The 144,179-nt window shown below is 33.6% G+C and overlaps 2 protein-coding genes across 6 annotated transcripts; one reads left to right on the top strand and one right to left on the bottom strand.

Annotated features, from left to right (window-relative positions):
* Nucleotides 1–10,494: 10,494 nt before the first annotated feature.
* On the top strand, nt 10,495–47,487 carry LOC114342396 (uncharacterized). Of its 2 annotated transcripts, XR_007697029.1 has the most exons (5): nt 10,495–10,962; nt 17,294–17,564; nt 20,562–20,869; nt 23,751–36,413; nt 38,343–47,487. XR_007697029.1 is itself a non-coding variant. In XM_028293200.2 (4 exons), exons 2-4 carry the CDS (start codon nt 17,302–17,304, stop codon nt 23,954–23,956), a joined length of 777 nt encoding a protein of 258 aa, XP_028149001.1. In that variant the 5' UTR covers nt 10,495–10,962; nt 17,294–17,301; the 3' UTR covers nt 23,957–47,487. The 2 variants fall into 2 exon arrangements, 1 of the variants encoding a protein (XP_028149001.1); XM_028293200.2 differs by having other exon boundaries at nt 23,751–47,487.
* A 2,010-nt stretch (nt 47,488–49,497) lies between these two features.
* Nucleotides 49,498–117,150, bottom strand: LOC114342404 (uncharacterized). 4 transcript variants are annotated; one of them, XM_028293235.2, is made up of 8 exons: nt 116,890–117,150; nt 81,541–81,649; nt 67,985–68,315; nt 60,709–60,814; nt 58,019–58,051; nt 55,483–55,667; nt 52,629–52,727; nt 49,498–51,269 (listed from the first exon to the last, which is right to left on the bottom strand). In XM_028293235.2, exons 1-8 carry the CDS (start codon nt 116,972–116,974, stop codon nt 50,994–50,996), a joined length of 1,224 nt encoding a protein of 407 aa, XP_028149036.1. In that variant the 5' UTR covers nt 116,975–117,150; the 3' UTR covers nt 49,498–50,993. The 4 variants fall into 4 exon arrangements, with proteins under 4 accessions (XP_028149036.1, XP_028149028.1, XP_028149020.1 ...); XM_028293227.2 differs by having other exon boundaries at nt 52,617–52,727; XM_028293219.2 differs by having other exon boundaries at nt 58,004–58,051.
* Between the last annotated feature and the right edge of the window lie 27,029 nt (nt 117,151–144,179).

The raw sequence follows: 144,179 nt of genomic DNA on the forward strand, positions 1-144,179 counted from the left end.
CCTGTTACAACCCAACCTAAATGAGTATTGATTAGTAATGGAAGATTTTTACCTAATGATATTTTATCTTGCAATATAAGATCCCAAAAAATGTGAGCGCCTAATAACAAGTCAATTTCTTTAGGACAATTGAATTCTGGATCTGCTAAATTAATATTGTGAGGTAATCGAATATTATTCATATCAATAGGATAAGCAGGTAATCTACTTGATATAACGGGTACTACAAGACATGATATACTAGAATTGAAATCTGAAAATTGTGAAAATATTTTTAATGAACATTTTTTACTAATGTTAGAAGAACGCTGACTAATACCAGTAATTGAACAGTTTGTATCAGTTAATTGTAGTTTTAATTTATTGCAAAAGCGTTCGGTGATTAAATTCATTTGTGCACCGCAATCAAGTAATGCTCGGCACTTATGAAACTTACCATCTTGGTCTTTAATATTACACATAACTGTAGCTAATAAAACTTGATTCTCATTTTTTGCAAAATTTATACTTATTTGCTGTTCTACACCATCATTTCTATGATCAAAAGTACTAGGTGAACTTACTTGATGATTAGTGTCACGAATTGAAACTTCTGCATAATCTTTATGAAGCAACGTGTTATGTTTGTGAGTCTTACAAACAGGACATGGACCAAATTTACAATTTCTCTTATCATGACCACTTAATAAACAATTTTCGCATAATTTAAGTTTTCTAACTTCCCGAAACCTCTCTTCGACTGATAACGCTTTAAAGGTGGGACATTTATAAATTGAATGTTCCTTTCTACAAAAATTACATCGGTTTTTAACCGCAAAGTGCACTAGATTGTTAGATCTGTTATGATACTTATTTGAACTTGAAGACTGTGATTTAGCCGTTTGAGATTCATCCAAACTTTGTAGTATGTCCGTCTTATTTTTTAAAAAATTGATAAAATGTTCTAAAGTAGGCAAATCGTTTGCAACCTTAGTTTCTTTCCATTCGCGTATAGTATTTTTCTGGAACTTGTTGATTAAGATATGTATCATAAATGAATCATATAACTTTTCTTTTGGTACGTCTATACCTTCCAAGGAAGTTAAATGTTTGGATATCTCGTCTAACATATTTCGAAAACTAGCATAATTATAATTATCTTTTTGCATCATGGTTAAATTTAGTAATGATTTAAAGTGGCTGTCTATTAAAAACTGTTTTTTATCGAACCTATCGCATAATAAATCCCAGGCTTTCTGAAATGGTTGATCTACGCTCTCTAAACCTTCAATACAACTGGCTGCGTACCCTTGCAAGGAAGCCTTCAAGAAATGAAACTTCTGCCCATCACTAAGGGATGCATTATTCGCAATGGTCGCATTGAAGCTATTTTTGAAACTAACCCAAAATTGAAACTCCCCAGAGAACGTTTGCAATTTTATTCTCGGTAATAGGACATTTTGCAGGGGATCACTCACTGCTTTAAATTCACTAGATTGACCTAATTGACCGTATTGTACGTTATAACTGTTTACCGCTACCGGTCTTAAAATGGTTTTTAAATATGCTTGTGCCGCATAAAATCGATTTTCAAACTCCTCTCTTTCTGAATAGTGCTCCGGTAATTGACCCTCAGAACATTTCTTTTCTATCTCTGTTTGAACTATATCAAAATCATTTAATAAGTTTATATGATTATCATATCTAAATTGAACATCTTGAATATCAAAGTCACCCTTGTCTTTTGTTTTAGTAATGAATTTCTCTAGCAAAGTTAACTTTTGTTTATTTGTTCCACGAAGTCTAACTAAATCTTTTAAATCGTCTACTACTACTACTTCATTTGAGGTCGCCATCTTAGTAAATAAAATTGATAAAATCGACAAATGGGTACTTATAATTTAACTATGGATTATTATTGAAATTAAATATCAAAACACATATATAATTGTACACAAATATCGCAAACAGAAGGTAATATCATTTAACTAGATTGATATTGATAGAATTGCATAAAATCGTTTATAATTATTGTCAAATAAACCAACGAATTATAAAATGATCGGTTAAGAATGAAATATATAAAAATGGAAGGATCTGACCTTTATTTGCAGTGGTCCTGATGAATAGCTGTCGCTTGTCGCGTACCTTGCTGTACGTACTTCTCTTTCGCTGAATTGGGCCACTGGAAATGACACTAGAACTTGGAACTATTAACTTGGTTAGCGTCTACTAGTTTTTGGCGCTAATATTGCCTCATGCCGGCTAATAGATAATAAATTCGGCTCTTTTGACCAAAATGTTTGGAATTTACTCGTTTCCTGTCGCTGATAATCGAAATAAACACTAGTGGACTGTATGATACTTGTAATTAATTGAAAGAGGTACAAATTACATAAAATACACTTCTTGGTTCGCGTATTCGTCTGTAGTCTGTTTTCTTGTCTACACTCTTAACAACATTAGTTCCCGAATTCTAGTTTTTAGGTGTCACTGAGGCGCGCGCGGTGTTGCCACCGTTGCCATTTTTTATAAAGGTTAAAAGTCCTAACAGAGTCTTCTGTAGAATTGGTTGAAAAATTACTCACATTTTTGAAAATTCAGAGAATATCAAAGAGTCTAACGCGATAAAAGGGAAACTGAAGCTATATTTTTGTGGCATCTTAATATATTTACTATTGCCAATAAATTACTGGTAAATTACTTTATGGTTTTAAATTAATATTATACTAAAAAAATTCACAAGTACATTATATTAATTTACTTTACATGTAGGCCTGGATCCCGCGTACCAAAAAAAGTTGACTAACAGCAAGCTGAAAATTTATTAATAGGTTACCGGTGTCTAATCAGACAAACTTTGTTGTACGGGAACACTGGAACAGAGGAAGTTTTAATTGTGCAACAGGTTAAAAATGTCTAACGTCAGACTACGAAAACGTCCCATGTATTTTGTCGGACAGAACTTCCAATTGATTTGTTGCCCTTTCATTATACTCCCATGCAAAAATCAGACTGCTATTTATCACCAACATAATTTCTCTCATTTAACATGTTCTACATGTCGGACTTATTAAAACGCCCAGTTGGTTATAAATACCGGTCTGATTTTTGCACGAGAGTTTAATGAGTGGGTAACAAATCAATTGGCAGTTCTGTCCGACAAAATACATGAAATGTGACAGTTTTCGTAGTCTGACGTTTCAAATTTTTAACCTGTTCCACAATTAAAACTTCCCCTTTTCCAGTATTCCCATACATCCAAGTTTGTCCGACTAGACACTGTTAAACTATTAACAAATTTTCAACTTGCTAATAATCAACTTTTTTTTGGTACGCGGGCTCCAGGCCTAATTCACAAGAATTTCAAAAAAGTTTGATGCAAAAGCTTAAGAGGTGGGTCTGGCGCCTTTGTTTAGAGGTTGGGTTGGCGCCTTTTTCAGAATTTGGGTTGGCGCCTTTTTTAGGAGCCAGTCCGGCCCTGCGCAATCTAGAGTATTATATATCTATGATGACCACCGGGTTTTACATAACCTTTTAAGTGTTGGCAAACGCGATGGATCCAAAGTCATAATAGTAAGTACATAGTAGAATCTACCCAGATAGCACAAGTACGTTTTATGGACATCCAATGGACGTACATCTGTGTACATTGGAACGTCCAATGGACGTCCCGCTAAGGTACAATGGACATCCGATGGACGTCCAACGAATGTCCAGAGTTCACAAAATTGGACGTCCATAGAACGTCCGCTACAAACGTACATTGTACGTTGTATTGGAGCTTTCAGTGTACACCTTATGTACATTCAATGTACGTCTTATGAACATTTGTAGGGCACTTTTCAGAAAGCAATCTAGTATCCATAATTTTTTGAATACATAGCAAAAAGCCTTTATAGGAAATAGTTCCTTATAATACTAAACTTATACTTAAAAATATTACACAAAGACCTTTTTTATTTCTCTTTACTATAACTTCATTATAGTATATACTTTATTATAGGAACTAGGAACTTCATTAATGCACGACTGCACTTGCACGATAAACAGAAAACACAAATATATTACAGGATGTATTTTCATAAAGACGAGATTCAGATAATGAAGCCCTAGGAAGCATGCACATTAAAAGAGGTTAATCTCTGTTCTGTTTCTGTTCCAAACTATTTTTAGAGTCAGTACGGTTGTTGTATATTACAAGCGTGTTTGCCATTCTGTGAATTATCATAAATAAACCCTCCTTCAGTATTCCACAACAATTAACAGCGATAATCCCCTAAAAGTACCTGCCTAATACTACTTTTCACGACCGATAGCGCGAAGAGCGAGAACGTTGCCAAGAGATTCTCATTTAGTTTGTATTGGGACTTAATATAACGGTCGCGTTTTGTGTAAAATATCCATGGACCACAAATGGATGTCCAATGTACGTTGAAATCAAACGTCCAATGGACGTACCGTAATGTACGTACATAGTACGTTCAGTTTTGGTCCATGGACGTTTGGACTTTAAATGTACGTTATATGGACGTACATCGGACGTTGTGTGCTATATGGGTAGCTAGAATTCTACATCCTAGCTTTTAATACTTTCACTAAAACCGCACAATTTTTTTAATTAAATCCTAAACAAGTTGAAAATGCGAGCATTATCATAACGAAAACTTTGTTTATATACGTATTTAAATTCATAATATAGAAAATTGCTATTACGAAAAGCTGTTTAGAATTAAAAATTATGTTTTAATCTGCAAATATATCATTCTAATTTAAATATTGTGAACTATAAAGATACTTTACTCGAAATTCGTATTTTTTACATACCTCTTATAAAATTAATAAAATTTGATTCATGATGGTTGCATCATAAATCTTAGACCAAGAAGAGATTTTTATGAAGAATAACTTTTCTTCGTCAAATTAAAAATACAAGAGTTATAAATGAAAATGATGTTGGTATCCATAATTTGAGAAAATTCGTCAAATATTTTTTTCCATTAGAAGGATGTAATTTCATATTAGTGTAGGAAACAAAGGTTGAACCTTGCAAAATGGACACAAGTCCGGTTTTATTTTTTTTCTGGTATATCAAGGGGTGCTTATTATAAGACTAACTTTTTCTGAAAAAATTTCGCCCCGGAACCTCCCTTTTCACCCCTTTAAAGGGGGTAATTTGTGGTTTTTGCGGAACGTAGCCCTTCCTGTAACTTTTACAAAAAATTTCTTTTATAGAAATATGAAGAGGACTATATTTTCTACGATTTATTTCCAACACCATCTCTCTATCATCCACCGTTTAGCGGGGGTGGCGCCCTAAATTTGACAAGTTTTTAAAAAAGATGCTTTTAAAAAAATATGTTTTTCCCTAACTGTAACGGAAATTAAGAAGAAATCCTGCGGCAATTATTCACAAATAATTGACTGATTTTTTGGTATAGGTTTCACTTAAGGGTAATTGCCCTTTTTTTAATTACAGGGTGTTACATTTTAAAAAACCTCTTTTTATACCATCTGAACCGTTTATACTAGAGTAAAAAGACTTTTAGCGATTACCCATGTACTGGTGCTATTTACAAATTTGTATAATGCATCCCCATTTTTTCCCCGGAACCACCCAAAAAAAAGAAGAATTAATAAATAAATTGATTTTCTTGGAATCCTTCACACACAATGCCCTTTATTAATATGCTTCATATATCATTTTGTGCACGTTATTATTACCCATGCATGGACACCAAAAGCAATTTCCTAGTGCAACCTTTGTAGCAAAAAAAAATAAATAAAATGGGGGGTTAAAATTTTTTTTTTGTTTTTTGCTTTTTGATCCATATGGGCATATGCTTCATCAATAGTGCTTTTCAAAAATATATATGGTTATTGCAACATCTCTGCGAAAACCACCCCTATCCTTGAAAATATACTGCAGAAACTACCCCTATCCCTTGGCGAGCATGTTTTTACGATTTTCTCATTACCTATGTACTCTTTTTAAATAAAACTTATACAAGGTTAAAGACCACTATTTACTCTAAAAATTATGTCCTATTCATTTTTTCGTATAAGCAACCGTTACGGCACAGTGGCGCCGTAAACCTCATATATGCTTTGACGGGCTCCAGTTTTTGTTTTTTTTTTTTCGTCATCTGTTCGTTTTATTGATAAAGTACTTATGCAAAATAAAACAACACAGTGTAACCTACAAATTATGACTTATGCACATTTTACATTCTTTGCTCCCCAAAGCCACAGTGGTGGCCCAAAATAAGTTTTTGCATATTTTCGCCACCTACATGCATTTTATTGCATTAATGCTACCTTAACAGCACAATATTTACCCTTAGGTGGTCGCTACGCAGTGGCGGATCCAGGAAGGGGTGATGGGGGTGATCACCTCCCCCCCTCTCAAACCAAGTGATATTATATTCAAAGATTATAAAAATATTCATTTATTTTTATAGAGATTTAACCAATTTGGCACTCCCCTCTTAACGATTCTGGATCCGCCACTGTCGCTAAAGCATAAAAAGTCATTCTTATAAAAATAATATTAATATCAGTATTTCTATAAAAATAAATGAATATTTTTATAATCTTCAAATATAATATCACATGGTTTGAGAGTTTGAGAGGGGTGGGGGTGATCGCCCCCATCACCCCTCCCTGGATCCGCCACTGCTTAGCGACCACTTAGGGTTGAATATTGTGCTATTAAGGTAGCATTAACGCAATAAAATGTGTGTAGGTGGCAAAATATGAAAAATTTATTTTGGGCCACCACTGTAGCTTTGGGGAGCAAAGAATGTAAAATGTGCATAGGTCATGATTTGTAGGTTACACTGTGTTGTTTTATTTTACATAAGTACTTTATCAATAAAACAAACAGATGACGAAAAAATAAACAAAAACTGGAGCCCGTTAAAGCATATATGAGGTTTACGGCGCCACTGTGCCGTAACGGTTGCTTAAACGAAAAAAATTAATAGGACCTAATTTTTAGAGTAAATAGTGGTCTTTAACCTTGTGTAAGTTTTGTTTAAAAAAATGAATAGGTAATGAGAAAATCGTAAAAACATGCTGGATAAGGTATAGGGGTAGTTTCTGCAGTATATTTTCAAGGATAGGGGTGGTTTGCGCAGGGATGTTGCAATAACCATATATATTTTTGAAAAGCACTATTGATGAAGCATATGCCCATATGGATAAAAAAGCAAAAAACAAAAAAAAAATTTCAACCCCCCATTTTATTTATTGTTTTTGGCTACAGGGGTTGTACTAGGAAATCGCTTTTAGTGTCCATGCATGGGTAATAATAACTTGCACAAAATGATATATGAAGCATACTAATGAAGGGCATTGTGTGTGAAGGATTCCAAGAAAATCACTTTATTTATTAATTCTTCTTTTTTTTTGGTGGTTCCGGGGAAAAAATGGGGGTGCATTATACAAATTTGTAAATAACACCAGTACATGGGTAATCGCTGAAAGTCTTTTTACTCTAGCATAAACGGTTCAGATGGTATAAAAAGGGGTTTTTTAAAATGTAACACCCTGTAATTAAAAAAAAGGGCAATTACCCTAAAGTGAAGCCTATACCAAAAAATCAATCATCTATTTGTGAATAATTTCCGCAGCATTTCTTTTTAATTTCCGTTACAGTTAGGGAAAAATATATTTTTTTTTAAAAACATATTTTTTAAAAACTTGTCAACTTTGGGGCGCCACCCTTGCTAAACGGTGGATGATAGAGAGATGGTGTTGGAAATAAATCGTAGAAAATATAGTCCTCTTCATATTTCTATAAAAGAAATTTTTTGTAAAAGTTACAGGAAGGGCTACGTTCCGCAAAAACCACAAATTACCCCCTTTAAAGGGGTGAAAAGGGGGGTTCCGGGGCGAATTTTTTTCAGAAAAAGTTAGTCTTATAATAAGCACCCCTTGATATGCCAGAAAAAAAATAAAACCGGACTTGTGTCCATTTTGCAAGGTTCAACCTCTGTTTCCTACACTATATATCAGAACATACTTTTTTATTCCAAACCATATTTTAAATAACAATTTTCCAATATTGTAAAATAAATAATACATACATGATAAAGATACTTTTTACTGATGAACTTGACTTGGATCAACAGACCGAACGAGTCTCGTAAATTCCACGGGTCTGCGCCACGCTTCACGCAACCGTATTTGCGTACTTGTGTTTTGAGTTGTGTGGTCGTACCAAATTTAAATATAATCGTTTCTACAAGGTTTCTACTGATTCATTATTAATATAGTATATGTATTATTGCTTTCAAAATACATATACTCAAATTGTATTTTTATATATTTATTACACATATTATTTTATATAATAATTAAATTCACTATAAAATGTCATTTATATTTTATTAATAGCTAAATAATTTAAAATTTAGTTTGACATTCACGACACGAAGTGTCAAACTCAAATGTAAATAGCCTAATATTATGCTTTGCCATAGCCACCTTTACTTAACAAGGTGGCTATGGCTTAGCTTAACAAATCGAGATTAAACAATAATTCAAAATAACCAAATATTGTTAAAATTATTCAAATTCATTAATTAGAAAACGTCACATAATATAGGTACCTTGTTGTGCATTACGTTCAATGGTTTTTAATTTCAAAAATAATTTATATACGTACAATATATTTATATAACCTGAATTTACAATTAAATTAAAGGAATAAACGGTTTACTTACACAAGATTCGATATTTTTGATGTATTATAAGATATAAGATGTAAGAAGGTAGATTGATTTTTTTATAGTCACACAAAAATACGACAGGGCTTGTTCAATTCTGGAAGAGAAATGTCAAACATTTGTAAAACTACTAGATAATTACATAGAGGTATATATTAACATAGAGGGAGCCTACCTTCCGCGCTTCCTGACGACAAGATCTCATGGACTGATTTGCTGCATCTCTTTCTAACACATTGTATCGAAAATCTATGATGACATTCAGTGTGAAGATAGGCACGGAAGAGGAGGACAACTGTAACAGCTTTACTATGCGTAAGAGTGAAACAGCACTAATCCAAATAAAAAAGATGGTGTCGTCACTTCGCTCTAAATGACACTCCCTCTATGCTAATATTTACCTCTATGGATAATTATTACTAGTCTACTCGGGCCTTATTGAGTTTAATGTTTAGCTTTTTGAAAAGTAGCCTACTTCCTAATCAACCATTTGAACTGACGTTTAGTGCGTCTGTAGGAGATAACCGGATTGTGACGTCACATTTTTGACTTTGAGGTCGATTATCTCGAAAACGGTTAGAGATATCGAAATGCCGTTTTCAGATTTGGATTCAGAAGGCAAAACTACATAAGAATCCATCGATATACCTGCTTTAAGTATTGCAGGAGCGGCGACGCAATAACACACAGACTTTTGCAAATTTATAAACGAAAAGTTTTCGTTGAAAAGCCAACTCCTGTACACCAACAACGGCATCATTCAACACTAGGTTTAGATTATGGGATGCACAATGAACATAGGAAGCTGTTTTTCCAATGTCAGTTATACGCCTGAATATACACCACTCATAACCCTTGCCCCATCATACAACTTTCTTTTACAGTTGTGTACGGAAAGGTGCTCTGATTGTATAAATTTTAAAATTTCATTTACAAGACCTTCTGCACTTTGGTCTAACATGTGAATAAATCCCAAAAAATTTTCAACAACTTCTCCTTTAGAAGATAAATTATTTTCATCGCAAGGTACATACCGGACAATAAAATTAAGCAGATCGTGTTTCGAAATATCTTGAGTGGTATGTATCAAGAATTGTTAAATAAAAACTTTTTTTAATTAAATTAATCAATTTGTTTTCAGTTTCTTGAGTCAGCAAATTTTATAACTTCTTTTTGTATTTGGGGGCTCAAGTAATTTGTTTTTTTTTAGTTTTTAATTTTTTTTATCGATTAATTTAACTAAAACAGGATATTTAGCTAGTAAAAGAACCACCGACAAAAAATTACCTTTTTGGCACTTTCATCTAAACTACCAACATGTCCACGAAAGTACTAAACGCTAAATTGTACCCGAAAAGAGCAAGAGTTACGTCAATTACCCGCTTCATTATTTCCTTCCAAATTCCCCAAATATCCCTATTTTGATGCTTATTAGGAAAATATGTTTTGGTCCCCAATTTAAAGAAAGTAGAAGTATTAAGCTTGAAGGCTTTAAGGGGCCCCTCCTAACGTCGCCCCCACCCGCCTTGCGGGCCTGTCAGCTACGCCACTGTTCCTATTCTAATTCTAAGATTTGAGAATAAAATATTTCCATATACATAATTTTATTTGCACTAACAACTTTTATCGTGTTATAATCAGCATGTTTGTGGCCTCTACTAGTAAATAGATTAACAGAATAATTTGAATTCAAAATCTTCCTACAGAATTCGATTTTCTCTCTGCTGCCATCTATGAGTTAAACCATGCAAACACCGGAGGTGGCGTGGATGATGCTTCCGAGCAGCCATTTTGAACTTAAAGTTTGAAGGCCTTTTAAATGATTAAATGGTAAAAACTAACCAACAAAATTGTACTTTGTTGTTTTATCTGTTTTCTTTGTTTTAAACTAATATGTGCAGTGCATAAATAACTAAAATAGAAATAACAAGTGATTCTGTGTTTTATTCAATCGTTTCAGTGGGAATCAAAGACAAAAACATGTTATTTGTATGGGTTGTTAAAGTAAACAACTGTCAAGAAAAGACTAAAATTGTGAAAATTCGAAAGTTCTAATCAACCAGAGATCGTTTCAGCAAGAAAACCTACAGACTTAACAGTTTCATTTAGTTTGGTATAGCAAATTACCAACAGGATGTGTATTAGGTCTTAAATTGGTGACCTACTTGTTTTTCATAGATTCTGGTTGTTGTCCCAAGAAGAAACTTGAAGAAGCTATATTTACATTTTTAGTAAAGCAGTTATATTTAAGGTAAGTCACTAAATACCATTAAAATTAAAATATATAGTTTGACAAGATTTGGAGAAATTGACTCCAAAACTGTGGAACAGGTGAATCACTTCAAATATCTTGGAGCGGAAGTAACAAGCTATGAAAACCTCTCAAAAGAGGTCAGATAACAAAGAATGAAAGCAGCTAGAATCTCGAGATGCCTGGAAGAACAAATGTCTAAATACTGAAAGCAAAGTCAAAATATATATGACAACAATAAGACCTATTATAACATATGTGGCAGAAACAAGACCAGACACAAATAGAATGTTACAAATGATGAGAACAGTTGAAGTGAGAACACTAAGGAGTATACAAGGCAAAATTCAACGTGACAGAATAAGAAGTGAAGACATCAGACAAAACTGTGGAATACATGACATAGGAAGGTGGGTCAGACAGAGACGAAGATATTGGAACAAACATATAAAGAGAATGGAGGACAGCAACAACGAATATCCCAGTAGGTAAAAGACCACAAGGTAGACCACCAAAACGATGGCGAGAATAATGGACCTCATCGTCTGGGGAAGATTTAATGGCAATGAACAGGCAGTAGTCTACTAGCATTATCGATCATGCTAGAAAGAAAAAGAAAAAGAGAGAAGGAGATTTTAATATTGTCAAAACTCCTAGTCTAACATAAGAAAATTTTAGACCAACACTTTTAAGTATGTTTAAGAAAAATCCAATCAAAAACTAAGGTTGTGAAAACTGGATTTGATGACCTTCACAGATCTCTTTATTTAAATCTGGTACCTTATTTTAAATTTTTAGAAACAAAGTCCATATCAAATTGTATCAATTAAAACTCAGGTAAAAATTGGACCCAAGTAGTTGTATCCTTATTAATTTTAATAGTAAGATATATTCAATGAATATAGACACATGTGCCTACATTCTTTGATATAAGTATGTAAAAATAATTCTTTCGCTACAATTTCATCATAATCCTAAAGGTACATATTATGTCCCCATTTAGGTATAAACATATTTACTGTTTTTTATGTCGGTCAATGTTATTTTTCTAATGTATGATGTAATCGTCATTAGTTTTGTTTTTTTCCAAGTTCATCTTAAGACCCACTTTTTTCGAAGCTTGAAATAGTTGAATCATCATAGTCTGTAATTGTACAATGTCGTCAGCATATCTTAGTTGACTCAGTTTTCTTCCATTAATATTTATTCCTTTATCTGCCCAGTTAGTGTCTTTGAACACATCTTCCAGTCCCAGTGTGAATAGCTTTTGTGAGATAACGTCTCCCTGGAGAACTTCTCTGTTGATTGGTATAGCTTTGATTTTCTCATCTATTTCTATTTTTGTTGTAGCTTTCTTGTAATTATTATTTATGAGCCGTCAGTTAGAAAAATTGTGGGATCGGTACTCACCTTAGGGACCACAAATGTTCAGATACAATTAGTGTCTCTTTGTAAAGACAATGAAGTTGACTTTAATAAGTAACAAGACATTTACACAACACACACTATACATTACAATATAATCTGTTTGCGAAATCAACTGTACCATGCCAATAACCTTAGTTGTTGAGGCATTTAAGCTAAATAAAAACAAATCAGAAAAAGGTTAGCAGAAAAAGATAATGCTTACAGGACATATTTCATTGTTGTTGATATATTTGTAGAATACAAGCAACAAAAACTTTGTTTTTTTTTCTTGTAAGATAAGTTTAATTTTGTATTTTAGTTTATAAGATAAATACAATTGAACCTGCTTATTCGAGTATGGGGTATAGGAATATCCAGCTTTAAGGAGTAGAAATTTGAGGCCCCTCAAGGTTTCTACTGGCTACCAATGATCGGTTATTGTTTGGCACTAAGGCTATTACAATAAGTAGGTTCGACTGTATTCGCTCTGTGCGTGACCATGGTGGGGATACACCAAACTATGCCACCGTCCATAGTGGCAAATATGACAATTTTGGCGAATTTTTGTAATGTCAGTGTCATTGTATAACAAATTTTATCAAAAGTGGGAAATAAATATGTATTACATATTAACGTCAAATATGTCATATATGTGTATCATATGCTTAACGTCAAAATGTTAGGCAACTATGAGGCTCACGTGGCTATACTAACGAGACAAATATGGTGTGTCACACGTCTGTTATCAAAAACAACGTAATAATAATCCGTAAAAGTTCAGACCCTATTAATCTGTAAGTTATCTTTCATTTTTATTAGTGAATGTTCCAGAAATTGCATTTATTTGCAATTAGAAGAACATATTCTCCTAATTGAGTTCAACAAAAACTTAAGTACTCTTCATAAAAAGTTATCAGAATGTACTTCCACAAATAATATATTTTGAAGATAGGCCAGTGCTTGATCTAAATTTTTAAATATGTCATGCACAAAATGTTTGTTGGATGTCAAGGGTGGTGAATATTGGGTTTGTGATGGTTGCAGTCAAAATATTCATCATCAATGTGCCAATCTGACAGCATCAGAAATCAGGGTGTTGGAGTTGAAGGGTAGAAGACTCATTAAACTTTTTTGCGAATCCTGTGAGGATGGAATTAAAATGATTCCTATGATGAAGAAACAAATAAGTTCTCTTGAACAAGAGGTGGAACAACTTGATAAACTTAGCTCACTCGAGCTGCCTGGAGATAATAAAGCCACAGATCTTGATACCATCATCCAGGAAGTTGAAGAACGTAAATTTCGTGAAAATAATATTATTATTTATAACCTCCATGAAACCAACTCTAGCACAGCACCAGCAAGAATTGAAGAAGATATGAATAAAGTTAAACAAACTTTAAGCGTCATTAACCCCAACATTCAAGTTAAAAAAGTCATTAGACTTGGTAATATCAAGAATAATATGTCACGTCCGCTTAAAGTAGTCCTTGAAAATAAGAATGTAGCACTGTCAATTTTAAAAAATAAAAATAAACTTGCTGCATCCAATATTAAGATTATCTCCGATTCCACCTTTCTACAGAGAAAGTACCTAAGTGAGCTTCGTACTAATTTGGCGGATAGGGTTTCAAAAGGTGAAGAAAATCTTACGATTAGGTACATTTGTGGGGTACCAAAAATAGTAATCCAGAAAAAAAACTGAATTCCAGGGGTACCTCCCACATTGTGTCTGATGAACTAACAGTATATTATCAGAATGTTAGAGGAATTAGAACCAAGCTTAGTGCTCTTGAAGAAAGTGCTGCTACAACTGACTATGATGTGCTCATATTTACTGAGTCGTGGTTGTCTGATGGTATCAGTAATGGCGAATTGGTACTTTTAGATTTTATTTTTTATTTAATCAGTTAAGCCCATTCGTACCTTTCGGTGTTGGGCTACTTTTAGATTTTAATATATATATCGAAAGGACCGCTCTCCATTAACTAGTGATAAAGTGATTGGAGGGGGTGTCCTTATTGCAGTTAAAAAATGTTACTCATCGAGGTCTATTGTGTTACCACATGTTCACTTGGAGGAACTGTTTGTTGAAGTTTGCACTCTGAATGAATGTTATATATTTGGTACAGCTTATCTTCCTCCTAATTCAGCCTTAATATCCTATGAGAATCATTGTATTAGTATAGAATCTGTCTGTAACAATTTTCCTGAACACTAGTTCATTCTAACAGGAGACTACAATCTGCCAAATAGCGAATGGTACCATGATAAAAGAGGTGTCTTTAGTAATAATAGTAACACTGCTACTGATACTTTAGTTGATACTTTTGCATTTTATAACCTATTTCAGCTCAGTCATATCACAAATTGTAACGGAGTTTTACTTGACCTAGTTTTTGCTAATGATAATGAAAATGTAACAGTTGAAATTGCTAATGATTATTTATTGCCTTGTGATCGTTATCATCCTGCGATATCTATTTCTTTAGCTATTAAAGATAATATGCCCGAGCTTCAATATGATAGTTTTGCCTTCAATTTTAGGAGAGGAGACTATGTTGCTCTTAATACGTATCATGCTAGTATCTCCTGGGAGAATGTTTTAGATATTTGCAGAGATATTAACGAAGCCACGGAACTGTTCTACTCCATATTGCAGTTTGGTATCCATTGTTCAACACCACGTGTAAGATTAAAAAATCCCAAATTTCCTCGTTGGATGACTAATGACCTAAAATCATTAATATTTAGGAAAAAAGTTGCTCATAAGATATATAAACAAGCAAATTTTTGGGACGATTATCTACTTTTCTCTTCCTTGAGAACCAAATGCAAAGAATTAAGCAGGTCATGTCATGATATTTATATAAGTCAAACTGAATCTAGAATTAGTTCAAACGTAAAGCACTTTTGGAATTTTGTTAACAGCAAACGCAAAAATAATGGTCTACCAAACACTATGTTTCTTGGAAACACAGTGCTTAATAATGGTGCGGATATTGTTAATAATTTTGCGCAATGCTTTCAAAATATTTACAGAGCAAATGATGATGATTTAATACAGCCCACTTAGAATATGAAAAAACAGTGAGTCTAAATTCTTGTAATGTATCTATTGAAATCATATTTGAAAAATTAGCCAATTTAGACATTTTTAAAGGCTCTGGACCAGATGGAATTCCACCCATACTATTAAAAAAATGTAGATGTACTTTAACCTGTCCCTTATATTTTCTGTTTTCTCATTCACTTGATTCAGGTATTTGTCCAAGTTTGTGGAAATCTAGTTTTATTGTTCCTATTCATAAATCAGGTGACAGGAGTAATATAGCTAACTACAGACCAATAAGCATTCTTTCTTCTATTCCTAAAATTCTAGAGAGTATAATATGCGACTCTATTAACACACCTCTATACAATGTACTAATTGAAGAGCAACATGGGTTTCTTTCAGTTAGATCAAATTCTACAAACCTTTTACTTTTCACGCAATACATATCTGATACTTTGGAAAGGAGACTACAGGTGGATGCTATTTATACAGATTTCTCCAAAGCATTTGACACTGTGAATCATAAATTGTTGTGTAACAAGCTTAAATCTATTGGATTTACGGGCAATCTGTATAACTGGTTATGCAGTTACCTAATTAGCAGAATACAACTTGTTAAAATTAAACACTTTCAATCTAGTGAAATTTCCGTAACATCTGGTGTTCCACAAGGAAGCCACTTAGGGCCTTTTCTTTTTAATATATTTGTTAATGACATTAAATCTCAAATTAACTCTAAATTTCTGCTATTTGCTGATGATTTAAGAATGATTTAAGATTTGCTATAGAATTATTGAATCCGTCTCAGATTGTGAAAAACTTCAAAATGATATTAACAAAATTATGGCATGGTGCAATTGGAACCAAATGAGCATTAATGTTGGAAAATGTCACTTTATTAGTTTCTGTAGAAGAATTAACAACCTCTTTTATAATTACAAATTAGCTGAAGAACCAGTGAAGGTTGTATCAACTGTAAGAGATCTAGGTGTTCAATTAGATTCCAAACTAAATTTTTGCGCTCATTTTGATTATGTGAATAACCAGGCATTTAAAATGTTAGGCTTCATTATTAGAACTTCTAGATGTTTGGATAACATTAATTCCATCAGACTGATTTACATTTCCCTAGTTAGATCTGTTCTTGAGTATTGCTCAGTTGTTTGGTCACCCACTTATGAAGTCCATATAGCCAAGCTTGAAAAAGTCCAAAATAAATTCATTAGGTACTTAAGTTTTAAATTACACAAACCTTTAAGTGACCATTCCTACTCAGAAATTAGAAATAAATTAAACCTTCCTAGGCTATCTTCTAGACGGATGTATGCTGATGTTTTGGTTCTTCATAAACTACTGAATTCAAAAATTAATTGCAATGATCTACTGTCTCTAATTGACTTAATGTTCCCTCTAGAGTTACTAGAACATCCCAAAATTTTGCAATTAAATTTCATCGCTGCAACTTTGGTAGGCATTCTCCGCTGAGTAGAATCATTCTAAATGGAAATAGAATAGACCTTGATTTGTTGCTGTGCTCTTCGGAAAATGTTTGTAGACAGTGTTTAAAAAAAATTTTGTAATCTTATGTGATTTATGTTTGTTATTTACTTTGTATTATTTTAATATTTGTTTTTTCTATATACATAGCTGCATCGCCAATTTTTGTCATACATATTTACTATATCTTTATATTTATTGTATCACTAGATAATTATAATATTTTGTGTATATATTAAATTGGGTGGTATCCCGTTAATAAATAAATAAATAAATAAATACACAACATTTGTGTCTCATGGCAGCCAACGTGTTAACTAAATTAACATTTTCTAAATGAATTTTTTTATTAAATTGGTTTTATATTTTCAGAAAGAAAAATGAGCTTTACAGACAGTGATAAGAAGGAGGCCAAGCACTTTGTAGAATTTTACATTGACAATATTGAGAATCACAGTAACTATTTCCAATATTATTTATCTGAAAATGTTGTGCTTGATTGGTTTGGAAAGACAATCAAAAAAGAAAAGAATGTTACTGCTTTCTTGAAGGACCAAATGGGTTCTGTGAATCATTTCCTTTCTGACGCAGTTCCTGTTGGGAAGATTGGTTTCAGGGATTCTCATATTATTAAAGTCCCAAGGTAACACTTTGTAGATTGTTAGAAAACACCATTTTGTATTAGTTTTAACTATTATTATTAGTTGTGTTTTCTTGTTTCATTTCAGAAAGTTTTATTTTTTATTAAAAACCATTTTGTTTGTTAAGTTAAAGAAAATTAAATTAAAGTTACATTAAAGAAAATTTCACTCAACTATGACCAGATGCCATTTGCGGCCATGAGAGCCAGAGTGGGCTAAGGCTAACTGATAATAACATTACTTTACAGAATCAAAGAAAATGATTAGAAGCTATCAATGTCCGATTGTTTAGTACATAATTGTATGTTGACCAATAATGATTCTTGGTCAAGATACAACTACTGAAACAATAGGACATTGTTAGCTTCTGATCATTTTCTTTGATTCTGTAAAGTAATGTTATTATCAGTTAGGCCACTCTGGCTCTCATGGCCTCAATGTAGTCAGTTCATGCATCAGAGATATCTCTGTAACGATGTGTAACTATTTGGTTTCTAAATTTTCATTATTCATTATTTAAATTAAAAATGCATTTTTCCATGTGGTGAGTTTGTTCACGAATTTTATGGAAGTTTAAAAAATAGTAGTGTAGCAGGCAAGAGCAATAATTTTTATCCCTTAGATGTCCAAACATGATAAAAACATGAACAAAATGTGGACATTATCTGGACATCATCTCATGCTGGCATATCTGGTAACAAGAAAACTAATTGTATGACCAAGTTTTTGCCTTTTAAGAGGTTTGTGGCTTTCGGTGAGGCCATATGGTTTTTGGGGGACTAGCATGGGAGCCCGGTGCAGCGTGGGCCCCAGAAACGACGAAGACCAGGTTCTTATGGACTTGGACCTCGATTTTTGACCCTTCGCTTCGTTATCGATCATTCACTATCTGTACACTAAATAGATAAGAAGCGAATACGTACGATAACGAAGCAAAGGGTCAAAAATCGAGGTCCTGGTCCGTAAGACAGGGGTCGTATGGACAATGGACCCGCCGTAGGAGGTCTAAGTATCTGAAGGACTCACAAGTAGGCCCTGCCCCGATGTACACTTCGCGTCAAAAAAAACTGGTACAACTCTTATTGGGACCGTGCAAGTTCGGAAAAGCGACACCTGGTTTCTACGCTCCGCACTTTTATTCGCACTTTTAATTATATTGGCCAATCATATGGTCCTGGTTACTGGATAATTGTCAAGGACATAGTCCAAAAAAAATAATAAGAAAAAATAAGATTTAGGTTATGTTATTAAATCGTAAATAATTGTATGTAGTAAATAAAATTAGTTGTTAAAATGCAGTACTACAAGCAAAATACAATTAACTAAATTTACCTTTATATAATAATTGCATATCATATCCATATTGTGGAGCAATATATAATTTTTCTTCTTAAATGACAATAGGTATGAAATGTACGTCAATTTGACAATTTCAATTGACAATATGAATTATTTAAGAAAGTTGCAATTTTTCTCCGCTATTCGCGCACGATCGTTTCGCGTATCCCTTCCAAGTACTTGCACACCACGAATAACCGAAAATCGTGTTTTTCAAGTTGTGTAAGTTGATCTTGTCACAAGTGTCATTCTAATTTCTAGGGCAACGTTGCCAGTTCGACGAAAATATTATATCAAACTAGGTAAAAACGGGGCTGTGCGACAGACCGCATTTTTTAATATACTAAAAATTAAAACAATTGTAATTTTCCGTCATCTCAATTAAGTATCCATACATTGATTCGTGTTTTATTATAATTTATGAAAATATTTCAATTCAAAAATATTGATAGATAATAAATCTTTGACATGACTTTAAATTATTATGTTTAACGTCAAATCGAGAGGTGTGATTGGTTTCTCGTAAATTGTAGGACAAAATTGCATTAAGTTGTGTAGAATAAATAAAACACACTGGAAAAATTAAAAATTTAATTTGAAATTAATACAAAATGAATAACTTTTACAGTGAACAAGTGTGGAATTTAAATATATGTATTACAATTCGAAATATACATTGTAAACGTTATTTTTTTGTATTTAGATTTAGTGCAATTCCGTTATCTGTGATGGCAACAACGACGTGATTCAGGAACAATAATTGTCAGTCTGAACACAGGTTTACATTGGGAAAAAAAAGTGTACCAGTTTTATATGACGCGAAGTGTACCATAACATGACCAAGTTTGCAGACTAGAAACACCAAACTTATCAAATTCCAAAATTTGAATCTATAAACATGGAAAATTACTTATAAAAAGCATTATTAGAAAAGGTGACAGAAACAATAAAATTCAATTTATATGAATTCAACAAAGGGTTTCGAATAGGATAGGGTATACCGTATACCTTTCGATGGCCTAGTATGAAAACCTCGTATCTCAGTTTACAGAATGTTTTACAGGAAAGTTTTTAAAATGAATTTCTGCATACACTAACCTAAAAACAAAAAACTATCTACATATTTTTGATTCTGGGCACGTTACAGTACTCAGAAATTCAGTTTAAGCTCTCTCGTGTAAAATTATCTGTAAAATGAGATATGAGGTTTTCATAATAAGCCATCGCTATGTACTAGAATAGCACATAAACATTTACTGAAGAAAGAACCTTCAAGAATCTGTTTTACCTGCAAACACCACCTTATGTAGTGTCCAACATATTGTTGTAGGCTGTCCACTGTTACAGGTTGAGAGACACGAAAACGATTGAATGTAATGTGCATTCAATGTGAAAGTGGTTCATTATTTTTGTAAATTCTATAGATTTCTATTGTATTGTATATTACTCAACCTAACTACTACAAGACTTTTTAGTACAACAGTCAATAGTCAGAAAAGCCATAGGAGTATCTGATATAGGGACATAGTAACAGATAGGCACTACAAAAAGTGTCCAACTAGAGCCTAGTGCATAACTTTATGTTACAAAATATCAATTATTAAGTTAGCAATCCTAATTACTGCAACTTTTACTAATTTGACCCTGAAATATTTTTGTAGGACCCAAAAAATGATTCCTCTTGCTTTAATGAGCCCTCCAAGGCCGATCCAGCTACGGAGTGAAACTACAACTCCCAAGAAACGACCATTGCCTTCATCAAGTAACAACTACAGAAGAGAACTTCGCAGTAAATATCCCAAAGAACAGGGCCAAGGAGATGGTCCTCACAATCATACGGAAATCCCCAGTTCACCTAGGAAGAAATTAAAAACCCCCTATGAAGTTTCTTTAGAAAGTATTGACACGTTAGAGAATGAGTGCGATTCAACAGAAAGTAGTCATAAACTTAAATATGTACTATGCCAAGGTAAGTTTATAAATAATAAAATCTTGAAGTAAAACTCCCTAGTGTAGTTGGTATATTTAATAAAAATTCCAAAATTTTTTTAAAAATCTAAACGGATTACGTTCAAAACGTTTTCTGACTCATCAGTCCATCATCAGTGAACCTAAAAGTAAGTAATCTCACTTAGTAAAATTGAAAAAGGGTGGAATTTTGAATGTTAAAAAATTGAAAAGTGTGGTTACGATTACTTACTCTCTGTCCTTGCTAAATAGCCACAATGCCAAACACTGGTCAAGATGTATGTTCTAACTACATGGTGAAATTTGTTAAATAATTTGGCTTACATTGGATGCCAACGGATTAGTACTAGGTACATGATGCTCTACTCCATTAATTAAGATATTTTTTTATTATGAATTCAATGTAGACCTATTCATAATAAAAAATCTCTTAATTAATGGAGTAGAGCATCATGTACCTAGTACTAATCCGTTGGCATCCAATGTAAGCCAAATTATTTAACAAATTTCACCATGTAGTTAGAACATACATCTTGACCAGTGTTTGGCATTGTGGCTATTTAGCAAGGACAGAGAGTAAATAATCGTAACCATACTTTTCAATTTTTTAACATTCAAAATTCCACCCTTTTTCAATTTTACTAAGTGACATTACTTACTTTTAGGTTCACTGATGATGGACTGATAAGTCCGAAAACGTTTTAAACGTAATCCGTTTGGATTTTTAAAACAATTTTATGGAATTTTTATTAAATATACCAACTACACTAGGGAGTTTTACTTCATGTTAATTTTATTTAACTAGATGATATACAGCCAAATTTCGGGTATTATCCCGTTTTATTTTTAATAAAATCTTCTTGTTATTGCTTTAAAACATACAGGTGTTTGTTTAGTTATTATCTTGTCATCTCTAATCTTATATCACCAGTTTTCATTGGACGTCCTTATTGTAATCCTTTCTTTTGTGATTACTTTTCCCATAAATTTCAAGAATCTGGTTTCTGACGTCTTTCATGTATTGAATTCCATACTGTAATTTGCTTATGTTTTATTTTGATTGAGGATTTTTTATTTATCCTATTTCCACAGATCTTTGTGCCCATTTTTAAGTCTTATATCGATTATGTTTATGCTTTTAATTTTATCACATAGTTGTTTATCTATCTTTTCGCCCATTTACTTTTGTTACCCTCCATATTTTTTGAAATATGAAAATTTGATTCAAATGTCATTATGTTGTTACCATGTAATTTACTATTCTAATTGGGAAATAAGTCACAATTTAAGTGGAAAAATGATTTTATTGACGTTTCAACTTCGATTCCGGAGGTCGTTATCAAACTACAAAATATTAATAAATTAAACAAATTTTGTTGCTTAGTAAAAAAAATTCTTCTAATAATTTAATTTAATCTGACCCATTCATATCGGCAATTCAGACAAATATTATACATTTTAAAGTAGAAGACTTTAAAATGATATTGCCAATATTTATGAGTTGCGTTTTTGGGACGACTTTATTGAAAGATAGTTCGATTATATGAAATCAACCCCAACTCAAGAAAATTCGTCACAAAAATCATAGCATGTGATTTGTCTTTAAAAAGACAACCATGAGCAATGGTGACAGTAAGATTCTCGTGTTAGTGATTCCATAGTAAATCACGAGGAAAAGGCAGAAAAAAACCTCATAATACTGTCCCGACATAATAAGTATTTGGTCTTATATTCAGTTTACTTTAAAGTTGTTATCATGGTTGTTAAATATTAGTTCAAATCTTATTTGTGTTATGTCTTACTGTCCATTTCTTGACCTTTTCTACTCTTTATTGTAGGTTTGAAGATCATCTGTCATTGTTATGACATTGTACGTATAATATTTTAAATCAATTAGCAAAACATCAAGGAATTGTCATGAAAATCATGTATTAAATTTATACAATACATAGTATTAACTATGAGATATACTACTATAGTTGTTTCATTATATCTTTGCACAAACGTCATGATTCATTTGCGAACAAGTTAAATCAAAACAATAAGTGAAACAAACGTCGATATGTAATATTGATAAGTACTGTCAATGCAATGACAGTAAATTATGTATGAAGGTAACTAAATAATGTGAAAATTTCACCAAGCGATTGCTAGTTGTGGAAATCTTCCTACTTCTGGTCAACGGCTTCCGGCAAAACCGGGAGGGAATTCTTTTATCCTGGGACAGAGAAAATATCCAGAATGGTAAAAAACAAACCGAGTTTTTAGTTTCGAATCTGAATCTCCAAAAGGCCCTCAATCTGGGGCACCCCTACAGTAGGGATAGGTGGTGAATAGTTCCCCATGTACAAAACTTTAAATATATACCAGAATAACATCTGTACACAGAGATGGTTTGAACTTGAATAATACAAGTAAGAAGTAAAGTTCGTGTAACCTTCTGACTAAGGACTAGCGTTGAGGTTTTCAGGTCTCTCAAGCTTCCCTAACCTGACCTAACTACCCTTTAAGTAGGGGAAATCGGTTTTACGTGCCCTCCAAAGTAAGGTGCCAGCTCAGTTAAATTAGAAATTGAAAAATTTGTCAGTGCCGGGAATCGAACCTGGGTCTTCTAGCTTGTTAAGCCAGTAACGTAGACACTGCAATACGGCCACCACCGTGTAGTACAAGCAAAACGGGAGTAAAAGATGATTCGGTAGAAGAGTCGAGAGGAATGACATCTAACAACCTGCTTACATTAGCTGTCAACCGACGTTATACTCTACGTTCACAGAAGATAGTCGCGGGAAGAAGCAGAACATGATAAGATGTGTTTATAAAATAAATAAATCTTACCGTTAGGTTTGTTATGATATAATACGTATATCAACTTTTACTTTTAGGCGATCTCGAGTTCCATAGACCCAGCCAGAAGAAATATCAGAGTGAAACAAAGTGGAGGCGGCCGTGTAAACTCAGTGTAGCATATACTTCTCTGGGCAGTAATCAGTATACGATATATTTGATAATATACGAAGGTAACGTAAAGTGTCGTAGAAATTTGATGAAAGAATTTGATGCAGTTGACGCAGAGGAGTCTGAAATTTAATTGTTTCTATGTTAGGAGTTTCGTTGTGGGAGTATGAAAGAACAGCTTTATAATTATATTTATAGTTTTTCAATGCAGCAATTTAATGAATAATTAGCAAATAATTCTAGATAAAATCGGATATTTGTTTCAGTAGTTATTAATAGCAGTAAAACGTAAACTTTTTAGATTTGTTTATGCCACTCTTCAATTTTTATGACTTTTGAATTATTAACCAACTACACAACAACTATACTATATGCTTACCTCAACATATCGTGTGTTATCTACATTTGACCTATTTGAATATTTAGTCATTATTGTGCTTGTGATTGTAATTATTAACTGTTAACACCACTTTCTCCTGCTAATTGATTAAATGTGACATTTAAAACTCAAGAATTTCAACGTCTACAGCGCCCAGCTCTCAATCCCCACGTTGGGCGCCAATGTGCAAACTCTAATCAAGGAAATGCTAACATGTAAACTGCAGTGTGTAAGTTGTAGATCGATGTGTAATGTACAGTCGACGTTTTTAACAATTCCACCTAGCTCTTATCTTCTTCGTGGTACATTCCACCTTTATCAAAAGATACACAGTGCTAAATTGCAACAATGTAAATAATTGAAAAAGTATGTTGAACAAAGTCCAAGAAATGTTTAACGAAGTCGAGATCGGTGGTGGTTAGTTAGTAATAAAATCTAGCTCTATTAATACTCCTTCAGGTCTATAGGAAATCAAACTGGGTGTTTGGAGATTTGCTCTAATGAAGATTGAAATTCTTGAAGTTATGACAATATTTTTGTGATAGACGATTGTATGTGCCGGGGTAATATTCAGCAATGATGAGCTGTTGAAAGCTTCTGCTTTCCTGGCAGGATCCAGTAATGATAGCAGAAGGTATATCTGATTATTGTTCGGAAAGACAATCAATTGAACAAGTTGCAGAAGAAAATGGTCTTTTCTCAGCTAATAGTTGTAGTCACATTGGTCGAATATAGACGATACACAACAATTTTCTGTATTTAAAAGTTGTAAAAATCGAATTCTTGTTAACTATTTGTGAAATGTTAATGATTAATTTATATTTTTTTTATTTAATATATAAATATATAAAATCTAGTTAAATATTACATTTTGCAACATTAGATATAAATAACAAATAAAATGTGTTGGGTTTTTGATTGCCCAATAAATTTTAAAAATAATTTGTTTATATTTTTACTTTTTTTACAGTTTCTAAATAATACTGTAGTATAAAAACAACGTATTCATATTCTTTAAATTGCTGTATTCTTTATATTTTTGCATTTAGTAAATAGCACTTTTGTTTTATTGTTCAGAGTTTTCAAAGTATACACAAAAATCAAAGAGATATTATTCTTACAATTCAATTTAAAAAAGATTGTCTAAATGCCTCTCATACTTCTATTTTTTTAGATATATTAAAAATAATTGATGCTTTAATTGTATAATTGGTGGAATTTAGGTATTGGTATGTCAAATGATAATATTTCTACATAAATCAATTTTTTGTATAACCAATCGTATGTAAAGAGACGACTACAAAAAATATATATTTTTTTGAATAAATGTTTAAATTGTAAAAATTATAGTAAAAATGGATAAAACACCTTCAAAAAGTCATGATAATTATCATAGAAAACGAAGTCCGCCCGAAAAATCCTATCAGAAATTTTTCGGAATCCTTTCTTGAATTTTATAAGAGTTTCGAAGGTCCCATAAACAAAATTTAACAGTAAATGAATTAGTGAGAAGAGGAGCCCAAATTTGAAGACAGATGAGCGAAAATATTTGATTCCTTTTTGTAAACTTTAAGCTAAATTAATGTAGTTTAATATAATCAAAATTTAACCCTCACGCACAAGTTGAAGTCCTTGTGACAAACAACTTCAGTGAGAAACTGAGTTTATTTATAATGTTATTATTTGCTAAAAATAAACTCTATTATTATTATTATTATTATCCAGATTTAGCCATACGGCTCACACTCCCTCTAAGGGGAAAATTGACTCATCCCAGATACCTACGGTATCAAAAGGATTGAGCTCTGGTGGGACTCTTTCCGTGTTATCGAGCCCTAGGTGACTTGGAATGCAGGTGTATCTCCCAAAAATTTTCGTACACTTCTGGCCGTCGCAAGTAGTACAGCTTTCTGCATGGTCTTATAAAGATGTTCATTGAGACCCAGCTTTTTTATGCTTTCGAGGAGGGTCTTCGGAATGACTCCAGTAGTAGATATAACAATAGGTATCGTCTGGGTACTTTGCATTCTCCACTGTCTCCGTATTTGAATTTCCAGATCTCTATACTTGGCGATCTTTTCAGTAAATTTACTACGTAGATTATTGTTGTTAGGTATCGCCACATCAATTAGTGTTGTTTGTCTTGTTAATTTATTAACTAGTACGAGATCTGGTCTATTATGTGCCACTGTTTGGTCTGTGAGCACACTGCGGTCCCAGTATAGCTTGTAGTTGCCATCCTCAAGCATACTCTCAGGAACGTATTGATAATATGGGAGATGGTCCGTTTGGAGAAGTCCCAACTTGTTAGCTATCTCTTGATGAAGGATTTTTCCCACTGCGTCATGCCGTTCCTTATATTCAGTTGCAGCAAATGCCTGGCAGCCCCCTGTAATATGTTGGATGGTTTCTTGGGCTTGACATCCATATCGGCATCTGTCGTTTTGAACCTGAGGGTCTTTGACGATATATTTCAGGTAATTTCTGGTTGGTATAACCTGATCCTGAATGGCCAGTAATGAACCCTCCGTTTCAGGGAACATCTTTCCTGATGTCAACCAATAGTTCGACGCTGTATTGTCGACATAGTCTTGGCTGACCTCATTGGGATGTCGCCCGTGCAGAGGTTTACCCATCCAGGCGCGCAGTTTTTCGTCCTTAGTAAGGTGGTTTAAGCGCATTTCTGGTTCCCTCAGTTTGATCGGTGTTGTGTCATCTACTGCGCAAATTGCGCGGTGTAGAGTAGATGTCTCAGCCTGCATCTGAAAATAAGTTCTTAAATTAGCAATTTGTTTATCTAATTGCTCACCTATATCCATAAGTCCTCTTCCTCCTAAATACCGGGGTAATGTCGTTCGTTCTACTGCACTTTTAGGGTGGTGTTTTTGTGCCTTTGTGAGGTGTGTTCGTACTTTACGCTGAAGATTTTCTATATCCGTTTTTGTCCACTTAACAATACCAAATGAATAGCTAAGCGCGGAACAAGCGTAGGTGTTTAGTGCCTTAAACAAATTTTTACTGTTAAGCTGTGAACGAAGCAGCTGTTTTACCCTTCTTATAAACTCAGTAGTTATCTCAGTTTTCATTTGCTTATGGTCAATTTTCCGCGCCTGCTTTACTCCAAGATATTTGTACATATCGTTGTCGCCCATAGCCTCGATGTTCTGGCCATTTTGCATATCGAATCCACCGGGCTGTACCTTTCCTCTGACTATATTCAAAACACGGCACTTGTCTAGACCGAACTGCATACTAATATCATTAGAGAATGTTTCTACAGTTTTTAGCATCTCTTCTAGGTGTTCTCGAGTGGAAGCCATTAATTTCAAATCATCCATATACAACAGATGATTGAGCTTCGCTACCACAGTATTATTGCTTTTAATGCTAAAACCTGAGTCAGTGGAGTTTAATAGCTGGGAAAGGGGGTTCAAAGCTAAACAGAACCACAATGGACTCAACGAGTCTCCTTGAAATAGGCCCCGGTTGATTTCGATATTTTCGGTTTCGATATTGTTTTCACCAGGTATTTGGAGGTGAATTTTAGTCTTCCAATCTCTCATTATATGCCTTAAAAAGGTCACTATGTTATCATCGACTTTGTATATTTTCAATATATCTATTAGCCATTCATGCGGTACTGAATCAAAGGCCTTTTTATAGTCAATAAAAGCAGTAAAAAGGCTCCTTTTTTTAGTGAATGCCTGGTTAGAAATGACTGAGTCGATGATAAGCTGTTCTTTGCAACCCATGGAACCCTTAGAGCATCCTTTCTGTTGAGGCTCTATGATATTGTTTAGAGCACAATGTTGGTAGATACGCCGGGTTACACAGGATGTGACCAATTTATACAAAGTTGGAAGACAAGTAATTGGGCGGTACTTGGATGGATCTTGGGTGTTATTTTGATCCTTGGGTATTAAATAAGTAGTTCCCTGAGTTAGAAATGATGGTAATTCCTGCGGATTAGAAATAACATGATTAATTAATGTTGATAAGCACTCATGAATACTCCAAAACTTTTTAAGCCAGAAGTTCTGAACTCCGTCTGGTCCAGGAGATTTCCAGTTATGAAGCTCTTTGATGACATTTGAGACTTCTTCAGTCGTGAATGGTTCGTAGTTAGCAGTGACGTAGTGGTGACAGTTGTGGGTCGTATCTTCTATCCAACCAGCATTGTTGTTAAAAACAGCCGGTGTGGAAAGTTGATTTCCCCAAAACTCATGAATTTCTTCTTGGCTTGGGTAAGACTTGTCGACACTTTCTACGGTGGAATTGAGTTTTCGGTAGAACGCCTTCTCAGAGTTCTCAAAAAGTGCATTGTCACATTTTCGGTTGTTACTAACTTTATACCTTCTTAATCGTCCTGAATAGACGGAGAGTTTTTGTTTTAATGTATCCAGACACTGTTGGGCTGTGTTATTTTCTGGATCGTATCTCGAGTGTCTTGCAGTGCTCCGCATAATTTCTTCAGCTCTCTTAATGACCTTTCTACTTGTTACACCTCTTACATATTCTGTAACTTGACCAATATCCCTACGCAGTAATTCAATTTTTCCGAGAAGTCTTTTTTCCCAGGGTGCAGTTCTGTTACCAGTCCTTCCGTTATTAGTACCCCGTCGTGTTCTGATCTTAACGCCCATTACATTAGCAATTGCTGTTGCTGCACAGTAGATTAGCATATGCAGATATTCCAGTGTGTGGGCTTCTACGACATGATTGGGTAGGACTTCAGTGTTCACAATTTGTAACAGCGCACCTAGTTTCTTACAAGAGTTTATTCGTGGTAGCGGTGGTCTGCTAAGTGGATTTGTTCCATTAAACTCTTGTACGGCACGAGCCATTTCGTTTGCTAGACTATCGCGCAACTCGTTGTTTTCCTGCTGTGTATTGTCAGGTAGAGTTTCTGGTATGGGAATCTCAGGGATCTGCTCATCAAGGATTTCATTAGGGACCTGATCTAAAACTAGCCCTTGATTGTTAATCTCCCGTTCGACTTCGCTTTTGATCGTATTGCGTCTAGCCTCTGGGATAAGGTTGTTTCTTATGATTACCCGGTATTGATCTGATACTCTTTGCTCCGATACTTGAATATCTGGGTACTCCCTGCAAAATTCGGCATACAGCTGTTGTCTGTAGCCGATCGTTTCTTGACCGAAGTTTGTCACCTTATAATAGGAGCGCAAAATGCTTTCGTTAATGGACACAGTCCATTTCATGCGCTGCCTCGGTCGTCCCGCTTGAGTGAGCGCCGGCTGATGTTCCAGCGCAGCACCTTCAGCGGGTGGAGCTCTTGCTGTTGTTTGGCTCGCTTGTGGTTGTTGTTGTTGTTGGGCTGTAGCTGATTGTATGACAGGGGCCCGCCTCCTCAACACCCTGCCACCGACGTCCCGCATGCTGTCACGTCCAGCGCCGGCTCCAGACGTGCCCTGGCGATCCCCAGGCAGCGATCCTAAACATAAATTACTATTCTCCATTCTCATGGGTGTGCATTTTATACCTACTGCCAGGTGTCAGTTTTTGTTCCACGGCAAGTATCCCTGCTACTCTCTGGGTACTGGCGCTACGAATACCCAGAAAGCATCCCCCATTCGCAGGGGGCCGCGCCTGATAGAAGAACTGACAAAAAACTCCCACAGGCTTTGATTATTATTATTATTATATTATTATTAGATCAATCTAAGAATTCATGTGTTAATTTGGTTTTCGCATTTCGCTTTAACGACTTTCTTCCTCTTCCTTCTCCCCCTCTTCCTCAGTCGTAATCCCGATGATAGTGACACCATCAAATTTTTATAATTTTTTTCAAATCACCTTCTATCCTTCTTTCTAGTGGGCTAGCTGTTCGGCTTCGTGTAATCCTCGGTTTAATCAGAATTTTTGTTTGATCTGCCAAACGGCTTGGAGATCTTCCTTTAGATATTTTTCTTTCAATTCTGCCCTCTATTATCAGTTTTTTCATCGTACCTGTTCTTCTGACAATGTGTCCAAAGTACTGCAAATATCTCTGTTGTATTTGTTTCAGCAATCTATCTTTTTACTAGACTCGTTCTAGTATTGATACATTTGTTCTATGTTCAACCCAGGATACTCTTAACATGCGACCGTGTGGATACGTCTTAAAAGTCTATTTTATTTGCATCTGCTTTTTTCATGTTCCACGTTCTGGATGCATACATGGCTATAGAAAACAATAGTGCTCCTAAAAACCTTAATTTTCTCTGTACTATTTTGATCGAGTTTGTCCAAATTGTTACGTTGCATCATATCTGCTCTTGCAATAGTAAGCTTTCTACATATCTCCCCATCGCATTCTCCTTTGTGTGTTATGAGACACCCCAGATATTAGTGATGTTGATTATAGTTACTTTCGAGTATTCGTTATAAATCGTTACTTTTGTATAAAGTAATCATTTAAAGTATTCGTTACTTTGATTACTTTTGTATTTGAGTACCGGTAATCATATCGAGAATCGCATTTCTCAGTACATATTTTGTATTAGTACTAGTAGGATAATTTGATTACCTACTATGGTTACTCTTGTATTTGAGTACCAGTAATCATATCGAGAATCGTATTTCTCAGTATTTTGTATAAGTATAAGATCCGATATAAAAACCTTCACCGATCTATTTAATGGATAGAAATTAAATGATATGTAATTGCTCTGTCATTGCTGCTCCACAATATCAGTCTTCTTCTTCTTAAAGTTCCATCTCCTATCGGAGGTTGGATATCATAATGGCTATGGTCACTTTGTTGGCTGCTGCCCTGAACAGTTGTAATGAACTACAGTTAAACCATTCTCTAAGGTTCCTCAGCCAGGAGATGCGTCTTCTTCCTATGCCTCTTCTTCCTTGCATAATATCAGTAATCTCGAGTAACCTTTTTCCATCAATTAAGTGCCAAAAACAAACCCTCGAAACTCTAGATGACGTACCTTAGCAATAACCCTGGGCACCCAGGTGCTTCGGAGGTCGGTTCTGATTGCAAATTCGTGTTCAGTGACCCTAAATACCCCGAAATAAGAAAATCTGTCCCTTAAAATACTGATTTTAACATGTTTATGCATTTTTCGATGCGTTTTTTCGACCGAAGCTTTTCACCTCGCAATTTTTACAGAATGGATCGATTTGCCTGAAAATTTAAGAATAAGTAATGGATAGTCCAAGGATCAAAATCTATATGATGCCGAAAGGCGCTTTTACCATGGGGGTGGTTGCCACCCCATCTCGGGGGTGGAAATTTTTTATTATATTTTGACCAAAAAAGTTGATAAAAACATCAATTCTAAGCAAAAAATGTTCTATACATTTTTTTGATAAAATTAATTGTCTTCGATTTATTCGCTATCGAAAGTGTTAGTTTTGTATAGAAAAAAATCAACGTTTTTCGATATAGATACTCATTTACGATTCACTCAATTTTTGCCGTAGAAAAATTTTTTCAAACCAGGTTCTTAGGAATTAAATAACCTACAATTTTATATAGAAACATTTTTTCGTATCTCTGATGCAAATCTTTCTATTCTGAAGAAAATTGCATTTTTTACCAAACTACAAAAATTTGTTATTCGCTTTTATTTCCAGTTTTTTTAAAACTAATCATTCTAAGCCCGTCAAACTTCTAGAATCTATTAATAATACATAAATAAATAAGAATGAATAAGGCCAATGACCAAAAACACCGCTAACTTACATTACTATGCTTCCAATTTAATTTCTTTTTTTTTCAAAAAAAATATATTGATTTTTTAACCGTAACTTTTTTATTTTTCATCCTAGAAAGTTGTTTAAAAATAAGTTTGTAGATTTTTACAAGATCTGTAAGCTTATTGATATTAAATCTTTTTAAAATCTTCAGTGGCAAAAAGAGGTGACTTTGAAAGGATTGGTAAAGGTGGTTTTTTCATGTTATTACAAGTTTTAATTGTCAATAGCTCACTCAATTTTTGTTATAGATAAAATGTTTGCAAACCAGTTTCTTGGGAATTAAATCAGCTACAATTTCATATTTAAACATTTTTTCGTATCTCTGATGCTAATCTTGGTATTCTGAAGAAAAGCCCATTTTTTTCCAAACTACAAAAATTCGTTATTCACTTTTAACACCATTTTTTTAAAACTAATCATTCTAAGCCGGTCAAACTTCTAGAACCTATTAATAATACATAAATAAAAAAGACTAAATAAGGTCAATGACTAATTTTAATTAGGGTGGTGATTGGGGGGTTGCTTGCTATCACTTTTTCGCTGAAAAAAATAGGGACTGACATTCTTTTCATTATAAGTCACTTAATTTTTGAGCCAGAGCCTTTTTTTTATTACTGGAAATAGATATTACTAAGTACTTTAAATTTGTCTGAATAAGTTGTCCTTGAAAAATGCATAGTTTTCCCGTCTTTTGACTTTGAAACTACCATATTTAGCATTGGACGAAGAAGAGCCAACATATAATAAAGTATAGTTCGGTTACTATTAGTCTTAAAGAAAATTTAAAAAAACGGTTTTGTTTATTTTTTCAAAAGGTACATTTTTGTTAAGCAAAGTTGTTTAGATAAAACGAAAACTTTGGGAGTTATTAGCAGAAGACTTATTAAAAACATTGATTTTTTCGATAAAAAACTAACACTTTCGAAAGCGAATAAATCGAAAACTATCAATTTTATCAAAAAAATGTATAGAACGTTTTTTGCTTAGAATGAACGTTTTCACCAATTTTTGCGATTAAAATATAATAAAAAATTTCCACCCCTGAGATGGGGTGGTAACCACCCCCATGGTAAAAGCGCCTTTCGGCATGATATAGATTTTGATCCTTGGACTATCCACTACTTATTCTCAAATTTTCAAGCAAATCGATCCATTCTGTAAAAATTGCGAGGTTTTGTCCTATTTTAAGCTTCATTACTTGGACTAAGTACTTTGTAACGAATAGTCACTTTTTCAACATCACTACCAGATATACGAAGCTATTTACCATTTCGAAGCCCCCAATCCCTGTATGAAAATTGTTCTGTACTCTGTCTACTATCTTGATTTGTTGTCTTACTCCTATTTAGCTGTAACCCATAATCTTTGTTTTTCTCCTCCAGACGTCTCATTCTGTTTTCCATTTCTTATTGTTTTATTCTTCTTACATTACTGCAAAACATCAATGAGATATTGTAAATTGATTGATTTTGTGTCTTTACCATCATAAATTGTACTGGATTATGATTTTCAGTTTTGTCCAGGACATTTATGCAGTGTTTCGGACGTTTCTTTTTTTACTCGTTTCTAACAGTATTTAATAATGTGTAGTTAATTTATCATACCAAAGGAAAATAAATAATTGCTTACCTCATCAAGGATGAATTTAGCTAATTGAACTAACAACAAGATAAGGGTAGTGTTGTGTAAATAAAACCATGCGAAAGTTTTTGAAGTATTCTTTGCTTTTGTATGAATCATACTAATAAACGTACTTTAGGTATTAAGTAGTTTTTTTATATTAATAAAGCAAATATTTTTCATTAACTTTTTGTCTTACTCAACTTTTAAGACTGTTTAAGCAACTAAAGAATTACAGACAAATTTAGATCTGGCTGGCCAGATCTAATAAACCAATATCTAAATTTCACCCAAATTACTGTACTGTACTTGTCTAACTTCTTCCCAGCTTATTTTCTGAACTTCGGGAAAAAGTTAATTGTAACATGGCGGATAGACATCATTTTGTAAGATAATTGTAATTTTAAATATCGCTGGTCCGGAAGAAGAATGACGTATCTGCAAGTTTTGTCAATTCCTGTTTATTGCGTAATTAACTTCTAAAATGCTGTGTACAGATGATACAAAAACGACAGAACTGTAACTATGTTCTGATCCACTACAGGGTAGTTGCGTCGTTATTGAAATACGCGCTGTTTTAGACCTTGTTTCACAATGGCGCAGCTGTAGATAGGGTTGAAAATGGGGCGATTAAATCAAGATAATAAAATTCGAACCAGTAGTGATGATAATAAAGGCCATCGTTGTAAGAATAACCGCCATACTAAATATTTAAAAATGGTTTTTTGGTACAGAAAAATTTTAAGATAAAGCATGACGCAACTGTAGAAAAGGATTAAATTAAGATAATGAAATTTGAACCAATAGGGATGAAAATAAAAGCCATTAATGTCATACCGATCCTTCTGGGCGATTCTTCTTCTTCTTCAGCATGTTTGTATCCACTCCTGGACAAAGGCCATGAAGAATGAATGACGCAACTGTAGAGAGAGTTGAAAATGGGGGAATTAAATTAAGATAATGAGATTCGAACCAATAGGGAGGAAAATAAAAACTATCGTAAGAATAAATGCCATACCGATGCTCCTGGACGATTATTGTTCATTTAATCCCTATTTTAAATACCGCACCCTCAGTGCAAGACTACAGTAACTCAAAATTTTATGAAAATGAAGTAATCATGGAATTCGATTGAAAACATGCATATCTATCCCCTGTAAAACTTTAGTAACTTTCAAATGCTTAATGGGCTAAATATTACAACAACAACAGTTTCACTATTTTGCGTTTTTGAACATAAGTTCCGTGCAAAACTGTTGTAACTCTAATGTAATAGAGTTACAACAGTTTTGCACGGAACATTGCAACGGATTCGATAACAAGCAATGAAAAAAGTAAGATATTTGTTATTTTAATATCTATATCTGTGGTGTTTAATTTTAATATACAGCGCGTCTACGTAATCCATTAACGGCTGAGACAATAAACAAAGATTTTCTAATAAATTTTAAATTTCTAATAAATTCTAAATAATTCATGTAAATTTTATGTCCTTTGTGTGATATTATATTTATTTTCCATAAGATGTTTGCGATGTCGTTCGACCATTTATTTGTTAGATTGGATTAAAACCACATAAATTAAGACTAATTATTTACGACCAAAAAGTATTTTTTCTCATGAAAGGAAAAACAGTTATCTTAAAACTTGTGTATTGACAATACTGAGAGGTCAAAAATATCTATTCTCAGAAAACTTGCCAAAGAACAGCAAAAAATTCAAATGGCCAAAAAGAAAGATTTGGTATACTTATGCCATTCGGGTATGATACCAGAAGCCCACCATAGTTTTTATAAAAATATTTTGGCACCAGATGATGTACGAGAAGGGGACAACAACTACGGTAAAACCTGTCAGCAACGGCCACTAAAAATGAAAGAACTCTTGGCCGATATAGAAAGGTGGCCGGTATTGCCAGTTTTTGTAGTCTAGATATACATAATTGGTTTGGGGAATTTTTAAACTGGCCGTTAGTACAGGTGGCCGTTGGTGGCAGGTGGCCGGTAACACAGGTTTTACTGTAAAAGTAAATGTGTCTACACTTTTTACAATTTTCTCCGTGCAAAACTGTTGTAACTTTGAAATTCTAATACTAAATGTGTAGTGATTAACAATTTTTTCCGTGCAAAAGTGTTGTAACTTTGAAATTCCTAATTTTTTTTGCATTAATATTATTTTATTTAAATTTATATTTTTGGTTAATGTAATATAGGCTGAAAAGCATGCAAAATCTTAATCAAATGTTCATTTTTCTTAAAACTTGTGTCTTATTTCACCGATATTAGCACGAAAATAAACAAAATCGTCTTTATCTCGAAACTTACTTATTTTGACTTACTGCAGTCTTGCATTGAGGGTGCGATATTTAACCGCTTAACGCACACATTTATTTGCAAAAATACGTCAAAAAATTAACTATTTATTTTATTACAGTAAAATAAACTACGTACAAGACTATTGTCACTAGATATAATCTAAAGTAAAAAAGAATATTTTATTAGAAATATATAAAATAACAAATACCCTCATGCGCTCACCCGAGTTAACTCGGTCGTAACTTTTTACATACAAAATACTACAAGTAAGAGAAGAAAATCGCAATTATTCAAGTATAATACTGTTAAATATTGCTAACAGTGTAATACACTCTAAAACAAGGGGTTACACACAGGTACGTCACAGTCAGGGCAGAACGTGACGTCAGCAAAATAGAATTCTACTCATCGTGATCCCACCCCAGTCGGCAGTCGATCGTAGAAAGTTTAAAATTAGAAACGAGAAAACAAGAGGGACGGGCGCCCATATAAAAATTTTTAGGGGAGGCCAGACGTGAAGATGTTGCAGATTACATTTCGTATACTTTTGATAACCATATATAGTTTAACCCTGCTGTCCTGTTCGGGTCTATTTGACCCAAAAAATAATTTATTTCTTATTTTACAAATTATTACGCGGCGGAACGATTTGGTGTTTCGTGACTTTATTACCTAATATGAAGTCTTTCAATTGCATGTGAGATAAACATTCAACTTCCTGATTTTTTTGATAAAAATGAAATTGTTACCTAGGGTACGTTCGGGTCAATGTGACCCGCGTATTTAAACCGTTAAAAATTACCTGTGTATGTGTGTTTAGGTGGCAGTATTCTATATTAGCAGTACCTGTGTGTTTGTCAGCCGGATACGTCTGTAAATAAACACAGGTTTCTGCAAGCTAAAACTTGTAAAATAAACTGTAGTAGTATAGCTGGACGATGTTGCAAACCAAATTATAAATATGACCAACATGGACGGACAGCATGTATTTGGAACCAACTGGAAAGACATGAATAAAGTTGGTTTCCAAGCATACATTGGTCTTTTATTTTTAGCTCGAGTTTATAAGTCGCATGGTGAATCAACTAAAAGTTTATGGAATAAAGAAACGGGTCGTACTATATTTCGATCAACAATGTCGCTTGATATATTTACAAAAAGTTTGCAAGTAATACGTTTTGATAACAAAACTACTAGACAGGATAGAAGACGTTTTAATAAACTTGCGGCAATATGTGAAATTTATGAAACATGGGTAGAAAATGTAAAAAGAAATTTTAACCCTGATGAAAATGTTACCGTCGATAAGCAACTAAATGCCTTTACAGGCCGCTCTCCCTTCAAATGGTACATTTCAGCAAGCCAGCTAAATATGGCACATAACTTTGGGGTTTATGTAATTATGAACATTAAAACTTCTTATGCTCTAAAATTGCAGATCTATACAGAAATGCGTGTGATGTGTGACTTGAGTAGTGATCTGGAATGCCACAATATTACGTGTATAACTTTTTTACATTGTAAAATTTAGGACAATTTCTCCTAAAACAAAATATGTAGATACAATACCGGGGATTATAAGTAAAATAAACCGGAGCTTTCAGCAAAAATCGCGAATAAAGAAGTTCATAGCTCGACTTTTTTGCTTCATGCAAGATTTGACAATATTCCCAAAAATAATAAAAATGTTGTTCTTATGAGTACTTTGCATCATGAATCGATGCATCATGCATCACTTTCATCAAATGAAAAAGCCCCAAATTATTTTAGATTACAATTCAAATAAGGGAGCAGTGGATACTCTATAATTAGCTTGTTGGCACGTATACATGTGAGAAGAGATAAATCGCTGGCCAATGATTGTTTTTTATAATCTACTGGACATTTCTGCCTACAACGCGTTCGTGTTATGGGCATCAATAAATATCCAATGGAATACCAATCAATTGGGAAAACGGCGAATTTTTCTTGATGAATTGGGAAAAAACTAATGAATCCAGTCATCATTTCCAGAAAAAATATACCGATAATTAAAGGCTCTTACGAACTGGTAAAAAGGACACGAGCAGGAACAAGTAGACAAGATGGAAATGCTAGTGAACCGTCTATTAAATCTAACTCCGCCTGCTAAACGAACACGCTGTAAACTTGCCGTAAAAACGATAACAAGACTAATTATTATGTTGTATTATATCACAAACATATTTGTAAAATCCATTCTTTTTATTACTGTCCCAGTTGTAAACTGAATTAAATTTTTGTAGATATTTGTTACTAGGATTTTTTGAAAGAAAAAATGCCTTTTGTTTTTTTTAATAAGGTTTAATTTACATTAACAACATAATTTTTGTTTAATTAACCATAATTTCTTGTTAATAAAGTTTTATTTATCACCATTAGCTTATTTTATTTCGATTAAGGAGCGTAAACCATAGTTGGGTCATATTGACCCGAACAGTACATTTGTGTAGTTGACTCGAACGGGACAGCAGGGTTAAAGCACCCGAAAAGCTAGGGGGGGCACGGCCCCCCTGCCCATAGGTGCGGGTGCCCATGCAAGTGGGGATACCGTTATTTAGCGCTAGAGGAGTTAAAACGCGTAGGCGCCTTATATATCGTACAAATATTTTAAACACGAGTTAACTCGGTTAAGCGAAAATAGAAACGTAGTTTAAAACCGAGTTACCTCGGGTAAGCACGTTAAGCGGTTAAAAATCGTTTTTCTGCTCTCCTGAAGAAATTTGCTTTTTGCAGTTACATCATTCTTCCGGACCGGCGATATGATCATATGGCAACTAGTATCTCGCACCTTTCAAGTTCTTTACAAAGACACCTACACCTATACAGCTGAACTAAGTTTCATGTTCGGTTTGTGATGAAAAAGTAAGTTTTTTTTACTGAAAAATGAGACATTATATTCAAAAATACTGAAAAAAAGTCTAGAAAATATGATGCGCCAATTGTTTAACGATGGTATTTGAAATGTATTTCGAGGTTTTTGGATTGAAACTCATAATTGTGTAGGTCTCGCTGAAAATAACTTAAGGGGGAAGTCTACTTTGACAAGGGAAAAAACAGGCCGATTTTCCGGATTTTTTTCCAACAAAATATGACTCGTACATTAAATTACTTTAAACCGCCATCTTTATTATATATTCAAGTACAGTGGAACCCCGATAAGTCGGCCCCCGATAACCTGGAGTTCCGGCTAACCCGGACCGATTTTCGTCAGACATTTCAACAATAAAAATGTATGTAATATAATATTTGAGAGATAATGTGTGTTTGTGTAATTTGAACTATACGATAGTAAAAATGACTCATGGCACACGGCGCCGGCAGCAGAGCGACGTTATTATCGGAAACAACAAGCACCTGTTATTCCTTATTTATTTCCAACTGTCTTAGCATTATTTAAAAAAGACTATTTAAAAAAAGACTAGACTATTTAAAAAATTCTTTTTTAAACAATGGTCTTATGTTTTCACTGTTCTTAAATAACATAACATCCTTCCGATTGTGACTGTATTGTGTGTAGTACAGCCTTGTATTGTTCGCTTCCGTTTGCTTAGGTTTGTGTTTGTGTGTTTTTAGTAATTTAGATGTGTAGGTACTGTGCATATATTTCATGGTATTTCAATTATAACGGAGTTTATCTGTAAGTATACCGTATTTTATTAATTTTTACCATATTCTCCGGCTAACCCGGATTTTCGATAACCCGGATTAGCCGCGGTCCCGATTAATCCGAGTTATCGAGGTTCCACTGTATTTGTAAAAAAAATTCAAGTCGAAATATTCAAAATTGCCATCGTGACACTCCTTCAAGCGCAGGTCCGTTTTTTAGGTGCCCAAACGATGTACAGCTGGTTCCTAAAAAAACTGATACGACTCTTAGTAAGATTTGATCATTTTGAGCAGTGTATGATTGGTCTGACATTATATTATATTTATTATGACGGACAAATAATAAAATAAACAAACAAACAGCCATTTTTTGAGGTTGAAGTTATCTGACAAATTTAAGATTTGGCAGTAACAGTGACAGTATGTAAATAATAAGTATTTATTCTTCAGAATATAATAAATTAAATATAATTAAACTCATATTCATTATATCACACCTCATCAAAAGCTTTTTACAAGAAGATAGTCAGCGATTTTGATATGGCTTAGAGCCAGACTACATCAAGATCGCCTATAAATCGTGCTGGTAATTGCATTGCAGCGAGACCAAAAACAAAAAGAAGAAGAAGACGAAAGTACACTGCTCAATTTTCTACAAAATACGCTTTAAGAGTCGTATCAGTTTTTTTTGGAACCAGCTGTACATGAAATCTCACGTCTGGGTGATCTGAAACAAAAAACAAAATATGGTTATCATCTACATTGTATTGACTCTCGTCTGACGGAGAATTTTTTTGATATCGTTTTTTGTTTAATTGTTATGTACAATAATAACATAAAATTTGGGCAAAAAAATAGAAAAAAATTTCAAGAATTTTTTTTTCGGCGTCAAAATTTTTAATCGACAAAATCATCCTCCGTCAGACGAGAGTCAATACTATGTAGATGATAACCATATTTTGTTTTTTGTTTCAGATCACCCAGACGTGAGATTTCATGTACACCGTTTGGGCACCTAAAAAAACGGATCTGCGCTTGAAGGAGTGCCACGACGGCAATTTTGAATATTTCGACTTGAAATTTTTTTTACAAATACTTGAATGTATAATAAAGCTGACGGTTTAATTTAATTTAATGTACGAGTCATATTTTGTTAGAAAAAAAATCCGGAAAATCGGCCTGTTTTTCCCTTGTCACAGTAGACTTCCCCCTTAACATATATGCTTTCAATAAATGGAATATTACTTGTCATATCCCAAATAAAATTATCTTACAAAATACGTTCACTTACCATTTTCAGTGGTTACGTAGCTGAAACGTCATAAAGACAATGAGCAAATACCTTAGTTCATCAGTTATCGAGAAATTTATTAAATAAAGAGAAGGAGAAGACTTTACACGTACTATTATTGTATACGTTCAAGTATTGTGTTAATTAATAGCTTTATAATATTTAGCATAGTGCAATGGTTCGTTGTTTAAATTTAATATTTAGGAGCGAACAAACATTGCAGGTTCTTTTGTTTAAATATGTTTGATCTTATATTTGTTGGTTGTACCTGTCAGTGCAAATTGTGTATAGATTTGTAATTTTTTTTTCGAAATTTGTAATATTCGAAAAATTTAGCATGTATGTGCGTGAAATATGATTAGGTATGTGAAATCAGAAGAAGTAAAAGTATTTGAAATAAGCGTTTTCGATGATGAAAATATTCGTCATTGTACTTTATATACTCTTATCCATTTAACACAATATTTTTCCTTTTTTTATATATCATCAAGTTATTGTGATAATTTTTTAATATTTTGTGACGTAGAACTTACATATTTTAGTAATTTTATTTTTAAATCAGTGATTTAAAATAACTGTTGTTTAAAATCACACGCTTCTCAGACAAGTATTAAGAAAGTCTCGTTTTTGTATCGATAGTTATTTCACGGCTCTTCTAAATTTTTGTTAATTTGGCACCAGAGTTTTTTGCATTTTCTGACCGGCGCTTTATTTCTTCAGTACATCCCCCTTGTTAGTTACTCCATCTGGGCTAGAGCCAGATATAAAAATTTAACTACAACAGCGATGTTGTTTATCGCCGTTAGATTGTTGTTAGCTCTGTCAATGTTATTATCAATTTTCTCGTTTTGTCTCTTATTTTATCTTATTTTAAGAACCATTGTAGACGAAGAGGCAGCGCTGAAAAATCTCTTTGAATTTACTAAAGCTAAATTTTTCATAGTTGATTACTGTGATTGTGTAGAGAAACATACTGCGGTCGGTCAAGCGAAACGTAGAACAGGGGTTACTGAGAGGGTATCAAAGTTGCTTTCCTTCGAAGGTAATTAAATCCATTTACTAAGGCTGAAAATCAGTACACACGTTCTAAATTAAATATAACTAAAAGTTATTATAGTCGGTCAGCTGTATGACGGGACAGAGCCGGTCGATCGGCCCCAATGAATGTACAGGGTTATTCACTATATTTTGAACCCCGTGTAAACTGCTTTATTTACAGAATTAGAAAAAAATGTAAAATACAAAAGTTATTCGATTTTTAATTATGATTTTCTGACATATATATCGTACTAGTGACGTCATCCATCTGGGCGTGATGACGTAATCGACTATTTTTTTAAATGAGAATAGGGGTCGTGTTCTAGCTCATTTCAAAGGTTATTCAATTCTCTATAATATAGTACTACAGTAAAACCTGTGTTACGGCCACCTGAACTAGCCGGCCAGTCTCAAAGTTCCTCAAACCAAAATTTGTGGACTACAAAAACTGGTATTAGCGGTCACCTTTTTATATCGGCCAATATTTCTGTCATTTTTAGTGACCGTTATTGACAGGTTTTACTGTATAAACATTAAGATTATTATTTATACAGGGTGTCCAAATTTTTTTTGAATTATTAATTAAACAATTAATTTAATTAAATTTTTTTTTGATACTCTGTATAATTAATCATGTTAATGTTTATATTACTGAATAGGGAATTTAATAACCTTTCAAATGAGCTAGCAATCGACCCCTATTCCCATTTAAAAAAATTAGTCGATTACGTCATCACGCCCAAATGGATGACGTCACTAGTACGATATATATGTCAAAAAATCATAATTAAAAATCGGATAACTTTTGTATTTTACATTTTTTTCTAATTCTGTAAATAAAGCAGTTTACAAGGGGGTCAAAATATAATGAATAACCCTGTACATTCACTGGGGCCGACCGACCGGCTCTCTCCCGTCATACAGCTGACCGACTATAATAACTTTTATTTATATTTAATTTAGAATGTGCCTGTGTACTGATTTTCAGCCCTAGTAAATGGACTTAATTACCTTCGTAGGAAAGCAACTTTGATACCCTTTCAGTAACCCCTGTTCTACGTTTCGCTTGACCGACCGCAGTATGTTTCTCTACACAATCACAGTAATCAACTGTGAAAAATCTAGCTTTAGTAAATTTAAAGAGATTTTTCAGCGCTGCCTCTTGGACTATTGTAGCAGTAATCAGATCAACCTCGGAACTAGCGAGGATGGTTGTATCATCCTTATTTCTTAAGTTGCAAATCTTCTTCCCTTCGATAGTGACGCCACCATTCCAGTCCTTTGTAACTATCCACATTATACGTTCACCATACATGTTGAATAGAATTTAGCATAATATGCAGCTGAGACTTGCCTCGCGCTCTTATAGCTCTGAAACTTTCGGTTAGTTCCCAATGTCGAAAGCTTTAATATAATCTATGAAGCACAGATATGTTGAGATGTTGAATTCTCTGGATTTTTCTATAATTTGTCGTAGTAAAATTTGTTCCATAGTAGTCCCATTCGTCCGGGGACGAAATCTGCTTGTTGCTCCGCAATTTCAGGAAGTAAAAAGAGCTTTATCCTCTCTAGAATTATTATGTGTTTTTCTTCTTCTTCAGGTGCCATCTCCGCTACGGAGGTTGACAATCATCATAGCTATTTTAATTTTTGAGGCAGTAGCTCTAAATAGTTGTTTTGAGCTGCATCCAAACCATTCTCTCAGGTTCTTCAGCCATGAAATTCGTCTTCTTCCGATGCTTCTTCTGCCATCTATCTTTCCTTGCATTATGACTCGCAGGATGCCATACTTCTCGCTCCGCATCACATGTCCGAGATACTGTAGCTTTCTTTCTTTAATTGTAAGTTCAACTTCCTTCTCTTTACCTATTCTTCTCAGTATTTCATTGTTCGTAACTGTGTCTACCCAGGAAACCCTCATAATTCTTCTATAGGTCCACATTTCAAAGGCGTTAAGTCGTCTCGTTGTCTCTACATTTAACGTCCATGATTCCACTCCATAGTATAGTACACTGTATACGTAACATTTTGTTAGGCGTACTTTAAGAGCTAATGTTAAATCTTTGCTACATAGGACCTTTTTCATTTTCATAAAATTAGAAAGTGCTTTTTCGATTCTGACTTTGATTTCTGCAGTGTAGTCATTATTTTCTGTTATAAGTGTTCCGAGGTAAGTGTACTTTTTTACTCTTTCGATCTGCTGGCCCTCTACTATCAAGATTTCGTTATTATTATGGTTGTTTTTACAAATTTTCATAAACTTCGTCTTTTTGATATTGAGAGAGAGTCCGTACTCCCTACTACACCTTACTATTTTACTCATGAGTCTTTGCAGGTCTTGTAAACTATCGGCTATTATTACTGTATCATCTGCATATCTGATGTTGTTAACTAAGACTCCATTTACTCTTATGCCGACTGTTTCATCTTCCAGAGTTTCTCGCATTACCTCTTCAGAATAAGCGTTAAATAATAGAGGTGATAGTATGCAGCCTTGCCGGACTCCTCTCTTTATTTCCATTTCTTCAGATGTTTCTTTTTCAATTCTTACTATTGCTCGCTGATTGTAATAGAGGTGTGTTATTAGTCAAGTCTCTTTCATCTATGTTTTTAGTTTTCGGTAAAGAGGACGGTTAACATCCAAACATCTCTGTGTAAGCACGTTGAAGGAGAATAATGCCTCTCTGGTACCCATACCATTGCGGAACCCTTATTGAGTGTCACTAATATCTAGCTCCAGGTTAGAGTGTATTCTGGCGTGGATAATTTTCAGCAGAATTTTCAAGGTATGTGACATTAAGCTTATGGTTCGGTAGTCACTGCATTCTTTGGCATTCACTTTCTTTGGCAAACACACAAATGCTGATGTCAACATTTCTCTAGGGATGATTCCCGTAGTATAGATAGCGTTGAATAGTTCTACTATTATGTCCAGGTTTTTCTCGTTGACCAACTTTATCAGCTCGCTAGGTAATTCATCTGGACCAGCAGATTTATTGGTTTTCATAGAGTCTATTGCCTGGCTAACCTCTGATTTGGTTATCTCTGGGCCCACATCTCCGGTTTGGCTATCTACGGATGTACTAGCTTCTCTCTGGTCATGAAATAGTTCCTCTATGTATTCTTTCCATCGTTGTAGTTTTCGTTCTGTCTCCATTATAATATTTCCATTTTTGTCGAGCAATATATTTGAGGTTTTCTATTTCCTATTCCGGCTAATTCTTTGACTTTTTTATGTAGATTGAAGTTGTCATATCTGTTTTGCAGTTCTTATATTTCTTTACATTTTTCAGAGAAGTAAGTTTCTTTAGCCTCCCTAATTTTTCTTCTTATTTGGTTTTGAAGCTGTTTATAGCTGGTCTTATTGATGGTTTTGTTTTTTCTTTTTTCATTCATCATCTCTAGAATTTCCTCAGTCATCCATTCTTCTTTCTTACATTTGGTTGTTGTAAGTACTTTCTTACTTGGCTCTAATATATAGGTTTTGAAGAATTGCCACTGCTGTTCTACGTTGCAATTATTTCCTGGGTTTCTGTCTAGATTTGTGTTGATTTCGTGTTTCAGATTTTCTTTTGTTTCTTCTGACTTTAGTTTCTGTATGTTAAGTTTATTGTTGTTGCGGCTTTTTTGCGTCTTTTTAGTTGAAGTTGAAACCTAGCAATACGAAGACTGTGATCAGAAGATACGTCCGCTCCTGAATATGCCTTTACTGCCTGAATTGAGTTTCGATATCTGTGCTTTATTAGGATGTAGTCGATTTGATTTCTGACGATTTTGTTGTCTTTGTCAGCTGGCGATTTCCATGTATAAAGGCGTCGCTTAGGTAATTTAAAGAATGTATTTGCTGCTATAACATTATGCTCCTGGCAAAATTCTAATAGGCGATCCCCTCTGTCGTTTCGTTCGCCAAGCCCATATGGTCCTACATTAGGGTAGCTATGATGTGTTAAAAGTATCTTACTGATGTGCGCAATTAGAGCAATTGTGCGATAGTTGATACTTAATTCTTTCGCTTCCTTTTTATAAATGAGGACTCTTCTTCTCGATGTGCCTATCCGTGACGAATGTTGGCGACCATCATGGCAATCTTTATCTGCAGCAACGCAGAAAAGCTGCACAGATGTTGTGTTTAACCAGGTTCTGAGGTTCTTTAACCAGGATAATCTTCTTCCTAGACCTCGCTTTCCAAATAGTTTTCCTTGCAGTACGGCTTGTAGGAGGGCATATCTGGATTTATTTCGCATAATGTGTCCAAAGTATTCCAACTTTCGAGATTTGATGATGGTTAGTACCTCTCGGTTCTTCCCCATTCTTCTAAGGACCTCCTCATTTGTAATATGAGGATAAATATGTACAATATAGTGATAATATAGTGATTTTTATCTTTATCAAATTGTAACTTTAATAACTTTGTAAATTACACGTTTTAACAATTATTGTTGTTCTATTGATACTATTACTTCTTCTGAACAAATAGCATACCGTTTATGATGTGATTATAGTGTACTCAGAGAGTTCACGTGTTCAAGAATTTAATTTAGGTTTTGTAAAATATTTTGAATTATATTCGCATTTAGGGTATACCAGTGATAATAATTGATTTCGTTTCTTTTACCCAGCTGCTCAAATATAAACTTTTTATGGTAATATTTGACTGAATATGATTAATAAGTTCTGAATCTTATAAAAAATTAATTATTTTCCTGTTTGGTTAACCGATCAGAATATTACAAAGTAAATACCGTTGTTATATGTAAAAAGACAATTTTATCTACGTTTCCTTCTATTTGCTATCAATATTAAGGCCGTTATCATATCGAACAATATGTTATATAACCTCGTTATAGAAGTTTGGGGCCTGATTTAGGAGCTATTGGAACCCTACCTTTTGAGGCTGTCAACGTCGCGTCGGTCCTGAGCTGACCTCAAGAGATGGTGTAGAACCACCTAATAGTCACTGCTAGATTAACGATATTTGGTGATGATAAAATGTGTCATACCCAAGTGAATGTGGCATGAAACTATGAATGTGGCATGCGCGAAACACCACCGACAGCAGCGCTGTAGCGGTGGAACACAGTACTAAGAAACACGGCTCGTAAATACTGAAGCTTGGTCAATCACGTGAACAAAATAAGTTACCTAAGTTTCTCGACATTTATTGTTTTCAACATACCGTAGAAGCCAAAAAATTACTATATAATACGAAATAATTAAATATGTAAACTAAATATGAATTGAAATATATGTTCAACATTGGGCTAATAAAGTGGACGAATGACGAAAGAAAATATTGAAAATTATTAAAGTATCATATATTTATAAATATTATCATATTCCATTTATTCTGAAGATTACTAATATTTTTTTCCGAATTAAATATTCTTTGAATTAGTCTATTATGTTTAATTATTGTCTCTTGTCCTACTTGTCCAACTTTTCATACTTTTTTTTATTATTTTTAATATAAAATATTTGAGCTGCTGATTTTATAGAAATGATATCAATACAAAATATATTTTTGATAGTACATGTAGTTTATAATGATCTGAATAATGTTAAAATTGTAATTGTGATGCAATTATAGTGCCACGTTTTAGTGCCTCAAATAAAAAATATCGTATAATTCTTTTTATACAGTGACATTTATAAATTAAATAATAAATAGTAGTGTTACAAAATTCACGATTTTTTACTTAAAGTATTTATTTAGAATTGACTGGCTTTAACGGCTGGTACTCTACAAAGATACATTATTGTTAGGTTTATAGGCCGTGGACTGGACTCGTTAGTCCTTGACGTTTTGTGTGCTACTGCGGCAGTCATTCTCAGACTCGGGAAGCGTAAGTGATAAGATATAAGGCACCAGTAAACGGGGACGTCAAATAACGGCTATCGCACCAGACTCAGTAGCCTAACACATTGGTTCTAGGTCAATTGCTCGAATGCAATTGTTCGAAAATCAATTGCTCGAAATACAAATTGCTCGAATAAAATAAAATAAAAAAGAGAAGTATATCTAAAATATTTATTCACAATAATCCACAAAAATCCAATACATACCCAATAAAGAAACATTGGTAATGGGTAAGCATGTTAATAGGTATTTAATGATTTTAATATTTCCCTAATACCTGGAAATTATTATAATACCTAATTATCATAATGAGAGAAAATCAAAACCGTTATTTTTCTTATTATTTTAAAAGTTCAAAGATAGTTTAGATTTGTAATAAATACTTTTTCAGCATAAATTAATATACTATATGTGACATATCACATAATTTGTCCTAATTCAAGAATCTTTCTTATGTCTATATTTTGTATTATTTTGAATAAATATTTTAGATATATAATTTTCTTTGTTATTCGAGCAATTGACCGGTTACCTCGAATACCCACACATTACCTCAACGTCTACTCAACAAAGAGATTATAAACGCACGACCACGATCAATAATGAATAAAAGTCTCAAAAAGATGATAGAAGGCCAAAAAAACGACTCCTCACCTTTCACAAACGAAGAAATCTCCATTGCGATCAATGAGTAAAAAAGCCAAATAACAGCTGATTTTGACGTGCAGGTTTGACTTGCAGGTATTGTTGCAAGAGTTCATCATACACAAATGTGGCTAGCCCTGTTTTTGTCTGCTTTCCTAAACAAACTAATAAATGATACAGCGAAAGTAGAATGAAGGCTAATAGAACGAAAGCAGCGAAGATTATAGCATTTTTTGCTATCTTAAACCACATTTGCAAAGTTATAAGGTACTAGTACACTTTAGAAAACCAAAAATAAACATTTTTCAAGATTTTTTTCCTTAGAATCTTTATTAAAAATGAACAAAAAACCTTTTACATATTAATATCTAACTCTTAGAGAATACAAAAAATATGTCTTCTTTCATTTATGCACGTTCACTAATATTGTAGAGGGCGCAAAAGTCGAGGCCTCGAAAAAAAGTAGTTTCAATGGCGGACAGTTAATCTCAGGATTGGGATCTCTGAAACAAAAGAATGGTACGGAATTTGAAAAAGGAAGGTTTCTTACGTGACAATTTACCAGCGTTAGTGAAAAATTCTGCCAAAAAAAGATTTTACGGAAATTTGAAAAAATTTGTGAAAAAATCGCCCGTTTTTCTTCAGTTCTTCATGGTTAAAAAAATATTTATTTTTTATTTTTTGGCCAAATTGTGGTAAATTGTCACGTAAGAAACCTTCCTTTGTCAAATGCAGTACGATTTTTTTGTTTCAGATATCCCAATCCTGAGATTAACTGTCCGCCATCATTTTTCGAGGCCTCAACTTTTGCGCCCTCTACAATATTAGTGTACGAGCATACAAGAAAAGAGATATATTTTTTGTACTCTCTAAGAGTTAGATATTAATATGTAAAATATGTTCATTTTGATAAAGATTCTGAGAAAAAGATTCTTGAAAAAAATGATTATTTTTGGTCTTCTTATTTTTGGTAAGTGTACTAGTACCTATCACAATTTAAAACCATATTTATTTAAAAAACTGTAACAAAGCCAGATATGTAACAGCCAAGTGCGATGTCCAATCATGTAAGTGCAAAGACCAATCGGGCAAGACAATAATTTCCCTCTTTATCAAACAAATCCCCTTCTTCATCTAATTCAAGACTAAATTAAACAGGGTCGTTGTCATTGATAGAAAAATAATAATACTCGGCTTAATTATTTTATTTGAAAATTAAATATATAATATAATATGTAATATCACAATATAACATACAATTAATCAGTACAGAAATGTAATTTTTTTACTGAACATTTGAAACGGGCATATGATTACACATTTTGGTTTGTTGAAAATTACACTTAAAACATGTTATTATTTTGTAGTTTTCTAATTTAAACATATATTTATCTAAACCAAAACATCAAACAAATTATACTTCATATGGCGCGTTAATAGAATGTAAAAAATATAGTTGTCAACTTATTTTGAAAAGTTGTAGTCAAAGGAAGCAATCAGAGATCATGTAATGTACGTACAGGCGTATATGCGCAGTATTATAGTCGGTGTATGAGAGAGAAAGTATTCGAAATATTGAAATAACACATTTTACATATATTATTTCTTATTTCATTACTTTGAATACTTTCTCTCATACATCGACTATAATACTGCGCATAGAAAACATCACCTACCGACACCTTTAGAATCTGTGCACTGTATATAAGTATCTTTCTACAATTTAATTATTAGCAATGTGGAACCAATAAGATATGATTACAAATTTTGAGCTTATTTTCTCTAGGTAGTTTTCCCAATTACAATATTATTTCATTGCTAAATATTCAAACTAAAAATTCCAGTATGTCGACTGAAAGTAAAACAAATCTATTCGTTAATGAAAGGTTGTCAGTTTATGGTACAAAAATGTATAAAGAAAAATTCGAATGACAATATCTAAATATTTCTATTACTGCAAGAATATGCATTTTCAGGCTCTACACTACAAATATCAGAAGTTTGTCAAGCAAAACTATTAGTCTTGTATTTTAAAAATTAATAAAAAACAGTTTTTACCGAAACTCTATTGGTGCTCACTCTCTTCACTTCACTCTTTTCTTCCAGAACAATGAACTAGTTTGGCTACATTATAAATTAATTATAGTTTCATTATTTCACATACCTACAGTAAAATTGCCATAGAAACTTCTAACCTGCAAAAGTTTGCAAGACATACTTTGATTGGATCATATTTTTGAACAGTAGTTCTTATATTACCTTGTTAACTGTATGTGGCTCCAATTGGTGCCACAATTTTTCTTTTTTTAGAAGTAGTGGACGTGTTAAAGCATTAACTCAAACAGTAATTTCCTCCTTATCTAATTTAGGCTGATTATAATATTTTTAAGTTATTGTTTTATTGGAACTAGAGTATTTTATCCCGTAAGATTTTTGTTGATATTAAGGAAAATGTAAAGTATATACTTAGGATTTTTTGTTCAGTTAATATAAAGGTGAGTATGAACATACACGTACGTGAAACATAGTATGTGGTTTTGTTCAAACTAACACTAATAGACCACATTGCATATATTATGTAAATCACAATGAAACTACTTTTAGGAAAAGAGCTCTGAATTCTGATGAGATAAAAAAATATTATTTCCATGAATATATTAAATAATTTTACAAATAAAAATCTATTTATAGGTCTAATGGATCAACATTTTGCTTCTCTCTATTGTGCGTTTTTCTTTCCAAACCTGCGTATCTTCTCTTTGGTGCAGTTTTACACCTGCATTCGTTGTGGTCGTAAACGGATCCTGTGGAGCAGTCGTATACTCCTCTACATTTGCAGGAGCAAGTGTCAATATCCCACTCTTTCCTTTCGTAGTCTCTGTAGCATTTGTTCTCTTCGTCGGTGTTTGTGCAAACACAGTCGCATTCGTCTTTTCTGTATACTTGGTTTGGAAGACAATGCTAAAAATATTTTTGTAATAAGTAAATTTTAGAGTATTTTAACTAAGATCATATGCGCAGTAAAGCGTTAATGATCACATCTTGGACAAGCTATAATGACAAGTGTATATATGAAGTAAATATAAGATCGTCTTTACATACAACATAAATAAGACGAATTATCACACTATCTAGCTACGGAAGGCTCGAAACAGAAGTGGAAGATCAAGTGAATAGAGCAAGCAGAGCCGCAGGTTGCCTGAATTTACAAAACAGTCATCAGACCAATAATGACATACGCGGCAGAAACACGACCCGACACAGAGAGGACAAAAAGATTGCTCGAAAGAGCGGAGATGAAAACCTTCGAAAAATCGATGGTAAGACTATGGAACAGAGCTAGAAGTACAGATATACAACGGAGATGCAAGGTGGACAACATTAATAACTGGATAAGAAACAGAAGAATAGAATGGAATGACCACATAAGCCGAATGACCACATACATAGAGTAGTAAGGACAGCGAGAGACGGTTCCCCAACGATGTCATGTCTATACAAAAAGAAGAAGATTTTAAAGTCGGAATAGGTCAAGGTAGAGTCGAGAATGTTGTAGGAACACATGGTCTTGGTACAAGAAACAAAGAGGAGAAAAGAAGACAAAGAAAGAAAAAACACCCTAAATTCTGGGAGCAGAACAAGGGGAAACAGGGAAAAGGGAAGGACCTCCCTGCTGACAGTGTATGAATGTACATAGGTAGAGTGTAGGCCTTACAGCGGCCATTCCACTTGACACTTTCAGAGCACTGGATAATAGAGGAGGGTCTGGTTTAGCAGGTAGACATTCGGCGTAGCCTCGGCGACTAGAGAGCGTTTTAGAGACCTCGGGAACTATCGCTGGGACTACGAAGAATGAATCCTGCACTAAGGTCAGTCGGGCGGCGTTCTGGACTGAGATGTCTTCTTAAGATTCCAGACTTCTCTATAAAGATGAAAAAAAATTGGAAAACCGCAACGATAAAAACATTTCTACATTTTTTTTCGTAATAATTGATGGATTCGACCGTTACTTGATGGAAGTTCATTTTATCTAACAATAAAACACTGAAAACATTTGTTTTATATACTTCCACAAAATTTATTACAACTATGTGACTACAGCTGTTTCGGCAGAGTGCCTTTCTTAAGTGATCACTTGAGAAAGGCACTCTGCTGAAACAGCTGTAGTCACATAGTTGTAATAAATTTTGTGGAAGTATAGAAAACAAAGGTTTTCAGTGTTTTATTGTTAGATTTTTTTCGTGTTCGTTAATGCATTGCTAGCAAAATGAAGTTAATAGATAATGCTAAAGCATGAATATTATTTACCTCTGCCCTTACTTTGCAGTCACATTTGCATTTTATATGCCTCTCTAATGGAATGAGTTCCTTGGACACGTATCGCATCTTTTTGTCTCCTGTGTATTGAGCTTTTATAACCTGAAAAACAAAATAATTTATTTTAAAACAATTTTAACTACCAATTTTGGCGTTGTTAAAATTGTAATATATTTAACGCTATTGACATTGTTCAAAAATATGAAAAGTTAAAAAAAAGAAAGAAATTAAACAATACAAAAATAATATATACAAACTCTAACATGAAGTAAAACCACTTCTATAAAATAATATACTAAAATAATTTACTAAAATCCTAAAAAATCTCAATGGATTGAATAAAATATGTTCAGAACGAAGATTTTCGGACCTATCAGTGCATCATCAGTGAACTCATATACTTGCTAACTAGCCCCAGAACTAAACAATGCCAATTGGCAGACATTATTGGCCAAAGATGGTTGGTTCAAGTTCTCGATTAGGATTTCACCATGTTCCCAGAGGTTATCTACTAACATAGGCGTTAAGCCTTCTCAATTTTACTACCTTAGAATGTAGATTGAATCATAATTACAACCATTGTTTGGTTCTGGGGCTAGTTATCAAGTATATGAGTTCACTGATGATGAACTGATAGGTCCGAAAACGTTCGTTCTGAACATATTTTATTCAATCCATTGGGATTTTTTAAGATTTTAGTAAATTATGCCTATTACATAGACGTGGTATTACTTTATGTTAGCGTTTGTTTGAACTATATGGTATACAGCCAACCCAGGGAATTACCCTTTTTAGTAAAAATATTCTTCTTCTGTTTGTTCTTCAATATTAGCCTCCTAAATTGTTTAAGTTATCGCACCATCTTTTTCTTGGTCTGCCAATACTTCTTCGACCATTTGGTGACTTATCTCGTGCTATTCGTACTATCCTATCCTCTGCCATTCTACTAATGTGTTCCTTCCACTCCTGTTTCCGTTTTGCCACCCATCCATTTATGTCTTCTGTATTGCATGATCTTCTTATGATCTTCTATGTTACATGATCTTCTTATGTATGATAGTAAAAATATTATAATTCGCAATTAAAAATAAAAATTACTCTTATAACGTATAATTCTAGACCTAAACTATAGATAGAGCCACTATATAAGAGATTACGGTTTTGCCATGTTGACACAATTAATGGAAAAGTCAAATTATCGATTGGTCTGCTCTGTACCTTGATTCTGCTTTGTCCGTTGCTTGTGTTTTCCAATTGGTAGCACCGATCTGCTCTGCATTCTGTGTTACGTCGTCGATCCCCTTTAGCTTTGGTCTGCCCGTCTTATTATTACATATTATCATCGGTTTTAACGGCTGCCTTGTACTACATGCCCTACTCACTCCAGATGATTTCGCTTGATTATGGTAGTAATATCTTTTACACGAAATTCAAATTCAATGTTATATCTATGTAAGCCTCCATATTCCATTTTCACACTGTTCGTAATATTTTGCATAATATCTTTCTTTCAAGAATAGGTAGAGAGGTTGCGTCGGATTTGGTTAGGGTTCATGCTTATGATTCATACATTTTTTACACATGTTTGTAAGATAAATATGTACTTATAATAAATAATATCCCTGTGCGGAGGCAATTGCAACACTTGTTACACCACCATCTCTGTTAGTTAAATTACCCAATTTAATTTGGTAAGGAAAATGTAGATATTTATTTTCTAATACGCCCTCTTTGTTTTTCTTATTTTCACTTTTACTTTATGCTTCCTCTTTCAGTCGATACGAATCTTATTGATACCGTATTATAGGGTTCCAGATTTGACTGGTGTAACAAGTAAATTTCTTCTAAAATTAAGACCCGTACTCATCGCCGTACATAAGAAAGTTAACTACACAGAAGATCAACGTCCAGTCGATTAGTTATATTTATGTATAGCTGAATCCGATTTAAGTGAAGTTCTTTCTTAAGAAAGTTACAAATGGAAGAGACTAAGTATAGTTACTTAATCCAAATCAATGCTTAAAATCTCTTATTGGAACAGTGAGTATTTAATTATTTTTTATAATTACTAAATATTTAACATTACTTAATATTCTGGTGCAGTCCGCAGCTTAACCACGCTTAACCTAAGGTGGATTAACTCGACAGATTTTTTTGTTTTTTCTGCATATTGTAAACTTAATAGCATATTTTTTATTTTCCAACACAGTTAATCCATTAACAGGTTGACTTCCTTCCACGTTTTCCCTGCATTACAAAGAGTCATTTGAGTACCACACTAGACTGAGTACCATATATAGTACTCAGTCAGACTGTAGCAGATAGATTCAAGTATTGAGGGCCAAATTTGTTACTCGATATAGCTTACAAAACTGCATGCTTGTACCTCAGCAGTCACTCGGCCATGAGCACCAACATAGGTGCTCAGGTTAAAAAGGGTTACTTAAACGAAATTAATTAACCCCCAAAAGGTTCTTACAAAAGCCAACATTAACATGATAAATAAAACCATCGTGGCCTCAGGGGTCAACAAGCTCTAGAAGAGATGCAGCATAAATGGCAAGTTTTCTTTGTACCACATTTGGTACTCATGGTAGTCAACCTGTTAAATATATACGATTTGTTCAATAAGACAGTTCTCATGTGTTATCATAACAACGCTTATTGAATCAGAACACCTGAGGGACAGCAGACGTTCAGATTTAATAAGCGTCTCTTCGTAAAGACAATGGAAGTGACTTTACTAAGTAACAAGACATTTACTATAGACACTACACATTACTCATTCATTACTAATTACAGGGCTAACAAGGCAGATTACACCTATATAGTTAAAAGTTGTTTTAGCGTCACTTACTTGTACAGAAATAGTTTCGATTTCAATAGGCTGACATGCAAGTAGTCGATGTGAACAGCACCCATTGCATCTCTCGATTCTTGTACATTTGGGAATGTACAAAATGGAAGGATCGTCTGAATTTACCAGAGGAACTGTAGTGTTTTCCGGCTTACAACCTGCTTTAGCAGGAATATAACCCGCTTCTGTGGAAAAAAAATATTGTTACTTTGTTAATATCATAGACTTTGTGCCCAGACTAAAAAAACATGATTATCTCTCTCATGAAAGTTTTCTAATACGGAAAATTTTCGGAAGGGGGAGGGCGCAGAGAAAATGCATGAAGTCGTCAACTTTGGAGCGTTCGACAACTGGAGTACCCAATAATTTGTCGGAAAATATTACCACTTAATTGTAAATATTTTTATAAAACAATCTATTGTCTGACATATTTTTAAGAGTGCTCGATGTTGTCGGGCACTCAGAAGTTGACAATTTCGTGCATTTTCTCTCTGCTCCCTTCCGAAAATTTTCTGTGTTAAAACAGTTGTCTAAATCGAAATGAATAAACGAAGGCCCATGAGGGAGGTAATAATGATTTTTTAGGGTTGGGTCCAAGTCCTATCCACAAAACATTTAAATTGTCAGCTATAAGCTTTTCAATATTTACACGAATATATTTATAGTTACCTGAAATATCGAAAATTAAAAAATATCAAATAATCAAGAATAAATTCTAGAAATTTCTTAAACGTATACCAGTTGAATATAACAATATAGTAGGATATAACCCCCTACTGAGAGTATATGGGGTTAGTTAGGGTCAGTTAAAGTACAGCTTTACAAAAAGTCACATTTTAAAAGTAATTTTCGATGACGATTTGTTACAAAATGGTAAATGATAATTTGTGAATATTTTGCAATAAGAAGTAATTATTAAAGTTTTGCGGATTCAAGAACGAGAGCTTTCAGGTTGGTAAAGAATCTGAGAGGTAGTATGGGTTACCGTTACTGAGGCTCATTAACTCTGAGCAATGCCCACTGTTTTCGACGAAACAATAGATAGAAAGAACAACAAAAGAACTGATAACTACGACTCTTAACGCGTATTTTGTAGAAAATTAAGCAGTGTATTTTGAAGGATAAATACTTATTATTTACCTACTGTCACTGTCACTGCCAAATCTTAAAATTTGTCAGATAACTTCTGTTCAATCTCAAAAAATAATAACAACAACCCTTTTTTTTTCTCTGATTCTGGCTTTGGTTTAGAACTAGAACCTTTAGCCACGTAATTGTATAACTTATCACTAAGTCAGGGGAGTAATGTGTAGTGTGTGTGTTGAGTAAGTGTCTTGTTACTTTGCAAAGTCGACGTCATTGTCTTTGCAAAGAGACGCTAATTGTTTCCGAACGTCTGCGGTCCCTCCGGTGAGTACCGATCCCACAAGGACAGAAACTATTTTTCATTTATTAATTTATAATAAATGAAAAATTTCTGCCCCTGGTAGGATTCGAACTCCCGACCTTTCGTTTCAAAGGTAGGCGCTCTTACCACTGCGCCACAGAGGGGAGAACAACAACCCTATTTGATGTAAAAACCATCATTTATAGGTAGGTAAGTAGGTCGGTATACTCTTTATAAAATGCAGGAATTCAAAACAGTATCAAAATTTACACCTTAATAATTATTATTACAATTTATGAATTAACATATGTAATCAGTTGTTTGTTTGTTTATTTTAGTATTTGTCTGTCATAATAAATATAATATAATGCCAGACCAATTAAATACACTGCTCAAAATGATCAAATCTTACTTATAGTCGTATCAGTTTTTTTAGGTAATGCTTGTAATGCCAGCTCTACCTGGCATTACAAGCAATTGTGGCGTAATCCCCATATAAAATTTATAGACATGCCACAAAAGAAAACAGTTTCAGAAGCTTATCCACATAACCAGCTAAGCGATTCTCGATCAACTGAGCAATTTGATTTACGGCATTCTCTATGCCGTAATTTGAAACCTGCTAGCATGTACCTGCTAGAATGTGAAGTCATAAAAACTGTTAAAATTAGAAAGATTCAATATCTGGGGTCTGGGTGACATAATGAGGGGCGAGAAGTACGTATTACTTAGGTTAATTATGCAAGGGAAGATACAAGGGAAGAGAAACCCAGGACGACGAAAAATATCCTGGCTAAGAAATTTGAGAGAGTGGTTCGGTTGCAGCTCATTAGAATTGTTCAGAAGTGCGGCCAATAAAATTAAAATAGCGATGATGATTTCCAACCTCCGATAGGGGAAGGAACCTGAAGAAGAAGAAGCATGTACAGTCACGTCTATTTATATTCTGGTTTGCCTGTATATACTCATAACAATTTTATTTTGTAAAACAAGCTGATATAACTTGCACAATGTTTTTAGCCTTTACAAGATGCTACGTACAATGCAAAAAGTGGGCACAATTATTTGCAAGGCTACATATACATACAGACATCAAGCTCCAAGCGCGTGCTTACTAATTCAATAGACACTCACTCTTTTCCAACTTACTTCTCTCTTGTGTTGTGTCAGATCCAAATCTACCTGCAAAAGACAAGAAAGTAGTTAGACAATTTTGAAATTTTCAACAATTTAAAATTTAAAACAAAAATTTACAAACAATTTTTTAAAATAACGTTTTAAGTTACGTTAGCCCTTATGTATTAGTTAACTTTTATGCTTGTGGTGTTTGCCACAAAAATCGATTGTGCCATCAAAGCTCATTTCTTCACTGAATCCCTCTGTCTTATTCCGCTGTCTATGTATATAGGATCTGTAGGTTGGCCATCTATGCTGACTTCCATTTTGTTGTTTTGTTAGATGTTTTCAATAGTTTTATACTATCTAAGGGAACTTCCCTGTTATACACAAGATGTATTACATCTTTGAGTCTTACTCTTACTCTTACAACAACTGCAACTTCTTATTCATAAAATAATTACGGCGAAGAGAATACCAGATGAATGGAGGAGAGCTATCATGCTGATGTTCTTCAAGAAAGGAGATAAGAAAAACCCAAATAATTAATGAGCAATAAATCTTTTAAATACAACACTCAAATTGACAACAAGAATTATAGCGACAAAAATAAATGAACGCATAACTGCAAGAGGAGCAGCAAGGATTTCAGACAGGAAGATCATGCACGGATGCAGTTTTGGTAATAACAAACCAGCATATATGTGCCTGATAGATTTGAAGAAAGCGTTTGATACAGTGAGAATTCGTGACGCGATACATTTACTAGATGAAAAGGGAATATCACTGGATTTAATAAAAACCATTGAGAGTATATATAAAGATACCATAGCTATGATCAGAAAATTATCGCAACCTATCAAGTATGAAACTGGGATTAGACAAGGAGATTCGCTAAGCCCATTAATATTTAATCTGATAATGGATGAAATCATACAGAAAGTGGCCTCCTGTGACCTCAACGAAGGCCAACAGTTTTCTTATTGGTAGTTTTAGGATCTCTTCTGGTTCAAACCTCATTTGACCAGTGAAGTTCTGCCTTACATCACCTAGCACACTGCAATGGCATAGTATGTGTATGGCAGTTTCTTCTTCCATTTCGCACTTTCTGCACCATGGTTCATTCACCTTACCTAGTTTGTATAGGTGATTTCTTAAACGGCAATGTCCAGTCACCATTTCAGTGACCGTTTTGATCTCTCGCTTATTGAGGTTCATCAAACTGTTCGAGAGTTTTTTATCAATATTCTTGATTATTTTTTTAGTCTGGATTTGCCCTTGAGTGGTTCTCCATTTATTTTGATGATTCTTTATCAGCCATTTCTGAACCTCGTTTTTCATAGCATCTTTAGTGATGCCACAGAAAGGTTCTGGGCCTTCAAAAGTTTTTCTCGAGCCTTGTTTCGCTAACATATCTGCTCGTTCGTTCTCATGCACCCCTTCATGACCCGGCACCCATATTAAAGACACTTTATTGTCTTTTGGCAGGTTATTGAGGAAATCTTTGCAGTTTCTCACCAGTTTTGATTTGGTTATCTGTGTAAATGTTGATTCTCTTAGCTTTAGGGTCCTCATCAATGATTTCATCAATGCAGGCCACCAAAGCAAAAACTTCAGCCTGGAACACCGTTGTATGTTGACCTAGGCTGTAAGATTTATTATAGTTACATGTTTGCCCAAAAACTCCTGATCCAGTACCATGGGCAGTTTTAGATCCATCAGTGAACCATATTAAGTCTCCATTAATGTTTGGGACTGTTTGTTCTCTAGATGGTATAATTGTGTTAATCTTCCCAGTGAAGATTAGTTCTGGTGTCATCATATCTAAGTTCATAATAAAGATGGATTCCTCAAGTATAGTCCCAGTAATGTTTGTGTGGCTATTCAATACATAATTTGCCCTCCAAATATTGTTTGCTTTGAGCCTCAGGATGGTCATAAAGGCTACCGCCGAAATATACAATTCCAGCGGAGGGAGACCTGTGATAGCCTCTAATGAAGCCGTTTCTGTACTATTCAAGGCTCCTGTTATATTTAGAAGCGCTTGTCTTTGTAGGGCGGTGAGAGTGGTCACACAAGATTGCAAAGCCGTCTTTCTCCACCAGAGTACTGACCCATAAGTAACTGTCGGTCGTATCACTGATGTGTACAACCAACATTTCACCTTTGGTTTCAATCCCCAGGTTTTACCTACAACTCGTCTGCAGTTCCAGAAGAGTCGCTTAGCCCTATTGGTTATATTGGTAATATGAGTATTCCAATTGAGTTTCGAATCCAGGGTTACCCCTAGATACTTAACCTCATTGGTTCTTTCCAGTACCTCTCCAAATAATTTCAGCTCACTAAGTCCAGTAAGCTTCCTCTTATTTGTAAAGGCTACCAGTTTAGTTTTAGAAGGGTTCACGGAGAGGTTCTCTTTCAGACACCAGTTCTCTATGTAGTGAAGGGCTTATCCCATCTGATACGCAACAGGGCTGGGAAATTTTCCCCTAGTTAGTATTACGATATCATCTGCGAAACCCTGGACCCAGATTCCTTGGGCGCTTAGCCCATGAATCAGATCATCGACAACTATGTTCCATAGTAATAGTAATAGTACATAGTCCATAGTAATAGTGCCTAAGTAAAATTAGTTCGCTCGTTCTCCATTCAAAAGTAAATTACTGTTATACTATTAGCAGGTTATTTTTTGTAGATAAGCGTATGATAAGATGGAAACTTACTTGAAAATAATGGCGTCTGGTCGTCATCTTCATATCCGTCAAGATAGTTTAGTAAAATATCATCTACGTCATACATATCCAATTTTTCCAAATAATCTCTGGGAATCTAAAAAATCCAATTTTTGTTGATTAGTTTTTATTTGTAAATTGTAGGCACAACTTTAAAGTTTCGATTAACTACTTCACATACTACATTTTCCTAATATTACTAAGAGAAAACCAAAAAGCACAGTCAAGGTCAATTTTTGGAGGGCACTGATGGTAGGGGAGCCCAAGCGGGTTTTTTGCAGTTACTCGAGCGCGTCAGATTATCATATGGGGAGAAACCTGGTACCCTGCAGATGTATCTCTACCAAACATTGGCTCTTAACACAGGGAAGTTCGATAAGGAAGGCCCGAAAAAAAATCTAACCTTAAAAAAACTCGAAATTGTCAGATTAAGATAAGGTATGTTAAGTACATGAAAAAGAGTGTATATTTCAAAAATCTGACGATTTGAGCCGGGCGTAAAGAAATGGGTGAGTCCTAAAGTTTCACAAGAAAAAAGCGAATATTTCGCGAAATGAATGACAGATCGAAAAACTAAAAAATATGTGCTTAATATTTTTTAAAAATCTATCGAATGATATCAAACACGACTTCCCACGGTGAGGGGGTAAATTTAATATTTTAAATACGAATCCCGCGATATTTCGCGAAATGAATATCAGATCGAAAAACTGTAAAATACAATTATTCAATATTTTTGAAAAATCAATCGAATGGCACCAAACAGGACACCCACGGAGGAGGGGTGGGGTGGGGGGTCGGGGTTACTTTAAAATATTAAATAGAAGCACCCACTTTTTATTGCAGATTTGGATTTCTTACGTAAAAATAAGTAACTTTTATTCGAAACATTTTTTTGAATTATGGATAAATGGCGTTATAATCGGAAAAAACGATTGTTGGAAATGGAAAATCAAATTAAAAAATGGCAAGCGCCCACTAAAATGGAAAACTTTACTTAACTTTTTTTGGTTTTAGGACCTACTCTTCACAACCCAATAGGTCCCCATAACGCTCGAGTGACTGCACATTTAGCATACTTTGCTCCCCTACTATGACAAACTAACGAATAGTATCTACTTTATTTAATGGGAGTTAACTACAATTTTAATTAAAAATACGTTTATTTTGACGATTTTATTTTGCTTCTTTTTTAAGTGCCATCTCCCAATCGGAGGTTGGATATTATCATCGCTATATTTACTTTATCTGTCGTTGCTTTCAAAAGTTCTATTAACTGCATTTAGACCAGTCCTCTTATCGTTCCCTGTATTATCAGTCTTAGGATATGTTTTGCTGATATACTTGTATTCTTGTATCTTTGTATAATTAATACATAGTGTATTTGGTTTCTTACAATTCTCTCTTCTTAAACTGCTGGTGGTTTCTACGTGTATATTCTTTTCTTTGGCATTTTAAGCCTACACCTTTTGTATTTGTTTTCTAAAATTTAGATTTAAGAGTAAACATTAATTTATTCACCGTATCTAATCTTTACTTTCATCTCATTTAAGTTCAATTTTAATGGGCAAAATTTTAGTAAACAAAAACATTATTAAATTAGTTTACATAATATATAAATAATGACATATAATTATTTAGCATGAGTCACATTTTTGATGTTACCGTCGGGACTTTTCTTCGAATATTTTTGATACTACCATATAAAAAATTATATGTTACGATTTTTTGATTCTGAATTCAATTTTCCATTAGTATTATTAACAAAGTATGAGTATAACAAATTAATTATCGCACAAAGCTATCTATTATAAATTATATTTTGTAGGTGTAGATCTACCAAGGTGAACAGGTGTTAGATACAATGCTACAAATATGTACTTTATTAATTATACTATGATATTAAACAATCAATAATTTACGGAATTTCTGCGTAATAATAATACCTACGATAACCTAGTCGTACTAACGGTAGGTTTAAATTATAAATTAGTTAAGCATGCGATTTTCAGCTTTTTTGTCGAGTAAAAAGTTTTTTTGTCATCTTTAAAACATGAAAAATTCATGAACTAAAAACATGATCTTCCGATTTAATTCAATGAGTTCTTTGCATTGTATAATTTTTATTTCGGTGCTGAATGTCCCCGAACTCCCAGTGCCAGAACTCGGGCAGTCGCCAAAATTTTTAGTGACGCGGATTCACGATATTGTCAAAAAAAGGTATACTGACAACAAAAACTAAAAAAAAATATGCGCGGATACTTTTATCTTATGTATCTTAAGTTTATTGATCTGAGGTGCCAAGCAATTGTCTAACATTGATCAAAACCGTTCCGTAAATTAATTAATAATAAAAACCTCTTAACCTGCTACCAGCATTTACTGCTGATAGTGATAGTGCTAGAAAATTGTTATTACGATTTAGTCTCTATTTACCAATTTATAAAAATAATACTATTTCATTATTCACACACATGCACAAATTTTTGTAATGTCACTTTTAAAGTTTACGATACCTATATGAAGTTCATTCTTCTATTTTTTGGTTGCAAAGTTTTCAATGACTTTATAATTAAAATTATCAATACAATTTACAAAATAATTTTCTGCAGATAGCATACCTAAAGCAATATGTTTTAACATCGAAAAACAGCGTTCTGCTTCAGATGTTGGTATAGGAATGGTAACTAAAATACTTAAAAGTTTAATAGTTTCTTCAAATGTGCTTTTTAAACCTTCCCTCTACAATAAAACCGATAGCGAAACAGCCCCAGAGGTAGTACTTAATTCGTCTCGCTAATACAGTACCTACTTCTAATTCAGTTTTAAACCGAGTTTTGCTTAAAAATTAAAATTGTCTCCATGTTTCATTAAGAAATTATTCGAAAAACTGATGCTTATACGCAGAAAACTTCTCCGACATAAATAAATTAGAAGCAACTAAATGTCTGGAGAATGTAGACCTTTGAAAGATCTGGTACTTTGAATAATATGAACCTTTAAGTCGTTGTCTAATTCGGCGCTAAAATTGACCAGCTCCTTAAATATGCCTCTACTTTCTGAATTTTCTTTTTCGTTGTGACCTCTTAAAGCTAACTCGAAAGCTCCACAACACCTTATAACATTTGTAGTTTTTTTTCTAGCGAAAAACCACCAAAAATTTTTTTAAGATACTAATCATCATTGTCAACTAATGAATTAAACTTGAGAAATAATCAAAATATTATTAAAATACCCACGATCATGATGCACTAAAAGTTTAATTATAAATACAAAAACTTTTTAACAGAAAATATACATAATAAAAGCGACAAACCAGCACGTAAAGAAACTCAAAATAAATAGACCTGGCATCATACCCTCGTGCCTGGCACAGAGATTCTAATTTTAAGGTATACTAATAGTCCACTCTTTGTCTGTCACTCACATAGAATGCTCGTAAAATCTTTCTCTCTTTAGTCGTGCCAGTACTGACTTCGGCACGAAGGAGATTCTCCTGTCGAATTAGGGAATCCAACGATCTGTCAAACTATTCCAATATGTCTGGCGGCTGGCATGAATACATTGAAGGCATATGATAGTATAGTGTTATTTTAGTATCTTAAAGTAAATGTCCGTGTAAATATTGCTAAATACTTCTGTGACATAGTAAAAGATATTGCTTACGTTAATAAACTTTAATAAGTAGTTAAAAAGTTTTAATTAAGTAATTTGGAAGATTGAAGAAAGCTAGGTTAACAAATTTTATGTTTTATAAGTTTAATAAAAAATAATATTGAGCATCCCTAAAATTAGATTTTAGGTAAAATCATCGGGGTAATATATATTTTATTATTTTAGGTACCTAGTAATACCACATTGTATCTTAAATTTGAAATTTTAATTTCAATAAAGTATCCAATAAAATCGCTTGTGTGCAGTGTTGCCAGAGAAATGTTTGTAAATGCACCAGAATGACTGGAATAGTGACACAAAGTACTAAACCAACACATTTTGTACAAAACTTAAAAAACGACGTTTAATATTATTTGAAGCAAATTTCTTATGTCACAAAATATTAGGTTTTTACTTTAGGAGACTTTCGTATCAGTATCGAAGATCAAAAGAAATAGACACGAAAAAATTAACAGGAATTAAAAAGTTTTGAAGATAAAAAATATGTTTCTGCATAGTTAGCAAGGTAGTGCCATGGCTCTATGGCCCTACCTCACGGGCCGCCACTGGACTGGTATGGTTGTCGCGGATAACGAAAATCGCGGATAAGCCGTAACTTGAAGTCAAATACATATAATAATAGTCTCCCGTTTTATACCGCTGTGGCTTTGGGATTATAGCAGGGTAGTCTGCTATATGAAGTCAAATACATAAATGTCAAAAATGAAACGATAGTTTAATCTAAAGCATTAATTTGAAATTTTCAATGTTTACCTACATTTTTACACTTTTTAAAAGTAGTCTGTGACTTATTTCTGCTACTTTGCGTGCAAAACGTGTTTCTCTATTCTACATTTCACTTTATGCAGTATAGTTCGTCCGCAATAACTTTTCCCATGCGTAACGATTCATTTTCAAACAAATTAAGTCAAAACATAAAGTGAAACGTACGCCGATGTATGTAGTATATAGTATGCAAAATGCATCTACACATCAACGTTCGTTTCACTTTATGTTTTGATTTAATTTATTTGAAAATGAATCGTGACGCATGTGACAAGTTATAGTGGACAAACAATATCTGTTTTTCAGCAAGTAACGCGTCGACCTGGTCCTCTAGACTCTAGGTCCTAGGTATTCTAGAAGTTTATTCACGTGACACAAGGCCGCTTTGTGAGTCTTTTGTCCACCAAGTACAAGATACTTTTCTTCATCACTTCCCTGATTTTCTCCTCAGAATTTTCTTAGGATGTCTTCGCCCATTAGCTGCTCAAATCCTGGGTAGGTAGCGTCGTAGTCTAACCACTCGTGCTAGTTCCTTTCGCCCATATTCTCTCCCCCAGGAACTGCGTTCATTACACTTGTAAGGACAGGCAGTTCATTTTTATCTTCTCTAACTGCTAGTTCAACATAATATTCGATGTTTGGAAACAGTTTTCTCCATGAATTCACAATTGTTGAAGATTTCACAGACTCACGCGCAATTTCGATTTCGTAAATAAAGTCGAGAAACGCAAATGACTTCCAAAACTCTCTTAAGTCATATTATTTAATATTAAAAAAAGATTCTACAGAGACGCGGATAATTCGCCCTACGGATGAACCGCTCACGGATAAATGGGACTTGACTATATCACAATCTTTCTTAATTTGGCATCGATCTGAGTTGGTTGTCACCAACAGGTCATTGGTCTTCACCTCTCATCGGATTGCTTCCTGGTTTTCGAGCAGGGATCTGTATGTCCGCTTTAACAATATAATATGTATGTTATCTTTTAACATCGACTTAGTGTCATAATGTTAATAAATTATTTTTAATACCTCAATTATGTAATTTAAGGGTCATTTGACCCCATTCTGTGGGTAGTTCCATCTACTGGTGCATATATCGCCGTCTCGGAAGAACAATGACGTAACTCGAAATTTTGGCAATTCCTATTTATTGCGTAATTAACTTCTAAAATATTGCGTGCAGATGATACAAAAACGACAGAACTGTAACATGTGCTGAGCCACTACAGAGAAGTTGCGTCCTTATTGAAATACGCGCCCTTTTAGACCTTGTTTCAGATGCACAATGACGCAACTGTAGATAGTGTTGAAAATGTGGGGATTAAATTAATATAATGAAATTCGAACCAATAGGGATGAAAATAAAAGCCATCGTTTTAAGAATAAACTCCATACCGATGCTCCTGGACGATTACTCTTCATTTAATCTCTATTTTAAATATTTCTATTTAAAATTCGCAATTGTTGAAGAGTTTACAGACTCACGCGTAATTTCGATTTCGTAAATAGAGTCGAGAAACGTGAATGAATTCCAAAACTCTCTTAAGTCATAATAATTACTTGGAAGTAATAATTTGTGGAAATGATCATTGTTCTAAGACCTAAGATATGCATAGGTATTGGTCTACTCGTTCGACATTTGTTCCGTTTATGAGAAGATTTTCGTTATTGCTTTCAGTTTTAGATATTCTTATAAATTTTGTCTTCTTGACGTTCATCGTTAGACTGTTTTCTTGTCCATACACCGCTAACCGCTATTCTTGTCATTATTTAAACAGTAATTTTCAAAAAATCAGATATCATTTTTACTAATATGTAATTCTATATAAACAAGTAATTGGACTTCGTAAGTTCTAGGTTTTCACCCAAACCAATCGAAAGTAGAACTGGAATGGATATTTGAACTCTTCGTGTAACTTTGTGTCGATTGATATAAGAATTTACTAATTTTGAGTCATTTTTACTAAACTTTGGGTCATCATTGTTTAAACAGAAATGATTTCAAAATTGGAACTAAAGATTCAAACTCAATTTTTCAATGCGCTTCGATTGATGTTTTACATGTACTATTTCTGCGACTATAATGGCACTTCTGGTTAGAACTTTTTAACCGAAAATGATATTAAAACTAAAATTTTACATTTTTTCTCATATTGCTAGGGCACGTCGAATGATATATCGCTTATACTATTTCGGTGACTTTAAAACAGTACTTACGGTTGCAACTCTAAAACCGAAAGTCCGATGTCAAATTTCTCATATTTACTACCATGCTTGGGTTATAAGCTTACATTCGACACCTCATTTGTCATTCTATTTGTATTAATAACGGAGGAGTTGTATTTGTGGACGGACCGACAGATGGATATACAGTCATGAAACCGAAAGTATATACATTGTTCTCGTCTTGCTAAGGCGCTTCGAATAATATATCACTTGTACTATTCCGGTGACTTTAAAACAGTACCTCTGGTTGCATTTCTAAAACCGAAAGTCCCAGGTCTTTCTCACCTTTAGTGCCATGCTTGGATTATAAGCTTTCATTTGACAGCTCATTTGTAATTCTACCTGGTATAATGGCGGAGGAGTTATATTCGCGGTCGGACGGACATACAGACAGACAGCCTAGGTCAAATTTCTCACATTTAGTACCATCCTTGGATTATAAGCTTTTATTTGACACCTCATTTGTCATTTTACCTGGTATAATGACCGAGGAGTTGTGTTTATGGACAGACAGACAGACAGACGGACAGACGGACGTGGATAATTCAGTTTTCACATTTTTTCAAAATTGGGTGAAAACAATAAACAAAATTACCTCTTTTGCGCTATTATTAGCGTATTTTGTAACTGCTACTTCAGGCTTCCGATTATTTCTAGCATTTCTGTCATCGTCGCAAGATTCACAATTTGATGTATCATGATTGTGAGGTGGATTGAACGAAAGTTGTACTGGAATTCTATGTCTTGGTTCATATTCGTGAGGAGGATTGAACGAATTATGTCCTGGAATTCTCTGTCGAGGTTGATAATCCTGGGGAGTATTGAACGGATTAGGTAGTGGAATTCTGTGTCGTGTTTGGTAATCGTTCCACGAGTCTGCGTTGGATCCAGAATACGACCGAGGTTCAGCATCTGGGTGAGGATATCTGAAATCAATTTCGAGAATAAGTTTATTATACATGTATCTGTTATGTTATCAATAATTTCGTTGTAAAACGAAACCCAGAGACGTCTTATATTTCAGTTCGCCCAGAGAGTGCCATAAACACCCTTACTGGTTTCAAGCTCGTTAGCTTTCATCAAAGAGTGCATATTATGACTATCTCTGAATGAACTAAAACAAATCGCTAGACTGTTAGTACCTACCGAATTACAACCAAATAACATGATATATATGCCGTGGCGACATCTGCATAAAGCAATTGGAAATTTTGTTTTAATAATACTAAAAATAAAACTTTTATTGAGAGCAAGTTTCTGGTAACGCCTTCATGGTTTTTACAATTTACAAACCAACCGAATGCTGAAACAAAGAAGGCCATGGAGATCTATAAATTGCATCTCACTTCCAGCCTGTTCAGCGTGGCAAAATTCCAACGAAAACTTGGTCCCGCATACTCAGTTAGGAGTAAAACTAATAGTAAATAATAATGTCGTTGTAAAACTTATATTTCAGTTCGCTTAGAGAGTGCCATAAACACCTTTACCGGTTTCAAGCTCGTTAGCTTTCATCAGAGAGTGTATATATAACTATCTCTAAAAACTAACTAGCTTGGAAGCGATTAACTATTTAGATGGGAAATAATCCACAATTAAATTGAAAAAATGATTTTATTAACGTTTCGACGCCCAAATCGGGTGTCGTTGTCAAAATACAAAATACTACTAAAATAAACAAAAATGTTGGTGCTAAGTAAAAAAAAATCTTCTAATAATTTATTTAATCTGACTCATTTGTATTGGTAATTCAGACGTATATTATACATTTTAAAGTAGAAGACTTTAAAATTATATCCTACAACATTCACAAGAAATAATACGAGGAAAATATCAATACCATATATAAAAGTTCTATCCGAGAAACTGAAAACAATAGGAAATAAATTCAACATTTCAACAACATTCAAAACAACAAACACGTTGAGATCTATTCTATCTAAAACTAAACCTAACAATGAACAAGAAAGAACAAAGACAACGTAGAATGAAGTAAACAAAGAATTGCATTTATAAAATACCTTGTGAATGCGAACAATTTTATTTAGGTGAAACATCAAGACCATTAAACGTTAGAATAAGTGAACATCAGTCTTATATTAAAAATAGAGAATTTGATAGATCTCAAATATGTCAACACGCATGGGATAATGAACATAGAATTCAGTGGAGAGATTCAAGTATAGTCCTGAAAGAATCAGATAGTAAAAAGAGAAAAATCAAAGAAGCGGCTCTAATTATGCTAAATGAAACCAATTGTGTCGCAAATTCCTCGATAGAATGCAGTAGGATGTGGTTACCCATACTGAAAGAGAAAGTCAAAAGAAAGAAAATACCACGATTAGTAAGCCAATAACATATCGAGTTAATACATATTTCATATTTTAGTATTACTTATTGTATATCTATCTATTATTAATATTATTTATAATTTAAACATATTAAAGTCAGAATTTGGTATTAACTTTTGAAAGTAAATTCAATGTAAGACCAAATACTTACGATGTCGGGATAGTATCACGAGGTTTTTTCCTGGTTTTCCCTCCTGATTTACTATGGAATCTCTAACGCGAGAATTTTACTGTCATCGTTACATTTAGTTGTCTTTTTAAAGACAGATCACTTGCTATGATTTTTTTGTGACGGATATTCTTGAGTTGGGATTGATTTCATGTAATCGAATGAACTATCTTTTAGTAAAGTCGTCCCAGGAATGCAACTCATAAATATTGGCGATATCATTTTAAAGTCTTCTACTTTAAAATGTATAATATACGTCTGAATTGCCAATATAAATGATTCAGATTAAATAAATTATTAGAAGAATTTTTTTTTACTTAGCAACAACATTTTTGTTTATTTTAGTAGTATTTTGTAATTTGACAACGACATCCGATTTGGGCGTCGAAACGGTAAAAAAATTATTTTTTCAATTTAATTGTGGATTATTTCCCATCTAAATAGTTAATCGTAAAAATGCCACAAGGAAATAGCTTCAGAACAACAGCTTAAAAGCGGTAAGGGCGTTTATGGCACTCTATGATCGAACTGAAATATAAGACGTCTCTTGGTTTCGTTGGAATTTTGCCACGCTGAATAGGCAGGAAGTGAGATGCAATTTATAGATCTCCTCTGGCCTTCTTCGTTTCAGCATTCGGTTGGTTGGTAAATTGTAGAAACCACGAAGGCGTTACCAGAAACTTGCTCTCAATATAAGTTTTGTTTTTAGTTTTATTTTTAATTTTATTAAAATAAATCTTTCAATTGTTATATTTTATGGTTTATTTATAGGCATTGTTATAAGAATTTATTATTATTTGTTGCATACATTCATAGACATATTATTTTATTTAACCACGTATTAACCAAGCTGTCAAAAATACCTAATTTGTTAACAAACCACAATGAAGATTCGGTAATAATGCGGTATTTGGAATTAAACAAATAGCTGTGCTGTGTTGTTATCAGTAAAGCCAAACTTTTTGTTTAGGTATAGGCTGATCTAAACCAGATAAAAGGACTTTATTGGTTGAGTTCATCTCTGAACTGAATAGAAATGAGGATGAAAGGGATCACCATTTGATATGTATAGGCTATTGATTATATTCAAAATAAGATAGCTAAAGGGAACTACAACGTTAACGAGGTTTTATTATTTCATATGGTCAATGGACATCTATATATGAAAAAACCGCGGAGTGCTACCATTTAAAGGGGTGCGTTTTTGAGAAATGGGTGAATTAGTCCCTGGGCACAGGTTACATTAGGGTGAGTTCCATGCACTTTTGGTACAAACATATCTACATAAAAATTGTTCCTGGTTAAATTTCCTATCTAAATATCACTTTTTAAAGTCAATGATACTTTTTTTTACAAATATATATTCAAAAGAAAAAGCACAAAGAGACCCAAAAGAAAGAAATTTTGTTTTTTGTCCCATAACTTCTGTCCACGAGAATATAGGTACCTATAGGCATTGCTTTACAGAAAAAAATCTACATATTTCTTCTTTAAAATGTTGTTTAGTAGAGGTAATTAGCATTTAGAGTTTTCGAAATATGATTTTTCAAAGTTCGCCACTCACAGCAATTTTGGGCAAATTTCCTTGTTATTTCGCAAATATTGTTCTGTAACTTTTTTCTACGTAACTTTAGGTATATGTAATGGTACACGTAATAGGAATAGAAATCAATTACCTTTAAAATGGTCTACTGTATATCGTTGAACGACTTTTTTCTTAAAAAGATTATGGTTTTTCAATGTTTTATACTTTTAACGCTTTTTTATAATATAATATAAAAATAAAATAATATTATATAATATATAATATATTATAATATAATATTATATAATATATTATATAATACCTAATATAAAAAAAATATTATTTTTTACTATTATTTTTGAAATTTCTCATTATAACTTTTTTTTTCTTGTACCTGAATATACTATATATTGCTCAATAAAGAGGGCTTACTTTCTGTTCTTTAAAATGGTGTATCATCTATATTTAATGGAGACCGAGTGATTCTTTGATTTTTTTTACCAGTATTATTTAAAATTATTTCTTTTACAAAAATTACATAAACATTAGTCTTAGAAAACATCACTTTAGTTAAAATTATTTAAATGTTGACATTTAAAATTTTTTCAAAATCAAAGTCCATCTCTTCGTTAGCATTAGCTTCAATATCTTCCTCTGACACCTCAGTTATCTTAGAGTTCCCACAATTAGGACCCATGCACATGCACCCTTTGCAGAATATTGAACAACTAATTCCTATCTTCCTACAACCGAAGTTTTTTGTACATCATTTGGTACATTTGCATGCTATTTTTTCAAGCAAAACTTGTGGTGCAGGAGCTTTGACAGTAAATAATGGAATTAATCCATATTTTGAAGTTTGCCCGGCCGAGTCAAGTGCATCCAAAGTATTATCTATAAAAAATAAGATTCAATCATAACACACAATCACATAAAAAAGTTATAATGACAAATTTAAAAAATAATCCGAAAATCAAAAATCGTTGCAAGTACTTATTACATTTTGAAAAAGCATATCTTATTCAAAAATAATCCTAGAATTTTTATAATACACCATTTTAAAGTAAACAGAATAAGCTTTCTTTTTTATTATATAATATATACCTAAATGTAGAAGAAAAAAAGTTATAATGGGAAATTTAACAAATAATCGTAAAAAATATAAAAACTCGTTAAAAGTATAAAATCTTGAAAAAGATAACCTCTTTAACAGAAGTCGTACAACATTATACAGTAGAACATTTTAAAGGTAATTGATTTCTATTCCTCTTACATGTACCATTGAATATGCCTAAAGTTACGTAGAAAAAAGTTACAGAACAATATTTGCGAAATAACAAGGAAAATTGCCCAAAATTGCTGTGAGTGGCGAACTTTGAAAAATCTTATTTCGAAAACTGTAAATCATGATGACCTCTGCCGAACATCATTTTAAAGAGAAAATATGTAAGTTTTTTTTCTGTGAAGCAATGTCTATACCTATATCCCAGTGGACAAAAGTTATGGGACAAAAAACAAAATGTCTTTCTTTTGGGTTTCTTTGTACTTTTTCTTTTGAATATATTTTTGTGAAAAAAAGTATCTTTGACTTTAAAAAGTTATATTTAGATAGGAAATTTAACCAGGAACAATTTTTATGTAGACGTGTTTGTACCAAAAGTGCATAGAACTCACCCTAATGTAACCTGTGCCCAGGGACTAATTCACCCATTTCTCAAAAACGCACCCCTTTAAATGGTAGCACTCCGCGGTTTATTTATATATAGATGTCCATTGACCATATGAAATAATAAAACCCCGTTAACGTTGTAGTTCCTTTCTATAGTACATAATCAATAGCCTAGTAGCTACACCTATAACATTTGACTTGTCGGTTTTATCTCAGCGGTAGATAATTTTTTAGGTGCTTTTAATAAATATTTTTTTTGTTAATTGAAATCCTCTATAAAAGGTATTTTATTTATTTATTTTGCTCAACAGCAGGCCGTGTAGACCCTGGGCGTGAAATACACAATTACATTTTTTTTACTATATACAATATACAATATTAATTTGTCTATTAAAAATACATTATATTTATAAATATATACATACAGGGTGAGTCATGAGGAACTGTACATACTCCTACCTCGTACAGAGGCTGCTATGGGGAATAACAAATGACCATTAAAAAGTGTCTGCTCCCCTTGTTTAATAATATACAGGGCGAGTTTCGCATTTTGACAGAAATTTATATTCATCATAATTTTTGAACGGTCAGATCGATGTGTCTCTTATTTTGGTCAATCGTTACACTATTACCACCTAATCAACTGATTTATTCAAACTAGAAAAAATCAGGTCCGGCTTTAAAAAATTAGTTCATTTAGGCCTTAGAAAAAATTTCACCCTGTATACGCTTTTTGAAAACTCTAATATGAATTTTACAAATTAGACAAATAGGCAATTAAAGTGGCATATTTATTTTTTTCCCCACACGATTACTTAATTTTTTATAAAAAAATCAAATTTGACTATGAATTAAAAGTTTGGTAAAGTAAACCATAGATTTAAAAAAATTAACTTTTATTACAAAAATGATTTTTTTTAACAAAATTTGATTTATGTTACCACCCAATCAACTGATTTATTTAAACTAGAAACAAATCAGGTCCGGCTTTAAAAAATTAATTCGTTTGGGTCTTAGAAAAAATTTCACCCTGTATACGCTTTTTGAAAACTCTAATATGAATTTTACAAATTAGACAAATAGGCAATTAAAATGGCATATTTATTTTTTCCCCACACGATTAGTTAATTTTTTATTAAAAAATCAAATTTGTCAAAATCGGAGTTTTAACCTAAAAATTAAAAAAAAAGATGAAATCACGGTTTAACTCGCTACAACGTTCCATTTTAAAATTTTTTATTCTGAAATTTTTACAGCACATATCTCTTACCATTGTGAAGACTATGACAATTGTTGTAGACTTTCAGTCTTCTTCTCGTAAAAGTTATGAATTTTTATATTTTTAAAAATAAAAGGTGCAGCTTCGTGAATTGCAAAGTTAGATCGCAAAAATTAAGTGAAAAAATTTTAAATTTATCTATTTGATCACGTCTATGTTAAACTATAGAGTCCAAAGAGAAGTGTTATGGGGAGTTTTAGATCTAGATGGGTTATAGAAAAAAAAGGTGAAACTTTTAATTTTAAGAAAAACGTTGTTTATTTTTTTTTATTTTTATGGTAAAATTGCGATTTTGACTAATTTGATTTTTTAATAAAAAATTAAGTAATCGTGTGGGGAAAAATAAATATGCCATTTTAATTGCCTATTTGTCTTATTTGTAAAATTCATATTAGAGTTTTCAAAAAGCGTATACAGGGTGAAATTTTTTCTAATACCCAAACGAACTAATTTTTTAAAGCCGGACCTGATTTTTTTCTAGTTTGAATAAATCAGTTGATTGGGTGGTAACATAAATCAAGTATTTGTTTAAAAAACTTAATTAATTTTTGTAATAAAAGTTATTTTTTTTAATCTATGGTTCACTTTACCAAATTTTTAATTTATAGTCAAATTTGATTTTATTATAAAAAATTAAGTAATCGTGTGGGGAAAAAAATAAATATGTCATTTTAATTGCCTATTTGTCTTATTTCTAAAATTAATATTAGAGTTTTCAAAAAGCGTATACAGGGTGAAATTTTTTCTAAGACTCAAACGAACTAATTTTTTAAAGCCGGGCCTGATTTTTTTCTAGTTTAAATAAATCAGTTGATTAGGTGGTAATAGTGTAACGATTGACCAAAATAAGAGACACATCGATCTGACCGTTCAAAAATTATGACGAATATAAATTTCTGTCAAAATGAGAAACTCGCCCTGTATATTATTAAACAATGGGAGCAGACACTTTTTAATGGTCATTTGTTATTCCCCATAGGGGTCTTTATACGAGGCAGGAGTATGTACAGTTCCTCATGACTCACCCTGTATATAGCTCTCATTTTACAGTTCATGGCACATTCTTGTGTTACAATTTCTCTTGCGCTCTTCTTACCACTTCTCTCCATTCTCGTCTGTCTAATACCTTGTTTCTCCAGTTGACTATTTTTAATTCTCGTAAATCTGCTTGGACGCTGTCAAACCATCTTTTACGGGGTCTTCCTTTCCTTTTTTTCCGATTGGTTTCCTGTTCAATATCATCCTGGTCATTTTGTGATTTTCCAATCTTTGCACATGTCCCAGCCATCTTATTCTATGCGCCTTTATTATTGCGGTGATTTTTGGTTCCGTAACAGCTCTCTTCCAACTCTTTATTTGTCCTTCTACTCCATCCCATTTGTGTATTTATGCCTCTGTAAATGAATCGAAGAATTTTCCTCTCCCATCTTTCTAATATTTGTTCATCTGCCTTTCTCACTGTCTTGTAAATTCCTTCTTTTGTTTTTCTTGAAACAAACTTAGACTTCATTAGGGATCTCAGCATTCCGTATTTCTGGTTGCCTTTTGTAATTCTGCATTCTATTTCTTTATCTTCATGTCCATTTTCCTTTACTTTCACACCAAGGTACGTAAACTCTTCCACTCTGTCAAAACTGTATATAATATCATCTTTCTCCTCTTGTATTTTTATAAACTCTTCATTGTCTTACTGTGTATCCCCCATTATCATCAGGGCCGTCTTAAGCATACATGGCGCCGGGGTGCAAGACTTATCTTCGCGCCCCCCTTTTGTCAGAATATTTTAGGTATAGGTTGTAGGAACGCTAAAATTAAAACTAATTATGTTTGCTTTCTTAATTCGCTAGTTTTTTTTTGTAAATTTAAACATTGTGTTTTTTTAAGTTTTCTTCGGAGTTTCTCCAACTCAATATATTTTCCAAGAAAGAAAAAATATAATTATGTTCCCTCGACATTTCAACTCTTTCTCTTAATTTTGCAATGGCAATGTCCAATAAATATTAATAGAAGTTAACTTTAAAATATTGTTTTGGGTCTAAAAGAGGCTCGTCTACAACTTCAGTACTTAATTGAAATGTCTTTTTCGGGGACGTGGACGAACAGTACAGAAAATTTAGTTTCGCAATCTAGTTCTTTAGCCATTGATTGATACTAAGCCAATTAATATTTGCTCAAACGCAATGTCAGTGTGGTTGTTGGCTAAATATTTATTAACTTGATCAAGCATCTTAACAGCTTCCGAAATAATAATATCGCTCGTTTGCAAAATTTTGCTGAAAATATTGTTCCATGACATGACATAGCAGATAAACTTTAAGTTGTTTAATTTTGTCATCAATTTGCTTGCGATGTTTCTTGTGCCATTGTCGTACTTGTGCATGCATCGTAAATTTTGCCCATATTAAAACGAAATATTTTTAAAGAATCAATTCTACTCTCCCATCGCGTATTTGAAAGCGGTTTTAATGTAATAGTGGGTATCTCATTCATTATGACATTCCACTGTAATATTGTTCCAAAAAAAAAACATAAATTTCTTGAACAATTAAATAAATTGTTATTTCCAATGAGCATTTAGCAGCATCATTTAGCACTAAATTACTGCTGTAAGCTGCACAAGGAACATAAAACGCACGAGGATTCATGTCTAATTTTTTTTTCGAAGGCCAATCTTTTTCCCCTCATATTTGCCCCATTATCATATCCTTGGCCTCGTAAATCATCTAACTAAATCATAATTCAGTAATTTCAAAAATTCTAACAAATAATTTGCCAATCATTGTTAGTGTGACCAACTCATATTTGGTCAAATTCGGGACACGGCTGAAAAAAATACCTGAAATCCGGGACTTTCAATGAAAATCGGGCCATTTTTTTAATATAGATCTTTCATAATATCATCATTTTATTTATTAAACATTTTTATGTTGACAATGATTTTTTTAATGAGGTTATTAAGCCACAATAATTGGTTGTAATGATAATGAAGATAATTAAAATACAGAAACGAAAAAAAAGTTCACAGTTTGAGTTTTTGTAGAACTATAATAACAAATACCACGATATGCAGCGTTTTGGATGTGGTATTAATATTATTCTTCTTCAGCCTTCAGAAATCCAACTTTGGACATAGGCCTCCCCCAATTCAATCCAGTGTTGTCTATTTTACGCCACCTGTTTCCAGTTATGTCCTCCAAAGTTCTTTATGTCATCAGCTCATCTCATTTGTTGCCTTCCTTTGCTTCTTCTTCCTAACCACGGTCTCCATTGTTCTATTTCATGATTCCATCTTTTATCCTTCAGTCGGGCGTTGTGTCCTGCGAAGCTCTATTTTAATTTGTTTTATCTATAAGCCTCACCCCGAGCATTGATGTTAATATTACCCTCTTGAAATTGTCGAGTTATTTTCGTCCTACCAATTCAGTTTGATATTAATTCTTAGAAGAATATTCAAAATTTCAAAATAGAATTTTACCAAAACATTGAAAATTCGGATGGCCCGGAAGCCTGGTCCGGGACGCCGGGACACGACTTCGTAATTCGGGCCATGTCCCGGATTTTTCGGGCTAGTTGGTCACACTAATCATTGTCCGGTAATATCAGTAACCGGAAAAGAAACCTAGAAAATTCTCTCTAACTTCGGCAAGCTTTGTTGACGGATTCAGATAAACGAACCTAACAACAATATAGTATAGTAGTATGTATGTATATAATCACGAGTGTATGTAAATTTTGAGCATCTATATCTTTTTTGTCCTACAGAAAAACAAAAAAATGCAAAATATTTAAATAAGCAAAACCTACATTTTTTTACTCTTTGAGATTTTTGGGACCTCAAATAATTTTGAAAAAAGGCATTTTTTGCAAAATAAGAAAAATCACTTTAAATAAAACCAATTTTTTAATTTTTTTTACAGATATCTAAGTAATATCTAAGTAATATCAACGTTATATTATATCTAAGTAATGTAACTTGTAAAGCGGTAACGATTAATTTTATTTGGGATGCTAATTAGGAGATAATTTTTACGATTATTTTTACCAAAAAGGGGGAAAATCTTTATTTTGAGCTTAACTTGCTTACAATAAAAAAATCAAAAATAAAGCTTTTTATGTTTAAAAAAGCTGTAATGAGATTTCCCCGAAAAGTGCTTCATTTTTGGGTTATGTCACGTTGCAATATTCGATTTGAAATTTAACGAATAAGAACCTACTTTTCATTAGGTACAACTCTGCCTCTACTGGGTATACAGACATCATACCTACACCATTTTTTTGCACTTTAAGCTTTAACTTTTTTTAAGCATTAATGGCCTTTGTAAATAATACCAAAAGTGCACTTACATACACAGGCGTAGCCAGGTTTTAGTTTCGGAGGGGGTTCAAAAAAGTAAAACGACTAAAACTGCATAAAATAACCTTTATATTCATAATAAAAATTTGAAATATGTTAATATCTTAACTTTTCGGGGAGGGTTTGAACCCCCAAAACCCCCTGGCTACGCCCGTGCTTATATATATTTGGTATTTGTAGTTTTTTTAAAGAAAAGAAGCGCAAGTTTTAGCCTAGCAAATGTTCGGTTTGCGCCCCTTGGACTTAACGCCCGGGTGCCTTGCACCCCCTGCACCCCCGGGTTGAGACGGCCCTGATTATCATGTACTTAGTTTTCTTTTCATTTATCTTTAGGCCAAACCCATTTGCTTCCTTTTCTATCTTTTTTACAATTCTTTTCAATTTTTGAGAGATTTCACAATCTTTCTTTGATTTTGCTAATATTTTTAGATCATCCGCGAAAGTTATACATTGATGTTCATTTTTAAATATGGTTTCTTCCATTTTTGTGTTGCAATTCTTCATTATTACTTCAAGAATAAGATTGAATAACGTGGTTGACATCGGGTTACCTTGCCTGAGATTATGAAGTTTTGCCTGGGTTTGATTATGAAGTCCTCTGAGAAGTCTGTCCACACTACTTCACTTTTCGTTTTTGTCAACGTCATTTCAATCAAGCTAATCAATTTTTTGGGAATAAATAAATAAAAGGTATATAATTCATTAAAATATCCCTTTAAGGGCTACATCACATAATATGCAGAACGTTTTCGATCTAATACAGATCATCATCAGTGCTGAACAGGATGTTCACATGCTAAGTCACCAAAATTGAAATTATATGGGTAAAGACCCTTTAAAATATTACAGTAATGGAAACGTTAAAATAAATGATTTTAAATAATATGAATGTTGGGTGCAACAGGACATGGTACAACCATGTAAGACGAATGGATGAGAATAGACTCCCAAAAATTGCCCTAAAAGACAACCCGCTAGTTCAAGACCCCGCGGAAGACCACTTAAAAGATGGAGGGATAGTTGGCAATCTACCTCCCAGGAAATTAACCAGAGGCAGCTTCAGAATTAAACAGATCGAAAGATCTCCAAGAAGTAAAAGAAGAGAAGAAGAAGAATGTTGAAAAGAATCCTAGATATAGCACCGGGCACCATTTGACCCCTCACATGGGTTGGAAACGTCCTGAGGTTCAGCTACCTCACATCTTGGACGGTCGATGGCAACTGTTTCAATTTTGGTGGCTTAGCATGTGAACATCTTGTTCAGCACTGATGATGATCTGTATTAGATCAAAAACGTTCTGCATATGTGATGTAGCCCTTTAAGGGAATTCTTAATACATTATATACCTTTTATAAAGGATTTGAATAAACAAAATTTTTTGTGACATATGGTATACATCCAGCTAGAGGAAAACTTTTTTTATTATGGATTTGAAATTTTTTTTTCTCAAAAACTGACTTTTTTGCTTCTGTCCGCAGACCACAGAGTATACAGGTTGTTTGGTAAAGAATGGTCCATAGCTTAACCTTAGATTCCTGAGGTTAAAGTACGTCGATTTAAGCTAACTTACTTTAGTATGCTTCTTTTCATGAGCATTTTTCAGTGCGTCACAAATGATAGAAAAAAAGGTAAATCCGTGATAATATACATTTTAGTGACATGATATTTTAGTTAAATCTGACAGTTGTCAAATTTTATTTGCAATTTGGCATAAAAACAAATCAATTCTGTTTATGGCATTTATAAAATGGTATTTTCTTTGATTTATATAGTCTTATAAACTGTACAGATTATTTTCGTAGATATATTATATAATTCGAAAATAATTTTTATTTCGATTATAGCGCCATCTATTGACAACCAGAATAAATGTTATAAATGTCACCGACGAACTGTAATCACCGACGTGCGTTTTTTTCTGTCACATGCAATTTAACGCGTTAGAAAGAAATCGAAAAACTGTGAAGCACTGAAAGATCCTCATGAGAAAAAGCATACGAAAGTTGACAATAACCGAAATACAGGGTGTCAAAGTTAAACTTTTATTTTATTTATTCTTGAATATTTCCTAAAAGTCATAGGATAATCACACGAAATTTGGTAAGCTTGGGTTTTTTGGGATGAGAAATTTAAATTTGCCACCAAAAATTATGTACCACCCAGAGGGCGCCACATACGTCTTCCAGCGCTTATTTAATACGTTCAATTTTTTATCCCCCACTCTACATACTTTTTGAATCAAAATTTTTATTCTGTTAATATTTTTACTTAAAAAAGGTATACTACATTTATTTCGCTAAACTCAACTGTTTTCGAGATAAACGCATTTTAAATCTGCGATACAACATAATTTTTTGCATAATATCATTGTAGTCAGACCCGAAAAATATACTTGAAACCATAATAATTGTGCATGAATATAAGGTTAAGCTAAGCTATGGCCCATTCTTTACCAAACATCCTGTATAATCAACTCAACATAGAAATAACGGTGCTAGATTTAGAGTTTTTCTAAAATTTCTCTTTTTAATCTTATCAATGGGAAGTTTCTATTCGTAAGTTAAATAATGAATAATGATTATGATAAACTATTGACTGGTGATGTGGTAAATTTTTTTATGGCTGCTTAAATTTCTTTCCGCTTTGATGACCTTTCCGGATGTAGATCGTCTGGAAATATTTCTACGTAACTATTACACATATTTATCTTAATAATTTTTAGAATTATCACTATGACAAGAGTATTATAACCAACAAACTGCTACTTGTTGTGGTAAATTTACGAAATACTTACTTAAATACTTACCCATTATGATGATGATGTGGTGGGCCATAACCCTCTTGGTTGTGATAAGATTCTATTCCTGTACGATAGTAAGATTCGTGTGTGTCCGTATTCCTTTTATGTTGGGCATCTGAAAAATAAAGAAAATATAAGATTAATAATTAAAAAAAAACTTATTTAGAATAATAAGTTGTTATTTTGTAATGCTCTCCCAGAAAATTGATATTAACGTTAACCTTTTGTCCTAATTATGTAATATGGGCCATTCCACGAACATACGCCTGTTTTGGATTACTTCGACAACGAATATTTTACTGTGCAACATAAGAAGTACGAAAGTAAATGGCGCTAATAATTATTCCCATAAACAACAATGTAATTTGCAATTTACTTTCGTTCTTCTTATTTTGCACAGTAAAATATTCGTTGTCGAAATAATCCAAAACAGGCGTATGTTGGTGGAATAGGGTATACCTACAATATTGTTGATGTTATTATATTTTTCTACAACCACTATTCACAGTGCACTTTTCTGCACGGTTTTATGTTAGCAAACTTGATATTTTCTCACAGTATAAGATATTTGACATTAGTGTGCAGAAAAGTGACGTTTCTGTGCCGCAAAGTGACGTTTCTGTGCCGCAAAGTTCTTTTCTGCACAGTTGACTACCTCATTCTGAGTAACGTTATATTCTGTTTACATCCGTGGACTACCGCATTCTGAGTAACGTTATATTCTGTTTACATCCGTGGTTAAACTTCAGACAAATATATAACCTATAAGAAAATTATTATATTTAACTATAGCATAGAAACTAAATTATGGATGTTACAACTGTTTTATTTTACAATTTTATTCTTATTAAACATTTTATAATTATCAAATAACCAATAAGGATTTAGCAACCTGTGCAAGAGACGTCGAATGAAGTAGGTTTTGTGTAAATCCGTGACTGCATAAATATAATGTCAATAATGTGTAATAATTGTTTAAATTTAAACAAATTAAGGCAGTGCATTAATTTTTTAACTGATTTCTGTGCAATTTATTTAGGTATAAGGAATTTAAATTGATTAGTAGGTATTAATTAAATACAGTTTAAAATTTATCACATAGGTACCTATATTATACCTAATTAATCGTCGTTTGGAAATTGTGATTTTTATTTTTAGGAAAAACTGTACTTGTAGAAAAAGTATAGTGTGAAACACGTGCAGAAAGGTAATTTCTCACTCGTTTGAATTGCGGCACTCGCTTGCGCTCGTACCGCAACTTTTCAAACTCGTGAGAAATTAGTACCTTTCTGCACTTGTTGCACAATATACTATTCTGCACAGTTGACTACCTCATTCTGAGTAACGTTATATTCTGTTTACATCCGTGGACTACCGCATTCTGAGTAACGTTATATTCTGTTTACATCCGTGGTTAAACTTTAGACAAATATATAACCTATAAGACAATTATTATATTTAACTATAGCATAGAAACTAAATTATGGATGTTAGAACTGTTTTATTTTACAATTTTATTCTTATTAAACATTTTATAATTATCAAATAACCAATAAGGATTTAGCAACCTGTGCAAGAGACGTCGAATGAAGTAGGTTTTGTGTAAATCCGTGACTGCATAAATATAATGTCAATAATGTGTAATAATTGTTTAAATTTAAACAAATTAAGGCAGTGTATTAATTTTTTAACTGATTTCTGTGCAATTTATGTAGGTAAAAGGAATTTAAATTGATTAGTAGGTATTAATTAAATACAGTTTAAAATTTATCACATAGGTACCTATTATAATTAATCGTCGTTTGGAAATTGTGATTTTTATTTTTAGGAAAAACTGTGCTTGTAGAAAAAGTATAGTGTGAAACACGTGCAGAAAGATAATTTCTCACTCGTTTGAATTGCGGCACTCGCTTGCGCTCGTACCGCAACTTTTCAAACTCGTGAGAAATTAGTATCTTTCTGCACTTGTTGCACAATATACTATAGTATTTTTAGATATCTTATTGTTTAACGTGAAGATCTTTAACAACATCTACAATAAAGGTCAGATTCCACAAGATTGGCTTCGCTCAACATTTATCGCCCTACCCAAACACCACACGCGAACTTCTGCATGGACCACCGACTAGTAAGCGTAATGAGTCATTTTTTAAAACTTTTTTAGAATACTGCACACTTGATTATTTAAGAAATTTGAAGAGGCCAGTTAAGTTTCAAAAATGGACTTGGCATGGAGAGTACCGATCTTTAGTATGTAAACATTAATACAGAATTGCCTAGATTAAAGAAAGGATGTTTCTACTATCTGTTTCATCGATTATGAGAAAGCATTCTATAAATTTAAATCACGAACTAATGATAAATTACCTACAAAAGTTGGGATCGGATGCCATGAATATAAGAATTATCGCCAATCTTTAATCTTTATTGGAACCAGACAGAGAGAGCAGCAATACGTCTTCAAAATTTCAGCGAAACAGCAAATTTTTTTAATTAAAAAAGGAATAAGGCAAGGCTATACACTTTCTTCAACGTTGCGTAATTTATATGTAGACAAAGCCTTCGCAGAATCTAATAAGGGTATTAAAAGGCTACAGTAGCGATCAACAGGTAGCAACAAACGCTGTCCAAGATTGCGGCTGTAATTTTGAATATTTTGTCGAGATATTTGGCACACATATTCGTAATATAATAAAGAATGGCGGTACAGAGAATAATTTGAGAAATATATTAGTATGTGGAAATTACTCTGTAATTAAATACAATATTAAAAAAACGAGCCTGTACCGCCATTAAGAAGAACAAAAAAATAATCTTTCTTCAAATAAACTTTTTTATCCCATGCCTAGATTTTGTGTAATTTTGGACCCATTAAAATTTTTTATTTCTAACAAGAAATCGAAGATATTATAACTAATAACTAATAAGGCAACATAGAGATTTTGTCACTGTCATTTTGACAAAGCTGCGTCAGATTTTCTCTTATCTGTTCTGTTATCTTTGGGAGCGTTTAAGTATTACGTATATCGATATCTGTTAAGTGCAGTAGTGTATTATTTTAAGAATTCGTTATAGTTGTTTCATAGGAAAGTAGTGTTTATTTATAGTTAATTTATTATATTTTTGTGTAATAGAACTAAGTTGTTGGCCTATTTGAAAAAATAGATTATTGTTAATTGTGAGTTTTAGTTATATGTAGGTAGATAAGTATATTTCACGTAAAAATATTTCGAATTCTAATGCGAGTATATAAAGTTCAAGTGCATTTGGCGCTATATGAACTAAATAAAATAAGACGGCGCTTGTTTCACAAGAGCCGTGTTCATCCATTTTGGTTTGTTTTTTATCATATTTATTTACTAATAACAAAATTGTTTTCTATTACTTCCATTTAGCTCGCCTATGAGTACAACTGTCAAAATATTGATCTTAGATAATGTCAAAGATTACCACTGTTGCCAAACTTTCGCAAAACTTACGAAAAAAGGTAGATATGATACTATCTCCCGAAGTTATATTGATGATGCGCTACTGTATTCTCTTAACTTAAACACCAAACATCGAGGATCTTCAATGTTTTTTAAATGATGTAACTCATGCAAGTGAAACTCTGGGTTTGAAAATAAATATCAAGAAGACAAAAAGTATGAGTATAGGTGGAAACAATTACCCAAACGCAAATATATGTACAGTACGTAAATCGTTCAGCTGGACATAGGGAATATACATTGAGAGAATTGTGGCAACTGCGCTAACCTGTGTTAGTTGAAGCTTTTATTCGAGAACGAGTTTTTGGTGCAATGGAGCTGTTAGAACGAATAGAATGAGTGAGTTTTGAAGCAAGGCTGTCCATAATAGTTATTTATGATATAAGTGTTAAAAGTACACGTTTAAGGCACGCATGTGAAAGTTTGCAGAATGAGCGATAGCGAGTTCCGCAATTCACATGAGTGTCTTAAAAATGTAACTTTTAACACGCATATCACACAATATTTTTTCTACAAACGTAATTACAGGACAATATGTACAAAAACTTTTACTTGAACTTGACTGACATTCCATTTTTATATTTTTTTTAATTACATCAAAATTGCCTATACGGTCAATACGAACTGCAGTGCCTTAAAAGTTTTAAAGCACTAGTGCCTTAAAGTAGCATTTTTAACGCTCGCATGGAGTACTAAAAATTGCATTTTTAACACGGTTGTAGAAAAACAAAGTTTATGATTAATGAGTTAACAATTTTACTTTAATTTTTAAAATATTTTTTATTTAAAAACTTATTTCAAAATTAAACAGTTTCCCCATAGAGTTATATATTAGCATAGAGAGAGTGTCATTCAGAGCGAAGTGACGACACCATCTTTTTTATATGGATTAGTGCTGTTTCACTCTTACGCATAGTAAAGCTGCTACAGTTGTCCTCCTCTTCCGTGCCTATATTCACACTGAATGTCATCATAGATTTTCGATACAATGTGTTAGAAAGAGATGCAGCAAACCAGTCCATGAGATCTTGTCGTCAGGAAGCGCGGAAGGTAGGCTCCCTCTATGTTAATATATACCTCTATGGTTTTCCCATTCCCTTAGGCCAAAAATATTTAGCTACTACATTGTCATATTTTGACGTTTATGTGTGTCAGTCGAAATGAGTTGTCAATTTTGAGGTTAATGCCCCTTAATTCTAACAACCATATTGTCATCGAGAGAGCTCAGTTGCCACAACTATCTCAATATAATACAATTATTGTCCAGCTGAACGATTTACGTACTGTATATGTCGCATGAGAAGAAATCGAACAAGTTAGGCAGTTTGAATACTTGGTTTGTCAGCTGAACGAGGGTTGGAACCTTGAGACTGAAATAAAGAGCAGAGTAGAACCAGAGAACAACGACCATACTGTGGTCGTTGTTCTCTGGTAGAACATTCCAGAAATGCTTTTTCAAAGCTTCGTAAATTTCTGACTGATCGAAAGTTGGATTTCAACCTGGGATACAAGATGCTAAAATGTTACGTTTGGCCTATTCTCTCGTACGGAATGGAAGCATGGACGTTAAAGGCCATCTCCATTAACAAACTTTTGAAATATGGTGCCTGCGCCTTATGTTTAGAATATCATGGACGGCCAGAGTCAGAAATGAGGGAGTATTAAGAATAGTGGACTTCCAGAATAGGGAACTCTTTAATTATGTAAAAAGTAAGAAGACTGCATATTTAGGGGGCACATATTACGAGGAGAACGGTACACTTTTCAGCCACTGGTATTCGAAGGATATATTAAGGCTAAGAGAAGTCTAGGGCGTAAAAAGATCAGAAGGGCGTAAAAGGAAAAAGTCATGGCTGCGTAATATTCGCCAATGGACAGGAATCCATACTTATGAAATGTGTCGCCATGCTGCTAAAAACAGAATAATTTAATCCTGACTATATAATAGCTTACCTGACAAGACGATGTACTTGTACGGTGGTCAACTACGCAGAAATGCACGGCACCTTAAGAAGAAGAAAATTTAAATAGCAATGGAGAGAGGATGCAACCTTGCCGTACAGTTCTTTTAATTTTATGTAAGATGTATGGTTTTAATATAAGTTTTATATTATCCTTATATCTCGCTTGTCTAGTTGCTTTTGTTTCAAAATTCTCATGAGTTGGTCATGGCTCACTTTTTCAAATGCCTTTTCATACTCTCTAAAGCAGGCTGGATGATAATAAAATTGGCATCAAAGCGTTTTCAAATTTTGTTGAACGTGATACATGACTCTAATAAATATTTAAGATTATTGGTTAATAACACGTTTTAAACCACAAAAGAAATAAAGTTAGAATCGTTACTCACTATAAGTATTATTAATTCTGACTTTCCAAATGTATTAAATATAGTCTTAAATACATTTATATCACAACCACATCCCCTTTAACGTCATATGAAGTTATGTGAGGTCATTTTAAAATATTGTACATTAATAGTATTTTGGTTATCATATCTTATAAGGTTCATTAAAAGATTTTATGTTAAATAATCCTCCCATTTTGTCTAATATGTACATATAAAGTGGTATTTTGGACTTGGGCATTTTTCAATGTAAATCTTCATAAAGGGGTAGAGTAGGTATGCAATTTTGGTTAGAGTAGAGTAGGTATGCAAGGCTTTCGTATGCAATTTTGGGTAGAGTAGGTATGCAAGGCTTTCGTATGCAATTTTTGCATTTTGTCACAAATTAAATCAGTTTCCACAAACCTGTTAAATAAATAAATGTTTCGCGAATGCGATTTTTACCACTTATGATTTTCATGAGATCAATAAAATTTATCACTTCCACTGATTAGTCGCTGTGGTTGATTTATTTTTAGAATCTAATCTTCAAAATCTATAGCATGAAATTTCGATTTTGAGTTTTGGCAAAAAATATGGGGCATTTGAAATTCGCCTAAAAAACGCTGAATTTAAACTTTCACGTTACAAACGATCTCACATCACGAGAAATACTTCCACAAAGACGGCATTAGATGGTATTTACGTCTGAAGTTGTGGAGTTTCGAAAAAAGTACTTGTGCAATCGAAAAGAAGCAGTTCTTGTCGTGCAACTTCTTCACATTTGTTGGTATATTTGTATAATCTTGCAGAAAAACCATAAGAAACCAAAATTTGAAAAAAAATGTACCTATTTACCAAATACATATTTCCTCTGTTTTAATAACAATTAAGAAAAAAACATCACTAGCCCAATAAATTTTAATATTTTTAATATAAAACCGTCTCCAATCTGTTAAGTGTATCATCATAATATTGACCTTAACTTTTCGAGAGATGACAGTTACGTTTCACATTATGTAGTAACATTGAAACATGTATTATGGCATGTGATAATAAAGCCAACCAATCCACGTGAAACGTCTTTAAAGAATTTAATAATTGTTTGAAAAAAAAATCTTTAAAACAAGTATTTACACCTATAAAGAAATAAAAAATCGTGAGCAAAAAAGTATCGTGAATTTAAAAAATCATTAGACGATTTATTTAATTAAATTTACAACGTAGGTATTTGTTATCTTATAAATAAACATATAGACAAAGCTAACGGGGTTTTCATTTTGTGTGGAATTTCCAAGTAATAAATTGTTTTTTACATGTTTAATTCTATTATTTTTTTACTATTTATAAACAGTACAAAAATTCCCTGATGATTTCTTTTATGCATCGCATGATTGCTACAATGTTTATTTTTATATTGTTTCTCTTTTTTTTTATATTCAATATTGCAAAATGAATAAAATATAATGGGGAACTTGCATAAAATTTTAAATTCGAAAAAAATGGTATAAATCACAACAGAACATAATTTAAAACCTGTATCAAAAATAAAAAAGTTTTGTTTGTCTTTCGTTTGTCCCCTAAAGACGACTAAAAATTCAACTTATACCAGCCAGCCCAAAACGCGTCGTGACGTCAAGGGGTTGTATGTTTACATTTACATCAATTGTATATATAATTTTAAATTGCATATTATAAACGTCAGTAGAAAATACAGTTATTTGACGTTACAAATGTTTTTGATCGTTTGAACTATTCATAGAAAAATAAAAATGTATACCATTTTTATTCAGTTGCAATGCGAAGGCAAAACAATTAGACCAGGGCGCATCTGTAAAAATATTAGTACATTTGGACGTTGAGAGGTGACTCCAATTTTTTTGCAGAAATTGCTTGAAAATAAATCAAATAATAATATTTGAGTTATCCTCCCTCTCAAAAAGGTCCGGAACATTGTGTAAATAATCAAAATGTCAAAAAATGAAGGAAAAATTCGATTTTTTTCTTCGTTTTTTGATTATAACTTTAAAAGTATTCATTTCCGAGAAAAGTTGTACTTGAAGAACATAAAAGTTGCGTAAATAAATTTCCTACAATACAGAGTTGGTCAAAAATTAAAAAAATAGTCACCCTTGTTGCAAAATAGCAATAATTGCGAAAAAATCATACAAAAACAAGTATTCGTATTTTACGTTTTTCAACCAGTTATGCTACACTTAGGACCTTCATATTTCACCCAAAATAACTTTATGATACAGTAAAACAATATTGGAAATTTCGTTACGATCGATTTCATAGATTTTGCAAAATAAATTTTACAATCCAGCTTTCGCAAAACAAATTCATTTTTTCAAAATGTCACAGGACTGAAAATAAAGCAGATAGCCAGTTGAATTTTTTTTTGCATATAGAAGTGTACTGTACCTTTCATCTGCAATTTTGCAAAATTTAAATCGAATAAGACCACGGCGTCAGGAATTCTTTTAAATTAACATTAAATATTGGTGCTACGCGCAGGACAGCGGATAGTTTGCTCTGATTGGACATTCCAATGACCTTTGATAATGATTGATACATTTTAATTTTTATTACATTTCGATATAAATAAATAAATTTGTTTATTGCAAAATAAAAACACATACTCCATCCTTTGAAATAACACTTTAATTAGCAAAAACTTTCTTTGTTCATATATTTTAACTAAGAGAATAAAAGTTTATTATTTTTAAACATAATATGCAATTGTTTCAACAATATTTCACAAACAATAATAAAATTTGTTTGATTTTTGTGGAATTAAAATATTAAAATACAACAAAATATAGAGTAAGAAAATAATATTTAGAGAAAGATTGGAAGAAATTTTGGTGGAAATCAATTTGTGTGAATCGAACACAGCTGTCCCGTAGCACCAAAAACTACTGTTTATTTAAAAAATTTCCTGACGCCGTGGTAATTAATCGGTTTTAATTTTGTAAATTGCAAATGAAAGGTACAGTACACTTCTATAAGCAAAAAAATTTCAACTTGCTATCTGCTTTATTTTCAGTCCTGTAACATTTTGAAAAAATGATTTTTTTTTTACGAAAGCTGGATTGCAAAATCTATTGAACCGATCTTAAACAGTATTGTTTTACTGGTGCTACGCGCAGGACAGCGGATAGTTTGTTTTGATTGGGCATTCCAATAACCTTTGATAATGATTGATACATTTTAATTTTTATTACATTCCGATATAAATAAATAAATTGTTTATTGCAAAATAAAAACACATACTCTATCCTTTGAAATAACACTTTTATTAGCAAAAACTTTCTTTGTTAATATATTTTAACTTAAATAATAAAAGTTTATTATTTTTAAACATATGCAATTGTTTAAACAATATTTCACAAACAATAATAAAATTAGTTTGATTTTTGTGGAATTAAAATATTAAAATACAACAAAATATAGAGTAAGAAAATAATAATTTAGATAAAGATTGGAAGAAATTTTGGTGGAAATCAACTTGTGTGAATCGAACACCGCTGTCCTGCGCGTAGCACCAAAAATTATTGTTTTTTTCAAAAAATTTCTGACGCCGTGGTAATTAATCGATTTTAATTTTGAAAATTTTAAATGAAAGGTACAGTACACTCCTATAAGCAAAAAAAAATTCAACTTGCTATCTGCTTTATTTTCAGTCCTGTAACATTTTGAAAAAATGAATTTTTTTAGCGAAAGCTGGATTGCAAAATTTATTTTGCAAAATTTATTGAACCGATCTTAATGAAATTTATAGTATTATTTACCTGTATCATAAAGTTTTTCTGACTGAAATGTGAAGGTCCTAAGTGTAGCATAAATGGTTGAAAAAAGTAAAATGCGAATACTTGTTTTTGTATGGTTTTTTCGCAATTATTGCTATTTTGCCACTAGGGTGACTATTTTTTAAATCTTTAAGTAATTCTATATTGTAGGAAATTTAATTACGCAACTTTTATGTTAGTTCAACTTTTCTCGAAAATGAATACTTTTAAAGTTATAATCAAAAAACGAAGACAAAAATCGAATTTTTCCTTAATTTTTTGACATTTTGATTATTTAAACAATGTTCCGGATCTTTTTGAGAGGGAGGATAACTCAAATATTATTATCTGATTTATTTTCAAGCAATTTCTGCAAAAAAATTTGAATCACCTCTCAACGTCCATCTCAAAACAGATGCGCCCTGGACTAAATCTCATTTTTCACTTAGAATACGGAGCGCAGTCCTGCACTCTGAATCGACGATTTTCGACTCTTATTGGAGTCTCATCGGAGAGACGTAGGCCTGCTGCTCCATACTCTAAGTGACCAACATCGATAGTTTATCCCCCACACCGCAACTGACGTGAATGGATTAGGTGACTAGCGTCATCTGGCAATTGAAAGGTAAAGTTTTCAATTCTAATAGCGACATTAATAATATTGAAAGAAATTCATTTTTGAAGTTATACTTCTTTACGCGCGATATGAGGGTGAATTTTTATATGTTAAAACCTACGATCCCGGCGCATGCGCATTATAACTTTGTTCTGATTGGATGTTCAAATGACATGTCAAAAATTATCCAATATGGCGGCTGTAGCGCAGCTGTGGTTTGGACGGTTGACGGTTTGGTTATGTATGGTTGTTGCGTTTTAAAATTTGTGGGAAAAGAAACAACAAAGGTTGGTTAATAGTTATACTGCCTTTTTAAATAGTTTTCATATTATATTTTTGAAGTTATACTTCAAAATGTTTTAATTTATGTATGTGTCAGTCCAGAAAAGGCGTGGAAAGAATATATTAGTGTTTTTAAATATATTTTTCTACAAACATGTTAAAAATGCAATTTTTAGGACTTCATAGGAGCGTTAAAAATGCTACTTTAAGGCACTAGTGCTTTAAAAATTTTAAGGCACTGCAGTTAAAAGTGAATTGTCAAATTGTGAAACGTCAAAATATTTATATTTCATTTATTAACATTAATATTAATAATACAACTTGCGCAATTTGAAAAAGGTGGTTTAAAAGGTTTTTTTATTATAATTTTGTGTCTTTGGATTTGTCTTCCTTGGGCGTAAAATAATAAAACATCTATTTTTATATTTCACTTGTCACCGTGATGTATAATTATGTATATCTGAAAGGTAACTAGCATGCGGCTTGATGGCCTTGTTGGTAGAGCATTGGACCAAAGATCAAAAAATCGCGAGATTGCGGGTTCAAATCCCGGACGATTCATATTTTTTTCTTTTTTTTTTAATATGTGTCATTGTTAAGTTTTGGTTCATTTTTGGTAATTATTGTTAATTTTTTGTATTGTAACTGTTAAGTAGGTATATTTATTTCGTTGAAATTATATTATAATAGAAGTATAACTTCTTACGTGCGTACAAAGTACACACACATTCTTTTTTATTCATAGAAAATTTGTACTTTTACAAAATGGTTTTATTTTCAATAGTAAACCTTCTTTCCTTTACTTCAAAAACTGTATCAAACTTTAATTTTAACAAACTGGTATATATTTATTACAATGACATACGATAAATGTCATTAGAATATAAATATTTTTCCTTTATTCCCCGACGACGCGCTGGCCAAATACCCAAGTAGGTGGAGGCTAATACACTAAAGAAGAAGAATATTCCTAAATATACCATAAACCATACCATAAACGGAACCATATAGTTAAACTCTGTGTCGTCACGGGTCGTTTGAACTATTTTAAAATAACGAAGACTTTAACTTTTTGTACTTCTAAGTTATTATGAGTTTTTGAAGCGTGACATTTTGGAAATCTCATTTTTATACAAAACTGAACATTATTATGTAATAAAAAAATGTGCAAGTTCCCTATTACATAAACAAGCGTAATGTTGTATTTAGTTTTTTGGCTTTTTTATCTATTACTTTATTAGTTTTAGAGTCCGCGTAAAAATAAGTAATATTAACGAACTGAACAGGTGCCGTATTGTTTATTCTTTATATAGCCAGAGCAAGATTCAGTTCGTAGGATTCGAAATAAAATAAAAAAATATGAAAAAAAATTTTTAAGAAACGCTTTTTTTTAATTACGAGTGACTAAAATTAAAAATATTATAAAAAAAATCAACTAAAAAGCAAACAATAAAAAAATGAAAACAATGTAACAAATTCTTCAAAGAAAAGCGTGGCACGTCTTTATCGAATAAACGGTTTTAGCCCCACGCTTTTCTTTAACGAATGCGTTAGATTTTTTTCCATTTTTTTTTGCTTTTTAGTTTATTTTTTTATATTATTTTTAATTTTAGTCACTCGTAACTAAAAAAAAGCGTTTCTTAAATTTTTTTTTCAAATTTTTTTATTTTCTGTTTACTTTTTAGTTTTACACTTTTACATATATCGTTATGTTTATTAAAATATGTATAAAACATATATTAGGATGTACAAACATGAAAAGTAGACGGAATCGGCAACAAAATTTGAAACTGTATTGTTTATTTATGAAGCATAACGTAAATAATTAAAGTAAAAAGTGAAATTATGTATATTTCATATAATTGGCTACAATCTGTAAAAGTTTCAAGTTTTCGTCATTGTAAAAAACAATAGAATTTAAGCATTTTCCGTTAAAATCGTTTTTTATTTAAACAATTAATAAACATAAAACAATTTTTTTATTAACAATTTTATTGAATATTTATAGTGAATGCATATGTCTGCAAATTTTTAATACGCCAAAACGAATTATAATGTTAATTGTAGCACAAAACGTCTCTACCGGTGGTTTTTCTAAGACTACGATAAAAACACGATTTTTTTTAATGCTAGTTTTGGTTGAAGTTTTGTTTCGTATCGTATTCAAATTTGACACGAATAAGCGCCGATTTTTATATAAACATATATGAGCGTTCAAAATTTGAAACTTTATTGTTTATTTATGAAGCATACCGTAAACAATTAACGTAAAAAGTGAAATTATGTATACGAGTAGTTCATATCATTATCTACAATCCGTAAAAGTTTCAAGTTTCTACATTGTAAAAAACAAGAGAATTTAAGCATTTTCCATCAAAATCGTTTTTGATGTATCAAAATCGTATTTAAACAATTAAAAAAAAAACATAAAATTTTTTAATAGACTATTCGTGTATTGTTCCCGCGAATGCATGTCTTCAAATTTTCATTCATTTGCATTGAAGAAAAGGCAGTCAAATTAAAGCCTAAAGATTTGATGCAAACTATTGAAGTAAAGAAAAGCGTTTAAAAACCAGCAAAACAACGAAACCATGGAGAATATCTATAAGTAAAACTACAAAAAAGTGCGAAAATCAACTTATAGATATATCTTTCTTCTTTGAGTAACTCTGAGAAATATTTTACGCATTCGTCAATTTGTATTGGTTCTATCTTTACTCTTTCATGGATATTCAGCCTGAAGCTTCTTAAGTTTTCCATGCCTCCCTTGCTTTTGAGCTTCCTATTCTATAGCTCTCTATAACTATATCTTTATAAAAAAAAATGGGCTACCACAGGGAAGTGTCTTCGCGCCGATTCTATACAACATATACACCAACGACCAACCCATACACCAACAAACAAGGCGATTTATGTACGCTGATGATACATTTGTGACAGCTCAGGGAAGAACCTTCAATGAAGTCGAAGTGAAAATGACATGCCCTGGGAGACTTAGCTCTATACTACGATAAAAACTATCTGTAACCTAATCCCACAAAAACCCAGGTACAGTAAAATCAATTTGTCTGCAACCGTGAGAAGAAGAGATAATAGACGTTCGTTTATGCGCTGCAAGTAACCTTGAGGGTTTTTGTTAACTCTGTCTACCTGTATGTGCTTTCCACCTGAGAAACAAGCATGCCCGAAGGCCTCTGGAGGTGGAATGGCGTGGTCAGATACTGGAACACAATGAGACGCCAAAATACCTTGGCGTCCGTCTGGATAGAACTCTGTCTTACCGATACCACTGTCAAGAAAGTAAGTGCCAGAAATAATATCATCCGCAAGCTAACTAATACAAAATGGGGAGCACAACCACACACTCTCCGCACTTCTGCCTTGGCATTATGTTTTTAAGCCGTGGAGTTTGGAGCACCAGTATGGGCAAACTCTGCTCACACAAAGAACGTCGACGTGGCTCTAAATGAAACGGTTCGTATACTATCGGGTTGCCTGAAACCGACACCTATCGAAGAGGTATACCATATAGCTGGAATTGCTCCACCACCTATCAGGAGGAAGGTCACGTCAGAGGTAGAACGAAAAAAGCAGGAGACGGGCCGAAGATACCCCTTATATGACCACCAAACTCAGCCAAGCAGACTAAGATCTCGGAAAAGCTTCCTGAAAACATCAAGATCCATCCCCGAAGCGCCAGGGACGCGCCGAATACATCTATGGCAAGCGTCAGCTACCGCGACACATTTTCCTCCCTCAGAGGAAATGGCTGATGGACACAATTTACCGTATCCGACTTGGAAAGCGCTAAACAGACTAAGAACCGGCGTTTCACGTTGTGCTAGTAACCTGAAAAAATGGGGATACCAGGAGGACGATACCTGCGACTGTGGCGCGGTTCAGACCAGCCGACATCTACTATCATGCACAGAGATGAGAGAGACCTGCACATAAGAAGACTTAATTATAGCAAATGACAGGGCCAACTATGTGGCCAACCATTGGAAATACAGAATTGAAAGTTGTGGGTAAAGATTTTATAGAGCTGTCTACATCTTTAGATTTTTTTTGCCAAAAATGACTTTTTTGCTCTTAATGTTTTTTTATCTTTCATAGGTTTGCCTTCTGAATATTTAATATGTAATTTTAATTACTATTATTGTGATTTATTCCCAAAAAATTCAAATTATTTGATGAATAAATGTAGTATGATCCATTTAATGTATGGTAATAAGATAAGCTATAGTATTTGAAACGCACATCATAAACCTATAATTTGTTTAGATCTGAGAATCTATTCAGTGAACATACTGTGGTCACTGTTCAACGTAATCTTTTTCTTAATCAATACATAATTTAATTTGTTCTGTTTAACATTTGAATTTCTCTACTCTTTCGTGTCATTTAATACATAATACAATTCTGAGAAAGTTTCATGTTTGACCTTGATAAAAATTTAAATATAGTGAAAATAACATTATATAAGCAGCGATCCTGTATTCTTAAAATTCGGCAAAACAAATTAAATTACTTATTTATTGATTATTGTTATGGAACTTTATTCCATGCTCGAGATCTGATTCTAGAGCCATCCAAAAAAATTGTAACTGATATACGTAGTACATAGTAAGTGAAATATCCATTACCAGACATTAGAATATACTATAGATCAACGGTAATAAATCTGGCTAAAAAAGGGCTAAACCACTGGTTAATTAACCTAGTACAGTATATTAACTAACAATGTAGACCGCAGACGTTCGGATACAATTAGCGTCTCTTTGCAGGCAATGACGTCGACTTTACAAAGTAACAAGACACTTACTCAACACACACACTACACACAACACTAAGTACCTCATGTTGTGACTGGCTGATTGACATAAAGTCCATGCCAATAAAAAAAAACAATGTAAAACAAAAATAAGAGTAGGACATTTGACAACAGAAGACATAGTTATAAACACAGGAATCCGTCAAGGCGATTCACTTTCATATTTAATTTAATAATAGACAAAATAATAGAAAACCTTCCCACAACAGCTGGATTTAAGATGGGTAACACATTCTTTGCAGTCGTTTGCTACGCTGACGATGCTGTCCTTATCGCCAATTCTGAAGACAATCTCCAAAGGCTACTGCATGCATTTAATACTAAAGCTAAAGCACTACATATGCTCATCAACACCGAGAAGACTAAGTCCAAAGAACCGGTAAGATGCAAATTGGAAGTTGACTCCAAAACTGTGGAACAGGTGAATCACCTCAAATATTTTGGACATGGACAGGAAATAACAAGCTATGAAAATCTCTCAAAAGAGGTCCCGTGGACACTTTTAGTTCGCCGCGATTTGATGGTGGTATTATAGGTTTTTTGGGTCGCTGAATCCAATGGAAGTGGTCTGGAAGCCCAAATGTGGTGCGTTTAATTGGTATTAGCAAATTATGGTAAAATTAGGTGTTTTTCAGGAATTATTAGAAGCCCTGTAAATAAATTGATAGTGTTAAGGTTTTCTCTGGTGTATTTTTGGTCGCTGAATCGAATGCGACTAGTCGCGACTACTCAAAATGTGTTCTTATTTTGTTAATAAGCTCAAAATGCGTTATCTACAGCAAGTTTGTAGTCTTTTTCATAGTATTTTTATGCGCTAAATCGATTGTCACTTGTCGTGATAGCTTAAACCACGTTCCGACTTTGTTATTAATAAATTATTGCAAAAATAACGGTTTATAGCACGTTACTCACGGTTTTTGCTCTAAATTAAAAAAAAAACCAATTGGAATGACATGAAATTTGGCATGCACGTAGCTAACATGTCAAACAAAACAAGTGATATTGTGCCGATGTGTGTTTTTACCCTGGGTGTTAGTTTCAACCTTTAAAATAAGTTCGGAATTGGATAAACTGATTAATTCTAAGCAACGTTTGTTCTGTTATATAGTTTTTTCATTTTTTAAAGTCAATACTTTTCGAGTTATTTGCGAGTGAATATGTTCATTTTTCAATAAAAAAAAACCAAATAACTCGAAAAGTATTGAGTTAGTGAAAAAACTGTATAGAACAAAAGTTGCTTAGAATTAATCAGTTTATCCACTTCCGGACTTATTTTAAAGGTTTCTTTTTTCACCCCCGAAAAGTTGTGAAACTCACCCCCAGGGTAAAAGCAGACATCAAAAAGCGATTAGTCGCATTCGATTCAGCGACCAAAAATACACCAGAAAAGACCTTAACACTATCAATTTATGTACAGGGCTTCTAATAATTTTTGAAAAACACCTAATCTTACCATAATTTGTTAATAAAAATTAAACGCACCACATTTGGCCTTCCAGACCAATTCCATTGGATTCAGCGACCCAAAAAACCTACAATACCACCATCAAATTGCGGCGAACTAAAAGTGTCCACGGGACCCCCTATGTTGCGACTAGACTAAATGAGTACAGTTGATATGAACTATACAGAACACTAAAAAGTATAAAAGGCAAAACTCTACGTGACAGAATAAGAAGTTAAGACATTAGACAAAACTGTGGAATACAAGATATAGGAGGGTGGGTCAGACAGAGACGAAGATATTATAACAAACATGTAAAGAGAATGGAGGACAGCAGACTCGTTAAAAGCGCAAAAACGAATAACCCAGTAGGTAAAAGACCACATGGTAGACCACCAAAACGATGGCGAGAATGCTGGACCTCATCGTCCGGGGAAGACTTGATGGCAATGAACAGGAAGTAGCCTACTAGCTTGGCCGATCATGCTAAAAAGAAGAAGGCAAATAGATGCACAGTAGTGCGAACAGTCATGGCAAAAATGGAGTTGGTATTATTTTTAATAATGAATGCTGGACCTCATCGAGAATGCGAAATGGATGGCGAGAATGCTGGACCTCATCTTCCGGGGAAGACTTGATGGCAATGAACAGGAAGTAGCCTACTAGCTTGACCGATCATGCTAGAAAGAAGAAGGTAAATAGATGCACAGTAGTGCGAACAGTCATAGCAAAAATGGAGTGGGTATTATTTTTAATAATGAGTGTCCAACTGAATAGAGGCGATACCAATTTGAACATCATATATATTTTCCGGTGGTGTGTGTTGACGGAATTAATTAAAAATAAGTGTAACAACGAACAGTAATATATTTATTTATTTTGGGTAAACAAGCGTGGTGTTTTGCTTATATCTCGAAGGGGTATTGTTAGTGAGAGCGAGGGTGTGTCTGAATCGTTCGCATGCTGTGTAGAGACTGGCTGGCCGCACCACCAACTATTATGTCCACTGGTTTGCGGTTTTGCGATAATGGCCAGAAGGGTCATAAATTACTGCATCTTAAAATTTACCGCCTTTTAAAATATGAGAACCTTTTTGTATTTTAAGAAGTTGACATGAAGAATGTGGCAATCTGGCATCGTAATCAATTAGTGTTTCCTTGAAAAAAAAACATTAATTTTATACAATCTGTTTAGGGATACATTTTCGTTTCTTGAAATCAACGGCCCTTGTTGGCATATGGTTTGTGTATTACATGTGAATTTTAAATGACTAATATTTCGTTTTGTGAAAAGTTATTAAAAATTAAGAAAATAAAATTTGCAAAAATAGTAATTAAAGTGTATCTATCGCTATATATATATATGTGCGTACGTCCAACAGATAGGCTGTGAAGAATAGGAAAATGAAGAATGTTGGAGTGTCCTTGATTGAGAGATGCTTAAGATTCCTGTAGACGAAAAGTGTTTTATTGCAGGTAATTTGAATTGACATATTGGTAGATAAAGAGCGGGAATAGAAATTTAGTTTATAAAGGTTTGGAATAAGAAATAACGAAGGAAATAATAGTGTAGGGATTTGGCTGTAATTAATATCTTCTTTCTTCTTCTTCTTTAAGTACCGTGCCCAAATTTAGGCGTGGTTAGCTTCCATGACAATTTGCCGATATCGTTCTCGATCTTGCGCGGCATGTAGTAGTTGATCTGCTGATAAGCCAGTCCATTGACGAAGGTTTCGGAGCCATGAATATTTCTTCCGACCAATTCCTATTTTTCCGTCGATCTTTCTGTTAAGTATTAACTGCAGCATCCTGTATCTACTTCTTCTTCTTCAGGTGCCGTGTCTGTATTCAGACGTTGGCTGTCATCATGTTTACAAGTTCCTGAAACCCTTCTCTATCGGCTGCTGCGCGAAATAATTCTTCTACCGTGAAACCACACCATTGTCTAATATAACGTAATCATGAAAGTTTTTTTCGACCAATCCATCACTTTCCATTCACTTTTCCTTGTATTATAAGGCGAAGTAAATGGTATTTAGGCCCTCTAATTATATGGCCGAAGTATTCTGTTTTTCTCCTCTTTATGATGTTTATGAGCAGAAGTTCTGAATTCATCATTCATGTATCTACTACCTCTCATTATATGCCCGAGATATTCAAGTTTTCTCTTTTTTTATCATCTTGATTAAGTCACCTTCTCCTTGACCTACTCTGTTTAAGACTTCTCTGTTGAAATGCGTTGAACCAAAGATATTCTGAGCATTCTACGATATGACCACATCTCGAAGGCTTCTAATTTGTTCATCATGTTAACTTTCTTGATCCAGGTTTCACATCCATATAGTAATACAGGATACACATAACATTTTAGGAACTTGATCCTTAGTTGTAAATTCAGCTGAGGGTTGCTCAGAATAGATCTAAGTTTCATAAATGCTCCTCTTGCAATTTCTATACGAGTTTTAATTTCTTCATCCGGATTTAGTGTCTCGTTTATCCAACATTCTAGGTATTTAAAGTGGTTAACTTTGGTTAAAGGTTCATTATTGACAATTAGTTGCATAGGGCCGACGTCTTGTTTGCTAACCACAAGTAACTTTGTCTTTGTTTTTGTTGTATTTACACCAAGTCCGTTATTGGAGCATTCTATAGTGACTCTATGTTCTTTATGAAGACTGAAGACCAGTATGTTACCCCTAGTAGCGGGGGAAGGGAAAGTCAGATAGATTTTGTGCTGCTGATGGTTCAGTGGATCCCATATTAAATACTTCAGGTATGGGTGTACATATACCTTCTTTAGAGTATACTTTTTGCCCAAGTTATTTAGCCATACTCAAATTTGCAATGCTGAAAAAATCGCAATAAATAAATCAGTATCAATTTTCATAAAAAAATATTAACATCGCAATCATTTTTACCGACTCTCAAAGTGCTATACAGAAAATTAATAATAAAACTTTAAAGGTAGTAACTGGTTATTCAGGAATGTCAAAAAACTCATATTAAGTAGAAGCAAAAAATGTTAATTTAGATATTATCATTGCATGGATCTCAGGGCATTCCGGGGTATTAGGGAATATTAAAGCTGATTCACTTGCTAATGTAGGTCGTTGTCTCAATTGTCCAGTAAACATAAAGGTGGAGAAAGATGACTATTTTTCTTTTTTTTTAAATGTACTGGGATAAATTTAAAAAAGAGTGGAAGGAACCTTTCAAAAATATAAAAGTATTTGGTATCAACAGCTACAACTAATTTTCTAAAATAGTCCTTAGTATCTCGATGTCCCTTACGGAGATAGAAGACATATAACAACTATTATTAGAATGCGTACAGGTTACTGTTTAGTTCCAAATCACCTATTCAAAATAGGGATATTGTAATATATTTTGTTTCTTTATAAACATTCTGTAGTTTTTCACTATACCTATCCGAGGCAACAATAGGGGATTGTGCAATGGTCGGCAGTTGCCCCTGAGTAAGAGAAGTTTGTGCCTTTGTTGTATTTATCCCATGCCATCTCAAAGTTGCCAGTAAACTAAACAAGAAGTAGAAGAATAAGTTGTGTAATGGTCGGCAGTTGCCCCTGAGAGAGGAAGGTTTGTGTCTTTGTTGTATTTGTCCCATGCCAACTCAAAATTTCTAGTACTTAAACCAAATAGGCAGTTGCCCCTAGCGTGAAAAGTTTTTACCTTGTTATTTTTGTCCCATACCAACCAAAATTACCAGTTAACTAAAGAAGAAGAAGAAGCCCTGGTCAAATCCCAAGTAAGTGGAGGTCAATAACCTAAAGAGGAAGAATAAGATTTTGCGTTGTGTAGAAGAAGCCAGCTAAAAGAGATTACCAACTGTAAAAGGATAAAGGGTGAGTGAGTAGCGTGAGGCGAAAAGACAAGCAAGTAGGACATCAGAAAGTAAAGTGGTAGAAGTCAAAATATTGCTTTTTTTTAGAAACCAAGTTGGCTCAGTTCGTCCTATTGTTATAACATATTCTGTTATATTAATAGGTTGTACTGATCCAACTGATTTATGGAAAATGAAAACAAATACATACTGTTAAAATATTTATATTCATTTTTTTTGTATACTAAAATTGCAGGTAACACAAAGAGTATCTATTTTTCCCTTTTTGTGTATCATTTATTGGCCTGTTGAATCAAACTCGTGCGATTAATTGATACAAAAAAAGAGGAAACAGAAACCGCTCGCATGATATTAGGAACGGTCGTTCAGCCACAAATTCCGATTCCGTCTATCTTTTGTAAAATATCGCTTGCGTAAAAAAACGTCATATTATTATATATTTATAGTATGTGTACACGTACACGTACTATGCATTTCCTTTGGTGAAAGATATTAAAAATACAAAGACGATACATAAAAGATTACCCCACGCGTTTGAGTATGCAGTAAAGCAAAGTTTTAGACAGTAGAAAATTTTAGAAAAAATGCATTGCTCTAAAATTATTAAACCGAATACCTATAACAAAAAATCTTATAAAAAAAGGAGTGATTAAAAAATAAAGAAAAACTTTATTTTCGAGAGAGCACACCACGAGTCGCTCTGAGGAGGCCAAGAGGATGAAATAATATGCATAAGCGAATGGTGGTGGTCTCTGTATCGAAACTAAATCTAAAACTGTCTCTCTTTGCCTTCGTTAACTTACATACTGTGTAGTATAGTCCAGAGTAATAAGGATTTTCTCGGGACACTCAAAGATCCAGGTAGCTGACTGCTTTTTTAGTTATTTTAGACCTATAGGAAGAAAACCTACGTGTTTCCTGCCTAGAGTTCGCGTCCGTTTTTTAATTATTAACAATTTAGTGCAAAAATCGGGATTATTTCGATTTTTTGCACTCCATTCAAAAGCTAAATAGTTGACATAAAATTACAAAATTCAGTTTTTTAGAACATTAAAAAACCTTTAAAATACTGATTTTTTAAAGTTAAAAAGTTAATTTGTTGCTACGCAAACTGCAAAATAAGTGAAAATCGTTATTTGTTAGTAACTTTTACTAAAACTAGCTTAGAACTTTAGTGTTTCACCCAAAGTTGGGTATTGGCGTACTTACAAACCTTCAAAATTTGAGACCGATCCATTAATTAGTTTAAGAGTTATTCTATTTATTTTTCCCAGATACCTTTATTTTGCAATAAGATAAGACAGAAAATAATGAAGATATGGCAATTGTGAGTATACCGAATGAAAGTACAAGAGTGATAGTATCAAAATGTATTAAAAAAAGATAAAAAAATTATTAATATAGTCAAAAATACGAATGCCAAATTTTTGAAATTTTGTAGTTTATAAACATTTAGAATAACTTTAAAAATATTGTCCGTAGAAACAATCTTTTTATATATTCGAAAAGATAGTAGTTTTTCACGAATTTTCAAACAAAAAAAATTTAGCCTGGGTTCATCTGGGACAAAGTTAGCCATATGTTTTTTTTAATTCACAGCTATTTTGTTTATAATAATTAAGGAATCTCATTAATGCTATTTTAAAGAATAGGATTTGTATTTTTTCTTAAAAAATTTGCACACACATTGTACCTTCACAGCAGCCTCTACGATTTTTCAAAAATGTAGTTCAAACGATTAATAGGGGGAACCTACAAATACACCGAGTTAAAATACCGAAATAGCAATTTCAAACGAATTTTTCTGTATCTCCGGATCAACTCAATGGATTTTGATCTTTCTTTTTTTAATGTGTATGTAATTTCTACGTACATTACAAATATGCAATTTGTTTATAAATTTATTAATTAATAAACAGTCTAATTTGTTTAAACAATTCTTAAAAAAATATTTTTTTTACAAAAACCCTTTTTTTCTAATCACAGTATCATTAATGATCATAGAAAAAGTTAAAGTACACTTTAATAAATAAATGATTTTTATTAGATAATTATTTATTGAAGATAATTTATTTATTAAAGTATACCTTAATTTTTTCTATGATTAATAAAGATAGTATGATTAAAATCATCGATTTTTGGAAAATAATTATTTTTTCAAAAATTGTTTAAACAAATTAGACTGTTTATTAATTAATAAATGTCTAGACAAATTGCATATTTGTAATGTACAGAAAAATTACATACATATTAAAAAAGAACGATCAAAATATATCCAGTAGATCCCGAGATATAGAAAATAATAGTAGTTTTAAGTTGCCTTTTTTAGTTTTTGAACTCGTGCATTTGTCGGCTCCCAGCTCCCCTTTCACTTACCACGACTGATCACCAATTGAACTACATTTTTAAAAATTCGTGTAAAATACCAGCTTTTCTAATATTAGTCCTGTCGCCAGGGGGGGTACAACGGCCTCGTTAATTCAGATGGACTTACTCAAGTTTTTTTTATGTATTTTGACCCGTAGAACACGAATTTTTTGGGTAACAGTTGATCCGGATGTCGATAAGATTGTTATAGACCAAGAACTTGAGGAATCAAATAACAGCGATTTTTGGCAAAACAAAACAATATTTTGTATTTTTTGGGCCATTTTAAGTAAAAAATATTTCTACAAGTTTTTTCGTAGGATGCACAGTTTTCGAGATAAACGCGGTTGAACTTTAAAAAAATCGAAAAATTGCAATTTTTGAACCCGAATAACTTTTGATTAAAAAATAAAATAGCAAGTCTGCTTACCGCATTTGAAAGTTTAAGTCAAATTATATCGGTTTTGATTATTTGCATTGGTAAAAATTTATTTTTTTATTGTTTAACAAAGCTATAAACACGTAGGGTTTCCCGTGCTTTTACATGCGTTTTAACGCATGTAACGTAGAAATAGTCTTGATTGCACTAGTACCTATTCTACCTACTCGTTCGATTTTAAATGAGAAATCATAGAAACATCACTCACGCACTAGTTGTTTGTAGCTTTGTTTAGCAATAACACAATAAATTTTTAGCAATGCAAATAATCAAAACCGACATAATTTGACTTGAACTTTCAAAGGCGCTAAGCAGAATTGCTATTTTATTTTTTAATCAAAAGTTATTCGGGTTTAAAAATTGCAGTTTTTCGATTTTTTGAAAGTTCAACCGCGTTTATCTCGAAAACTGTGCATCCTACTAAAAAACTTGTAGAAATATTTTTTGCTTAAAATGACCCAAAAAATACAAAATATTGTTTTGTTTTGCCAAAAATCGCTGTTATTTGATTCCTCAAGTTCTTGGTCTATAACAATCTTATCGACATCCGGATCAACTGTTACCCAAAAAATTCGTGTTCTACGGGTCAAAATACATAAAAAAAATTTGGGTAAGTCCATCTGAATTAACGAGGCCGTTGTACCCCCCCTGGCGACAGGACTATATGTAAAATGATTTTTTCTACGGACAATATTTTTAAGGTTATTCTAAATGTTTATAAATTACAAAATTTCACAAATTTGTCATTAGGATTTTTGACAATATTAGATAATTTTTTATCTTTTCTTAGTTCATTTTGATAACATCAGTTTTCTACTTTCATTTGGCATACGCAGAATTGCCCTATCTTCATTATTTTCTGTCTTATGTTTTGCAAAATAAAGGTCTCTGGGATAAACAATTAGAATAACTCTTAAACTAATTAATATATCGGTCTCAGATTTTGAGGGTTTGTTAAGTACGCCAATACCTGACTTTAGGTGAAACACTAAAGTTCTAAGGTAGTTTTAGTAAAAGTTATTAACAAATAAACGATTTTCAGATATTTTGCAGTTTGCGGAGCAACAAATTAACTTTTTAACTTTCAAAAATCGGCATTTTGAAGGTTTTTTAGTGTTCTAAAAAAGTTAAATTTTGTAATTTTATGTCAACTATTTATCTTTTGAATGAGGTGCAAAAATCGAAAAAATCGCAATTTTTGCACTAAATTGTTAAGAATTAAAAAACGGACGCGAACTCTAGGCAGGAAACAGGTAGGTTTTCTTCATATAGGGCTTTTCATCGATTGTCATTTGTTTCGAGCTTCTGTCATATTATCTTGTATAATCTGTGTATAATATTAATATACACGGATTATACGACATTTGACAGAAGCTCGAAACAAATGACTGTGAATGAAAAGCCCTATAGGTGTACAATAACTAAAAAAGTATTATACTAGCTTATTATCCTGGAGTACTAGGAATCAAATTCGTTTGAGTTTTGCTTAGTTAAATAGAAGTGTTGTGGAAAGCAAATTGTAGATTCTCTACGTCTATTCATTTATCGTTCATTTGCTTTGCAAAGTATAGAGAGCTCGGATTTAAGTTGTTTTCCAGCATAAGAAATCTATAGATTTCTAATGCTGGATTTTTGGATTTCGTTTTATTTAAACGAAAAACTTATTTGTGTGTTTTCCTTAGTCGGGGTAGTGTAGATAAGAGTGTAACAAAAGGCCACCTTGCCTTGCCTTGCCTTGCCAAAAGATATTTACTGAAGCCATAAAGTATGTCGTTTTGTTGATATGGTAGGGGAGCAAAGTATGCTAAATGTGCAGTCACTCGAGAGCTTTGGGGACCTATTGGGTTGTGAAGAGAAGGTCCTAAAACCCAAAAAAGTTAAGTAAAGTTTTCCATTTTAGTTTAGTGGGGACTTGTCCATTTTTAATTTAATTTTTCATTTCCAACAATCGTTTTTTTAGATTATAGCGCCATCTATCCATAATTCGACAAAATGTTTCGAATAAAAGTTACTTATTTTTACGTAAGGAATCCAAATCTGCAATAAAAATGGGGGCTCCCATTTAAGATTTTAAAGTAACCCCCCACCCCACCTCCGTGGGGGGTCGTGTTTAATGCCATTCGATAGATTTTTCAAAAATATTGAATAAGTGTATTTTTCAGATTTTCGATCTGGTGTTCATTTCGCGAAATATCGCGGGATTCGTATTTAAAATATTAAATTTACCCCCCACCCCTCTCCGTGGGAAGTCGTGTTTGTTAACTTTCGATAGATTTTTGAAAAATATTGAGTACGTATTTTTTTAGTTTTTTGATCTGTCATTCATTTCGTGAAATATTCGCTTTTTTCTTGTGAAACTCTGGGACTCGCCCATTTCCTTACGCCTCGTTCAAATCTTCAGATTTTTGAAATATACACTGTTTTGTATGTATGTACTTAACTTCCTTATCTTAATCTGACAATTTCGAGTTTTTCTAAGGATAGATTTTTTTTCGGCCCCCCTTAACTAACTCCCCTGCATTAAGAGCCAATATATGATAGAGGTACATTTTCAGGGTACAAGGTTTCTCCCTATGTAATAATCTGACGCGCTCGAGTAACTGCAAAAATCCCCGGCTCCCCTACCATTATTAAAGCTAGTAAATTAACCCATTAGTGCCTAGCGTTACAATTATGTAACGGCAAAGTGGTGCCATCTAAATAGATCCTCTGTCACATATACGTCGCAAATTTTGAATTGAAAGCAGGTCAGTTCTTGTCAGAAGGTTACAGTGTTTGCATTGTTTGAAGTTTTCTATTCATTTTCTTTGTTTTGAATCTGTGCCTCGATAAAGTATAACAAAACAAATAAAGCTTCAAATAATGGACTTCGTCGGTAAAAAGTAAGTATATAAATCTCATTTTGTATAATAAAGTTAATATTAGGAAACAAATAGTAAAAGTAAATATAAATACATATTTTTTGTGTAAAAAAGCTTTGATATTTTTTAAAATAAAAAAGTTGCCAAGTTAGGAAGTTGACTGTTACATATTTGTAACGCTAGGATGTAATGTAAGCATATTCTACAGTTATTTTGTACTCATGCATTATGTGTTTTGTTTTCATTGTACGGTATTTTTAGTAACATTTTTCTAAATATTAGTATACAGAGTGTTTATAGAACTTAAGGAAATTTAGAAATGCAGTATGTACCTACTAAGTTGTTTTTTATTTCAGAGGCATTGCTGCAGTTCTTCAAAGAGGCCTCACTGTTCAAGAAGCTATCGATATAGCCTTTGGAGAATACGAAGGGATAGGTGACTCTATAGAGGAAGTAATACCTATACTTTGACAATTTATTTACTACATTTAGTTTATTGTCTTATTTACGTTTGAAAGGATACGGAGGCACGGGGACTATAAGAGAAAATCGTTTACCTAGGAGCTGTCCTTTTTTGGCTAAAAATGATCTTCAGAAACAGGAAACGGGATACTATGAAAGTGCTATTAGTAAGACAGATGCTGTGCTAGTAGCCAAGTGGGTCGATAATTCCGTAGTTTGCATTGCTTCCAATAGATATGGTATCAATCCAATAACAAATGTTAGACATTATTCGCAAAAGGAAAAAAACACATACAAGTTAGCAGACCAGCAGTACTTGCAGAATATAGCAAAAAATGGGTGGTACTGATCGAATGGATCAGAACGTTGGACAGTACAGGATTCAAATTAGAAACAGGAAATGGTACTGGTCATTGTTTACATGGCTTCTTCATTTTTCAGTCAATAACGCGTGGTGTTTGTATCGAAAATCAAACAACTCTCAGATGTCCCAAATAGACAAAGGCTATCGTGCCAGTTTATTTGAAGAAATATTCCTCACCGCCCAAAGGCACGGGCAGAACTCCATCTCCATCTTCTAATGCGCAAAGAGCAGTCGATGGAATTAGATATAATAGGATGGAACACCTAGTGGATAAAATTCCAAACGACAAAAGAAGGCGCTGTGCTGGAACATCTTGCAAAAGTTCAACACGCACAATGTGTAGGAAATGTAACGTAGGTCTTTGTATTGATTGTTTCGTTTCCTATCACACAAACCAAAATGTTTAAATTCATTTTCCTTTATTTTCCGTATTTAAATAAATAAAACTGTTTGCAGTTATATTTTGTATTTTTTGCACCCATCAGCTCCTAGCGTTACATATATGTAACGTCATATATTGAGTGATCTATAAATCCGAATGCATAAATTCATTTATTTTTATGTTTTTTAATCAAACTGCTCCCAAAAAAATATTAGCATCACATTAAAAACTGGAAAAAAATAATATGGGCACTAATGGGTTAAAATTAAAAGCCAATAGGTATTAGAAGCCATGGGCGCCCATATAAAAATTTTTAAGGGGGCCCAGACGTGAAGATGTTGCACATTACATTTTGTATACTTTGGATGACAATATATAGTTAAAAGCATCCGAAAAGCTAGGGGGGGCACAGCCCCCCTGCCCATGGGTATGGGGGGTATGGGCGCCTATGTTAGAAGCATCAGAAAGAGAAGACAAAGGTTTAGATACTTCAAGAAAAATTTATAGCCACATATTCGGCTGGATAGATCAATCTTTTCCCCCGCCAAAGGCGTGGGTTTTTGAGTTCAATGAGAAATTGACAGTACGCATTCTGTATTATAAATTATAAGTTGTATCAAATATATTAAAGAGTGTCAATACGTATCAGAAAATATTATAACAACAATGATAAAAATGGAGAAGGAAGGCCTGAACATCATCGGAGTATACGGCCCACAAAATATCAAGCCTCAAACGACAAGGGAAATATTTTATGACGAATTACAACCAGTAGTAGTCCAAGTCAGATGGAAGGTGATAATATTGGGTGATTTTAACGTTGGAATAGGTAACCAAGTAATACCCGGAATTAAGCAAAAACATAAGCAGTATGTCAAAAACTAAAATGGAGAACTGATGATAGACTTCTGCACGAATAACGAACTTATAGAATAAATAACACATTTTTTGACTACAAAGACCGGGACAAATATATATTTGTATTAGCCGTAACAGACCATAGTAAACCAATGGGTTTCAAAGTTAATACAAAGAAAACCAAGTAGATAGGTTTAGTCATTAGTTTTTAGTACCAAGTCAGGACAGATGGGGAAATAGTGGAGGCAGTACAATCATACAAATATTTGGTCTGTTGGGGATGAAAAATTAGAATTATCTCGAGAAATAAAAAGCAAAATATAGCAAGCCAGAACATCATTTAAGAATATGCAAAGGTATTAACCAACAGGGCGCTAAGAATTCTCTTAAGACTAGGGTTATTACGTTATTATGCCTTCAGCAGTTGGTATATGAAATAAAAGCTTGGACCCTCACTGAAACAATGTATATTTGAATTGAGGATATCGAGATGTGAAAACTACTCCAAAAAATTATCTTAGAATACCGTGGTCTTGATCAAGAGAGGATACTAAAAGTTAAACAGAAATCAAAAATAGGTTTTTACTATTACTTTTGCGTAATTAGCCAAAAAAATTACTGGCAACAGATAAATGGAGGACACCTTAAACCCCTTTTACATTAAAAGAAGTTCTAGCTTTTAACCACCGTTTCAGTATTCAGTTATGGTTAATTTTAATGTATATTAACATTTTTATTTATTTTTTTTACCTATAATACATTTTTTTCTAGCATCTAAAGAATCTATAACATCTATTAAAAATCTATTAATTGATTTAAATGTATGATTAAAACTCTTTTTTGCATAAATTGGAATCTGTAAATTGTTTAACTGTATTGTACCCTCGGAGATCCGTGGAAAAAATTTACACCCAAAATAACAAAATTCAGTTTGGCAACACTGTGTGAATGTTGATAGTAACATATACTTTTTAAGATAAACAAAACTGTAATTTAGTCCAAACAAATTAATATATTTTTTTGCCAACAAAAATGAGATTTTTCAACCAAATAGTGTTTCAAATATGATGTGCAAAATAGTTTTTAATTGGGTTCTGCTAATGGGCTTGCTCTTTTTGTCATTAAAATAAAAAAAAACTTCAAATTTCACTCATTAAATCATTATTGTCCGGTTATCGTCTTAATTATTTCAACTGTACTAATATCCGTCGAGTACTAATTTTAACGGTACTAACTCCACCATTGCCTGGTCCCAAGCCCAGGATGAGAAAGGAGGAGGGTTGTGCGTGAGGTTAGCGACCTCACCACATAAAAAATAATATTGCTAAAGAAACCTCAACAAGCCTCGGAAATAGGACGGATAACGCGATGACGAAAATGGCCACGGAAATGGATTTGAGAAAAACAACGTACATAGGATGTTGGAATGTCCGAACAATGTTTGAAACAAGTAAAGCACATCAAGTGGCAAAAGAAATGGATAAAAATAACATTAGTGTATTAGGATTATCTGAAATTAGATGGAAGGGATGTGGAAAAACAAGAATTGAACACGACAAAACGGTTATATACTCGGGAAAATGTGGCGAAAAAGACCGACACGAGGTGGTGTTGCATTCATGATTTCAAAAGAAGCAACAAATGCCCTAATAGAATGGGAAGCCATCTCGGATAGAATAATAATGGCTAGATTCAAAGCGAGATATAAAAATCTAATAATTGTTAATGTATATGCACCAACAAATGAAAAAGAACAGGACATAAAAGATGAGTTGTACCAACAGCTACAGACGGCATACGATAAAATACAAAATAAATATAAAAAAGATATTGTGATGATAATCGGAGATATGAATGCCAAAATAGGAACGAATAATAGTGGAAGAGAAACTGTAACGGGGAAAGAAGGATTGGGACAAATTAATGAGAATAATAACATGTTTATAGATTTCTGCACCCAAAATAGTTTAGTCATAGGTGGAAGTATATTTCAACACAAACGCATACATAAAGTAACATGGACATCCCCCGATGGACAAACACACAATCAGATTGACCACATAACCATAGATAAGACATGCAGGCACTCACTCTTAGATGTTAGAGCAATGAGAGGGGCAGACATAGGGTCCGACCACAAGTTGATTAGAGCCAAAATCAAACTCAAACTAGCCAGAAGTAAGAAAACGCCAATGGAACAACGAGAAAGATATAACGTTCAGTGGCTCAAAGACGGGAATGAAAGTACTGAAGAATATAAGACCAAGTTAAGAGAATTATATAATAAAACTTACAACACAGAAAATGCCACGATAGAAGAGCTGTGGGATAAATGCAAGTATGTATATACACAAGCAGCAAAAGAAACGATAGGAATACAAAAAAGAAGTAATAAACCATGGCTATCGAGAAGCACGTGGGAAAAAATAAAAGAAAGGAAACTACTTAAATGTAACATGCTAAAAAATGATCTAAGAGATAGGGAACAAATGAAGAGAGAATATAGAGAGAAAGATAAAGAAGTTAAAAAAAGTGCGAGAAACGACAAAAGACAATATAACGAAGAACTGTTAATAGAAGCAGAAACAGCAGCAAAAAACAACGACATGGGAACTCTACATAAAACGACGAAAAAACTAAGCTCGCGCGGAAAAATGAACGTTGAGCATGTAAAAGACAAAAACGGGAAAATATTGAAGAATGAAAAGGAAATAGTAGAGAAATGGATCGAACATTTTAGAGAAGTATATGCCAACAGAATAATAGAACACGAAATGGAAAATGAAAAAATAAAGGAAGAACTAAGCTTCACCGAATCGGAATTCACAAAAAAAGAAGTAAGTAAAGCAATACAACAGCTGAAAAGAGGAAAAGCAGCTGGAACAGATAACATTACCACAGAACTACTGAAAGCAGATAAAGAAACATCGGAAGAAATCCTGTATGTACTAATAAACAGAATATGGCAGGAGGAGAGAATACCTGATGATTGGAAAAAAGGTATAATTGTAAAGATACCCAAGAAGGGAGATCAAACGAATTGCAACAATTGGAGAGCAATAGCACTACTTTCTACAGTGAGTAAAGTCATGACAAGGATGATACTAGAAAGAATGAAAGAAACTATAGACCAGTTGTTAAGACCAAACCAAGCGGGTTTCAGAAGTAATAAAGCATGCACAGATCATATTAACACATTAAGAAACATTGTAGAACAAACAATAGAATGGCAGAGCAAAATCTATATAAATTTCATTGACTTTAGACAAGCCTTTGACCGGATTAACAGAGAAAAAATGTGGGAAATATTAAAGAGATATGGAATTCCATTAAAATACATAAGAATTACCAAATGTTCTATGAAAACTATACCGCACAAATCATGCACAATGGGAAATTCACAGAACAAATCAGCATAGACAGTGGAGTCAGACAGGGGTGTATTCTATCTCCAACCATATTTTTGATCTTAATCGACTGGGTCATGAAGAAGGCAACGAAAAATAAAACAGGAATTAGATGGAATGCTTTCGGTCAGCTTGAAGATCTAGACTTTGCAGATGATATATGTCTGGTGGCCGAAAAAAGACAACATATGCAGAAAAAAACAGAAAAGGTGACAAAAGATGCAAGAAAAATAGGACTAGAGATTAACACAAGAAAAACCAAACTTATGAAGATAAATACGGAAAGAGAAATGGCTATATTCATTGAAGGAGAAGAAGTAGAAAATGTACAGAAGTTTTGCTATCTGGGAAGCATAATTGACGCTAGCGGTGGAATAGAAGAGGAAATTAATGGAAGGATAACCAAAGCCCAAAATGCGTTCTATATGCTGAAGAAAACATGGGAGTCCAATAAATTAACAACCAAAACCAAAATCAGGATATTTAATACAAATGTAAAGAGCATTTTGCTATATGCAGCAGAAACTTGGAAAATAGAGAAAAAGATTATACAAAAGGTTCAAACATTTGTAAATAGATGCCTTAGATGAATATTGCAAATATATTGGCCAAATCGGAAAAGTAACAAGGAACTTTGGAGAAAAACTAATCAAGAGCCGATAGCCAAAACGATAAACAGACGCAAATGGAAGTTTATTGGACACACATTAAGGAAAAATGAAGATGATATAACCAAACAAGCCCTGGATTATCAACCAACTGGAAAAAAAACAAGGCAGACCAATGACATTCTGGAAAAGAAATATTACCAGAGAGCTAGAAGACAATGGGTTAACATGGAAAGAAGTGAAAGCCCTGGCCAGAAACAGAGATGAATGGAGGGGGACTGTAGAGGCCCTATGTTCCAAATGGAATCGAGAGGAGTAAAGTAAGTAATATCCGTCGAGTAATTCTGAATGATTAATAGGTTGTTAAAACATTTTATCTGGAGCGGCTTCTAGAATATCTTAAAAATATCGAATTTCATTGATAAAATGCACCACCGATCTTCGCTTCGACCATAACACTGTACCTTTTTGAAATCAGTATTACCTACTGTAAATTAAGGTGTCAAATGATGTATGCATGAAAACGATGTAGCAGCTAGAATCATGTCAGGAAATACTGCGTATTACTCCCTAGCAACGCTACTTAAATCAAAATTGCTTTCAAAGGCAGCTAAAGCATAGCTATATTAAACTATAATTTGCTTCATAATAACGTATGGAAATGAGACTTAAACACTGAACTAGCGTGCAACAACAAACTTATTAGTCAGAACAGAAGATCCTCTGGATGATATTTGAGCCTTGTAGAGACGAGATAACAGGAAAGTGGAGACGAAGACACTCCCAGAAATTCTAAATACTCTATGGAAACCAAGTAGTCGAAGCGATAAAGCACTGAACCTTCGAGAAAAAAACGACAAGACGGATCTTAATAATTCTTTTTGCATTTGATTTGTGAATGCGGCAGGAAACTTTGTGACCCCTAGCCATGAGAAAATATTGTAAAAGTGCATACAAAAAACGCATTCTAAAAGTTCATCTCAAACAGACAATAAAAAAAATTCAGAACTCATCAATTATCGGCGGAAATGAGTTCAATTTTGTTACTTGGGGGGTTTTTGGGGTCGCTGACGACGAATATGACATCTGAAGTGATTTACGGAGTACCTGGTGCCCAGGCTACCTACTCTTTAACTCTTATGGAGTTCTGACTTATTAATTCAAGCACAAAAATTTAAAGAGCGTGCACTTTCTATCGAAGAAGTAGTTGAACATGGCTGTCAACTACTTCTCCCGATGTATAATGCTCCAATAAGTGTCAGAAAACCTAAAATACAGGAGGAATTTCTATTGAGTACTAATCAGTTGGCTGAAACGTATAGATACAGAATGTATCTAATGGCAATTTCTAAAAATAAAAAAGTTTCTGTTGGTAAAATACTTTCTACTGTAGATGCCTTAACCTAACATTTAAAAATGATTTACTTCCATAAGTTCAAAGTTGGATGTATGGAGAAGGTGAAGACAGTTTGGATCCAACACAGTGGGGATGGGAATTAATGGGTAAATCGTTAATTCCCATAAAAATTACTCAAAAACCTGGTCCACCCAGTATAATGAATTTGATATTCTGTAGTTGTAAGACGGACTGCGGAAATTCATGTGGGTGCAGGAAACATGGCCTTAAATGCTCCGTTGCATGTAAAAATTGTGCAGTAGTAAATTGTACTAATACAGATAGACTAATAGAAGACTATCTTCGAGAATCTTTGACTAATTTTTTAATGAACTTGCCGAAAACTCCGGAAGACGAGGTAAACACTAGGTACTCTGGGTACCAGGTACTCCAGAGATCACTTCCGACGTCATGTTCGTTCTTAGCGACCCCAAAAACCCCCGAGTATTAATTTTTGGCTAATTTTTTAATGAATTTGCCGAAAACTCCAGACGCCGAGGTAAACAGTAGGTACCCTGGGCACCAGGTACTCAGGAGATCACTTCCGAAGTCATATTCGTTTTCAGCGAGCCCAAAAACCACCGAGTAATGATTTTTGACTAATTTTGTAATGAATTTCCAGAAGCCGAGGTAAACAGTAGGTACTCTGGGCACCAGGTGCTCCGGAGATCACTTCCAACGTCATATTCGTTTTCAGCAACACCAAAAACCTCCCAAGTAACAAAATTGAACTCATTTCCGCCGACAATTGACGAGTTCTGAATTTTTTTATTGTCTGTTTGAGATGCACTTTTAAAATGCGTTTTTTGTATGCACTTTTTCAGTATTATCTCATGGCTAGGGGTCACAAAGTTTCCTGCCGCATTCACAAATCAAATGCAAAAGGAATTATTAAGATCCGTCTTGTCGGATTTTTTTTCGGAGGTAAGGCCGATTTTAGTGCTTTATTGCTTCACTTAAAGATAAATCAAAACAAATCGTATAGGTACCATGGGCAGGACATGTACTGAGAGCGAATGATGGAAGACTACTAAATACAACCTTCTGGGAAAGGGTCGATGGCAAAAGGTCAGTTGGTGGCCCAAAAAAGATGGAAGGATGGCAAGAAGACCGGCAAGAGTAGAGGAAAATAGTAACTGCGGCCAAGAAAGAAGTCAAATGATGAACTATGAAACTATGTCATTGAAAAAATAAAAATTACGACTGTCACCTGAAGATCGATCACGCAAAGTTCAAAACTTTGTTGCCATAGCACACTATAATCACTTTAAAAATAGACTTGCTCTAACGAGTTTCTTAAATTCTACAAACAAATAGGTTATTGCATGGAAGGGGGACATATTTCTCCCAACGCACGGTACATAATTGCTATCCAAATAATTTCTAACATAAATAAAAAAATATAAATATCGAAGTATAAATAAGTATTGTAACATTTCTGTCATGTACAACAAACTGTTTGTTTAAAATATTTCCACTAATCCTCTAAATTCCTTAGAAGGTCGGCGTCAAGGAAACTTTCTGATTCCATGAGTGAAAAAAAACACAACAAAAAAAAACAAATATTACCTTTTAATTCACTAACATACTCCTCACTTCCCGCACAATTAAAAAAGCAAACACCCGTTACAAAAACCGTAAATAATTGATGCATGGTCACCTAGTTAACTTAAAACTTCAATTATCAGTTTAGCAAAATCATATGTTTCGCGTGAATCGAGACGACCTTTGGAGAACGAGGAACGAGTCTTTCGGTAATTCGTACCTCGACCGGTGAGTAGCAATAACTGACTTGACTTGCTTGACTACGACTGATTGACTTAAACTTGTTCGTCTGATTATGGTAGGTAATGTTGATAGGATGGGAGTAAGCTAAGGCAATCCCCACACCACGCATGTATTCTTGCAGGAAATTGCAATTTTCGACGATCTTGACGACGCATATAATCTTTAAAATCCAAAAACTGAAAAATACCAAATTTTTTAAACCTATTTTATTATTCAGTTCTTAATATTTAGCGCACATCTAACTAAAAATATGTTACTTTAACGATTTCTCTCATAAGCATATCGTTATTAGTAACCATATATTTTTTAAACAATTCTTTTTAAATTGTCGTCCCACACTATTCTCAAAAATTATTATTTGTATACCTACTTGAAAAGAAAAAAAACTGACAGCATAATCCTGTGGGTTTGGTGCAAAGATTCAGTAAGTCAAACTAAACTAAAAGGGAAGTTCCCTAGGTTGGCTGTATACCATATAGTTAAAAAACTCTAACATGAAGTAAAAACCACTTCTACGTAATTGGTATATTTATTAAAATCTAAAATATCCCAATGGATTGAATAAAATGTGTCCAATTCAGAACGTTTTCAGACCTATCGGTCCATCATCAGTGAATCTACAATAAAATAAGTAATCCCACTATTAAAATTGAAAGATGGTTGAAATTTTGAAAGTTATAAAAGTGTGGTTAAGATTACTTACTTGAATACTTGCTAAATAGCCCCAGAACCAAACAATGGTTGAATTTAGAATTCGATTTACATTATTTAAAAGTAGTATTAAACAGGCTAAACGCCGATGTTACAAGATATAACCTCCGGGAACATGGTGAAACCCTACCAGGAAACTTAATCAACCATCTTAGGCCAACGCTGACTACCAAGTGTCAAAAGTGTGTAAGGAACTGTTTGGAGTGACATTGACAGTAGAGAAAAAGGTAGTCGATTTTCAATGGTTATAATCAAAAGGTCATGATCCAAAACAATGATAAATATGATAATGATTTTAATATCTGAAAATGTCTAACATTTTAAATATATTGCTTTTTGAAAAGAAAATTGTGATTTACAAAATTTATTTAGAATATAAGATTATTTTAAGTTGACTGTATTATTATCATATTATCATTATTATTATCATATTATCATTGTTTTGGATCATGCTTATAACCATTGAAAATCGACTACCTTTGTCTCTACTGTCAATGTCACTTCAAACAGTTCCTTACACACTTTTGACACTTGGTAGTCAGCGTTGGCCTAAGATGGTTGATTAAGTTTCCTGGTAGGGTTTCACCATGTTCCCGGAGGTTATATCTTGTAACATCGGCGTTTAGCCTGTTTAATACTACTTTTAAATAATGTAAATCGAATTATAACTTCAACCATTGTTTGGTTCTGGGGCTATTATTCAAGTAAGTAATCTTAACCACACTTTTCTACCTTTCAAAATTTCAACCATCTTTCAATTTTAATAGTGGGATTACTTATTTTATTGTAGATTCACTGATGATGGATCGATAGGTCTGAAAACGTTCTGAATTGGACACATTTTATTCAATCCATTGGGATTTTTTAGATTTTAATAAATATACCAATTACATAGAAGTGGTTTTTACTTCATGAGTTTTTTAAGTCAAAATAGTTCATTTCGAAAAAGCGGCATGTAAAAACAGTGAGGTGTTTATGTCTACCCGTCATGTAGTCATCATTTTTTGAGTTCGAGGTTAATAACCACAAAATAGAGAAAATAACTAAATTTCAGTGAGACATCCACTGGAAAGCAAACTTACTGGCCGACTAATGTGAACAAAATGGCAGACTTGATCGACTGTTTTATATTCAGGAATATATTTTAGTATCAAACTTTTTGAAAATAGAAGAGCCATGATATATGAGTTCCGATCATTCTTCCATGCTTCTAACAAACAGTAAAGAAGCGATACAAAAGCAGCTATCCCCTAGACTAACAAAAAGCTACAAATCAGAACTGGGAGCAATGATTAACCATTCTGTGAAGTTAAAAACAATCGAACAACTTGACTCTGAAGTAGGGTTATTCACAAAACAGATCCAAGAAGCAGCATGGAACAATATACCAACCATCCTAACTCATATAGAAAAAAAAAATACCTAAAAGAAACAAGAGATACAATCTCAGAAAATAGGAAACTAAGACAAAGTTGGCTATAGTGCAGCAGCATTTTCAGTCCAGCTAGATTTTTGCAAGATTGGCCTGAATCCAGCTGGATCCAGCGCGGATCCTTCAAAATGAGGAATCAAAATAAAACACGATTTTACTGTTTTTTTGTCTATATTCTAAATTTCTAAATAAGAGAAACATGAATAATTTTGTTTTTTGGAAGTTAGACCAAAAATATATTTAACTATTTACCGTCTTATCGTCTAACGTACTTCGCACAGAACTGCACATATAGCCGGTTGCAGAGAAAGCCCTTGCGGTCTCTATGCTGGTTGGTTTTAAGATCATCAAATAGCCATAGACCATGGACAAATTATCGCTTTGACTCCTTGGATGTCACAATCGGTCATTTCCTTTTCCAAAAACTTTTCATAATCTTTTTGATAACCCGTTTTTTTTGTTATAAAAGTTTTCTCTTTCTCGTTTCAATTCAATCGCAAGCAGGGCCCCCGCTACCATATGTGCAAATTGTGCAATGCACACGTTCGCCATCCTTTAGGGGCGCCAAAACCCAGGGTAAAAAATTGCAAAAAATTTGGAAAAAAAAACAAACAAAAAAAACAAAAATTAATTTTAACATAAAAGTTGAGAAATTAAATAGGATTACGTATAAATAGAAGAAAAACATGAGAAAAACAGAATACTTCGGCCATATAATAATTAGAGGACCTAAATTCCATCTACTTCGCCTTATAATACAATAATAAGTGAAGGGAAAGAGATGGTTTGGTCGAAATTAACTTTCATGGTCGTGAAATATTAGATAAAGAAGACGAAGGTATAATAAATACACACAAAATTTTATTAGTAGGTATATCATCCAGTTACTGCCGATTCCTACATGCAAGACCATGTGGGAAGTCAGGCATTTTAATTTATTTTGTTATCATTTTATTGTGTTTGTTTCATTTTGATATTTTAGTTTACAAATAATAGTCCATTTATTCACGGTATTTGCTGTGAATTTTAAAGAACCGCTTGCATTGATATGAAATACATATTGGCATAGGTACACATAATACACATAGCTAACAAGTAAAAAAAAGTGATATTGTGCCGATGTGTGCTTTTGCACTGGGGGTGGGTTCCACTCCTCCTCGGGGGTGAAAAACATACGTTTAAAATAAGCCTGGAATTGGATAAACTGAGTAATTCTAAGGAACTTTATTTCTATAGAATTTTTTCAATAAGTTAATACTTTTCGAGTTATTTGCGAGTGAATATGTTCATTTTTTAACAAAAACCTTATTACACGGTTTTTCCAAAATAACTCAAAAAGTAAGTATTTTATCGAAAAACATGTTCCTATCAAAAAAATAGCTTACAAAAAGTTTAAAAAATGGCTGGCATATGAAGCATATAAACCCAGTAGAAGCACAGTTGTAGCTAAGGAAAAGTAGGTTCTTATTCTTCAAATTTCAAATCGAATATTTTAACGTGAAATAACCAAAAGTGTTTATAACAAGCTTTATATTTGTTCTTTAAATAAGTTTCTAGCATCAAAATTAAGTAAGTTATGCTCAAAATAAAGTTGGTCCCTTTTTTGGTAAAAGAAATCTTTTGGACAAAATTTTTTTATCTTGAAAAAAATTGCTTTTCTTAAATAGCTTAAAAATTATTATTGATACCAAAAATCTCAAGCAGTAAAAAATGTAGGTTTTTCAATTCTGAATATTTTGGATTTTTTGTTTTCCTGTAAAACAAAAATTTGTTAAGATATGGCTGTTTAAAATTTGGATACACCTGTGATTAACGACTCGTTCAAGCCCTTTTAACTAGAACAGTCTTTTCAAAAACCTTTGAACCGATGAAACTTCAGATCATACAAACAATACATAAGTAACTTGTAGTGAAGCGGTAACGATTAATAATTTCATTTGGGACGCTAATTAGGGGGTGATTTTCACGATTTTTTTTATCAAAAAGGGGCCATCATTATTTTTAGTGTAACTTACTTACTTTTGAAGTTACAAATTTAAAAAACAAAAAAAATGTTTCACTTTCACTTTTTTATAAGCTTTATTTTTGCTAAGAACATTTTGTTCGATAAAATACTTACTGAATTTACTGAAAAAACCCTATCGAACAAAAGTTACTTAAAATTAGTCATTTTATCCAATTACTTTTTTGAACATTTCTATGTTTTTTTACCCCCGAGAAGGGGTGAAACTCACATCCAGGGCAAAAGCACACATCCACACAATATCACTTTTTTTATTTGACATGTTAGGTATGTGTATGCCAAATTCCATGTCAATGCAAGCAATTCTTTAAAATTCGGAGGTTTTGCAATATTTTACCGTGAGTGACTGGACTATAAATATGACTTCTAAGGTTCAGTTTTTGCTTTATTTCAAGCACCTACCTACCTACCGACCTACCTTCAAAAAATAAATAGAAAAACATGATCCAAAATGCCTTAAGAGGCGCCAAAATCCATTTTTGCACACAGGCGCCAGTTACCCTTACGGGGGCCCTGATCGCAAGCTCTTGTTCTAAAGTAAAATTCACGGGCTCCGGATTAGTTGGCCCATCTCCTTCCATTATGTCCTCTTGCACTGGTTCCACAATCACTTGTTTATTTTTTATACGACTCAACAAATTTTTCATCTCTTGTCGCATTGCATTCTTTTTCGTTATGGGGAAATAACCAGGATTGTTTAGTACTTCGTCATACTTTTTTGGATTTTGTAAGTACATTAATGTACCTGTAACTTCAGAGAGGTGCCGTTCCGCGGTTCTGTTGCGTAGTGTTTCCGATAGATCGGCACTAAGGCTGGAGACCTGGCTATTTAGTTTGTCTAAGACAAATTTCATGGTTGTGTCGGCCGTTATCAAAGTGTACTCTCTCCTCAGGCGCGGCCCTAGGGATTTTGCAGCCCTGGGCAAGATTTGCAAGCGCCGCCCCACCCCCCTTGGTAGACCCATTAATCACCACCTTCCTTCAGCGATCGTCAATAATTTAAACCACGATTGTATTTTTATTGTTGTGTGATTTGTGCTAAATTATTCAGTACCCCATTTTCCAAGTTATTTCAACGATACACGCTTAAAAACTTACGAGTAAGTATCACTCTTCTTGCCTCGGCACGGGAAAAGTCTTTTAATAGTTCTCCAGGGGCTCAGCTATTTCGTGTTCAATAGGGATTGTCGCTAGAGCACTCAAACGTTCATGGGACATAGTTGATCTTAAGTAATTTTTTATTAGCTTTAGCTTTGAAAAGCTTCTCTCCCCAGAGGCCACTGTCACTTTACAAGTGAGTCACTTGTAGGTTTAATAAAATCCTCAAAGCAACACTAACGTTGGTTGCGAAATTAAGTTCATACTCTCTAATCATTTTTAGTGTCTCTAGAGGTGTACTCTTGGGCTTCACATTCTCTAAAAAGAGTGCATCTTTTAGATCAGCATAATTTAGACCTTTTGACTGATCAAAAGTTGAAGTTCACATAGCTTAAATCACTAGCAGTCATATCCATAATTTGGTTTATGTCGTAAAAAAACTCAAAAGCTTCCCCATGGCTCTTAATTTGCTGAAATTTATCACTTAATGCATTAACAGTTGTGTATATATAATTTTTAAATAGATGTCATCCTTATATCGTGTGTCTGGGTCTGGATCTAGGTCCATATTTTCATCTTCAGTCTCCTAACGAAATTGTCTTTTCACTTTCCTCTTTCTTGCTATTACTATGTACCTCCGATTTTCGGGTTCTCAATTTCTAACTTTGATGTTATTATCTAACTTTGATGTTGTTAACTAGCTCTTTTGCGTCTGTCAAATAGCCCTGGAATTTTAAATCACTTCTGAGAGACTTAAAAATGGATTTCCGTTTTTTCTAATAAACTGACAGCTTGATACATTCCCAATATCAATACTCTGCAGTGATTTGCTGACTACGCTGATGTGAAGTAAAATGTATGCCATATTACCACAGAGCAAAGAACAGTAAAATCACGGATTTTATTTACTAAACAGTTTGCCTTAAGAGCAACCATTTTATCGTTGTTTTTATTGACAGTGATTTCTACAAGAGCATCGTTAATTTCTTCAATTTGGTATCTGATCAGAGTAATTGCATCAATTCTACTTTTCCATCTAGTTTCGGACAAAGGTTTCAATGTTATGCTATAGAAATATGATTTTTCAGTATAGCCCAGCGATGAATAGATGCTGAGAAAAAGTTGTAAATTTTTGTCACTAAGGAAAAGAAAGAAACTGCAGACTGTGAGGCTTTAGCAGCATCGTTCACGACTAAGTTGAGTGAATGGCTAGAACGTGGGACAAAAATGCTCTTGGATTCATTTTCAAAATTTTGTTTTGAACTCCCAAGTTCTTTCCTTTCATATTTGCCCCATTATCATACCCTTGTAGAGGAGACAAAGAAGACCCCAACAATTATAGAGGTATAAATCTGCTGAACACCGCACTTAAGCTAACCACAAAAGTCCTAACCAACAAAATAAATAAACTAACAACTTTATCAGATGAACAACAAGGATTCAGATCCGGAAGATCCTGCGTAGACGCCGCATTTGTACTGAGACAAGTCACAAAAAAGGCCATTGGGTACAATAAACCAGCATATCTATGTTTTATAGACCTGACAAAGGCTTTCGATCGCATCCAAGTCGAAGACGTCTTACATTAAAGCGCTGGTTTCCTCGAAAGCGGTGCCGAAAAACAGCGACCGTAACACTGCGATGAATGACGTAATAAAAAACTGTACCATGCAAAATAATAGCGTTTGTTTCCAAGGATGCGTTGGAAGCCACCGCTTGCTGAGTTTGCACATTTCATTGCCGCAGTGAAGAAGCTTGAATTTTTCACCGTAATCTGACGTAATTCATCGCAGTGCTACGGTCGCAGCTTGTCGGTGCCGCTTTCGAGGAAACCAGCGCTTTACTGTATAGAAAAAACATACCAATCAATATTATACAAACCATCAAAAACATCTACTTTCATAATCGAATATAGGCAAAGCTAAATGGAAAACTAACGCAGTTTATACCAGTACAAAGCGAAGTCAGACAAGGTGACTCATTAAACCCACTGCTCTTTAATATAATAATGGACGAAATAATAGAAGCAGTACGTAAAGGTCTTGGTTACAGAATGGGAAACAAAGAAATCCAAATATTATGTTATGCAAACGACGCCGCATTAATCGCCGAGACAGAAGACGATCTCCAAAGATTAACACACATCTTCAATACAACAGACAAGAAATACAATATGATAATATCAGCAGAAAAAACCAAATGTATGACAACATCTAAATACCCACTACGATGTAAAATCGAAATTGATGGGAAAATAATAAAGCAGGAAGCAAGATTTAGATATCTGGGAATAGATATAACCAGTTACGGAGATGTTGAAGAGGAAGTACGACAACAAAGCTTAAAAGCAAGTAAAGCGGCGGGATCTCTTAATGACACAATCTGGAAGAACAAACATCTAAGACAAGACACAAAATCAAGAATCTATAAAGCAGCAATTAGACCTATATTGACATACACGGCGGAGACAAGACCTGACACATCTACAACGAGACGACTACTAGAAACAACAGAGATGAAAATACTCCGACGAATATCAGGGAAAAGTCTGTTGGATAGGGAGAGAAGCGAAAACATAAGATCATGCAATATAGAAGACATAAATGGATGGGTGACAAAAGGGAAACAAGAATGGAACGAACACATTAGTAGAATGGCAGAGGATAGGATAGTACGAATAGCACGAGATAAGTCACCAAATGGACGAAGAAGTATTGGCAGACCAAGAAAAAGATGGTGCGATAACTTAAACAATTTAGGAGGCTAATATTGAAGAAGAAACAGGTTTTACAGCCTACATACAAGAAGGAAGAAGAAGAAGATCATACCCTTGTCCTCTCTTATCTTCCAAAGGTATTCCCAGTTCATTCTGTTTTTGCAAAATAACTTATGTAAGTCCTAAGCCAGTGGTTTCCAGTAGTACAGGCACAAATCCAAGTCCGGATCCCACTATTCTTATGCGATGAAGAAGAAGGCGGTGTTGTCGATTTCCCGTCAAATGAATCTTGCAATAATTATTGTTTCACTGGTTTAATTCTCATTTTTACAGTTGCATTTTGCCGCTCTTGTTCATAATATTGATTTTTTTATAATATTAAAAACATAATTTATTATTTCTTCAATTTCAAAAATTGGCTGTCTTCTAAAATTTGTCGCCCCTTAAATGCCGCCCTGTGCGGCCGCCCAGTTCGCCCACCCCTGGGGCCGGACCTGTTTCTTCTGCAAAGAGCTTCTACAGCCAGTTTTACCGGTCAACGAGTGGGATCAACTCATTGTTTATTGACCACTCGCCAGCAGAGAATTTTGTAGCAGAATCAATGTCTATCAACGCTTTATGGATGCAAACTTTTAGGCTGTAGAAAGCTTTCCAGCATACTGAGCTACTGCTAGCGCGATAGAATGGCAAGTTGCCGACTCACGGCTTTGAATAAACAGGCTAATGAATACATTAAGTAACTTATTTCGAATTTGACACGTTTGCGGATCCGCGCTGCTGGATCCAGCACGATTTGCTGGATGCAGCATGTAAAAAATAGCGCTGGATCCAGCTGGATTGCTGGATGCTGGATTTAGCAATTGCAATCTCTAGTTGGCTACAAAGTAGATCTTTCCTCTATATTTTTTCCTTCGTCAGAATGTAGCGGCATCATGTAATTTATCTGGCTATTTCTGTTCAATTATATCACTCCTGTGCGTGTTGTTTTGCTTCAAGGTATGAGTAACCAATCGTCTTTTATTTGGTCCATATGTCCTTCGTAACCTGAAATGTTTCTTATCTCTCTTTGGTTGTTTATGTCTTTCCAAACCACATTATTAACGCTTACATTAGCGGTGTTAATTACATCAAGTTCTTGTGATAAGTAGATTAGATGTTCTGGCGTACTCACCTCTCTAAGGATATGCCACATTTTATGCCATTTTACGTTATCGAAGGCAACGGCGGATCCAGCAACCTTGCAAGGTTGTGGCAATGAAATACAAATTTTCTCGTGACTGGCGTACGCAGGATTCTTTTTCGGGATGGGCTGTTATGTTCTTATTCTTCATGTACCATGTCCTTTCAAAACGTTGGTTACCATCATAGGAATGTTAATTTTATTTATTGCCACCCTAAATCAACCATGAAGTTCTTCTTCGTCCTGGTCTGCGTTTGCCTGCTATTTTCACTTAAATAATATTTTGTAGCAACCTATATTTGGGACCTCTCATTAAACGTCAGAAATAATCCAGCTTTTCTTTTCTTGGTGCTTTTTATAATCTCAGTAGTCTTGCTGAGACATTCTAGTATTGTGGGGTTTCGAATCTTCTCTATCCAAAAAACTCTTAAAATTATTCTATTGCACCACATTTCGAGAACCTCAAGACCATATAGATCGATTTTTTCCACAGTCCAAGACTCGACACCACACAGTAAGACCGAGAACATGTAGCAGCGAAGTAGTCGGATCCTTAATGCCAATTTCAGGTCTCTGTTACATAATACTTTGGACATCCTTCTAAAAGCGGCTCTTATTCGGAGGTTTTATTAAATGATCAAATTGCCATAACATAGCACCAGCAATTACTATTTTTATCTGGTCTCTGGCATTGAATTGAATAGATGGCAATAAAATGATTTATTATGGGACTTTTTCATTTATTATGTTCCAAAGACTTTTAATAATTTTCGATTTCAAGGAATTCTGCCATATTTATGTTTCAGTTATTCAGTTATCAACAGGACACAAAATTCACTATTTATGTTCAATCGTAATCTCTTTCTTAAAAACAGTGTTAGTAGACACCAGGCGAGGTCTCAAGGAGGGGGAAATTGACTCCATTGACCCCCCCTTGGATCCGCGCCTGATCGAAGGCCGAGGGGTAGTTAACAAAGCTCAAATATATTTCTATATTAAACTCTCGGGATTCGGGATATTTCTATAATTTGATGAATATTAAGAATATGTTCCCTTGTTCCTAAAGTTTACATACCTGTGAGTAGAAAAATATGCCGACTGCCGACTGCCGACGGATTACAAGATGGAGAAATACGTAAGAGAATAACACAGGCAAACTGACCTTATTTTGCCCTCTTCGAAATATTCCGGTCTAAAAGTGTCCACCGAAATACAAAGATGAGAATCTATAAAACATTAATTCGACCAATGCTATGGCAGTGAAGCATGGGTCCTGAAGAAACATCCAAAAACAAACTCAACACATTCGAAAGGAAAGTACTGACGAGAATGTGTGAGGGAAAACCTGTGAGGGAAAACGGAATCTTCAGAAGTCGATACACCAACGAGCTTTATCAACTTTATAAGGAAACACTCCTGTCAGACTTTATTAGAATACAAAGATTGAAATGGGCTGGACATGTGATAAGAATAGGAGAGGATAGTTTACCAAAAAGAGAACTGAACGCTAGAATGCAGTTGGAAAGCCAAGAAAGCGCTGGGAAGACACAGTAAACAGCGACGTACAAGCCCTTTTAGGAGTCCGTGTATGGAAAATAGCAGCCACAGACAAACAAGGGTTGAGGCAAAAAATAAGGGAGACCAAGGCTGAATTTGGGCTGTAGTTTCGTAGAAGAAGAAGTTCTCTTGTTTCCCTACCTGGTATGAATCCGCATTGTTCTTGGGGAATTTGTGGTAAAATAATTTATTTTAGTCTTTCATTGATGATGGATATAAGTACTTTGCTCCCATGGGATATCAATGCTACTGTATTGCTGCAGTCTCTCGGTGGACATTTTTTGTATATGGGGATAAAAGTGAGTCTAACGCAGTCATTTGGTTAATTTTTTTGTATTCCAGATTTTGCAGATTTAAAGCATTATTTAAGTTTCGACTTCTCCCATATATTTGAAAGTGTCTGCTGTTATTCCATCTTCCCCTTTTGCTTTTACAAATTTTAGCTTTTTTATTGCCGCCTCAGTTGCAGAGGTCATAATGATCGTGACCAGACATCTCGTAACGCGACAATTCGTAACCGGACAATTGGTAACGAACAACTCGTAACAGCGACAATTCGTAACGGTGACTCTTCGTAACGGCGACAGTTCGTAACTATACAAATTCGTAACGGACAATTCGTAACGTCTAAATTGAATTATTCTGTTTATTTTTGTTAACGTCGAAACTAACTGTTATTACAGTTACAATTGAAATTATATTTATCAATTTAACGAAATAGTAGGTACCTGGATAAACATGTTTAACACATTTTATATTTCGTGTTTCAGAATATATTAATAGTTATTTATGATATAAGTGTTAAAAGTACACGTTTAAGGCACGCATGTGAAAGTTTGCAGAATGAGCGAAGCGAGTTCTGCAATTCACATGAGTGCCTTAAAAATGTACTTTTTAACACGCATATCATACAATATTTTTTCTATAAACGTAATTACAGAACAATATCTACAAAAACTTTTACTTGAACTTGACTCACATTCCATTTCTATATTTTTTTGGCAGTACATCAAAATTGCCTATACGGTCAATACAAAATGCAGTGCCATAAAAATTTTAAAGCACTAGTGCCTTAAAGTAGCATTTTTAACGCTCGTATGGAGTGCTAAAAATTGCATTTTTAACACGGTTGTAGAAAAAAGTCTTTAAACACATACAAACTTTAAATATTTAAATACATACAAACCTTTAATAATATTTTTTAAAGTTTATCCCTCTTATTGTTCCTTAAATTTGCATATACTTACTTAGACAAAGGAATAATGAAGTAATTTCGTGAAATCTTTAAGCCGACAACCGTATTTAGACATTCCTAATTTTCTAAGTAAACATTTTTCTAAGTAAACTATTTTATTTAAATAATTTTTATTTGCGTGTTTAAATACTTTTATTATATTCTGAAACACAAAATATGAAATGCCTTAACATGTTTATTCTGATACTGATTCGTTAAATTGATAAACATAATTTAATTTATAACTGTAATAACAGTAGTTTCCACGTTAACAAAAACAAACAGCATAATTCAATTTGGACATTACGAATTGTCCGTTACGAACTTGTATAGTTACCAACTGTCGCCGTTACGAAGTGTCGTCGTTACGAACTGTCGCTGTTACGAATTGTCCGTTACCAATTATCCGGTTATGAACTGTCGCGTTACGAGATGTCATGGAACCCATAATGATACCAGACCCAGGTAAACCATAAAACCTATATCTCTGTTGCCCACACAATCGGGTTCCAGGCCACCTGAAAATATATGGCAATGAAAGAGCTTTGAAATTTTTTGATATATTATTTAATGTAGAAAAATACTGTTTAAAATTTAATTCCTAGTTTTGATTTAATGCAATGACATATTGCGTCAATGCATTGGAGAAATGTTGCGCCATAAGCTATGCACGTCTAAACACTGAAATCCAACACTGAAATTAAATTAAAAATCACTTCCCACCATATTTCACAATATTTGGTAACTTGGAAGTTTTATGTGAGATAAACTGAGATTTAATGACAGGCCACTTAAATACATTAAAATTTACATTTTATTAAACAGCCATGGTTAAAATATTTAGGTACCTACGTTTTGGTACCTAGCATATTTTAAGAAAGTTAACGATTTCATTTTTGATCAATTACTGTTCTTTGACTATGATCTAGTTTAATATAGTCAAAGTAGTACAGTTACTCTCTTAGAAAAATAGTGTAAGATATATATTATTTCACATAAGATTAAACCATTTCTTTTTCTAAAGGTGTCGTCTTCTTTGGAGGGTTGGCGATCATCATGACTATTACTACGGCTGCTTTGAAAAACTGGTTATACGAGCAGTTAAACCAATCCCTGAGAATGCGCAGCCATGGGATTCATAGTCTTTCAACGCTACGCTTTTCTAAAATCTTTCGCTGCATCATATTCTGTGGAAGCTGGTATTTTGTTCCTCTTATCACGTGGCCACCGTATTGTAGTTTTTGTATCTTTATTTCATTATTTAGTTCTGTTCCTTTTTATAGTCTTCGCAAGACTTCCTCAGGATTCTCGTGTAAACTTCCAATTTTCTCATCATTGATTTAGCCAGAGTGACTACCTCTATCTCTATACCGTATTACTTACTTACTTACTTACTTAATTCTATTGGTTCTGGTTTCTTAGTGTGAATATTCAGAGATCGATTTAGTATCTATTTTGGCTCTATTTAGATTTTTTTATATTTAACCTAAATTCAGCAACAACTGGATTGTGACCAGAAGCTACGTCAACACCTAGACACGTCTTTACGGATTTGATAGGATTTCTGTATCTTCTTCCTGTTTTTTACGAATTTATTTTCTCTATCCTGACGCGACTTCTAGGTTTGTATAACGTATTTGTTAATATGTGTATTACATGTATTACGTATATGTATATGAAACCACAATTTATTGTAAATCGCCCAATCAGGAAATCAGCCATGTTTTGAGGTGAAATTGTAAGTTGTCTACTAAATGTTGTTCTATCAGATTGATATCAAATTATAACCTTTTTGTATTTGTTTTAGTAAACTATTATAGATGAGATGTCTGTGACCTGGACGACCTGGTATTAACTCGTTAGTGTTGGGGTATTCTTATTGCTAACTACTTCTTTCAGTATTGGTAACCAGAGTATCTCCAGATTTTTTTTCGTTGGGTAAGATAAGGTCTGCTTCTTTGATTTCTTTTGTTTGCTTCTGTTTCTTTCATGACTATTGATGCATCTTAATATGGAGTCTGGGCTCCTTGTCTCAGGCATATTTGCATATCTGAGATCTGTCAATGTTCTTGTTTTTAATATAGTATGTCGGGACAATAGAATATAAATCAATAAAATAGACTCACTTTAAGCTATCGATAAGCCACCGCCATTCGGTTGCATTATAGGCTGAATCTCTGAATTCTCTAGCTCTTCTATTAAACCACGTATATTATGGCAATACGCAAATCAACCATTACTTCGAAAGTATTGTAGAAACGCACTTTCTCTTGATAGAAAATATAATACCTTAGCTCCTCGTTCAAGCAAGTTTCACTCACGCAGTACTGATGCTAACAACTTTGAAGCTTTCTTGCAAAGCTCTAAATCTCTTACTTAATCATTCAACTTTTACTTAATGTCAATCAATAGTAGAGCAATAGTGCATGTTCCATGATAGATTGTGGGATAGACAATAAGCCAATTAAAATATTGAAATCGGCATGCCTAAATACCTATAAAACAGCTCAAAAATCAAATTCACCAGATTTTTTTTTAAATTGTTCTCCAGTGTCATTTTACACCAGACTGAAACTACTAATTACTTCCTTATTCTGTGATTAACTGGATATGATGATAGATAAAACGGGAAAGCCTCAAAATCTATTAATATTTTGAACACCTACAGAAAATATTTTAGGATCAATCACACATTAATCAACATTTTAGTAAATATTTTGGAGACATCCGTGTAGATGTATTTCAAACACCTCTGACTAATCGATTGGCAATTTTAAACTTTCTATAGCAATACAGATCGTGCTTTTTATTTATTTAGAGTTCCTTGTTGTATCTTACTCACTTTTCTAATTCCTCGAAACCACCGACGTTAAAGACCGCATTTTTTATGATTAACAGGTTACAAAAGTGTCAAGTAAACAATCACTGCAACATGTTTCCAATTATAGATTGGGAAAAGCTGTACATTGAACGTTTGGTTTATTTATTATTGCCACTTAATCCTTAATCGTCCTTGAGTCACCTGCGTTTTCGAGGAAGTGCTTAAATATGGCGCCATGTTTGATCTACAATTGAGAAGAGACGAGTGAATCAATAGCCTGGTATTTTAGTGGATTTGAATTAATTGACTGGAAGATGAGTAGCCTCGATATAATGTTAAGCACGCGCCAAAAAGAACAGGTGTTTTTGTTTTGGGATCTAAAAGATATTATAATTATTCAAGATAAATATAACTCAGAAAAACTAATTAGTAAGAATGTATGTTTTAAAATCTATTTACTATTCTTCTTCTTCATGTACCATGTCCTTTCAGAACGTTGGTTACCATCATAGCTATCTTAATTTTATTCACTACCACCCTAAATAGCCTTCTTGGTGTAATTGAGCGGCCGTGGTGTAACGGCATAAACGCTGGCCTCATACGCCAGTAGACGTGGGTTCGAGCCCTGCCAAAGACAAACCATTTTCATTTCCAATAATGACACGAGCCGTCTCACCGTGCCTCGGAGAGCACGTAAAGCCGTCGGTCCCCCTGGGCTAGTGTACATCGGCACTAGTTACTTAAAACAGGGTTAAATATGTAAATGGCGCCGGAACTATCCGAAAGGATCTCCCCGGCAAAAATGCCATACGATATTATTATTATTATTATTATAGCCTTCTTGTATCAATACCATACTAATCTCGCAAATTCTTCAACCATGAAGTCCTTCTTCGTCCTGGGCTGCTTTTGCCTGCTATTTTCCCTTGCATAATATTTTGTAGCAACCTAGATTTGGGACCTCTCATTACATGTCCGAAATACTCCAGTTTCTCTTCTTGATGCTATTTGTAATTTCAGTAGTCTTGCTGAAACGTTCTAGTATTAAGGAGTTTCGAATCTTTTCTACCCAAGAAACTTTTAAAGTCCCACATTTCGAAAGCCTCCATGCGATTTAGATCAATTTTATTCACAGTATAAAAATAAAAATAAAAATAAAAATAAAAAAATAAAAATAAAAACGTTTATTGCCTTAATAAAATTTACATTGCATTCTACTTAATTTTTCTTCTTCTAAGTGTTCCGCTATATGCACCACCTCCTCTGAACTGCATCCTTGGGACTTGGTTCTTCACTCGTTGCTTGTTTCCTGGACATCTTCTTCTGTAGGTACTTTTTCTGGCATCGTACCTACTTTCCTGACCGGTTTGCAACCACCTAGCTATCGTCTGATCATGTGGTCGATCAGACGGTGTTTTTCTCTTAATATCCTTTGGATCCTGTTATTCTCGAGGATATTCCTGGTTTTTAGGAGTCTTCTTGTGGCCTGGTGGAAGAAGTAATGTGTCCTTTTCTCGGCCACCTCCCTCAGTGGCGTATACTGGAGCCTTTCCTGGATGGTTGCATTTGTCACCCGGTCCTGCCATACTGAGCCATCGATGATTCTGTAGCATGACGTTTCGGTGCCTTCTAATCTTCTCCAGTTGGTGTTGGCTGTGGAACTCCATACTGGTACGGCGTATGGCATCATGGACCTCACGTATGCTTGGTATAGTTGAATCTTCTTCTTCTTTGACAATGGAGATGACCTGAAAATATAAGGCAGAATTAGTCTTTTTACCGTAGTGGCTTTTTCCTTGATTTTCTTTGTATGCAGAGTGACTGTCCAGGTGAACGCCTAGGTACTTCACTGATGGTGTTGATTGGATGATGTTTCCTCTCATCGTTAGTTCAGTTGGAGGTGGTCCGGATTGTTGTGTGAAGATGATGAACTGCGTCTTCTCAGTGTTGATTTTTATTTTCCATTTATCAGTGAAGTCAGTTATCCTCTCTAGGTGGTTTTCTAGTGTTTGGACTATCCTTCTTTCTTGTTTACCTGAAGTGTAGACTGCTGTATCATCTGCATACAAGGCTGTGCTGGTTCTGGCTTCAGTTGGAAGATCTGAAACAAAAATATTATATAATATTGAGGACAGAATACTGCCTTGAGGCATCCCTTCCTGTACTTCTTGCATCCTGGATATCTTCCCTAATAACACAAAACATTCCAGGAATGTTCCTAGAAGGTACACACAGGGCATTGAAAACATTCCTGGAATGTCCCCAAAAGCACACGAACGTCCCTGGAAAGTCCCAGGAAAGTGCTGTGTCAGCATTTTAAACATTTCTTGAATGTCTTGTTGGAACATTCCATGAATGTCTACGAATGTTCTTTGAACATTCACAGTATATTGTTTAGACTGAATGTCTTGTTGAAACATTCCATGAATGTTCTTAGGACATTCAAAGTATATTTTTTAGACATTCTCTGAAATATATCGTCAGTGATGTGACAATAACTCCTATATGTTTTTTCATGAGTTTTGCAGGAGACGAAAAACATTTTTTACGGTCACCTCCTGTTTTTATACATAAGTTTTGACTTGTTTTGTAGTAAATAGATAGTTGAATTTACTACAAAACAAATAAAAAAATATATGAAAACACGAGGTGGACCAAACAAGTTTTTCATCTCCTACAAAATTCATGAAAAAGCAGATAGGAGGTATTGTCACATCACCGACGATATACCAGAAGTACAGTAGGAAAAATGAAAGAATACCCATGAATGAACATATAAAACACGCTGTATTTTCCTGTCACTGTGTCACACAAAAAACTGGTCAGCACAAGTACATGTAATAATTATTGTTACTTGCACTGGACAATTTTCTTTGTGACACGGTGACAGGAAAATACAGCGTGTTTTATATGTTCATTCATGAGTATTCTTTCATTTTTCTGACTGTATATGTAGCCATACCAAATAATACATCCTTGATAAATATAAACATTTTTATTGCACAAAATCTTGTCATATATTTTTTTCCATAATCATCACTACGATGACGATTCATTGTATTGAATTGTTCATTAGAATTACAATCTGGTCATAACTCTGACCAATGAGCAATTTTAATTTAACCTAAATTACTTCTGTTCCTTAAAATGAAGAGCTTACCCATAGCGTCTCTTATGTAATCTAACAGGCACACAAGCACTATGCTCTGCTTTTCTAACCGCACTATTCTAACATACACATGCACACAAGCATTATGCTCTGCTTTTCACTATCACTCAAACTAGTTCAAAAGGCTTTGTCCTCTTCAATCTTCTAGTTTGCCCAGTAGTATCCAGGAGCTGGATTTCCTCAATATTATTGTAGGTACTTACGAAGTTGTTGCTTGTGACTTCCAACTTTACTCCAACTAAAAACAAATCCAGCTGTAAAATATTTATGTGCCTGAAGGCTTTTGTATGCTTTCATCTATAATATCTATAATAGTAATTTGGTGGAATGCGCTTTATGGTAAAATCCAATTCTGACTGAATTGTATATGGATCTAAATCCCCAATTATTTTCAGCTTCAATAAATATCTAAAACAATAAAAGAAATAATGTTATTGCTTGCAAAATTCATCAATATTGATAAATATCAGAGAAAAATGAACATTGATAAAAATTGTTTTCCCTACCTTTCTCCAAACATCTGGTGTCTCCAATAATAATTTCCTTAAATAATCACTTTGCAGTGTGGTAAAGTTTATAAAGTTCACAAAATACAGCAAACGAACTCCAAATGAATCCAAAATATGACGATAAACAGTGAAATGATGAAATGAAATGATATTACAAACATAACCTCTGTAACCTGTATGTGTATGCCATGCCCTTACACAAGGAAAGAGAGTGACAACCAGAACCAGAAGTCACGTGGTTTGGATTGCCTAAATACATATACACGCGCAGCAAATTTGAAAATGAATGCAAATTTAATAGTAAATGGCCTCTCTTAAAATATAGGACATTGGTAGTATGTTCATAGAATGTCTTGTGGTAACATTCAACGAATAACTTAATCAGATATTCACCGAATGTTCCTTGAATGTCCAGTACATTCAAACATTAATAGAACTTTGATAGTACATTCCTGGAATGTTTTGTGTTAGGGTTTCTGTCAGCTGAGACCTGAAAAGTTCTATTAGTTAAATATTTGTCACAAATGTTAACTAAATAATGAGCTAGCCTAGCCTTGTCCATCTTGAAGATTAGAGCTTTCTTCCATACCGTGTCTAGAATTTTCTATGTCTAGAATAGCCATTCTGTTTTCTGCTTTCTGTTGAACCGGATTTTGGTGTCGCTGACAACTCTTGCTAGTTGTAGTTCGCAGTTTCTTCCTTTTCTGAATCCGAATTGGTCTTCTTGTATGATTCTTCTTCTTTCTGCGTTTATTCACAGTCCAAGACTCGACACCATATAAAGTAAGATCGAGAACACATAGCAGCGAAGTAGGCGGACCCTCAATGCCAATTGTATGTCTCTGCTATAATAATACCTTGGGCATCTTTCTAAAAGAGGCTCTGGTCTAGTCTGTTCTGGACTTCTGGATCTCATTTCACCGTGACTCTCTGCGTTATAATTTAATTGATATTCAAGGTAAACAATTTGATCAACGTGCTCAAGCTTGGTATTATTTACATAAATATTCTTCTTGGCAGAAGGGGACAAGTCGATCTCCACGGTCATTTCTGTTTCCCAAGCCGTAATACCCCACAATATTCAAACAGCGTTCTTTGCGACTTTGGAATTAAAATCTCCGAGAACTATGGTATTTTCTGCTTTAAGATAAGATCTTTGTAAAATGCTTCTAAATTATCTTCACCACTGGCTGATGTTGAGGCACAAACCTGAATTACGTTTTTAATGAACAGCGTTGAACTAAATTTCATAAGGATTACTCTGTCAGACATAATTATTAGGTACTGATTGAGCTATTGAAGTAATTTCCGACTACGATTGCAACTCTATTATAGTAGTAGGGGAGCAAAGTATGCTAAATGTGCAGTCACTCGAGCGTTACGGGGACCTATTAGGTTGTGAAGAGTAGGTCCTAAAACCAAAAAAAGTTAAGTAAAATTTTCCATTTTAGGGGGCGCTTGCCACTTTTTAATTTAATTTTCCATTTCCAACAATCGTTTTTTCCGCTTATAACGCCATCTGTCCATAATTCGAAAAAATGTTTCGAATAAAAGTTACTTATTTTTACGTAAGGAATCCATATTTGCAATAAAAAATGGGGACTCCTATTTAAGATTTCAAAGTAACCCCCCACCTCACCTCGGTAAGGGGTCGTGTTTGGTACCATCCGATAGATTTTTCAAAAATACTGAATAAGTGTATTTTACAGTTTTTCGATCTGATGTTCATTTTGCGAAATATCGCGGGATTCGTATTTAAAATATTAAATTTCGCCCCCCCCTCTCCCTGGGAAGTCGTGTTTGATATAATTTGATAGATTTTTAAAAAATATTGAGCACATATCTTTTAGTTTTGGGATCTGTTGTAAATTTCGCTAAATACTCGCAGTTTTCTTGTGAAAATTTGGGACTCACCCATTTCCTTACGCCCGGCTTAAATCGTCAGATCTTTGAAATGTACACTCTTTTGCAAGTACTTAACTTATCTTATCTTAATCTGACAATTTCGAGTTTTTTTAAGGATAGATTTTTTTTTCGGGCCCCCCTTAACGAACTCCCCTGTGTTAAGAGCCAATATATGGTAGAGGTACATCTGCAGGGTACCAGGTTTCTCCCCATATGATAATCTGACGCGCTCGAGTAACTGCAAAAATCCCCGCTTGGGCTCCCCTACCATAGTGAATGGCATCGTTATGTATGGCGAAATGAACATCAGATCGAAAAACCGAAAAATACACTTATTCAATATTTTTGAAAAATCTATCGAATGGCACCAAACACGACCCCCCACAGAGGTGGGGTGGGGGTTACTTTAAAATCTTAAATGGGAGCCCCCATTTTTTATTACAGATTTGGATTCCTTACGTAAAAATAAGTAACTTTTATTCGAGACATTTATGGCGCTATAATCTAAAAAAACGATTGTTGAAAATGAAAAATTAAATTAAAAATGGAAAGTCCTAACTAAAATGGAAAACTTAACTTTTTTTGGTTTTAAGACCTACTCTTCACAACCCAATAGGTCCCTACAACGCTCGAGTGACTGCACATTTAGCATACTGTGCTCCCCTACCATAAAAACACCGTTACGTGACGAGAGTGCAAACACATCCCAGTTTTGTTTTAATTTTAGATAATCATACTCAGCGTACTTGAAAAAACTCACTTTGATTCAATGCAGGTATGTAGATGATACAACGCTTTTGATTGCTTCTTCCTCTTTGGAAGGATTAACGGAGCTGTTGGAACGAATAGAACTAGTGTGTTTAGAAGCAAGGCTGTCCATAAATAAATCAAAAACAAAGAATATGGTCATAGATAGAAGAAATAACAACAAGCCAGACGTCAGAATCAGCGCCATCGAAGTGGTAAATCGAGGGTACTGAGATACACAGATTGTGTATAACCAATTCCAGAGAATGCACAAAAAAAAAAGAAATTCAGTCATGGTCAAGGGAGAAATGACAAAGATCACTAAAGTATGGAAAAATCCAACATCATCACGGATATAAAGATAAGGCTTGTAAAAACAAAGGTCTTCTCCATTTTTCTATATGGATCTGAAAGTTGGTCTTTGAAGGAAGTTGACAAACGCACTATAGACGCGGTTAAAATGTTTTGCTGGCGAATAATATTGCTAATACCCTGGACCGCAAAGAGAACCAACGAGTCTATTCTTCTGGAGGTTACAAGTAGGCTTCGAAACATTGGGACCGGTTACTTTGGTCATGTGGCGCATAGAGATGGTCTGGAGAAGCTGACGTTGCAGGGGATGGGAACAAGGTATGTGGACCACATTACAAGAGAGGTCGTATCTCCACTAAACCTTTGCTTCAGAGCTGCAGAGGATAGAGAAAGATGGAGACACAAGGTGGCACAATGTCCAGATCGGACGACCGACTAGGACGAAATGCTTGTTTTGTCCTTATTCTGTTCATTTATGGAAAAAAGATGGACAGACGACGTCAAAAGGATTACTGGGAATTGGTTGCAGGAAGCCCAAGACCGACAAAACTGGAAGAAATTAGGGGAGGCCTATGTTCAACTTTGGATGCAGATGGCTGGATGATGATGATGATGATGATGATGGAAAAAAAGCATGTGTGTGTACTTTGTACGCACGTAAGAAGTTATACTTCTATTATATAATTTCAACGAAATAAATATACTTAACTGTTTATATTTGCATTTTATTTAAATATTAAACTAACTTTCTTACCTACCACTTTAAAAATTTTTTTATTAAAACTACCAAAAATTAAAAAAAAACGTGAATCGTCCGGGATTTGAACCCGCGACCTCTCGATCTCTAGTCCAATGCTCTACCTCTTATCTGTTTCCTCTCCAGAGTTCGGAGCCGTTTTTTAATTCTGAACAATTCATTGCAACTAAGTCCATACTGTCTGTGTGCGCATGCGCGCAGTATTATGAAATTTTACTCTCAATCGCGCCTAAAAAACTATAACTTCAAAAACTTCTGAGAATTCTACCAGAATCCTTTGTTTTTCGTGTCTGTTTCGAAAAGAGTTTTCCCTTTGCGTAGAAAGATTTGTACACCCTTCGACAATTTGAGATTCCCGTTTAATAAAGAATTTTAAAAGTGATAAGTGGTAACTTTGTGCCGATAAACTAATGTAAAATAGGTAGACGGAAGTCGCACGGATGGAACTTTAGATGGAAATAACATATAGAGGAGTGAGAATAGGAGAGTGAGACAGGGCTGTGTACTTTCACCATTACTATTTAGTATATACTCCGAAGAGTTATTTACAAAAGCACTTGAAAACAACACAGAAGGGATCAAGATTTGTAGTAAAAATATAAATAACATTCGTTATGCCGACGATACAGTCATTATCAGTGAAAGTGACGCTTCTATACACAATTTTTGATACTGGGGAACAGTTTGATTTAACAATAAACAAAAAGAAAACAAAAACGATGGTGATCAGCGAGAGGGGTAAAGTCATAACAAGGATCCAGATAAAAAATGAAGATATCGAAGTGGACAAAATGAAATACTTAGGAGTCTGGATTACGGAAGATCTAAATCCGAAATCAGAAATTCGATCAAGAGCAGCCTTTTTGAAGATGAGGAAATTTCTGAGAAACCAAAAACTCAATCTGCAAATCTGATAACGGATGGTAAAATGTTATATCCACTCTATTCTTCTTTATGGTGTCGAAGCTTGGACCCTTATTGTTGACCTAATGTGAAAGCTAGATGCTTTTGAGATGCAGCTTTTCAGGAGAATTTAGAAAATACCGTGGACCGATCATCTTACGAACGAAATAGTGTTGCACAGAATGGTAAGAGAGAGAGAACTTTTGACCACCATTAAAAAGAGAAAAACAGCATATTTAGGGCACATACTTGGAAATGATAAGTACGAGTTGTTGCATCTGATTATAAAGGGTAAAATCGAAGGAAAAAGGGCTCCTGGTAGACGACAAAAAATATCCCGGCTGAAAAACATTTGCGACTGGACCGGGTTAAACACACAGACGCTTTTCAGAAAATCAAAAGATAGAGACGAATTTGCAATGGTTATAGCCAACCTTCATTAGTGGAGTCGGCACTAGAAGAAGAAGAAGAAGAAAAAGAAGAAAAGGTAGATAGTATATCCTTATAATAATTGACTTCTTTCTAGATCTTCTTCTTAAGGTGCCTGTCCGTTCCGAACGTTGGCGATCATTCTGGCTATGATGACTTTGTTAGTTGCTATACGGAATAGTTGTGTTGAGGTCTTTCTATACCATGCTCTCAGGTTAGCAAGCCAGGATATTCTTCTTCGTCCTGGGGCCCTTTTTCCTTCAATTTTACCTTGTAAAATGCACTGGAGTAGCTCGTATCTGCCTTGATTTCTCACTATATGCCCCAAGTACTGCAGCTTACGGCCCTTCACGATGTTGACTAAATCTGCGATTGTGTTCATCCTCCGTAGTACTTCTTCATTGGTGACTTAATAATTGACGATAGGAGATAATTGTGACAAATAGGATCATGACAATAGGAAAACAATATCGCGGTATTAACAGTTATTTTGGATAAAGGTAATTTACTTTTACTCTGCATTTCTTATTTATCGAATTATTTAAAATTGCAGCGATATAAACATATATGAGTTAAATGTGGGGTTTCCCTCTATAAACTTCATTAGGTACTTAACTCAGTTTCTGTGATTTATTTAACAATAGTACACCAATATCATTAACTCATATTACTCAACAACCAATAAAGATTTTGCGACAAATACAAATTATATTATTTTGTTTGTTTTAAAATGCAGTCTATACGAGTATACTAGCAATTCTTCTAAAAATGAGTAATCTTTTGTCGTTAAAATTCCATTATTGTCGAATTTAGCCATAGAAACCGCAAAAGATTACACCTAAATTGTAGTAAATTATTGTTTAACCACAAAGTATTTTTATATCGCTTCTGAATGTTTAAACAAGTAGCGTACGAGCGTATAGATTTAGACCATTATATAAAATGTAATAGTACCTACATAAAAATTAAATACGAAAAAAGATAACATAATATGAAACATTCTCATTGATAGTGTTTAAAAATTATCGTATTATCTAAATCATCTAAAAAGATGGTAACTTTGGATAGTGAATTTATTGCTAAAAATAATATTGGTAGGGGAGCAAAGTATGCTAAATTTACAGTTACTCGAGCGTTATGGGGGCCTATTAGGTTTTGATTATTAGGTCCTAAAACCAAAAAACGTTAAGTAAAATTTTCCATTTTAGTGGGGACTTCTCATTTTTTAATTTAATCCTCCATTTCCAAGATAGCGTTATCTATCCATAATTCTAAAAAATGTCTCGAATAAAAGTTGCTAATTTTTACGTAAAGAATCCAAATCTGTAATAAAAATTTGGGTGTCCCGTTTAAGATTTTAAAGTAACCCCCACCCTACCTACGTGGGGGGTCGTGTTTGGTACCATTCGATAGATTTTTGAATATTGAAGACATATTTTTTAGTTTTTCGATCTGACGTCCATTTCGCGAAATATTCGCTTTTTTTTGTGAAACTTTTTGACTCACCCATTTTCTTACGCCCCGCTCAAATCGTTTGAATTTTTGAAATATACACTCTTTTGCATGTACTTAACTTAGCTTATCTTAATCTGACAATTTCGAGTATTTTTAAGGATATATTTTTTTCCGGTCCCCCTTAACGAACTTCCCTGTGTTAAGAGCTAATACATGGTAGAGGTAAATCTGCAGGCTACCAGGTTTTCCCGATATGATAATCTGACGCGCTCGAGTAACTGCAAAAATCCCCGCATGGGCTCCCCTACCAATAGATCCATTGATAAAAATTGTAATTTAATGAGACCGTGAAATCATTTACATATTTTATACGGCACATTTGTAGCGAATCTACCATGCCGAATGATGATACATTTATGATTTGACGTTGCCATTGTAAAGTGTGGGTATGCCAATATTTTGAACAATCATTTGTGAAACCATGAAGCAAAAGGTCTATTACCATGTCACTGGTGACATGAAAATATTGTCGGATCTACGGGGAGAAAACAAGGGGAACTTTCCCCCCTAACAAAGTCCAAAATTAAAGAAAAAATTGTTGAAACATAAAAATATATGATGTTGAAATAACTGAGATGAAACTTAAACCACAGACAGACAAATTCAACCCAATAAACAAGCTAGTTAGGAAAATTAAGGGAACTTAATGCAAGTTATTATTTATGTCTATTATGTAGTTTGGGTTTATCTTTTTCATGTCTTTTGGTTGGTGTTTCATTGGAAGTTCCCCCTAAGGCAAATTTCCCCTCCTTAGGAAAAGTCTAGATCCGCCACTGCATGGTAATAGCAGCAAGAGACAAAGAAGCTTAGAATACGAACTGATAACTCTGATGAAGAAACGATAATTGGGGGACAAAAATAAATGAAGAAAAGACAAAGTATACGTTAATCTCAAGGAAAAATTGTAACAGAGATAATATAGAAATTAAATAATCTATATTCCAAAAGGTACATAGATTTGAGTATCTAGTTACAGCTCAAATGACAGGAGCGCGGAGTTAACTGAAAGAGTAAAAGCGGATATTGGAAACATAGAGCATATTGGAAATACAAAAAACTACTAGACGATGGCATATTAACACCAAATTAAAGAATACAGGGTGTTTGGTAAAGAATGGGCCATAGCTTAACCTCAGATTCCTGAGGTTAAAATAGGCCGATTTAAGCTAACTTACCTTAGTACAAAGTTTATAATAACCGAGATACAGGGTGTCAAAGTTAAACTTTTCTTTTATTTATTATTGGATATTTCCTGACAAGTACGAAATAACAACATGAAATTTGGTATGTGGGAGTTCTTTGGATCGAGAAAACTAAATTCCTTACCAAAAATTATGTATTGCCCAGAGGGCGCCACATACGCCTTTCAGCACTCATTTATTACGTTCAATTTTTTTTATCCCCCACTCTGTATAATTTTGACATTAAAATTTTTATTCTCCTATTAGTTTTACTTAAAAAAAGTATACTTCTTTCATCTCCCTAAACTTAATCGTTTTCGAGATAAACGTATTTTAAATCTGCGATACACCATCATTTTTAGCATAATATCATTGTAGTTACACCCGAAAAATAACTTAAAACCATAATAATTGTGCCAGTTCTCAAATTTATGTCATTGCATCCAAATTCCATTTGAAGAAATTTGCGATACATTTTTGGATAATCTTATGGTTTTAAGTTATTTTTCTGGAGTAACTACAATGATATTATGCTAAAAATTATGTTGCACCGCAGATTTAAAATGCGTTTATCTCGAAAACGGTTGAGTTTAGGGAGATGAAAAAGGTATACCTTTATTAAGTAAAACTAATAGGGGAATAAAAATTTTAATGTTAAAATTATACGGAGTGACGGATAAAAAAATTGAACGTATTAAATGAGTGCTGAAAGGCGTATGTGGCGCCCTCTGGGCAACACATAATTTTTGGTAGGGAATTTAGTTTTCTCGTCCCAAAAAACCTCACATACCAAATTTCGTGTTGATATCTCATGCTTGTCAGGAAATATTCAATAATAAATAAAAAAAAAGTTTAACTTTGACACCCTGTAT

Source organism: Diabrotica virgifera, chromosome 3 (assembly GCF_917563875.1).
Source record: "Diabrotica virgifera virgifera chromosome 3, PGI_DIABVI_V3a".
NCBI lineage: Eukaryota > Metazoa > Arthropoda > Insecta > Coleoptera > Chrysomelidae > Diabrotica > Diabrotica virgifera.

Bases quoted from the DNA above. Each gene is read 5' to 3' on its own strand.
- LOC114342396 (XM_028293200.2), top strand. From the start codon at position 17,302: ATGAGCTTTACAGACAGTGATAAGAAGGAGGCCAAGCACTTTGTAGAA. The intron at 17,565-20,561 runs GTAACACTTTGT...ATATTTTTGTAG, and splicing joins CATATTATTAAAGTCCCAAG to GACCCAAAAAATGATTCCTC. The intron at 20,870-23,750 runs GTAAGTTTATAA...TTTTACTTTTAG, and splicing joins TAAATATGTACTATGCCAAG to GCGATCTCGAGTTCCATAGA.
- LOC114342404 (XM_028293212.2), bottom strand. From the start codon at position 116,974: ATGCATCAATTATTTACGGTTTTTGTAACGGGTGTTTGCTTTTTTAAT. The intron at 81,650-116,889 runs GTAATATTTGTT...TTTATTTTTCAG, and splicing joins GTATGTTAGTGAATTAAAAG to ATGCCCAACATAAAAGGAAT. The intron at 55,668-58,003 runs GTGAGTGTCTAT...TTTTTTCCACAG, and splicing joins GAGAAGTAAGTTGGAAAAGA to AAGCGGGTTATATTCCTGCT.